General features: G+C 32.9%; 4 protein-coding genes across 6 annotated transcripts; 2 read left to right on the top strand and 2 right to left on the bottom strand.

Moving 5' to 3' along the window:
* Positions 1-37610: 37610 nt before the first annotated feature.
* Positions 37611-72757, bottom strand: LOC124356735 (DNA-directed RNA polymerase III subunit RPC2). Its single transcript, XM_046807916.1, has 23 exons — positions 72606-72757; positions 67553-67660; positions 65923-66077; positions 64080-64256; positions 63008-63131; positions 62258-62425; positions 61632-61789; positions 60241-60355; positions 58556-58741; positions 57692-57805; positions 57402-57602; positions 56097-56259; positions 55466-55619; positions 51091-51191; positions 47528-47731; positions 46519-46728; positions 45645-45826; positions 44285-44534; positions 43131-43295; positions 41868-41998; positions 39596-39759; positions 39408-39497; positions 37611-37795 (listed from the first exon to the last, which is right to left on the bottom strand). The coding sequence occupies exons 2-23, from the start codon at positions 67637-67639 to the stop codon at positions 37666-37668; spliced, it is 3429 nt and encodes a 1142-aa protein (XP_046663872.1). The 5' UTR covers positions 67640-67660; positions 72606-72757; the 3' UTR covers positions 37611-37665.
* Positions 72758-74953: 2196 nt separating this feature from the next.
* LOC124356733 (N-alpha-acetyltransferase 30-like) lies at positions 74954-86910 on the top strand. The gene is made up of 4 exons (XM_046807915.1): positions 74954-75804; positions 82620-82743; positions 85992-86047; positions 86277-86910. Exons 1-4 carry the CDS (start codon positions 75097-75099, stop codon positions 86412-86414), a joined length of 1026 nt encoding a protein of 341 aa, XP_046663871.1. The 5' UTR covers positions 74954-75096; the 3' UTR covers positions 86415-86910.
* A 20833-nt stretch (positions 86911-107743) lies between these two features.
* Positions 107744-126752, bottom strand: LOC124356732 (ESF1 homolog). Of its 3 annotated transcripts, none has more exons than XM_046807911.1 (11): positions 126618-126752; positions 121437-122059; positions 119453-119637; positions 116509-116616; positions 114738-114938; positions 113302-113536; positions 112573-112868; positions 112032-112187; positions 111723-111893; positions 110513-110659; positions 107744-107851 (listed from the first exon to the last, which is right to left on the bottom strand). In XM_046807911.1, exons 2-11 carry the CDS (start codon positions 122038-122040, stop codon positions 107762-107764), a joined length of 2193 nt encoding a protein of 730 aa, XP_046663867.1. In that variant the 5' UTR covers positions 122041-122059; positions 126618-126752; the 3' UTR covers positions 107744-107761. The 3 variants fall into 3 exon arrangements, with proteins under 3 accessions (XP_046663867.1, XP_046663869.1, XP_046663868.1); XM_046807913.1 differs by having other exon boundaries at positions 126699-126746; XM_046807912.1 differs by having other exon boundaries at positions 126629-126698.
* Positions 126753-131517: 4765 nt separating this feature from the next.
* Positions 131518-141862, top strand: LOC124356730 (eukaryotic translation initiation factor 3 subunit F). The gene is made up of 5 exons (XM_046807910.1): positions 131518-131747; positions 134394-134464; positions 135319-135536; positions 137857-138202; positions 141722-141862. The coding sequence occupies exons 1-5, from the start codon at positions 131639-131641 to the stop codon at positions 141806-141808; spliced, it is 831 nt and encodes a 276-aa protein (XP_046663866.1). The 5' UTR covers positions 131518-131638; the 3' UTR covers positions 141809-141862.
* The last annotated feature ends 2317 nt before the right edge of the window (positions 141863-144179 follow it).

The raw sequence follows: 144179 nt of genomic DNA, 5'->3' as shown, positions 1-144179 counted from the left end.
GAAACATGCAGCTGGCCATATAAGTATAGTAGAATGTTATACGAGTACATAGTATTCCAAAAAGGTAATGACAGTTTAATGGTTGAACAAGGCTGTGGAAGCCAAGTTGAAAAATCATTAAACCTCTACAGAGATATCTCACAGCACATACAATGGTGCACTTGTAGGCCGGGGTGCTCAGGCATAACTTAGCTGTTCCCTGTATTTTTCGCACCCATTTCAGTATTTAATTGAGAATGATTTCTTGCAATGTAAGTCATGCGAACATGTGACACGGCGTTCATTTAATATCCAGTTGTGGAACATTTAATCGATAAATATTAATCAGGAGGCTACGCAATCACGAGGCCGGCTCATTGTACCATGAAATGTGTGCCTCTATATATAACGCCGGCAACCTGACCTGGCCGGCCGCAGTCGGGCCGTGGTGCCGCATGCCGTGCTATATGGCCGGCAACTAGAGCGGGTTGGCATTTTAAAACTACCGGAAACTTGAAACTGGCATATTTTAACCCCACTTTATTCCCAACAGATACATAGATCAGAATGTAAAGGGAGATATCGTTCTTCCTGGATATCTGGTGTTCGCGCGGTATATCCTTGCAGCGATGATGTAAAGTTCAGCAAAGTGGTCGGAAGTTTGTAAGTCTTTGAGAACACGAATCGATTTCTATCCTTCCAATCATTTCTAAGTTACTTAGGCTTAAATACTATTTATGTTGTTCGGTAGAAGATGTATACAGGGCGTCCCGTAACTATCTGGACAAAGATATACCACGTTATTACTCACGTCAAGGCAAATATATTTCACCATATGAACATGGGTCTACCGATACTTAGTTTCCCATCTATCTGTCTGTATGTGTTTTTATAAAAAAGATTAATATCTGAAAAAGTAATAAATTAAATTATACCAAATTTGGCTCAAGTTTTTACGATAACAAGACCAGTTACTGAAAAAAATATAATGAAATTGTCTTTAGTATTTTAAAATGGCGGCCATTAAAACTTTTAAACTTTGAATATCTTAAAAACTAACATTTTTCTCAGGCATTAAAATAATAACAGTTTTTAGAGGATTTTACCACAAATCTAATGATAATAAAATTATTTAAATCGAATAATAAATAACTGATTTAGAGCAGATTTACTGTGACAAGACATGACCCAAATTGAGGTTTTCAGGGAATAGCCACAAAAAACTGAATAAACGGCAGCTCTCAATGTTGGCCATGTCTTGTCACTGTAAATCTGCTCTAAATGAGTTGTTTATTATTTGATTTAAATAATTTTAGTTTCATTAGATTTCTGAACATCCCCTCTAAAACTTTTATATAATTATTGAGAAAAATGCTACTTCTTAATATATTCAAAGTTTAGGAGTTTTAATGGCCGCCATTTTGAAAATACTAAGGATAATTTCATTACATTCTTTTCAGTAACTGGTCTTCTTATCATAAATATTTGAGTCAAATTTGATATAATTTAATTTACACCTTTTAAGATATTAATATTTTTATTAAAAAACGTATACAAACAGATAGATGGGAAACTAAGCATCGGGGACCCATTTTCATATTGTGACATATATTTGTTTTGACCAGAGCAAAAACGTGATATAACTTTGTCCAGAGAGTTACGGGACACCCTGTACAACAACGTAGCATGAAATCCTAGAATGGGATAACAACCCGTGCGTCACTTATTACAAATTTGTGGATTTACTTTAATTAAATGTAGGTTTAAAAATATTATTATAAAAATTGAAAAAAACCGCCTTGAAACAATATACTTACCCAATATTATTAAAAACAATAAATGAAATAATTTACAGTACTATGGCCAACTCATATTAATTTTGTATTCGACTGGAATTGCAAACCTTGTAGATTTGTAACAATAACTGGAATTAATCTACTTAATATATATGTTTGTCATGATGGTTTACAATAATTGAACAATAAAACACGTTCTATGGTCTGATTGTGGAAAAGAAACACAATGTTATTTACTTTAAAAAACAATAATAATTGGCCTACTTTATTTCTTGTAATGTGTCCAATTATCTTGTTACGGCAAGAATGAGCTTACGCTTGTCTTTGACTTTCAAGAGAACAGACCTTCACATCCATATATGGATTTGTGGCAAATATACCGTAAACAGAAAAAAAACAAAGGATGGCATTTTTGTTTGATGAAGAGTTATGTTTTTTAAAGCATAGATATCGCTACTCTAGGATATATTTTGTTCAGAGTTTTAATCCAATTTTAATTATACAGTAACTCCCTCATTTGTATGAATTAATTTTAAAATGTGTAGTATTTCTTTAATATTGTTAACAGTTTACTCAACACAGCATATTAAATAGTTTCCAGTAATATATTTATAATCGTTGTTGTCCTTTTGTTAGCAGCTAGATGGCGCATTACTACAACGTTTCAAGTGGCAACAGTTTCTAGAATGCAATCTTATCATAGACTATTGATACCAATCAAAACCCTAGTTTGAGAGTAACCATAGTTTACAATTTTCCACAATAACCTTTCGTTACGTTTTGTAAATGCAATAAACTTCTAACTCCCAAGATAAAAGTTTAGTAATTTATTTACTATTTAATAGTTCCCTAAAATATAAAAAATTTAAAAAATCACTATTCTTTGATATCTTATACTAAAATTAGGAGATTGTACTGTATTGTATATAAATAAAATGCATACCAGATTTTAGGAATGTAGCAAGTCGGTAACGCCTTTCTAAGCGAGTTTAGTCACTAGACACACTGACTCGGCGAATATTACAAGTTACTTTCGGAATGTAGCGGGCCGGACATTTATTGATCGTGTCATGATTAGATTATAAATGCTACACACTATTTTTGCTAAATATTACTTATATTCAAACATAACTGATCGCAAAGGTTTTAAGAGATGTTTAAACTAATTTATAAATTCAGTAACTCTACTATTCTCACAATGAAAATACTAGTTCCACGTAAATATTTTTATTCTATTAAATATGGAAATTATTCAGTAATCTCGTTGAACGGTACAAAATATTAAAAAGAATTGTTAGTTGTTTGAGACTATTAAAATTAAGCCAATTGAATGTTTGCGTTCAAACTACCCCTTCTTCCATTTTCTGGTTGATAATTAATTGTATACATTTTTTATGAAGATACCTTTTTTAAGAGTAACAAATATGAGACCACCTTGATAACCTTTTACTTTTAAGTAAAACTGTGCTTATCAACTTAGAAAACTATTTTAATACCATAAGTGATTTCCTCTTCTCGACATATATACAGCAATGAAATTGCAAATTATATTACACGTTTTTTAAGTAGGTTCTTTCTACTCCAGTGTAATTTGAATTTATCATACTATAGTACGAGGCAGATCTTTCCAAGCATGGGTGTGGCAAACAAACTATTTTTAATGCTCTTAGGCCTGAGATATATTGTTTAAACTCCGCATGAGCACAGAAGATTAGTTTTTGCGATATTTCTAGTTTTTAAATTATTACTTTTTATATTATTAATAAATAATAAAGCCAACTGTCAAGGAAAAACTACCAAAAGTCATTTGCAAATTTGTACGACCTACCTGGTAATAGAACCCGGAACCTCTCGATTTCGCAACCTTACGCAAAAAAATGGTATCGATGAGACGATAGCAATGACACAGGAAAAGCAATTTTTGGACATACCCGACAAACACTAAGGTTAATTAAAATTTGTAATGTTGAATAATAAAGAAACATAACGTTTCGTATATTCCATTTGCGAAAACGTGTTTGAAAAATGTATTTAAAACAGTAAAGGCTAACATTATATGCCATAACTGATTACCTAATAAAACTCTTAGAAGATGAAAAAGAATACTTTAAGATAACAAAGTAATGTTCAAGGAAATCCTACACGTGTAACTTAATTTTGTGTCTTATTATCCTAACTTAATTTTATATTTAGTGACCCTGGGTAAATTATAATACAGTTTTAAATACACAAATGTTATACTGAAAAACAATAAATTTTCTTCATCTTCGAAGATTGCATAGTCTCCCAAAACGAGAAAGTTAACATTTTTGGGAATATCCAGTCACTTTGGGACGTCTCAGTTGTAGGACGAATGATTTATGGGTAATATTATTCCATCAATGTTACGAGCATGTTAACGAGGAAGTGTATTCTTCTACTTGTTATTATCGTAATTGGTTTGTTTTATTTGTCTCGTATTTTCTGGTTGGTGTGGTGTTACATCTAAACTTTTCAAGAAAGAAGTATAAAATCTATTAAATACCACTCCCACTCTAAAAGAGGTTTCGAGACTTTCCAATGTACATTCTGAAGTGTAATATACATTGTCACTAAAACCATCGGAATCGGTTTATCAATCACTACTGAACGGACTCTAACTCTCATACTCATGCAGTAGATATTTTGGATATCTGCGCAAGAAGAGCAGATCTAGATCACAGGTAGGCGGTGCGCAGTGTCCGCGCATGCGCAATGCAGATCTACTGCTGGAGGCCGCGCGCTCGTGCACAACTCTGTAAACAATGAGATATTTATCAGTCGGCTGATTAGCAGCTGTGGCGCGCCGGGGTGGCCCCCGGCACCAGCCTCAATTACAAGATTTATTACCGGGTAAATATTTCTGCTGTAATTCTCAAAACAAAATATCCCTCTCACGCTTGTTTAAGGTTCGGGCTACACGTCGGTAATGAAATGCTTTCCAGCCAATGATTAACTACCTTCGCTGTATTGTACCCTCTCTTTGTTATACACATTTTTGTGTAATCGAACTATTTTTATGGATCTCCATTAATTAGTCGATCACTGGCTGAGCGTTAGCGAAGCCTATCACTCAAGAGGTTGAACAGTTTTCATTTCTGTCTATCTGTCTGTCAGCATAATATCTCGAGAACCAACTGGCCTGTAGATTAGGAATTTTACACGAAGCTCTTTCCTTTTCTATAAGGTAACATTGAGTTCGATGATAGTGTATGTCACTCCCCCGGATTTGGTTGAGCGTACATTTCTACATTGGTGCTATGGACAACTAACTGTATTAGTAATAAGAAAATCATACAAAACATACATTCTTGTATAAAGTTAGTACAATCAAATTACCTTTAACAATGTGACGTATCCGCAAGATATCTAGAAAATTATACCATCTGTATAATTTACTATCACTGATAAATGAATTAAAAAATAAATTTTAAATTTTAAATTTAAAAAAATAAAAGTCCAATATAAATTTTATTATTGCGCAAGGCCTATTAAAAATGTTTTAAGACGAACCTATTTAAAATTCAATCTTAATCTCATCACAATTTATAAGAAAATTAAAATATAATTCTGTTCAAATATTTTGTACTGGCTAATCGTGTATCCAAATCTTTTACCATATGTTATTATAATATCTATTATTTAGAAAAATGGAAACATTTGTTCATTTGTGAAGTGCCTGATGATGGAATCATTGAAAGGCAATAATAAAATTTAAATTGGAAAAGTTTTTATTCATTTACGAGTGATAGTAAACTAAACCTTTTTTCCAATTCTCCAAGATCCTTCATTCACCATCTGTATAGTTTAAATTTTATATGACTCTACATTTCTACATAAACAAGAACGAGTTCTATGACGTTGTAAGTCCAACCACGAAATTCTGCTGAGTGTAATTGATACCTATTTACTTAGGAGTCTGACACAATTTCTTTTTTGTCTGCCGGGGGATGTAAAAATTTATTTTCTGTAGCACGTCTATCTGTCTTCTATCTCGAGAATTTAATGAGCTATGGATTTAATATTTTGCACGCAACCTCAGCGAAGCATGTTACGTAACACTCTGTGTGATGTACTCCTGCCTTGTAACAATTAACTAAGTTATGGGGACAGTAGTAATCATTGTTGTCCATAGTCTTCATTTCAATCATAGATCATTTTCTCTGCAGTATGGAAGAGCTGTGTTTGAACTTTCACTTGCTTCGTAATTCCTATAACAGGTCAGAAAAAGTTCAAGTGTTCCAAGAAGATTTAGGACTCCAGTAAATTATGTCACACCAAAGTACGGACGCTCCAGCCCTACCTTAACCTATGGCCACCAGACTTTGTGAAACGTTGCCTCGTGATATATCAAAGAGGTCAAGGGTCATGAAACAAATGTTCTTGAACCTATGTACATTGCTGCTGGGTTGTGAAAAATGTCGGGTACGTAAAATTAAAAATGTATTCGCTAAAGAAATAAACGAAACTTGTCTTATATTTTTACAATATAATTTACCCTTTCAGTACCAAATACTTTTTCCGTTCTAAACTCGTATGTGGAAACTGTTACAACACCTTACTAATCTAACTTGACACTAAAACGGTTTTATAGAAAAACTCAACATTTAAAAAAAACTTATACCTTTATAATACAATACAATTCAAATAATGAATACAGTATTAATACAACGTTTATTATGGATAATATTAAAGTAAGTATTTTTTTGTATGTTTGGATTTCTTTACCTGTACGAATTTGCTTCTATTTATTTTCGCCAATTAACTGTAATTGTCGTCTTTAATTCAAAGGTAAAATTTCCAGTGCTGGGCCATTTTTCGTAGTTATTCAAGAATTGTTTATTAATCACAATAATTTCGTTAATAATAAGTTTATAATACTCATCCGTACTTTTTTACAATCCATATTCTCAGTAATATATTGTGGACTGAAATACAAAATAACTTGAATAGGACTTTATTTAAAGACTAATCCATGAATATTTCTGTCTTAACCTTAACATCTCTGTAGGTTAAGAGTAGTATTAAATTTAATTTTCCTGTTAGGATAGATCCTAACAGTTGATGTTCACGATCTAATAAATCAGAAGGTCTGGTTTTCGCTCTTAATTTAAATTAAAATTAACTTCATTGTATGTCCTGTGTAACTTGTTTACATGTTGAAAGTGTTTACAAGAGGTGTAGTTAACTAAATAGTGTTTAAAGGCGTGTAAAGTAAGTTTGGAAGCAATAGAGAGACTTTTAAATCTTGTTTAAAGAAGTACTGCAGATTTGTGGGATTTACAGCTAAAGAGATTTCTTCAAATAAGTACTACAGATCTGTGAGATTTACACATAAAAATATTTCTTCAAGTGACTAATCCAGATTTGTGAGATTTACAGCTAAAGAGATTTCTTCAAATAAGTACTACAGATCTGTGAGATTTACACATAAAAATATTTCTTCAAGTGACTAATCCAGATTTGTGAGATTTACAGCTAAAGAGATTTCTTCAAATAAGTACTACAGATCTGTGAGATTTACACATAAAAATATTTCTTCAAATGACTAATGCAGATGTGTGAGATTTACAGCTAAAAAGGTTGAAATGAAGTGAGGAGGGACTATTGAAATGCCCGTAAGAATCCATTAAGTGAGTGTCCACCAAAGATTTAAAAGTTATAAAATACACTTAAAATCGCAGTGTAATATTGAAGGATGGGGAGGGCAACTCTGTGTGACTATCGGCTCGTATATCTCCGCTTATTGGTTTAGCCACAATAAACCCTTGATTTATATCACGACCATCTTTTTAAGAACCAATACTCGTATTTACATATCGACGTAAATTACGATGAAACCCGATCGGTCAGTATCGGCGAAAACTTAACGACCAGAAACTCGTAAAAGCGAATGTAATTTATATCAAATGTAAACATCTTGTATACATTTTGTTAGGGTTGAAAAGGCGTCGGTCTGTGAAAATAAAAGAATCGAGCGAGCAGCTGGGAAAGTTAATTCGGCGTTGGGTTATTTTATTGCCACGCATCGTTAAATCGTTGCTTGTCCCATTACCTACTAACCCTTAATGCTAGACTATTATTTGTTATGATTTAAAGTACAGTGTAAGTGTGAACTACACACAATGAATAAAATATCATCGACATGAAATACTTTGCCAACTGATTATTATCCAGCGAATTGAAAGGCACTATTGAATCAGCATAATTCATATTTAAGATCGTTTAACTTCCATCACACATCAACTTCAAATATCTTTTCCACGTGGAAAGTACCTTCAGTAAACTTAAAGTGGTACACTAGTGTACCATTACTTCTAACACAATAATAGACAGATCTTGGCGCCCTGACTACGGAGGCGGAGGCTTCAGACTGATAGCGAATCTCCTCACATTCCAGTCTCTCCTTCTCTCCGACACTGAAATTATACGAGTCAAAACTGAGGTGCCGTAATCGTCCAAAATTACGGAGTTTACCCAGACCAAGCGGCGCTCTTCTTTTGCGGTAGTCAGTCAGCCAGTTCTCTGGCTGTATAGTTAGCTATTCAGTACTCTTTCCCTGCAGTCAGTCTATCAGCCAGTATTCTTGGTGTAGATTCAATCACTCAATGATCTTGTAGTACAGCAAATCGGTCACTGCGCTTGGAGTACAGACAGTGAGTCAATGTGCTTGCAGTACAGCAAGTTAGTCATCACGCTTGCAGTACAGCAAGTTAGTCAATACGCTTACAGTACAGCTTGTGAGGTAATGTGCTTTGCAGTACAGCCAGTCAGTCCATGATCTTGTATTACAGCCAGTAAGTCAATACGCTTGCAGTACAGCCAGTCAGTTAATGCAGTTGTAATAAAGCAAGTCGGCCAGTGCGCTTGCAGTACAACCAGTCAGTCAATGCGCTTGCACTACAGCCAGTGAGTCAATGGGCTTTAGTTCGTTCAACCCATCAATCAGTGTTCCTGTTATACATTTAATCGCTCAGTTAATATCCATAATATTATCATTATTATTATACTATACATAATAAACAATAATAAAAGTTGTACTAGTACAGTATTCATTATTTAAATTGCAATCTCTATTAGACGGTGTAAGTGTTTTAAAACAAAAATATATTAAAATGTTAAGTTATTCTTGAAAACCGTTCTGTGTCGAGTCAGATTACTACAGTGTTGTAACAGTTTCAAGATACGGGTTTAGAAAGGAGAAAGTGTTGGTACCGGTACTGTAAGGGTCAATTATATTGTAAAAAACTGAAAAATGAAAAAATTTTTGAATACAATTTTATATTAGTCAAGATCAGTAGGCCAGTAATAATACTATTCAGTAATCAAATGTTCCACAACACTCAATGTTATTAAGCACGCCAGTAATTATTATTTATTAAATATTACAAGTATTATGAATGACATGTTTTTCTGTGTCTTCCTCCTGTGTTCAATCTGACAGCAATCCTTCAATAATGACTTTTTCCACTAAAGGTTTTCACAGCACTTCCATATTCCCTATAAGGCTCAACAGCTAGACGCCTACTTTGCACACTTTCACTAATCAGAACAAAATGATTTTATAATAATAAATAGCTAATCCAATAATATGGCTTTATGAAAACACAAGATGTAGATTTTAAATAGTTGAAGCTATTTTTCCTTCCTTAAAAATCTCTTAACAAATCTACAGATTTTATCCTAAGGATCTCTTTATTTCACAACCAGCTTTTCACATCTCACTTATTCTTCTGCTTCCCAATGTGTTATACATATATTCTGTCTTTCCACGTACAAACTCATTTCTATAACCCTTAAAACTGTTCTATTAGATCATATTTCATTATTGTGTCCTCAGTTCTCAACCCCCCCCCCCTCCCCAACAGTACCCTTGGTCATCCCTTAACAATTGCACGATTATTCTCGCAGCACGATCATGTCTTAAATACGACATATCGATGACGTTGAATCACTAAACAAAATTTGGTTATAAACTATCTCCTTTTTACTTCTTAAATCGTAAAAAATCTTTTCTCTTAGCTGATTGTTACATCTCCTTCCGAATTGTTATTGAGATAATTCTGTTGTTACTCATCGTCTCCTCGTTAACGTTTCCAGTTTTCTATGTCCCTTAATGTTGATTTTACTCCAATGCAACACTAATGTTCTATGTTTTACCCACTGCCCGCCCCAGACCCCAATGTTAGCCATCTACCGACAATCTACGATTAACAGTGCGTATCGACATGTACATGTTCGGGTATTTGATTGTTTACCTTTTCCCATCTATTATTATGGAAAGAATACGTTCCCTACACGTATTAGTGAACACAACTGGACTCACGCACACATACGGAAATAACAGCTATAGTAGAACATAGGTACAAAATCAAATATGCAATATATATATATAAACAAAACAAGTGCTTGCAAAGATTCCATACTATTATTCAAGGATAATAAGAGGCTTTATAAATAATCAACAAGGGGAATAAATTTAACAAAGAAGATGGATCCGATTACAGAAACTTTGCAATCTGCAATAAAGATGCCGTATTGATCACTGCTTAGTCAGAATGATCGCTGATCGAGAAAGCTTCAGCCAATCACGTTGAAGCTTCATTCATTTGTGGAAGAACATAAGTATAAATAATACACTTTAAGTATAAATTATCGTGAACGATATTATTATTATATTATTCCCCAATAATTTAAATAAGTTTAGTGCCACATTCCAAACTTACTATCTGATGAATAAGCCCATACATTATTCCGGATAGCAGTAAGTAAACTATAAGAAAATACGCTACGTGTAGAAACTAAAGAGATTAAAGTCACACCACTCATTTTACCAAAAACAATAAGTACAACCAAAACTACTTTGTATTGCATGCATAAAGATCATAAATTTGCCGATTTGATTCAGTGGTGCTATCCATGGAATTCTGTATAAAATAGCTTATTAAGTAGGAAATAAAAAAATATGCACCACCTAAAGCAAAATAGACTTAAATATATCAAAACTTTGTGATAGACTGCAATAATATACGAAAGGGTTAGAACACTTAGAAGTGACAAGTTTGAAATAAAAGTTTATCGTCCCATTTTTTGCAATTTTTCTTCGTTGTAGTGTTATTGTAAATGAGAAACTAGAAACTGTGATTTTTGTATTATACAATATGATTTTACAGCTAAAAACCTAAGTGATGCTATTTATTCTTTCTTTTTTCCTTTCCAGAATATTAAGCGCTTCGATGAGACGATGTCTTCGAGAACATGGCTTAGAGTAGGGGGTCTACCTCATACTTTGGTGTGAATCACTTCAGCACTACATGGGTAGACTATAAAAATGGTGTTGCAAAAACATTATTCTTACGAACTGAGATTGAGACAGAAGAATGAATAGGTTTGACTTTTGTTAACTTCAAACTTAATCCCAATCCAAATAGAAAACTTAACTTTCTGTCTCACCCAACCAATGAAGTCGCTGACAATGAATTTGACACTTCAAGCAAGATAATCTTCATCAAGAAACTCACTGATTACTAAAATTTATTCAGGTACTGCGGAAATGCTGAAAATATTGAAGAAGTAAAATAATACGAGTCGATAGCTAACTGTTACTTCCTACCACACACAGTTGTAATAGAGATGTCGATTATTAGATAAAACTAGTTTACGCTTCCAGTTAAGCAACAGACGGTTTATCCCTAAATGAGTGTTTAACAAAGAGGCATATTTTATATCTAGAATACGTCAAATTAAGAATATTGGTGATGTATCAAATATGGGGAAAGCCTTCTTCTACAATAATGCATATACATCGTAACATAGCCATGTTAAGCAAATGTTAAAGAATGCTTGTCTATCTAGCAGTTATTTTCGGCGTAAATTGCAGCTCTTTCATTTTTGGAACTGTTTTATAAAGTTTTCCTTTTACACTAATATAAACTGCGAAAAGATTTAAGAAGTCATTTTGTACTTATGTCGAAAACTGTGTCCTTTCAGTACGAGCAGTATTGGAATGAGAACTTGAAAATTTGAGGAAATCACAGGTTAATGAGTTATAAGTCAAGCTTAACTTGCGAAATTGAAACTTCATTCTGGATATGTAAAATAAAAAGAATATCGAAAAAAATCATTTTATAGGTTGATTTAAGTGATTAATTTACAATTATGTTGTCAGGTCCACGAAATATACCAGTTCTAATCAAAATGTTACTGGCCTACAGTACATAAAATATTTGGTACTAAAGCATCCACTTTTTTTGTAAACGCTATTTTAAAATGCTTTACAATAAAGTTAGAAAACCAAACTACCGAACTGTATTGAATCCGGGGGAAAGAGAGTGTAGCGCGACCTTATTAGGCCCTAACCTTTGCTTTATTGGTAGAAAACCTGGTTATAGTAGTTATATCAACAATGCCTCCTCAAATAATGTATAAACTTGCAGTACTGGGTATCTCTTCTTCTTCAACTTAATGTCGGCCTAGGATTTAAGCTCTTCTCCTTGTCTACACTTAGATTGTTCCTGTTGATAAACTTCTCTACTCACCTTCGGTGGAAGTTCCCAAATAGTTCTTTGGATTGTCTTAGCCTCCGATTTATATTCCCAAATGTTTTCTACTTCGGTTTTCTTCTCTTTTCCCTCAGTTTCCTTCTGGAGAATGAGGTACGTAACCCACATCCTGGTTCGGGTCATATTAAGTTTGAAAACCCCTGTTCTGGGTAGTTTGTTAGTTTCTCCATTTTCTGTGACTCCTCCATGTTCCGACATCCCAGAGGAGGGATAGTTTTTTTTTGTTTCATCCCACATCATTCATTCATGGTCTGCGTGCAGTCCTGTAACATATCAGAACTAATTTTGGGAGTGGTCAGTGCTGTGATTGATGCTTGACTGAAGGACAAAATTGCGTCTTGTTTTCTATAATTTCTTACAAGACAATTCCTGAACAATAGTTAGTGATTCTTCCAACTATTATAAGTGCTAGGTGCGTAGCCAAAACACCCCTGCTCCAGTTTCCTCAAGAGTCTTCATCCACCTTACTGTATGCTTCCTAAGTACATTTTATGCATGTTTGACCATTCCTTCTTAGTTCTGTAACATATATATATATATATATATATATATATGTGGTAGTTTTTCAAAATTTTACTTCTTAATCATAACGTCATTGAGTGGATTTGGAGGTGGTTGTCTAGAAGTTGAGTTCCATCAACCATATTTCTCCCGATGATCGCTGATTTCACCATTGTGACTAATGTTTTCCCTGAACCTCCTTCCACCATAAATGGTAGAGGCGAGAGATCCTGCAAGATCTCCATGACTGCTGTCAGGCAGGATCTCATTGCTCCTGTAATGGTTACGCACTCGCCTTTATACTTTCTCCAATGTCTTCCTCCTGTTACTGTGTCTTAATTTACCATCCTAGGCGATGACGTCATAGGTGACGCTAGATCTCTTTATCAAGGTGTAAATCCACTTTAAAATTTTTAGGCTGCATCCCCATATAACTCCTGCAATCCTCTTACAGATCCATTAGTGATTCCGTAGCTTTCTAATGACTCACTCAGCGTATCTGTTCCACAATATTTCCTGTTAGTTACTACTCCTAGGTATTTTCCCTTCTGATTTCCACCCAAAAATTTCTTAATTTACCTTGGTTGTTTTTAAATTCAATTCCCTCTATTTGCTGTACGGAATAGGGTGATTTTATGGGGTCGACTTGAGTCCCATCGTCGAATACAGTCTTGTTTTACAGTCTAGATCTTCACAGGGAGTACTTTAGAATCTGCCTCTGGCCATGATAATATCAACTGCATAGCTATAGTCAAAACTAAAGAAAGTTGGTTCATGGGAGTTTCTAAAGAGACAAAAAATAATTTTTGCAATGGACATCGAATCTAAACATGTTATTAAGTAGTATATATAATACAAATGTACGTAAAAATAACCAATACATAATCCGAAACCCCGTACAGAGAGGGTGTGGCGTGGATAGATCACGAGCAAGTCGCAGTGACACGGTTGCCAGTGACACGACCTCGGCGTGCACAGTGCAGTGTGCAGCGCCCGCAGTGCTGCCCTATCAGTAATTGTAAGTAATGTTAACGTACAGAGAGGGTGTGGCGTGGATAGATCACGAGCAAGTCGCAGTGACACGGTTGCCAGTGACACGACCTCGGCGTGCACAGTGCAGTGTGCAGCGCCCGCAGTGCTGCCCTATCAGTAATTGTAAGTTTAACGTACAGAGAGGGTGTGGCGTGGATAGATCACGAGCAAGTCGCAGTGACACGGTTGCCAGTGACACGACCTCGGCGTGCACTGTGCAGTGTGCAGCGCCCGCAGTGCTGCCCTATCAGTAATTGTAAGTTTAACGTACAGAGAGGGTGTGGCGTGGATAGATCACGAGCAAGTCGCAGTGACACGGTTGCCAGTGACACGACCTCGGCGTGCACAGTGCAGTGTGCAGCGCCCGCAGTGCTGCCCTATCAGTAATTGTAAGTAATGTTAACGTACAGAGAGGGTGTGGCGTGGATAGATCACGAGCAAGTCGCAGTGACACGGTTGCCAGTGACACGACCTCGGCGTGCACTGTGCAGTGTGCAGCGCCCGCAGTGCTGCCCTATCAGTAATTGTAAGTGTTAACGTACAGAGAGGGTGTGGCGTGGATAGATCACGAGCAAGTCGCAGTGACACGGTTGCCAGTGACACGACCTCGGCGTGCACAGTGCAGTGTGCAGCGCCCGCAGTGCTGCCCTATCAGTAATTGTAAGTTAACGTACAGAGAGGGTGTGGCGTGGATAGATCACGAGCAAGTCGCAGTGACACGGTTGCCAGTGACACGACCTCGGCGTGCACAGTGCAGTGTGCAGCGCCCGCAGTGCTGCCCTATCAGTAATTAATTGTAAGTTAACGTACAGAGAGGGTGTGGCGTGGATAGATCACGAGCAAGTCGCAGTGACACGGTTGCCAGTGACACGACCTCGGCGTGCACTGTGCAGTGTGCAGCGCCCGCAGTGCTGCCCTATCAGTAATTACTGTGTGATCCATTTATAGCAGTCGGTTCCCCGAGACACCCGCATGTGTAGTTACTGCTTGTCACCGCCGCTACATATGGACATGGCTCTGGGAGAAAAGAATAACCTCACTTTCAGTAACGATGATATTCTTCAGTACTGATTAATTGTGTGCCAATTGGTGTAACGAGGTTTATACCAACAAAAAATTAATTTGAAAAAGATTATGTTATTTTCGTGAGTGAAAACTATCAACTTCTTATAGAAAATGTGTCTTCAACTACAATTTCGTTTAAGTTGATAACGTCGGTACTATACAAAATATTACTCTGGCTTTTCGAAAACAAGAGATTTCATATGTTCCTGTCATTTTAAAATGTCAAACTGAAGTAGCATTATTTTGACGTTTAATTTGTACATAACTGATGGCACGATGACGTTCCATGGTATCATGTGCAATATTCCCTTACTGCATCCAATCAGTAATTGTAAGTAATGTTAACGTACAGAGAGGGTGTGGCATTAGTCCATTTTTTTGAGAAATTCACTTTTTCACTGTTTTGCATTCTTCAGACATAGATTCATCTAACTGTGTTAGAAAGGCACAAATCCACCACATAGCATAAGCTACAGAGCTTGTTTGGTATTGAAAGTTTTGTTAAAGAGGGCACTAGTCCGGGACTTGTGCCCCTTTAGATCACAAGCAACACGTTGCCAGTGGCAGCACTGTCTCCAGTGCAGTGTTGTTTAGTGCGTCTTAGCTGTTTCCCATTCCCAGATTGTTGTTTCAGACTAACCTTCTGCGTTTTAAGGTTGCCATAACTTGCTTTTGTTGTGCAAATGCTTTGCGTTTAACATGTCAAACGACGGTTTACATGTTGGAAAGAGAGAGTAGGGTTTGGCTTTGGTATTAGTAAACTATCGCAGTGACACGGTTGCCAGGTCAGACTTAAAAGGGTACTGTGCACGGCCTATTCCACAATTAATGGCCTAGACAAGCAAACATTTTTCATGTTAACGTACAATCAGGTACGCCTTCAGCTCCAACCAGACTTGCATACACGGGAGGGAAAATTCCCTCGGCGTGGAAGTGCCAAGGCCAATGACATCAAGAAAGCTCTTGAGTAATTGTAAGTTAACGTACAGTAGAACATCTGGAATTTTATAATGAAATTGTAAATGGGCCCATTGGAACAGCTGAAGAAGAAGCTTTGAGTACCAGAGGTTGAGACCTTATAACACATTAACAAGTGACCAACTAATACTATGGCTCAAAAATATTTTTCCCAAATCAAATTAAATGTGTATTTTGTTAATTTGACTAATTTATAATCCAAATGCTATACCAAACTGGCTCTGTAAAAGCAATAAAAGCATAAGTTTGATCAGTAACGAGGATATTCTTCAGTATCTTTTTTTAACAGTGCATTTTGTGTAAAAGGGCAAGTCCAACAAAAAATTATTTTAAAAAGATTATGTAATATAAATGAACAAAAAACATGTGTCTTCATATCTAATTGTTTCAGTAATTGATAAATAGTAATAAACTAAATATTAACTAAAAAAATATAAAAGATAAAGTAAATATTTGTTCCTGTCATTTTAACAAGATGGTTTTTTGTTAATTCCTGAAAGTTTTACCATAATGATGGCACTAACGTTCCATGTTATCACAATATACCCTTACTGCATTCCAAATATTTAGAAATATTACAACCCATAAATCATTATAAGCATATACATCTCTTTGTAACATTATGAACTTGATGTAAATACAATAATCCGAAATAATCCATGTTCAATGTTATCGTGTACTACTAAAACTATCCCACTGAACTGCCTCTATCCTGAAACCTTAAGTGTTATAGAATTCTTATTAAGAATAAAAGTTCCTTGAAACTTTTATTTGTGTTTTAATATAGTCGTGATAATAATGTTGCACAAATAAGAATTGACACCGTCTTGAAACCTTTTATTGCTTGAGACAAGCTAACGAATTTATTCACGCAATGTGGAAGTGCTGTCTCAGTACCAAGTTTAATTTGAATCGGCTGGAACTTACGCCAATCATCATTATTTCCGTTATGTTACCGTATAGACAAAAATGTATATGGCCATTTTTCAAAACCTAGATAGGAGGTATAACAAACACGTAATAATTAACATTATTGCAATTGACCTGAGAATTCTGAAAAATCTGTTTAGTTCTACACTGCAATGCATAATTGAGCCATTCACATTGCAAAATATGAACGCCCGTTGTTTTGAACAATATCGAAACATTTTTAAGACTAAAAGTTGTTTATAAATACCTGTTATTTTAAGAGATGTGTTGTTTTGGGTCTTCATTGGGAAATAGCAGATTAAAATTTTATAGTTGAGTTTGTTATCTCAATCGAGAAAATAAACACCTATGATGCGTTGGTTTGTGACGCCTATTTTGGTTAAAAAGCGTCTTTTGTCTATTAATGCACCTTTTGATTCATAACTAACTTTACTGTATTGTCCAGATTAAAAGATCTTTACATACGAAATTCGTAATGCATACTTCGACCAAAAAGCGTTTTCTTCTGAACCTTTTAATCTACTTCCGATCTAAGTAGTAGAATAAAACATAGAATCTTCCGGTTGTGCTTTTCTATTCAACAGACCAATATCGGTGCTAAATCTCTTCGATGTAATCTACGCGACGAATGTGTCAAACCGTTCTCGAGACTATGTGCGGACAAACAAAACGGGACATACAACATGTTCAGAAGATATATATTTTATGGTACAGACAGCTGACATACATGTTGACAAACGTAAACAGATACCATCCTTACATTTTTGGCCAAATTCTACTAAATTACAAACGTCTCTAGTACATGTACGAGTACGATAAACCGTGTTTGGTTGGAATTAATAGTTACGGACGTGTTAGGTTTGTTCAATTTAATGCTAATGTACCGTTTAACTGGCACATGAGGGGTTCGCTTTGAAATTTAAAACTTTTGTGAAGGTTTAAAAATAAAAGAAAATCTTCTGAAATAAATAAAGTTCAAACTAAAATAAAACTTCTTCTTAAAAATAATTACTGGAATTAAAATTAAAATAAAAACTTCTTGATGACTTTTAAATTCAAACTTGTAATATATTCTTCACTCCCAAAAATGTACAAAGTTCTTACAGCTTGTCTTTTATTCAATTTTCAAAATTCAAACATTCACACTCTAATCTGATCTGGCAATTCTTCACTTTAATTTATCTTCAAAATTCAATTATATTTGTTACTAATTTTCTTTACTTTACTACTTTAAAAGTATTCTTCAGTGTTAGAGATTTTAAAATTCAAAAATTCTTCAGTGTTAGAGATTTGAAATCAAAAATTCTTCAGTGTTAGAGATTTTAAAATCGAAATTCTTCAATGTTAGAGATTTAATAAATCAAAAAATTGCTGAAAGCATCCGCAGGTTCGATGACGATTAGCAACAGATTTACTCTAAGCACTTTTAACTCTACTCGTTACAATCACTTCCGATTAACTGAGACGGAGGTACGGCACGTCTACCTCACCCCACCTCTCAATTTCGTTATCAAACACTGCCATCTGCGATGCGCGCCTCGCCGATAGCAGCCTCTTTTGTACAGTCCAGTCCTTATCATTCATCTGGGCCTACTCCTTCCACCGGTAATCCAGTTACCCCAGAATTATTATTTAATACAATCGGTACACTAACATGATATTTTATAGTCATAAAAATTGTATACACCAGACATTTTGAAACGTTCCGAGATATCGAACAATTCAAAAAGATATCAGCTGTTGTTAGTAACTTCAGAATTATAATACGTTCTCAATTTGTATCTAAATTGTTTTGTATGAGTTGTGGAAATGTAAAATTAGTTTATAAACTTTAAACGGCTATAATAAAAAAAAAAAACAAAAAAAAAAACATGGAAGATATTAAAATATGAATAGAAGGAATGCTTTAAAATGCTTTGAGATACTGGGTGTCTAGAATTGTTCTTCAAATTTCATTTGCAACAGAGATACGGTAAACCCTAGGTTCTAATCAGAATTCATAATGTAAACGCTAAAATATAAAACGTCTAATTAGGTTTCTAACATTTACTGGAAACACCCCGACTCGACCACTGGATACTAATTGGCACTGTGCCTATACCAGGTATGATGATAGGCCAGTATCAGATTCTTTAACATGGAAAGAACAGAAAATTAAAATGAACAAAGTGGTTATTAATGACAACACGACAAATTTCAAGAACATTTATAAAAGTGGTTGGTTTATAGCTACGGGTCCACTTCATATATAAACGTACATGTTCACAACACGAACACAAGTTTTTCTTCCCAGAGTACTCCTAAATGGGGATTTTACCCAGATACAATTTGAATAAATATTCTTGATTCTTTATTCATATAAACATAAAACGTGAAACTAACCTGAATATCTTACCCCATTAGGAAATGTGCTGGTAATACATTAAATAAAAAAAAACTATAACAACAAATATCCAGTTCGCACTATGTTTAATATCTTATACTTTCTACACAAGGTAAAAGTAAGCCACACCACGTGTTGTGTAACACAGTTTGCAAAAACTTTCAGCGAAACCTGAATTCAGATTTTCAGATTCTATAGTTCAATTTATTTTCGAGGTATCCTGCGAATGGTTAAGCTTCGCTAACTCTCAGCCAAATCCCACTGAAGGAAATTCACCATCATCACAGTTGACGTACCACATTTTTATAAATTACTAGCTGTTTCCCGCGGGTTCGCACGCTCTTCGTAAGCTTTGCCCGTGTATGAACACTTCTGGTTCAAGCGAATTTTGTTTACAACACCGATGTAGATTTGGCCTTGTTGCCACGATCAGGAAAATCTGTCAAAAGTGTTTGTTTTTATATTTGTATCCATACATGTACTTTATTATAAAGTGGTCTTCTATTCAAGTTTTAAGTTCAATAAATAATTTATTTTTAAGACAAATGTACACCATCTTAGCGCCTTCAAATAGTTTTTGGCTACTTAATATACGTCACTGTGTCGTGATTGTAGTTTATAACTTGCAGGCGCTTTCAAAACTTTTATGTTCGCAGCACTGCCTGGTGGCAAGTTACATCAATGGGCATACAATATAAACCTTTTCCATGGAAAAATACATGATGTACTTTGTTAAAGTTTGTAATTAACGATGGGAGGTTAATAGGTTTTCGGACATTTGACATCGTCATATGTAAACATATACCGATGGTAAATGATGTAGCAAAATAAATAGAACACAGAGGGAACAAATCCTCCTTTGAGCCCTCCCAAGAAACAGTTTTGCAATTTTAGTTAATGCCGCGTAAATAATAAGGCATTTAACCGATTTCATGCAAAATTTCAAGTCGTCCTTGATTTTGTCTCTCATTGTCGTGCGGACCGTTAATTTTCGGCAATTCTCAGTCAAATACCATTGAGGGCCATGAACCATTATGAAATTGACGTTTGGAAAATTTCGTCTATAGCTCAATTCGTTCTTGAAATATTCTGTTGACAAACTGACAAAATAAAAATTTTTTCCAGGCCCTTATGCGATAAGCTTCGCTAAGTTTAGCCATTAATGAAGGATTTTATCTTAATTGTTTCCTACTAAAAGAGATAAGTATATAATAACCGCTGAGTCTCGGGTGCCCATACAGTACTGCAATAAGCATGTAATAAGTATTTGTAAATACAAGCGAACGAACAGTACTATGGCAGGACCATCTGTGGAGACCCAGTCCAGGCGAGGTGGGTAAGTAGCCTCCACACAGAGACATCGCGACTGCCACGTCAGGTCTTGACCCTTGACCCCTGTCACATCCGCGGCAACTACTCTTCGAGTTTACACTGAGAGCTATTACCTCATTGCATAATAAATCCATTACGTGTCTCAACCACCGTGAGTTGAGTTTATATTACAATCGTTTTCTTTATTTTTGTACTGTTTATTTTCACTGAAAAGTAGACCAGTTAATAAAAATGAAGAAATAACGGACTTACTCGATGATTGCTTGATAGATCGGTATTTAATTATATGTGACAGAAGTTCCTATATTGTGAAAGCAGGGAACTAGGGTTTATATGGGTTAAAAGTGCTAGAACTATGTCACTTTAACACATATGTACCCATAATTTTAATACTGGGAAAGCAGGAAACTCCAGAAAGGTGTTAGCGGCTTGTAAACGCCTCTTGGTTCAGGGTTTATATGGGTTAAACATGCTAGAATTCTGTCACTTTAACTCATATGTACCCATAATTTGAATATTGGGAAAGCAGGAAACTCCAGAAAGGTGTTAGTGGCTTGTAAACGCCTCTTGGTTCAGGGTTTATATGGGTTAAACATGCTAGAATTCTGTCACTTTAACTCGAATGTACCCATAACTTTAATATTGGGAAAGCAGGGAACTTCAGTAAGGTGTTAGCGGCTTGAAAACGCCTCTTGGTTTAGGGTTTATATGGGTTAAACATGCTAGAATTCTGTCACTTTAACCCAAATGTTTCCATAATTATAATATTGGGAAAGCAGGGAACTCCAGCAAGGTGTTAGCGGCTTGAAAAACGCCTCTTGGTTTAGGGTGTATATGGGTTAAACATGCTAGAATTCTGTCACTGTAACTCGAATGTACCCGTAATTTTAATATTGGGAAAGCAGAGAACTCCAGTAAGGTGTTAGCGGCTTGAAAACGCCTTTTGGTTTAGGGTTTATATGGGTTAAACATACTAGAATTCTGTCACTTTAACTCAAATGTACCCATAATTTTAATATTGGGAAAGCAGGGAACTCCAGTAAGGTGTGTTAGCGGCTTGAAAACGCCTCTTGGTTTAGGGTTTATATGGGTTAAACATGCTAGAATTCTGTCACTTTAACCCAAATGTTTCCATAATTTTAATATTGGGAAAGCAGGGAACTCCAGCAAAGGTGTTAGCGGCTTGTAAACGCCTCTTGGTTTACGGTTTATATGAGTTAAACATGCTAGAATTCTGTCACTTTAACTCAAATGTACCCATAATTTTAATATTGGGAAAGCAGGGAACTCCAGTAAGGTGTTAGCGGCTTGAAAACGCCTCTTGGTTTAGGGTTTATATGGGTTAAACATGCTAGAATTCTGTCACTTTAACTCAAATGTTTCCATAATTTTAATATTGGGAAAGCAGGGAATTCCAGCAAGGTGTTAGTGGCTTGTAAACGCCTATTGGTTTAGGGTTTATGTGGGTTAAACATGCTAGAATTCTGTCACTTTAACTCAAGTGTACCCTTAATTTTAATGTTGGGAAAGCAGGGAACTCCAGCAAGGTGTTAGCGGCTTGTAAACGTCTCTTGGTTCAGGGTTTATATGGGTTAAACATGCTAGAATTCTGTCACTTTAACCCAAATGTACCCATAATTATAATATTGGGAAAGCAGGGAACTCCAGTAAGGTGTTAGCGGCTTGAAAACGCCTCTTGGTTTAGGGTTTATATGGGTTAAACATGCTAGAATTCTGTCACTTTAACTCAAATGTACCCATAATTTTAATATTGGGAAAGCAGGGAACTCCAGTAAGGTGTTAGCGGCTTGACATGACATGAAATTATTATAGTAAAATTTTGATTGGTAAATATTTGTAAGCTGTTTGGGACGTTTATGATGAAATAGACTTTTTTGTCAAAGACCTTATAAAATAAAATAAATGTAAAGCATTGTTTCTTGTTAATTTATGTTTAATGGTATTTACAAGATATACGCTCCAATAAACAATATAGCCTCAGTGTTCAACATACTTCAAATCAATTTCCACAATCACTATCGTTTGTCGGAATATTGAAAGCAAGGTTGTGTATTGTACGGAATAGTACAATATAAAACTATTCACTATACCACTGACATAAACTATACAGTGTATTCCAAATTTTTTGCACTTTCAAGGGATTTTGGAAAATTTGAGAGGTGCAGCAAACATTAAATGGAAAAAGTTGTGCGTAATAGCAACAACAAATTAAGGTGGTTATCGTTTACTCCATGGCTCAAAAATCTTTTTGGTCAACATTTTTAAATGTCACAGCTCTCTTATTAGTGCCTACTCGTATAATGGAACGTTTTTACATGAAATCTGCATGACACTTTTCTAGTTTTAAATATTATAATTCGACATTTTTCAAGACCAGCAAGCAGGAGGTATCGGGTCCAAATCAACTTTTCTAATGTAACAACCCAATTTTTACTTAAGCAAAAACATTTTTACTTAAGATTTATATAAAAAAGTAGATTTCTTGTTGATTTCAGATATACCATATATTATACTTGCCTTGTAGGTTTCGTCAAATAATTTATAAACCCCGTTTTTTTTTTTTTTTTTTTTTTTTTTTTTGTATGGTTGCTTGAAGGGAATTTTTGTTCTATTATTCGGATAGTTGGTAAACTGACTGATATTTCACTGCACATAGTGTAGAATCAGCTGTTTAGTGAAACATAGAAATCATATGAAAGGTCAGTCTAAAAAATCACATTTTTGTGACTGATTAGCACAATAGCATGTTAGTTTCAAATTGTACCATCTATTATATAAAAATGAAACTGTTCGTGTGTAACAGCATCACTCACAAACGGCTGGACGGATTCGCCTAATTTTTTTTTTTAATTTGTTCGTCTTGATCTGTAGAAGGTTATAGGATACTTTTTATCCCTTTCCCGATTCAGGATTCCGCCCCACTGGTTACAGAAATACCCGTAAGAAATGCATTGCAGCAAACATATGTTATTAAGTGAAAGAGTCTTTTCAAATTTTTAATCAGCTGTTCTTTGTAAACATATATAATGCGACAAAAAAATATATTTATATATAATTTAATTACTACACTTATAGTTTTAAAGCATAGAGTAAGCTTAAGAGAAACGACAAATTTTGTTTAAACTGTTTTCTGCAATCACTGTTAAACATAGACTTTACTATCCAGATAATACAATTCAAATTTGACGTAAAAATTCACCTTTAACTGCAATATTTATTTAATATAAACCATGCTCATGCTTGATCAGAAGAGCAATGCAGATATCATAATTACTATCTTACGTTGGCTACAAATATAAAGAATGTTATAAAATCAACCTTAGTTGTTTTTTTTTGACAGAAGTATCAGGAATGTGGTACATACCTTCATAATGCGCCCAAGAAGCTCACGAAGGAACGACTATCAATTATCTCAGCAATGTTTAGAATGTGATAGAAAATGAATAAGTGAATATAGTGTACTGTTTTCAACGGGAAATTGCGTGCGAAGCCGCGGGAAACTTATTGAAATGCGCAGCGAAGCGCGCCGGGTCCGCTAGTATTTTATATTCTTAAAGTAATCGTCACATAAACATAATTGAACAACTAAATTAAATGTGTTACGTAACTTAATTTATTCTTAACTGCATTAAAACAATTTAAGTAATGATTTTCTAAACTTCAAAGCTACTTATAATTTCGGCATCCTTCGCTAAGGTACCTTTTTTGTCTAAGAATTTGTATTTGCCAAAGCTGTTGGAACAGGCGAGGCGAAAATTTAAAAAATCACTTAACGATGACAAAAGTCCAGTGTCCATTAGTGGCTTGTGAAAGAAATTATAGTACTGACTAGAATGCCATCTTGATATCTTTGCAAGTTCTGCAAAGTACAATGAACGTCGCAGTTTTTGCTCCCTGCTGATTGAGTTATCTAGATGTGAGTGTTAGATAGTTTTAACAGCAGCGAAGAGCGAGGAATGAGTAAGCTGTGCAGTCAGTTGCAAGTGTCAGAGATGGTATCTTGGAGAAGACGCGAAGACGCGGCCCCAGTCACAGATAGACACGGTACAGTTGACGGCGCCGAGGAGTTAATGGCGCTGATAACACCTTATAATTATCGCTACTGACTGTGACTGGCTGATACCTTCGCGAAGTGATTGTGGGCGGTCCTTATCCGTTCTCATGGAATTGCCAACCTTACAGGATCCGCTTGCCTTAATGAAGAGAAAATAATGTTGTGGTAAGCAATGCCTTTATCGGTTAAATGCCTTATTACTTTCGCGGCATTAACTAAAATTGCGAAACTGTGTATTTGGAGGGCTCAATGGAGGAGTTGTTCGACACCTCTGTGTCTATTTATTTCTTGAGCTATTCTGGTAGCTTCAGAAGATTCCATGGTGTACACCGGTTGATTCTTTGTGTAAAGTTTATTTTTGACGATGGAAGGATTGTGGAGGAAAGAGGATTTTCCGGACATTTGCCATCGTTCAGTGAAACAAAAATTAGTAACACTACGTTTAAATTACATTATTTTAACCTAGTTTGTAATTATGTGTTAGGTTAGTTATTTACCTGAATAAGAGATTAGGATTTCAAATCTCGAAACGTAGTGTTACTGATTTTTTGTTTCACTGAACGATGGGAAATGTCTGGGACAATCGTTTCCTTCACCGGTTGATTGTTCGAATTCTAGATCCGGTTATCACTTCCAATACACACCTTTTGTTGGTTAGTGATGTTTCAAACGGACACAGTCATGATGTACCAGTGAACGGTAAATCCGCTAAATTTAGTTCAAGTCAGCCTGAAATGGAATCATACGAATTACATGACCATGACTAATTTATGGACTTTATCAGATATTTTAAGAAATACGGAAAAATTAAGTTTTTTCCAATTATTATTAAAACGAGTTTTTCGAATAATTTATTTTGCTCGCCGTCTTTTGGGCATAGAAAAGGTTCAGATACTTTTGCTTAAGTCTTTTTGGCTGAGCGTTCAGCGAAACCTCTTCCACCATTTGATGACGAAATAGGATTTCTCTATGTGTATGTGTCCGTCTGCATGCAAGGTAAATCTTGACAAATTGACCAGCGAGTTGAAATTCGGTGCGAAACTCCATTTCCTACTACCTCTACTTCGGTATTGGAAACAAAAAAACCGTTCTACTGGGGGTCGCTCCCCGAGCCATGATGACGTCCGTCGTGGGGCGTCTTAGGGATAGTCCGAGATCCACGCGACCCCATGGGGCGCCGAGACAGGACGCGCAACGAAGTCGCCGCCTCACTTTCGCTTGACCAACGAAACGTAAGACCGCGGTGCAGAAGAAATCGCCGATTATGCAGGATGGCCAGTGAACTTTTAGAACGCGGCGCAGAGGGTCATCTGCCTTTATGGCAGCTTGAAATTATTAAAATAAAAATTTGGGCTTTCCCAAAGCCTAAATTATCAACATTTTGAGAAAGAAAACTACTCCGTCAAGTTATGACATATTTTAAATAGCTCTGTTAAAATCTTTTATTTAAATGTGTTATGATTGTTTTTGTTCATTATATAAATCGAACTTAATATATAATGAAGACATTGTCTAAATGGACAGCAGGCAACGAGTTTTTTAGTTGGTTACAAAAACTAGAGAAGTAACATGAAACGTAAGAGAGACACTTAGATCGGGACGCTGGGCGACGCTCGAATCTCCACCCCTCCAAAACAATAGAGTCACCTTGTCAGGTGTTGGCCCGAAAGAAACATACACTGTACTGTACGGGCTGTCTATTAGGCAGTGTCTTTTTAGTCAGAAGATTTAATTATAGTCGATTTTCTTTTATAATCTTCATTGTTACGAGAGTAAACCTTTTTAATTATTTTATAGCGTTTTATAGGAAGATTGAGGAAGAATTGGACAGTAAAAGTATTTTTTTTTTTAACAAGCGGAACGCTAAACCGGCCAATGCAGTAATGCTGCGGTGGTCGAAAACCCATTCCTCCAGTACACGAATGCTCCCAAAAGCAGATGCTCTTGGAGAGAATTCAGCTACAGGAATTGTAAAGAAATTTATATATCCCAAATTTCTGTGCTACTTTGCTACATAGTATGATATACTTTTCAAAAATCTTAGTTACCAAAGAACTCCAGAAAGGAAATGTTAGAATAAGGGGGGGGGGGTGATATTTAACCTGATTGGAAATGTGAGATCAGAGAATGGCATAAACATTGTTATTTTCGATGCCAAAGAGCCGGCTGAAAAATTGGAGATAGTCCCGCAGTTTACCACTTAACTTAAGATCAGACCAAGAAAAGTGAATAAACAGTTTTTTTACGAAGGAGAAGATGAACTTACTGAACTAGGACAGAAGTTCATATTTTGTCATTCTAGATGCAGCAATCAATTCCTTGACAGAATGGTTTAATCAAATACAAAATCATATCAATAAATTTAAGTTCCTGTATGATTTACCTAATCTACAAAAGAGGGAAAAGAAAGACATGTTTATTCTCGTAACTGGTCAAAATGAATACGACATAAGCGGAGATGGCATCACCCATCCCATCAAAAAAGGCTACAATCTAACAGACATTATCTTATCTGTCAATTATTATGTTAATACATTTTCTGACACATTTATTAGCTCAAACATTCTCCATACTATTCCCGTTTCAGCTGCCAGTGGAGAAAGGAGTTTTTTTTTAATTCAAGTTGATTAAGAATTAGTTATGGCCGACAATCTCACAGGAACGATTGAAAGATTCGACAATACTAGCATTAGAAAGCGAAAGTTTAAAATCAATGGACACAGACATGAGTTTAAGAGATTTCGCCAACGAAAAGCCAAAACGTTCATTTGTAAGATGTAATTTTGCTACCTACATATTAAGTTTTCTATATATTTGTAATCATAATGATTTCCGTGCGTATTAAATTATTACATATTAAAAGTGAATGAAAAGATGACTTATGTACAACACATAACTAATTATATAACTCACTGCAAAATAATCATTCGTATGAAATCGAACATGGTTGTACTTAATCTTGCCAAAAACTTCAAACTTAAAAAAACATACGTACAATACATTTGTGTGAAGGAAACAGGATTTTTCAGGACATTTGTCACGTTCAGTGACATAAAACCAAATCAGTGACACTACGTTTCAAGATCTGCAATATGATTTCTTCTTCCATGAAGAAGTAAGAAAGGTATTCCGAAAAATGCTTTCCTTGATATTTGATCTAAAAGTACAGAGCTGAACATATTATAAGGTTCATATCATAATAGTTCAGGTATTCTCACCCACATAAGTACCATAAATGTGTTCACACAAAAGTAATTCACGTGAAATTTATAGAACAATTTCGTACGATTCGAGGAGAGGGGTTACAAAATCAACACTCGCAGTATCCAAAATTTTATCTGGGACCGGCCCTGGGAAGGCCTAATAATTTTCATATAATATTGAATCTAATCTTGAACCGTCTTGAACAATTCGTATGACGATCCTGGAACCTCAAAGTTAAGCAGTCTCCTTACTAAAGTGAATTGATACTTTTTATTTAGTAGAAGGACACACGAAGCGTCTAGGCCACACACACCCTTTCGATGATTACTCTAGTTGATTGCAAGAGATAGGTTACAGAATAGGATAATTTCACCTCAAACAGAATACGTGGAATAAATTAAAACTGATAGAGTCATTAATCGTCTTAGTCCAGTTTTATGGTTTCATAATAAAATACAATGTTTATTAGTACAAGAAGCTAGGGGCCGATTTACATATAGATCGGCAGAGCTGCATCGCATGGGGACCTAATTAGCCCCGCCTGCCGGCCGATTTTCGACTCATTAATTTGTTAAAGAATCTGGAACAAGTAAATCGGCCTCTGCAGTTTTTAACAGTTGGGTGCAGCTTACAAGAGAACTGCAACAGAATTTGCATGACATTGCTGGTTCTACTTGTCGAGATACTAATTTTCATATTTATCCAACATATTTTTTTAAGCCAACGTTTGAACTCGAAGCAATTCATCTGCGAGAATGCAAATCCTATGAAGAATACAAGTAAATGTGTTCTATGAACCGCCAATTGTCAAATTTCTTATATTCTAACATTACACAGGATGGAAATAAACTAACCTATCACCCTCTTAACTTTAAAAAAAAGTTCGTAGATATTCAACAGTTTATTTAAAGTCCACTGTACATTTGCTTTTATTTTCTCCCTAAACAAAACATAAACAGATTAGAAACGTGTTTTGTATGTTCTGAAAGTCGTGTGAACATATTCCTTTATCAAATTAAATATTAGATTACAGGATATTGCAAAGGCTGAGCCGGTTCAAGGTCTTGAGCCCAGTTATCTCCCCGGCTCATGTATGAGTGTATTTATACAGTACATGTAAGTGTTGTTCGTTGTGGCTACAGAAGGCACTGACTGTACTGTTTCAGAGCGCTCTGGACATCCTTTTCAGAGTGGCAAGGAACTTCTTGACCCAGCAGGGATCACTTCTGGCTGGTTTATACCTACCAGTTGAACCCACCACTGGGTACAGCAAAAACCGATGTGCCACTTCAATCTGGGCAACCTTATGGATGTCCAGTAGCGGCACATCACTAACCGCAAATGTCGAGATTCTGGGGTTCATGGGCAATTCGATAGGTCTAGTCTACTGTGGAAGATGACTGTTGGAGCTGGTGGGGTTTGTGAGCCCTTACCTCAGAGGCTCTTGTTAACCTCAACAAGGGTGTGCCACCCCCTGCCTACTTTGACTCGAGAGGCTGGTTCAGAGCTGGCCTCCCCTTCCTCCGGGATGATTTTGAGATGTAGTGCCCTAATTCTTCCTCATGGATCTCGATAGGAGGCGGCCCCTACTCCCTAACCTTGCCCATCCTGAATATCCTATCACTCCGGAAGCAGCGCAAAGGTTCTTACAGGACTAAGTGCAATTTATAAGCTTCTTGTCCTAAGAGAACAAAAAAAAATAAAAAAAAAGAACTTAAATTCTTGTGTGTTAGTGGAAGAACTTGTGGTAAATTTTTGTCTTTTCAGTTAATTTTGTTAATTCCTTTTTAATTTTCTCACTAACATGCTGGCAAGTTCTACCTTCTCACTGACGAGGGCCAGGAGAGGAACTCTTGCCTCCTGCTGCCTTTTCATCATGGGTGGTCACAGACATCAGATTCTAGGGTTTTCCTGTTCTGTAGGAAAACTGGCCTCCATGATGAGCTGAATATACCTAGTCAAACAACTGTGATACACTGCTATTTGTTTTATTTATTTATTCTGTTATTGTTTCCAGTTATTATAGTTTATATTTTGTTATTTAGTTTTTAAGTTTAGTTTAAATGCCATTTAGTTTTATTTCTTGGTTTTCATTAGGAGCCAGCCCTCAGCCAAAGGATACCTGGTGGAATTGGCAGTTATTGTTTTAAATTATGGCTGTTCCTAATTTTTTTATTTATCCAGGTGCACCTGAGACACATGACAAATTTTGGGTTAACTGTAGTATTAAGTTTTTTTTTTTTATTTTGTCAGGCCAATATTGTTACTTCGACAGAAGGGTTCTTATCTTGGTTAAAGATGTCTTTTTTCTACTCTGTGTTGGTGGTGAGTTTTGTATTTAGTAAATGAATCTGAGCATGTTATCCATGGTGTTCTTTTTTTTCCATCTAGGTTTAGCTCTGATCCGCCATCCTGTTCGCCACCATGGGTGTTCGCTTCCTAATTGTCTACTTTGGGTGTGCGAACCACACGGGGATGTGCGGTTTCAAGACTTTGATTTTAGAGAGGCCCATTTGATAATCTGGGGATTTTCGGTGCTGGAAGAGAAATGCAAGAAGAGCTCACAAATATTTATATAATATAGAATCTTTAATTTTCTTTAGTTATAAAAACAACTATTTTTTCATGCAGTTTTTTTTATTAATTTCATACTTTTAATTAATTTTGTATAACAGCCACAGAATTTTGTATAACAGCTAAAACATTATCTTGACTAAAACTGTATACCAGCAAAAATAATAGTTGTTTTTAAAAAACTAATCTGTTTACAAACTCTTTTGTTCTTCTCAGTTTAACGAATGAATGTAACTTGTAACTTTAAAGAATGCTGAAGTTTAAAGTTTAAAAAATAAGATTGTATCTCACCTCTAAAGTGTTGTAGAACAAACTCATAAAGTCTTTGAATACTTTTTAGACATTCTTGTTCCTGTGATATATCTAAATCTTCCAGTCATTATAGCATCACAGTAAAATTATTGGTAAGAATTACCCTCTAACACTCTCAGTAAAAATTATATTTATTACTGTTTACAAATTTAATTGGTACAAAACTTAAAATGTTTGATCTAAAGACTGAGGAATTAACGGTTGAGAAATATTTGACCTATTATATGTTAGATTATGTAAATCCTGGTGTAAATATGTCAAAGTTTTCTATAATTACTAAATAATTTGCTGTTTGCCACAGTCAATGTTTTAGACTGGTTACAAAATATACACCTAAAAAGAAAAAGTGTGTACATTTTTGTTCTTTATTTGAAACATCAATTTTGAACTTTCTCAACTAGAGGAATAGGGTTTTTAATTTCCATCCAACCATATGTGTGTATGTGAACGTTATTGGATTTTAAGCAACCAATCATACTTGGATACTTTGAATTACTTTTTTTAATGTTGTTAATTTTTTGAGAATTTAGCAGATGACTGTGTTGTTTTTTTGCTAAGCCTCCAATGCTCTATTACAATATTATTTCTATCTCTGGTATTATAACTGCGTATATTACGGGTAAACATGAGAGAGGGAATATTTTCAGGATGTATGATGAGTCAAAAATATATACATTAATAACAGTTTGTAGCTCTAGTTTGATAAAAAGTTATTTCCAATGGTCTTTATTAACCCTTTGTAGCATAAGGATGTCATTAATTTTAACTCTATTGCCAAATATGACTTGACCGCACCTGATTATACTTGTAGCTTGAAAAAGGCACAGTATGCAGATTTTACATAGTTTTCAGTTACACATTTCATTATTCATCTGAGAAAAAAATTACTCTGAATAATCTTTTGGAAATGTATTCGATATGGGAGTGTTTCCATGTTAAATTATGATCAATAAATACTCAATGAAAATTTAACAGAGGAAAAAAAGTCATTTTACTTGTCAAAAGAAGGGATTTATCTTACACAGAACAAAGTGTTTTGAGTTTTGAGTTCATTCGGAAATGCCATTTGATCTGAACCACAACAAGGCTTCTTTAACTGTTTTATTTATGATATTTTATAACACATCAAACTTTGTGTGGATATTTAAGAAGGTTATGTTATCTGCATATAGATTTGGCCTTAACAGCACTAAGAATGTAGAATCTTGGAGTATTGGAAAAACGGTTTATTGTAGTATCACTAGTATAAAGGAATACAACATTTTCCAATATATATATATTTTTTTTTATTTTGTGCAAGGCCTTTCTGAATCAAAGAATTTTTTTTATAATTTGTGAAGTGCCTGATGATGGAATCTTTGATTCAGAAAGGCCTTGCACAAAATAAAAAATTATATTGGAAAATGTTGTATTCCTTTATACTAGTAGCACTAAGATTATTTTACAGTAGTAAGAACAAAAGAGGAACTAGGACTGTGTCATATATCATATATCAAATTGTGTCATATAACACCACTATGTATTTACAGTACACTCTCGTCTTGGACAGCAAATTTAGCTTTAGATATACTGAGTATGACATGTTTTACTGCACATAACGAAAGTCTTTTATTAAATGTCACACATATACAGTAACACAACTCTGTTGCTTACTAGATGTGAGTGCATGCAACTCGGCTCTTTCTCATTTCATAAATAGTCATATATTCAAAAGTAATAGTTTTGTACATTCTTGGTACAACTACTTTGTAAAGCGGTCAGGGAAGTATTCTGTGTGTGCAGTCCGAGGAATGTAGCAAGAGTTGACTTGTTACGTAAGCACTCTAGTATAGTATTTACTCATAATCTCCACTAAGTTGCATACCATGTTGTGTGTCTCATAGTAGACGTCAATGAGATGGACAATGTTGCAACTAACTGGTCAGTTTTATTTGAGGTTATGCTTGGTAATAAATATTACTAATATTACACAGGTAATTGATCCTGTTTCAATCTCCAGACGTTGTAGGAGAAGCAAAGAGCAAGAGACTTCGGTGGGCAGGCCATGTGATGAGGAGGGAGGATGATAAATTGATTAAAGAGGTTTGGAAACACAATCCAGTTGGAAGAAGACCTCGAGGTAGACCCAAAAATCGCTGGAAGGACCAGGTGGAGAAGGACTTGCGGAAATTGAGAGCGGGTCAGGGGGATTGTGAAGACAGGGAGAGATGGAGGCAGCTGGTTGGCGAGGCCAAATACCACCTAGGGTATCCATGGCCATGGGAGTAAGAGTAAGTAATTGATCCTGATATTCAATACAAATTCTATCAAATTTTTGTCCTCCATTGTCAAAAATGAACCTGAAAGTGTTCAAATACCTAAATCAGAAATGAGTAACAATTGAATCCTTCTTTGCTGAGCGTTAGCGAAGCCTATCACTCAAGGGGCTGAAAAAATTTTATACCTGACTGTCAACATATCTCGAGAAAAATGTCTATTTATAGAGAAGACTTTTCCTTCTGACTCCTTGCGGGACGTCTCCATGATATTACAGAAAACTGATAGTTCCTTCAAAAAGTAGATTTTTAGGTGTAGTGTTGATGTACCAAATCTTGTTGATTTATCTGTTATCGTTCAGAAAATATTATACCTGTGCAGGACTTTATGTACACCCTGTATAAGCAACATTGAGTTTGATGATGGTGCATGACACTTCATGGAATTTGGCTAAGCATTAGTATGCATTGGTCTTATGGATAACTATATTAGTAAAGAGAAAATTAAAAAAAAAAAGTGTAAACAACTGAGTAAACCAATTGACCTTTTAACATGTGACATAGCAACACATAGCCTAATTATTCGCATGTATCTTGAAAGTGATGTCATCTGTTAACTTTGAATTGCATGACACTACATTTTTACTTAGACAATAATAAGTTCTATGATGTTGTCCACCCTTTAATATATTGTAAAGCGCCACGATTTACGTAACTAAACCCATAATAGGTCAAAAATGTTTAAACCATAAATTTTTCAATCTTCAGATTAAATAATAATAATAATAATAATAATAATTTTATTTGTCATGAAAATGTATTACATCATTGGCAAAGTCATAGTATATTGCTTATTGTTAACCAAGTCAATACAATAGTCAATAAAGTCTTACAAGTAAATTAAATAAAATAAATAAAAAATCACAAAAATGACAGTACAAATTGTCAGTAACAGTAACAAACACATTAAAAATCAATACTTTTGGTGTTGAAGAATTCATCTAGACTGTAAAACGGATTCTCCAACAACCAGGAATATAACTTATTCTTAAAGATATCAAAGGGATATGAGCAATATTTTTTCTCCAGAAAGTTATAAATTTTCAAAGATACTACAACATGACTGGTGAGGGTTTTGCTTAATCGAAAATGTCCAATTTCAGTATTGTTTCGATTACGCGTGTTGTGGTCATGAATTTTATGTTTAAAATTTAACAAATTTGGATTTTTATGGATGTAAACCACCGAGTCATATATATACAAATTTAGAACCGTCTGAAAACGAAAATTTATGAAATGGGGTTTGCAATGCTCTCTGGTATCACACTTTTTTTAGAGCCCTAATTGCCTTTTTTTGTAATACTAGTATTTCGGAAATTCTGGTGCAATTACCATATAGGACTAATCCATATCTAAAAACAGATTGGAAAAAGGCAAAGTATGCGGCTCTTATAGAATTTAGTGGTACAATATCATTCAGTCTACTCAGAAGATAAATGACTCGTGAGAGTCTTTTATTTAGATAATCAATATGTGTTGCCCATGTCAAATTTCTATCAAGGTTGATACCCAAGAATTTAACTGAGTCTGAATAGCTTTCGTCCAATGACCCAGCAATATGCCTAAGAGTAAACAACATTTTTGTTGTTTTGTCTTTATTTAGCAAAAACCCATTAGCATGAAACCAGTTTGATGCATTTTTTAATGTATCATTTGCCAACAGCTCCAGATCATGTACACTTTGACTGACATTAAAAAGTGTAGTATCATCTGCATATAATATGGTTTTCGAGTTAAGAGATAATGGTAAATCATTTATATAGATTAAAAAGAGTGGGGGACCTAGGACGGAGCCCTGTGGAACTCCCCACTCCACGAGGGCTTCTTTAGACCACTTACCATTATTAAAGACCAGTTGCTTGCGATTGCTAATATATGATTCAAAAAAATTTGTTAAATGTAGCACAAAATTAAGTTTAAATTTTTAGAAATTACCTACAAGTATAAGAGGCAGTTTTGTATTAAAAAGTTAAATTTAAGTGCACTTTATGATTTAAATTAAACATATTTTGTGAAAATATTTCTCTAAATATAAACAAATTGTGAAAAGGCAATGTGAATATAGCAAAAATCCTATATATACATAAGTATACAATATAATTATTTTCCTTGAAAAGTATTTCTAAAAAGGTTCAATACAAAAAACTTGTAGGCATTTTAGAACAATTTTTAAAATAAAGTATTTTAAAATCCAAAAGTATTTTTTATTTAATTTTATAAAAATGTGTTATTTCTTGGAAAAAATATTTTTTTAGGAGATGTACACATCAAGAAGAAAATATGAATGTTATTTGTTCTCAACAATAATAACATTTTCTACAGCAACGTAAATTATTGTTTAAAAAAAAGTGAAGTTACAAAATAAACATCAACAGAACAACAGCTATGGTGAGAATGGTTGGTTCAATGTGAACATTGAGTTTAGCTCCTTTTCACCTTCCTCTTAGTGCAACGTCTAAAATCTGAGTTACAAACTTGACTCCTAGAATTTGCTGCACTCAACCTGACAATGAGAACACCTCTTCATATAGATTACACTGGATGGCTGCTGAGTCAAGACAGGTGTTTCTGGTGTTGAAATGGTGCAAAACAAATACAACTAAGAACTCATTGTGTTGCTAACAGTACGTTGCATGTCTATCACCGATTGGCTAGGTTGGTTGTCTACCATTGGTCAGCTCCCTACCTCAGTATCTTGGTCACACTGTTGCATTTAAGAATACTGAAATCATGGCAAGGTACAAGTAAGGTACTCTTCTGCTTCAGTCTTACTGGATATCTTCCAGGAGTCAAGTATGTGACTGTCAGATTTCAGATGCTGCACTAAGGGGAAAATGAAATGTAGCCGTCAGCAATCACTTAAGTACTAAATTTTCTGAGAAGTTTTCGATTAAAATTTTATTTTCATAGAGGGGGATACGTGTTGCAGTTTACAAAAATATATTAATATTTATGTTTATCTTAATTATTATTTTATTAAAAAATAAAAGTATGTAACTGTCACTAAAATAGAACTCCAAAGGTAATAAGGAATTTAATATCAAAGTTTACAGTTAACCCCCACAAGTTTTTTTAATTTAACTTTTTGTTAAAAACCAGTGTGTGTATAATGAGAAAATTTTAAAATCTTTTTTAAGCTAATTCTTTTTTTAGTTTCACTTCTTATGGTATTATAACAAATATATTATTTTTTTATGTATATATATATATATATATAAATATATATATATATAATATATATATATAATTCATTAAATTTGTATAAGTGGCAATAGCCTAATTTAATTTCAATAAACATTGAAATCAGTTGTATTCAATGAGCAGTTAGCTCAGATGAGTAATTTCCCAATCAAAAACTAACAAAATATGAAGTCAAAGCTTTATGAACAATTATTTTGATACATCTTTCTACACAAGTCTGTGAAATTTAAAAGCATTTGGTAAAAAATAATAAAAACGTCCACACTATAGGGACGTTTGGAGTTGATGCCATATTTACGACGTCTGTATAATACGGATCTCTGGGTTAAAAGGGTTAGATAAAGCAAAAATATGGGTACTACCAGTTTTTTATTATAAGTTTAATGCAATTAAAATATATTAAAGCCAAATCCCAGATTAATTTTACATAACTGAACTTGATCAGATGTGCCTGTGCAACACTTGAAGCCAAATCCAGATTTTTACACTCAACAGAGGTTTGCCTGTTGAATTATACTAGCAGAGACCAAATTTGAGGTATCCTCAAGTCTTCTCCAGGAGTACATCTTCCAGTTACCATGTGCACTTTATGGTCATGTAATGTACGCCATATTACAATTAGATGTTTGTTGTAGGGACTCTGTCTAGTTCAGCTATGAATAATTTGATATCTTGGTCCAGATTACTGCTACGTGATCTGTATATCTATAGAATATACATGTGTTGCTTTTACAGTTTTATTTTTAGGATTGTTTTATACATATAAGTTCAGAAGAATGATTTAATATAGACAAGATTTTTTTTTGGACTGTGTAAATAGTTTTACACCTTCTTTCTAGGTCCCAATTCCCGTAATTCTTTAACCCACTGATATCTAGTCTAGTTTTCTCTAGATTTGCAAAACATACCCCATACTCCAAAAGTACTATGTTGCATTTAGTGTGGTGAAAGAATCTGTTAAATGCTTTATTCTTTAATCCATCTATATTTTGTGCCAATATGATTTTATATCTTTGCACTGAGGTAGTATTTATTGATAAAATCTGGTTTTGTAGCAAACTCTCCCTTTTATCTTCTTGCTTTAGCTGCAAGTTTGAAGTTAGAGTTGTTGGGCGATTAGTATTTGTGTGTTGGGCTTTCTTCAAATATTCTATACTTTGTAGAAAACTACTGTGAATAAAGCCAATGTTGATGTAAAAAATAAAACCCAAACAGACTTTTGCACCAAATGAAAGTTTTCCCAAAATAAATGAGAAGTGTTTCTTCAGTTTAATATATTATATGTAATGATGATAGAACATTTAATGTATATAGTTGGAGAGGATATTAGGTTTAGAGAAATCAAATACTAAGTTCAACTCATAACAAAATAATTTATACAAAAGAAAAAATGTACACGTACAGCTAATTAATCACAGTAGTTCTTGAGAGAAAGGCGAGGAACGATGTTCATAGACTGCAGCTCCTGGAACAACAGCTTGCAGGCGTAAGGTATCCTGATGGTGGACACAGAGGCACTGCTGTGGCAGCCATGACACCTGACAGTCAAAAAATAAAATAATCAATCATTTCTTTACATTTCAAAAATATTTAACTGACAATATCTGAATGTTTCTTTTTACTAAATGTCTATTACTACACTGTTATTGAAGTAGAAAAAATAACAAGTGTTCTAACCCATTGATATGCTACTTTATATTGAGTATTTAGCACCCAGGAGTTCCTTTTATCATGATTTGGCTGGTTTAATAAATTGTTTGAGTTCTATAGTAGATATAGCCATAAACCTTCAACAAATTATATGTTAAGCGTTTTAAATTTATTATGAAAATATACATTACATACCCATATTTTCTACATAAATACATGTACATAGCAAATATAATAAACCCATGTGAAAGAAATATATACGCATAGTATACTATATAGAACACATTTTGTTTACAAACTAATATTTTCATTACTCACATTGACCTATACAAACAAGATTTAGGTATTAACCCGCGAGAACTCGCGCTACAAGAAGTTACGCAAGAACTTGCGTTGTTAGATCGAATCTAACATCCTCCAACCAACTAAGAACGGCTTTGTCAAGGTCTTCATTCATTGCAATAATTGTAAAGTCATAAAAGAGCAATCTACGAAATATAACTCAAAAGCAAACTGAAAAACAAGAAAAATAACTAAACCTATGGATTTAAACTGGCAGTTACGCGATCACTCGCGCCGTTAGATCGCTCCTAACACTGGGCTGACGTGATCACTCGCGCTGTTAGGTTGAAACTAATAACCCGTGAGGAGCGTCCTCCCCCCCACCATGACACCCCACCCCAGCAACTTCTACTGCCTAAACATGATGCAATACGCAGCAGACATACCCATAGAAGCATAAATTAAGGGTTCAGTGTTGTAAGATAACAAATAAAAAAAAATGTTATATAACACAAAAAATATGTTAGATCCAATCTAATAGCGCGAGTGCTCCCGGGTTAATAGTACACAAAAAATGGTTTTTATTACACAACACTGACCCAAGCTGAAAGTCTCCCCCTCCCCCACTATCAACACAACATCAAATATATATTATCAGCTGACTATAAAAGAAAAGAAAAAATAGCATTTCATGCACTTATGGATACATAAGATAAGAAGGGTACATACAGCCTGCCCAGTGCTGCTATCTAGCAGCAAGAAAGAAGTACAACTACATAGTCTAATTTTCATTGCAAGACAGTCAAATAACAGTGCGATATGGTACTGCTTGTGAATGGCTGTTCGTTCTTGTCATAGCAGACCAATGATTACCAATGCAAAACCAAAACAAATAAAAAAACCTTTAAGAGCTATAGGAGTTTAATTTCAAATCATAACTCTAAATCATATTATTTTCATACAAAAACTTCTTAAAAAAATGTCAACACTTTAAGATGTTTTTGAATTCTGTACAATTGACTATTTTTAGAATATTCCTCACTTATAATCAAATTAATACAATAATGCATAACTATTAATTTTAATTAAAATATTCTGGCCTGATATGAGCAATAACTAAGCTTAACAATTTCCATATAAAAGACATTTAATGATTAGTAATTTATTTTATAGATAAAAAATAGTTCACTTATTACAGATAATAAGATGTTTACTTACCAGCCAGAATAACCCAGGCGGCCGCATTGATTACAGACATCCACGTCAAACGCATCACTTGATATCATCAGTCTCTCAATAAGCAGCATACTGCAATAAACACACCAGAATAAAATTAAAATATTTATATACAAGCAATAAATCACATATTTGTCATTACACGTACCACTGTATCGAAGATGACATACCTAGCTCCGTAGCTAATGAGGCAATCACGCTCCATCTCGCCGAGTCGCAAACCACCCTCTCTGCTCCTGCCCTCGGTGGGCTGTCTGGTCAACACGGCTCTGGGTCCTCGGGATCTGGCATGCATCTTATCTTGCACCATGTGCTTCAGCTTCTGGTAGTACACCTGTGCACAACCCACCAATCCTTTTATATGTAGTAGAACACATTTTTAACCCTTTGGATGCCAAGCAAATTTCAAGATTCGTTTTGAGTAATGCCATGCATGTGAGCTGTGGGTGTTTCCTGAGTGCCAGTGGTAAATGGCCTATAACAGCCAAGTGTGCCAAGCACAAAACAGCTATTTTGTTATGTTAGACTAAAAATTGTATAACTCCTATCCTAATACTGATAAATGGACAATTTTTGTTTTGTTTTGTAGGTTATGAAATATACTGTTATGTAATAACAAAGTTTTATGATAATATCCAAAAATATAAATAAGTAAACTAAAAAAAAAATAAAAATAAAAACTTTTTTTTATTTTTTATTTTTTTTTTTTTAATTAGAAAACTTATATTATTTTACTATTTATGTAAACATATGTTACATTTTACATTAGTATGTATAATTATGAACCAATATAGAAAATTTCAGAAAGAAATATTGAGAAATAAAAGTTTTATAAGATTTTTAATAAAACTTTACATTTGGACTAAAATGCTAAAATATTGACAATGTAATGTAAGGGCATGTTATTGTAAGGACTTTTCTAAACAAAACTATATTTATTAAACTAGCATTGAGATGGTTGAAAAACATTGGTTAGGACCCTAATGCATGTTCACAAAAAATAAAATCATGACAAATAGCCTATTTTTTATATTATTTGCTTTTACTCACCCTCAGTTATTGAAAGGCAGAAAAAGTCCAATCTTCAATCACTCACTATTTTTTAGTGCCTATAGTCTATAGCATAGGCCTATTGAAAAATGTCTATAAAAAAAGTCTATAAAAAACTATGCAAAGAAATGTCTCTATATAAAATATATACATTGTTACATAAACGTTCAGTCTATTTACACTCGTGGCGGGGGAGACAGTCAAGGTGGCAACCCCGGGTGCACTTGACACATACTGTCCTGGACCTTATACTATAACAAATTATATATCAATTTGTTAAGTAACTCTTCCCCTTTCGTTTGATGTATCTGTTATGAAGATTTGCTTACTATATGATTTAAAAAAATAATATAATCGCAAAGCCGAAAATATCGGCCCGCGGCACACTTCGGTTAAACGTAATGGGCCGAAAACATCGGCTCTCGGCACACTTCGGTTAAACGTAAAGGGCCGAAAATATCGGCTCTCGGCACGCTTTGGTTAAATATAGTGAGCCGATAATATCGGCCCTTGGCACCCAAAGGGTTAATATAAGTTGTATTTTAAGCCTTTAAACATCATGAAAACTGTTAAAGAAAATTGTATTACAAAATTATTAGTTTAAAAACAATTGTTTATACTCTGAATGTAACTACTTTTTAATTTTCATCCTACTAAAAGATTGTACAACGTATAAACACACATTTTAAAATGTTTTAATATATACGAAAATAAATGTTGGTATCTAAATAGACCTGCTCAAAAAATTTCCCCGTATAATTTTATTGTTTTCCCTTAATTAAACAGTTATTAAAATAGTAAATAAAAGCAATTTGTAGGTTTTAAAGTAATTGATAGCCTATTATATATTCTGTATATAAATACAGTAAATTTTCTATCAGTTTTGTGATACATAAAAAGAACATGAATATCTCATTGCTGAAATCTTTTCCAATGTAAATAAAAGAAGTGTGTCATGTAAATGTACGAGAAAAATAAAATAACAATGTACAGTGTGAATAAAGTAGCATACATATACAAGTAACAACTGGAGTGGTGGAGATAGTGTAAAAGTGACGATGAAGTGCGTACATTGGAAGTCCTGTCAACAACATGGTCAGCAGACATTATTAAAAGACGCTGAATTTCAATGGTTGTGCAACAGCTACCATTGTTGAAGTGTTGAAGTATACTATTGCGTTTAATTAACTTGAAATATATTCCGAAGGAAACCACATCAATGACATGGACCTCAAGAATTGAGTTTGCGGGGGTGCACATCAAAGACGTACTAAAGCTGAATGTACATCATGTTAGATTGTAAAAATATACATAGTTTGCAGAAGGAATTGCAGAGTTTCCTGAATGGTAACAATGTATATATAACTATGAACTAAAGAAGTTTCAACTTACTGGGCCAGAATATATGTAAGCCTGCAGTGGTTCTCCAGTGATGCCAGAGTAGAAGATGTCCTTGCCCTGATAGTTAAAGCCATGCTTTGCCAGCTCCTCACAGACATCGGACACCTTTGACCCTCCAAAAGCTGGAAAGACAATACATTCATGAAGTTTTCAGTTATTACATCCATTCTAATACTAAACTCTTTTATGTAGTAAAATCCTGATTATCGGAAACCCAGGTTATCAGAAAGAAGAAATAATTTAGGCATGCAGCAACCCCCATATTATATTGACGGCACTCAAAATATTTATTACAGAGTCAATGGAAATTTTTACAAACAAGAACAATAAAAAAACTCTCCTCCTCAATACCATTGAAGCTTCCATGAGCCACGCATTCAGTTATAACTGTTCCATCAATAGAAAAGTCACTATCTGTCCATCCATACTATCCCCACCACCCCTTCCGCATATTGTCTTGGAATGTCAGTTCCACACTCGCCAATTGTGCTTGCAGCAGCAAAATCTGTTTCTTTATTAACGCTCAGTGCTTGTCTTGCAATAAACGGTGAATTTAGTGTTGTTTACTCTTGCCTCCGATTATTTCAAGGACAAATAAGTTTATGTTCAGTTGATTGTAATTGACAGGATTTCAGACATTTGCCATCGTTATATGTTACAGAAGATATAACACAAGGTTATGGAATCCATCCTCTTCGTCCGGTGAGGGAAGTATTAGTATATACAAAAATAAAGACAGACATTCTCTGCAGTAACAACGCCTGGACTAGACTCCAAGCAGCCTTTGAGTATGTTTGAACCCTTTTTTTTCCCTTATTTTCTTCTTTCTGTTCTTAATTTTTGTATGTACAAATACCTCCACCACATGACGAAGAGGATTGATTCTAATACTCAAAATGTTGTAACATTCCAATCCTTTTTGTAACATATAACGATGGCAAATGTCTAAAATCCTCTTATCCTGTCAAACCTTCCATCGCCAATAACAAACTTTAATCAAATGATTGTAATTATTTCGTAAAATATTATTGTAGTTCTTTAAATATTATGAAATATTACATTAATGTTTTAATTTGATTATAACTATGTATAATTTCAAGAAGTTCTTTTTAATAATATAATATCCTATCATCGAAAATATCTGTAATCCAAAACACGTTCAGCATCTATTAGTTCCAATAATTTGTGAAGTTTTACTGTACTTAATTAAAGGAAATTTATCAATAGAGCAAATACAATATGTTCTTTTATTACCTGTTCCATAATGAAATTTTCCCTCCATAAGGCCAGCTTTTCCAGCCAGAAGTTCAATCAGTTTTCCCACAGTCATTCGAGATGGGAAACCATGAGGATTCATGATCATATCAGGACAGATGCCGTAGTCATTGAATGGCAGGTCTTCTTGATCCACTATCAGACCTGTCTCACAAAAAACCAGCTTTTAGTCAGACCAACTTAAAAATTCAATAAAAAAGGTAAACTGGTCAGCTTAGGAGAGATTGCATCACAAGTTATCCACTGTGTAAATATTTTAAGGTTACAATAGTAAATTGATGCAGTTGATGGTCAAGTTACGTTATTCTACGAGTTTACTACCAAGAGCTGAAAGTTACTCTTGAACATCATTTCTTCTTCTTCACTTGTCGGTGTCATTTCAGCTCCTGGGCAATAGTTATAAATGTGCCCTCTAGTGTGGTTGTATAATTGAAGTAAAATTATGTTTGTTATCCATCGAATTACTTTGTTTTTCATGTTATTATTTGAGTAGTTCATAACTATTCAATATATATATATATATTAAGTAGGAGTAAATAATTATTTATCTATTTAAAAATTATTAGAGTTGATATTGTTATTACATGGAAAATAACAAAGAAAAATTCTTCACTTTTGTAAAAATATAAATAAAGAAGATTTGAAATGTTTAATTGATTAATTATTGGTGATTTATAACATAAAAAGTTGTGAATAATGGTTGATATGAAAGAATGGTGAACAACATTAATGTAACCCTATTCAATTTCTATTTGACTTATTACTGGCAAAAACATGCAGACTTTAATCTCTTTCTTAGTTTTTATTAATCTTACTGATTTTTATGAATTGAAGGGTTTTTCTATTAGACACCATCTTAAAACTTAAATGATTATAGAAGTTAGTACTAATTCTCTTTCCACAGTAATTTATTGTTCATACAAATGTCAAAGAGCTAGAGATTTATCAGAGAAAAATAAAGCGATGATAGGAGGATGGATTAGGCCTATATTTATTCGATGATACAATTATTTAAGTATATTGTAATTTCTTACAATATAGCCACTATAAACTGAATACCTTCTCACTTAACATGTACTCGACTCACTAACTAACCTACGTTATTTTAATTCAAAATTACAAGTTTTCCTAACCTGTGACCCCTTTTTGTCCATGCCTGCTGCTGAACTTGTCTCCAATCTCGGGTCGCCGAGTCTGTCTCAGCAGTAGCTTAATGAGGAAAGCATCCTCATTGTTGGAGGACACCATCACTTTCTCCACGTAGCTGGGCACAGAGCCCTTGTACATGATGGGAACCTCCTTGAACTCTGGGGTTGGCTGGGGACTGCTGATGGACCCTTGAGAGGTGGTGCTTACCACAGGCATTGACTTGTTCACCAGCACCTACACCCAGGTCATACTATACTTATTACGCTGTCAATACAACGTTTTATAGTGTTCATAATTATTTTGTCATACTATTTATAAATAATAAAGAAAACTGTTTCCAAAAGAATTTGTAAATTCACGGCAGTACAGTATCATGTTTGTGTTAAGCACCTACTTTTATTTCAATTTCTGTAATGGTTTCATTTATTATTAAATGTGTATTTATTGCACAGTGCAATGGACTATACACATGTCTAAGAATTAAACATTTATGTAAATTTAACTATCAAAACCTTCCGTTTTTACTGATTTTCCAAAATATACATATATACACAATTACATATCGCATCAATACCACGAAAACTATTATATTGCAAAAAAGCAACACCACTTAGTACATTAAAAAAGAGCAGGACTGTACAAACTAGTGAGGTAATCTATCACAAAATGCATCTTCAGCAAAGATATATATATATATATATACAAACATCTTATTTGTTCCATGACTCCTGCTTTTTCTATTTTGATTATTATTTTGAAAATTGTGTCTAAGCCCTTGTTTCATTCTGCTCAAGTACAGTATGAAAGCTACAGTTTCAAATCTGGTAGGTTTACTATCTCAACCATACTTACATTACCTGGGTTGAATCGTTTCATAGAATTGAGTAAGTAATTGATTGACAAATTCCGGTTCTTTAATAGATATTCTGAAGTATAGATATCTATTAAGCAGACTGAGTAAGTAATTGATTGACAAATTCCGGTTCTTTAATAGATATTCTGAAGTATAGATATCTATTAAGTAGACTGAGTAAGTAATTGAATGACAAATTCCGGTTCTTTAATAGATATTCTGAAGTATAGATATCTATTAAGCAGACTGAGTAAGTAATTGATTGACAAATTCCGGTTCTTTAATAGATATTCTGAAGTATAGATATCTATTAAGCAGACTGAGTAAGTAATTGATTGACAAATTCCGGTTCTTTAATAGATATTCTGAAGTATAGATATCTATTAAGCAAACTGAGTAAGTAATTGATTGACAAATTCCGGTTCTTTAATAGATATTCTGAAGTATAGATATCTATTAAGTAGACTGATTGAAACCGATAAGACACTAACCTGCCTCTCCTTGACCATCTCTCCAGGACTGGCGATGCCGTCAGTGTCCAGTGGCTCACACTTGTAGATGGGTTTCTTGGAATCAGCATCCACCACGGGCCCCAGTATCCTGTCGTAGGTCTGGTTAGCGTACTGCTTCAGTGTGCACTTGGCATTGCGGTACACCAGGCAGCGGCCATATCCTGTCACAGTTACAATATGTAACAATAAACAGGTATAGAAACAGTTGGGAGTGCTGATGGCCGAGCGGTCTAAGTCGTTGGACTTTGGGTCTGAGTTAGAGATAGCGCAGGTTCAAATCCTGTCTATAACCGTTGCACTTTTTATCAGTACCATCAACCTCGTACTTAATCGACTCTCCCCCTTATTCTGTTTGATAAGATCCTCGCACAGGCCAGTGGCCCATGAGGACGGACAGAATAAAGCTTAAAAGGGGATCGGTCTCTCCTTTAATAAAGAAAAAAAAAAGTTATATACATATGTGATGGCAATAATGAAATGCGTGTGCATCAGCCAAGTTCAGTTCTCTACGTTATAATATTGAGTACTAAATAATTTTACAAAACAACATATATTAAAACAGTTATTTTTGACTAGTCACTTGTTATTTTGATTCCAGTACAATATCTACTATGAAATTTGAAGAAATAGTGATATTACTTTAAAAAACTGTAAATGTTTTTAATTGTTTCAGAAAAATATGTATTTATCGCATTTTAAATCAAAATTGGGTAGAGACCTGAGGTAAGATATCAAAATCATTTCTTAGAGGGCGTGAATATTAGTACTGGTATGATCTGAGGGATGACTCAGTCTTCATACATTGGCTCCCGTAACATTCTACATAAATATGAAGTACTATAGAAATTTATACCTCGATCAAGAGAAGCTTTGTTCAGTATCAGAGCATCCTCGATATCGTATCCCGAGTAGCTCATGACTGCGATTGTGGCATTCTGTCCTGCAGGTAGCTTGTCAAAATTTATTAGTTCAATAGTCCTTGATTTGACCATTGGAGCTTGAGGGTACACCAGATTGTACATGAGTGTGTCTATCCGGTTGCGTTGATTGTAGCCAATGGTGCCTGCCAACAAATCCATACATTAACATTTATAGATTTAGTATTTTATATTAACAATAAACTATTTGTAAAAAAAATTAAATGAATATCTAAATAATATAGTTCAACTTTTTCTATTAACATGCTGCAGTCAGTTTTTGGGTGGTCACATTTTTTTTACATTTCAGAGTCATTTTCTTTTAAGATAATTTTGCTAAAGGCATACAAAATATTTGGAATCTTTTAATCACGCCATGTGGAACAATTAAAGTAGACACTTGGCAAAGTTTGTAAACCTATAAAAACAACTGAAGTTAAATTGGTTTTTAAGTATGTGAGTTACTACTTTAAAGAAAGACATGTTTTTGAGATAAGCAAAACTACATTTTTTAAATCCAATGTAATTTAAGTCATATATATATATATATATATATATATATATATATATATATATATATATATATTTTCTAATAAATACACTACTTAAGAAAATTGTATTTTTTACTAATAAAATCATGCCAGTCCTTTTAGTCGTCTGTCATAAGCACAATATTGCATATCCTAATACTAATTGCATACCATTCCTCGTGAAATTACCAAAACTTAATTTGTGTCTTTGTGGAAGGTCTTTATCTAAAGGGCAATGACAAAGTTATTTATAAACTAATAAAACAATTAACACAAACAAACAATGAGTGAACCACCAATTGCAAGTACTTTAGATATCTGACTTACTGTATTACTATTTGTACATTTTGATATCAATACGATTTAAGACAAATCAGTTAAAATCCAACTAAAAACTGAACGTGCCAATACTTACCCATCGCCTGTTTTCCCATAGCACACTGGTATGTGTTACGAGGGCTCTGATTGTGATGGGGGTACGGGACAAGGCCAGCACACACTCCTAATAGTGTAAACGCGGCTATCTCTAGGTGCGTTGTCTGCTCAGGTATTATGCTCTCCTCATCCAACGCTATCATCGAATCATTCTCCTCGTTTACATCCAAGTACTCGATGAGCCCTTGAAATAACAATTATGTTAGTTAATCTGATATTATGAGAGGAATTTTAATTGTTTAATTTTGATGTAATTCCTACATTAAACTTAGAAGACGTTTTATAAATTGTAAAATAGGTGTGGTCACATTTGGCACACACACAAACGGCCACAATCTTTCAACGTTTTATTACTACATACTAGCTAATGAACTTATCAAAGACTTGTTTAAGTACTATCTCCTTATCAAATTTAATTTGAATTCATCACAAATTATGGCAATTTTCAAAAGTTATGCAAAGTTATGAGAGTGACTATAATACTTCTATGAAGTCTATCTAAAAAAACAGACTTGATTTGTGTAAAATACAAGGAACTTTACTACAGAACAACTTTAGAGGCCCTCCATCAGGCGCTTAAAATTAGAAACACCATCAGGCACTCACGGAGGTTTCCTCCAGGTTAGCAAATAATGGATATCATAATCGTTTAAACTGTTTTTATTTGTTTAAATATTCATACTGATTTAATTACAATGTAATATATTCAATTTTAGAAATTAAATAAAAATTACTCTCTTATGTAATGAATTTTCCAAATAAGAAATTCAAAATCTTAAAAAATGTTATTGTATAATAACAACATGATTTATTTTAAGAAATAATGCAATTAATTGTAAAAAATGTTTTACCTACTGTAATAATATATGGAAATTAACTTAGTTTTTAACTTCTTACAAAAACAACTTACTTCAATTCTTGAGATATTATACAATTGTAATGTCAATTATTACTCTAAAATCTAAATTTATTCTTTACTAAAAATTGTTTTAAACACTACACAAAGTTTCAAAACATTTTCCTTCTGGTTCTTATAACGACAATGTTCACTCCATAAACAGTACTGAAATGTTCCCTAGCACACTGGTACTGTACTGACAAGTCTCTCGTCTTCATTCTCCATTTCACAAAATTCAAATAAAATATATTGTAAAACTTAAAAAGAAACCATCACAGGTCACACATTTAGGCGCACACGGATTATTACTCCATAAAAACTAAACACTATAAAGCGCTCAAGGAGATTTCGTCCAAGCACTACAAACACAACATCGGGCGCTCACGGAGGAATCGTCCAGTCTCGCACGGAAGTAGACCTCATACTGACAGATTTTGATAAGCGGGAGGCTATTGTTTCGCTTCCCCGAAAGATGCTTGTGAAGTACACTGTGGGAAACGACTGCCATCAGAAAAGTAGTACTATTTTTAATAATAAAAAATACACGGAGAAAAACTCCGTTTAGCGCCCGATGTAGGGTTAATAAATTAACTTATACTTCCTTTGTATTATCTATTCATTCCAGTTTTGACTTAAAATCTCACAAATGATCGTTTTTCAAAAAAGTGTTCAGCTACTTGGAAAAGTTTATTAAATTTTGATTACTGTAGCACAATTAATAGAACAAAAATAATACATGTACATATAAAAGTAATTGTACACAAACAAAAAATAAGCTACTTCAAATAATAGATTTTGAATTTCGATGATTTTTAAACTGAAATATCCCTTCCGGTTAATTAGAAAAAAGGTAGATTTAATGTGTGGCTCTCATCTCAAATTGTCAAACTAAAGTGCATTGTTAGTTTAGACACTTCATTTGTACAACACTTACAATGCACATGCAGCCTCTAAGATTGGAATGTTGTTAATACAGATGGAGTCCTTTTAAATATTCAGAAACTCCAATATCTTGAAATCTTACATGACAAATATCTTTCATGTAGTGCAAACAAACATATTCATTTTTAACAATCCAATCTTATATATATAAAAATCTTGAGTCACGATGTATGTTGCCAATAAACTCCAAAACGACTGAACCAATTTCAATCAAATTTCACATGTATCCGTAATTTAGTCTAACTTAAAAGATAGGATAGTTATTATCTGAATTATTCGCTTATGTCGTGAATATAAACGAATAAAATGAAGAAAAGTTTTCAAAGCGCCTGCACATTATAACCTGCAATTACGATATAGATACGTATATTAAACAGTGAAACACTATTTGAAGGCGCTAAGTTATGATGTATAATTGTCTAAACTAAATTTTTGGTTGAACTTAAAGGTTGAGTGGTAGACCACTTTGTAATAAAATACATTATGCATGTACAATACATTTTTGACATATTTTCTTGATCGTGACATCAAGGTAAAATCTACATCGGGGTTGGAAATATAATTTACTTCAACCAGAAATGCTCATACGCGGGCAAAACTTACGAAAAGCGTGCGAAGCCGCGGGAAACAGCTAGTGTTATTATACAATTCTAAAACTTGTACAGCTGTTACCTAAAATCTCATAAAATAACAAAAACCATGTAAATGAACTCATATACTACATATCCTAAAACTCTTTTTATTGCTCTGTGATGCATAGTAACTGAGATATAACCAATTCTTTTCTGAACTTAGACTGGTTACCATCTTGAACAGATATTATACAATTGCTCTAACAGACGTATACAAGCAATGTATAAATACTAGCTCACTACAAAGTTTAGTTTGAAACGGTGAGAAATCGTGGCAAATATAATGTTTACCACTATTTCCACAATGTTACTATCTGCTACTCAATACTTTGTAAGACAGCTATCAAGAACACTTGGTCATATAAAAAGATACAATAAAGAACGTTATTGAAAAAGGTACAAGGCTGAAAGTTGTTTAAAGTTACTTAATATTTTTTTTAAGATGTAATTATGTCAACATAATTACATAACATGCCTTAGCACATACCTTTTTTTCTAACGTACCTCGTCTTTTTTGGTATGTTAGAAAAAAGACAATTAAAAATTTTTGCACAATTGTGAATATCTGCAATCATGAAAAACGTTTAATTAGTCAAGTCTGGCTTACAGACTGATCCTAGCGAAAACCAAGTACAACAGGTAATGTTCAACTTCAGAATGCTTTTTTGGAAAAAAAAACTCTCATCAAAGACCACCTGTTACTCTGACTTGACTCAGTCACATATGAGAGGAACAAGGTTTGAATGTGTTAAAGCAATGATAGTTACAACGATGGTCTCTGTAAATATTCTCACTAATACTGCCATTATTGCATATTAGTGATTAATATGTGGAAATCATAAAATTCCATGAACCGTAATACAACCAAAATTGTAGAGGACTTTTGAATTATGAGAGGTTTCTATAAGTACAATAGAACTCTGTAGATCGCTCATTACTTGAAATAAAGATTTAAAGAACATCATACACTTTTAAAATATTCCTGTGTATACAAAAATAAACTATGACGATCTATGCTTTGAACTATTATTACCTATGAACTACTTTATGTTCACTTGGTACATAACTTACCATCTATGAGAAAGTCATGAAACTTTCGGATGCCTTGGTTCAACTCGTCAAGATGGAATTGTTTCACTAGTGATTCTCCTTTTTCCACAATTATGTATGGTCTGAAACATGAACTTCATTGTTTGAAGAAGCACAATAATAATATTTATTTTAAAATGTTTAAATCACCAATAAATCCTTTGCCAAACGCTTATTTTATGTTATTTTCTAAAAAAACAGTTGTTACAAATTTATAATGTAAAATAAAACAAACTTTTTTTAAACAAAATTAGTAAAGTTTAAAATTCATACTCCCAAACATACACCAATTTTGTTTTTATAGAAAACCCAACTTGCAATATACATATAATTATAAAAACCTTATTTGATTTTCTCAGAACTATATATTATGTATTGTTTAAAAGGAAAAAGTATGTACAATATATGCGATTGTATGATCAAAAAGTACAAAAGACTAAAAATAACCATACACAACCTTTTAACAGTTTTAACAATTAATAAGAGTAATACAAAAATTTGTAAAATGTTATTATGAAGATCAACATGATTCGTAAGTGTTGCTGAAGTTTTTAAATAAATATAAATATAAATATATATATATATATATAAAACAGTAAATAGGCCTTGATAGCAAAAACAATAGTACAATGACACAGAAATGATCAAACATTGCTGGTAGCTGACCAAGAAGATATAAAATTAATCCCAAACCGTCTTTTCTTTACCAGATCCACTTTTTGCCGATCCGTATCTTAAAATTAGTTAAACAACCCATTCCGATTTTTTTCAACAACTGGTGATCTTACTTTACAAATAATATTGATACAGAAAAATTTACAAGGTACACTTATTTGTAATTGTAATATTTTAAGAATTTTTACAAGGATACCTCTAAAAGAATTTTATCTCTGTACTGTAATGTAAATGCAATTCATTTATTTCCTTTTTTTTATATTGCATCATGATTACATGACATACGCATATTTAGAAGGATAGCCGAGAATACAAACAAGGACGGCAAACTGAAATGGCCACACAAAGCAAGCAAGTTGTAAATTTAGGGAATTATTATATTCCTGAGTATTATAAACATAAACATTGTTATACTTGTTCTCATGTCATAACAAGACTATTGTAAAATTGTGTTGAAATTTTGTGAGAACTTAGTTAAATTAGTAAAACAGTTAGTGAAAAAGTTTCAGCTTCAAATCTATTATGGCTCTCCAGAGCGTGGCAAAAATATAAAAATGAGTTGCCCAGTTACAAAACTCGTTATGTCCATTTTGAAGAATTTTCAGAAACCCCAAAAAACTGTAGAACATAAAGTAATGTATATTGTAAGCTCCTTTCACATTTTTTCTAAAGGTTTGTACATTATAATGTATGTCCAGTATCCTCAAAAAGATATGTTAACATTTAGGGGAGTTTTAGTTTGGACATAACGAGTTTTGCTACAGTATATTGGATTAAACGAGTTTTGCTGCATTATATGGAGGAGAGTAAGATTAAAATAAAGAGAGAGATCATTTAAGAACATGTTTAATGTTACAAAAATGTTTCAAAAATATATACAAATAACATTTTTTAATTATTTCAGCTTAAATCTAGTAAATGTCCATGTTCATATTGCTAACCTCCTCATTAGTATCGTCGATCTCACCAATGTCCGATTCATTGTCTTTGGGATCAGAAAGAGCTTTCTGTTGGTCGAAAAGATTCTTAAAGAACGTCAGATCTTGGTTATTTTCCCATTCCTTGGTGAAGTGTTTTCGTCAAAAAGTGTATTTAAGTCTTTTAACTTCAATTTTTTTATAGGTACAACCTTCCTTCACAGGTTTGGGATTCAATGTTGATAACTGTTTACCCAGGCTTATTAATGCTTTTCCCTACTCCAGAATCGACATTGTAGTTTGTTTCCCCTCTTAACTTTAAATTACCTTGTTTTGTTTTTATTATGAGTATACGTTTAGTGGGGCGTAACCTGAAGTGCCAATCTTTGGGTTCTCTTAGAGTTGCTGACACTGCTTCCTTTCCAATCCAACATAGGACATTCTTGTCCCAAGCGGATCACAGTGGCACACGACTTAAAAATTTCGATGTACTCTTTGTCTGTCAAAAGAGTAGTGTGTTTTCTTAATTTTTCCTTCCATTCGGCTGAAAACCCTATCAGGAGGGATGAAGGAGTGGCCGACTACTGGGAAAATCAAAATAACTTTTTTTACTGACTGTGGAGCATCTTGTGCAAGGAACTTGTTTAACATACCAATAACTATTTTTATTCTTGTTTTGGCCGCCGCACCCATCAGTGGCCACTTTGATAGTGTGCACTCCCGTCAGATCTGTGTTAAGCAGACGGTGGTATAGTGCTGAAGCGATTTGGTTAGAGCCTTTTTTATATTGGTTTTCTAACCAAACATAGGAGAAGATTTTGTCCTTTGTCTGAGGATCTTTTGAGCTACCTTCACAGATTGTAAAAGTTGTAAATGTACAACTGGCGTAAGTAATAGGAGGCTTGGTCAGGAATTTTGGGTATTATATGGTTCTTCTGGCAGTCAAAACTAAAGGTAATTTCACCATCTTTTTGCTCCCTAACCAGATTGTAAAAAGCATCTGCCTTTTTTTTTATGAACAGTGAGTTCTACCTTCAAAGTGTCTTTTTCCTGTGTATCTCTGCTACGCTTAATCCTGTCACGAAGGGACAGGCATGTTGAACAGACATCTGTGGCAGGAGAGTCAAAGCCTAAATTATAATCGTTGTCGAAAATGTTTAGAAAATAATCATACTTAACTTTAAGAGCCTCGTCATGAGAGCCTTGGTACTGCTCCCACAGTCCTCTGATCGTTAACTCGCTTGGGAGATATTGACGAGTGACATTTCTACCCCGACAATAATGGCTTTCAAGTACCTGAAGGGACTCTATAAAAGCTTTCACAGCATTTTTTTCTCCGTATATTTCAAAGACTTTGTGTCCCCACCACGTTGGTCTTTGGGTACATCTCCTAATTCTAAGAACTTTTTACACAACAACTGAATTCTATCTCTTGATACACCTAGGGTATTTACAAAGAGTTTTTTGCACACTGGAACTATTTCAGGTCGACCACATTTTTAAAAACAGGAATGAAATATTTTTCTTCCGGCTTCCCTCATCTCCATTTCTTGACCTCTCCCGCTCGGGCTGACTTACAGTGACGTATCGCAGGATAAAATTCTGCTGGGCCTCTCTATTTGGGTCTGCATAAAACTTTTGATGCATTCCGCCTGATATCCTGTAGACTCACTTTGCTACATTGAAAAGCCCCTGTAGCCGAATGGTCACATGAAGGTGGTGGAGGCAGTCCAGGCGAAGAATGTCTGAAAAAAAAACCAATAATTAGGCCTATGTATAATTTCATTTTAGACTTAGACATTGTATATTTATTCAGTGTTATGAAAGAAGAATAAAGTATAAGAACTACCTATTTTTATTCAGTAATAATAATAAGTACCGGTACATAACATTGAATAAGATAAGTTAAAACACTAAACCTAACCTACAAAGGATTCTGTTTTCTTACCTTTGTTTCTTAGCTTTATTTCTTTTCCATTCTCTTTATTCAGCCTTTTCTTTCTTTCCATTACCACTGGAGCTTCCAGAACTTGAAGTGGATTCATATTGTTAAAAACTATTATCAAAAGGTCGAAAATTTCTTCATAAATGCACTTACACACAGTTTACACAAAGCTTTGTTTAACGAACAATGTGGGAGAAACGACAGCTCTCAAGAAGACTAGACAAACCCAAACGCTAAAATGTCTCGGAATTTATTAAAAACTGCGTACAGCGAAGAATTGTGTAAACAGAATCATACATATTCCAGAATGGACATAATGAATTTTGCAACAGTTTAATTATTGGTAATCCAGTTTGTTATGGGACATGACGAGTTTTTGGAACAGTTTCATTATGATAGACACAACGAGTTTTGCTGCATTATGAAAATGGACATAACGAGGTTTTTGCAGCATTTGCTGATTTTCTAATACATTTTTAACAGGTTTATAACGACTTTTGAAACATGACATATTTGTTTTTGGGTGCAGGAGAAAAAACTCTACAAAATGGCGGTCTTATCTCAATTTTCGAAAAAAATGGACATAACGAGTTTTGCAACTGGGCGACTTAAATAATAGTTGTGTTATCTATGTTTTGAATTGGTTTGAACTGGAGAACTTAAATATGGACATGACACAGACTATAAAAAATAAGTACTAAGATAAATCTAATTATAAACAATGTACAATCAGCTGGTATCCATAGAGTTAATTAATACACCTGTTATACACACCACTAGTAAAGTAATTTGATAACAATCTGATCCAATTCATAGTTACCTGCAAAGCCTTCCTCCATCACAGGAAATATAAACACATCTGTGTTTATGTTGAGGATAAATGGAGACAAAGCCACAAACACGACCACACCTCCGCAACAGTCGGAAAACCCTCACCACGTGGCGGTAGTTACCGGTCACTCCCAAAATATTACCTAGACAAGACACTCATCTGTCCCACTGTATGCATGGAATTAGATTCTATACAAATCTAAGCTTAAAATAAGTGTTGCCAAAATATAGCTTGCTCTTTGTTTAAATACTAGTGGACATTGTATCTCACTGTTTTCACTCTACAGTTCTGGAAGATGTTTTGTTTTACATTGTATCAATTGTATTTTTATACAAAATCAATTTTATCTTTTTTTAATGGCTTTTAAAGTTGTTTACACAAAAAAAATTTTTTACCATTTTTAACATGTATATAGTGCAAAATACATACAACATATTAAAAAAAATCAATAAAATCAGATCGTTGCAAACTATTAATTATCTTTTCCTATACAGCCCATGTTAAATGTTTATATAGTATTGTATCTGTTTAATCGACAGGTAATATAAAATGTTTGTCCACTGTTACAGTCCTGTTGCTAAAAACAATGTGTCATCATAAAGTCAGTAGAGTAGCTTACCATTGAGTATGACCATGTATACTCCAGGAGCATACATCTCTTCTCCTGCCAGCAGACTGATGTGTTCCACTCCGATGTTGTACAGCACTTGTGCTATTGGCCCCTCATCCAGCTCTGTAGTGATGTGAGTCATCAGAGCCAGGTTCTTCACTAGACCGCAGGCCTGCAACACATACTCTCAGTCAGTTATTGTTACTTTCTAAACATATTTTAAACACCTTTGTTCATTTTTATCACTATTTTGCAATAAAATATTTTGATAATATTGGTATCAGAATCAAGTAAAAAGAGCTGCAGTATCAAGAATCCTCAATACCACTAAGTATTGAGGTATTCAGCAAGGATGACCTAAGGTCCTGACAGGACATTGTGTCCTTTACTATCATTAACAAAAGATAGGAAAGGCAGAGAGCCACATATGCTGCCTCTGTGATGCCAGCACACATTCTTTGCTCATGCACAATCATAGATTGTTATGATTGTTGTTGAAAATACATTCCAAATACAATTAAGGTAACTTATTGTTACCTTAGGTATACCTGTTATATCCTGTTCTTTAAATAATTTTATCTGAAATTTGAACATGTTTTTGGGTATATTTTTATTAAGTTAAATTATGCATATTTTATATTTGTTTCTTCTATTTGTTGTTGTTATCCTTAAGTATTTATTTATTTTTGTTAGGATTCAGTTTTTTTTTCTAGAAATGTTAATTGTTGCTTTGTTTTTCTCGAGAATTTTTGATATGTTAATTTGAAATTTGTATTTATTATTTTTTATATTGTAACTGCATTATTTTTAGGTGTGTTTACTCTTGTAATAAAACTGCATGGACTTGACCAAAAATTAATTACAAAATAATTTTAAAGAATAGAATTAGTAATTAGTATATTAATTTAGTGAAAATGCAGAGAAACTCAAATAGGGTTTTTGTATTTATGAATAAAATGATTTGTAATTGTTATTTCAAAGAATAAACATATAACAAAATAAATCAAATGTGAAGCAGCCTCTCGTAAAAGATTCAGCCACTTTGGTAATTTTACTATACTATCTAAATAAATGGTAAACATGAACCCTAAAGTATCTTGCTTTTCTTAGAGAGTTTACAACTCTTTTAGCAAATATAGTAGGGTTATATCACAATAAACCAAATTGGTGGCAGTGTTGGGTTGGCAGCAGTGTCTAATGACCCCTTTTCATAATAATAGTCCAGGTATTCCTGTATCATCAGAATTGACCCATCACAATTAAATCTATATATTTTCAACCATCGCTCGTGGAGGAGTATCGTTATGAACCCACCTCTCCCTCAGGTGTGTCAGAGGGACACAACATGCCCCACTGGGATGGCTGCAGGGATCGGGGTCCGGACACTTTGCGAGTCTTCTCGAACTGGGAGTTCACTCGTGTCATCATTCCAAGGGCTGAAATGTATGACAGACGAGATAACACTTGGGTTACTCCCTGTCGCTCCATCTTAAACCTTTTGATTGTCCAGTTGCCCTGTTAACAAATTACACTTTATTGTAGTTATGAACAGTTTTCCAGAGTGTTGTTAATGCCGTATTAATTCACTACAAATTATTACTTACAGTTGAGATAGCAAAGACTAGTGCGTTAGTGATCAGATCCTGCCTCATATGTTTCACAATGTCAAACTGAGCTGCTTTGATCTTGGGTATGTTCTTGTCTGCAATCGCCTTCAACTGTAACAACATTTGATGTTAACTAAGGACATTTTATTTCATTCTGAGAATATTTGAGATATCAAAGCCTAAACTTAAAACAAACATAACAAGAGTATTACTTAACTTCAATTTTATGTTCAATCTTAGTTGGCATTCTTTACTAACCATTAACACATTTACAATGATTTGTACCCCATCAGACACACGCGATCTTTCACAACTGTCATTGTGTACCCGATCGGGTACACACCGAGCTTTCGTAAAGTGCGTTATGTGTCCAATGGGGTACTCGTTAAAAATGCTATGCATTTCCCTATTGTGTTTTTATTGTTTGCCTTCCTTTGTGGTTTGTTAAATATGACTCCACACTTAAATAAATACCTCAGACTATCGTGTACCAAATCGGGTGCATGTTTGCTTAATTTTTAAGGTAAATTAATTTTTTAGGTACCTCTTGGGATATGCAGATTAAATTTTTTTTTTTAAACATACTGATATAGATTTTTTTATGCTAAATTGCGAAGCCTACATACTTTTTTGTTATACATAGATGTTTAACATTAAAAATGTTATGGTTTTTTTGTCACTGTTATTGAAAAATTTTACGGCAAATAAAAAAGTTCACAAATAAGGCGTCATCGTGAAGGTGTTAGCACCCACCTCTAGAAAATGTCTAGACTTTAATTTAGATATTTAAAAAGAGAAACGTATTGCCATCTACGTATCTATTATTTACTTTTAATTTTAAGATTCAGGTATGCTACAAACCTCACTGTTGAACCGCTTGAAACAATCTTCAAACATGAGTGACAGTAGTGACCCAGCCAACTCCAGCCGCTTGTTACCGTAGTAGTCGCGGTCATCTAATGCTTCTGGATCGTCCTGAGCCTGCATCACTCGACGCAACATCAGAGCCGTGTACACAGCCTTCAGCTTGAAGTTGAAGTTTTCAACCTGCATTGCACACCATCATTATTGCAGTTTTATAGCTATCTGTGTATAAGACTTACAAAATTGAGCTGCAGCCACTATGATATGCTTGTTAACAACTAACAGTAACAGCCGAGGATGGAGGTATACTATTATTGTATAGTATTGTGTCAGGCTAGTGCAAGTGAACCAGAATGATTTCATATTTCTGTACATCTCCAGTAATTTCTCTACACACCTCACCCTCATACCGAGCGTAATATTTTCATTTACTATGCTCACCTCAAAGACAGTATACTATTTTCAATCTATTGAAGGTTTAGCTAATTCTGTCTATGTGAATTAACTAATTTCAGGACAGTTAATGCTTTAAAACATCACAAAACATTTTAGATTAAAGGCTTGGTTAAAAACTGACAGAATACATCAGTGTATTCTTGTAAGTGTACTGGACCCAAAACATCCAATTTGCATTCTTTGGAAAAATCTATTTCAAAACCCACTTGATTGTATCATTTTGTTTTGCAAGGCATTTATTATTAAAACATAACCATAATAACTTTAAGAGTTAAAGAACAATTTAAACCAGTAGAACACCAAATGTAGCATTTTAGGAAAAATACCAGCAATAAAATCATTAACCCTCCCAAGCTGAAGACAGATTAGAACAGTATACTTTGACCAAAACATCAAAAACAATTATATTTGATATTACATATTGTGTCTCTTGAAGAGTATTTTAGTTTACAAAAGGCCTTAGAAATGGCTAGTGCACGCTCCGCTCCTATTGCAATTGCTTAAGAAGTATTTATAGACGAACTTCACTCTGTGGCAGAGAGAGGGGGGCGCCCTTTGTCTAGTGCCGTCCACCTGCTCTTCTGTTCTACGCACAGAGCAGTAACCAAATATATCCTTTGTCTGCCCAGATGATAAGATAAGATAATAGACCTTATTTACGAAACCTTAGATAGGAAAATGCTCTAATAGTTAGCAGTTTATATAATTTTTGTTTTATTAGATTGTACCATGAATTTGAATTTAGATCAAATTATCAGTAGGGTAAATAGTTATTTTTTATTTTTACCAATAAATAAGCTAATTTTAACTCAAATACTCTGTTTTTATGTTTTGCGTTTACCTCTTATAGCATATTTATAATAAAAATTAGCTTTGAACTTAAAGGAAAATATATTTTACAAATGTTTTGGCGTTATACAGAAATCAATGGATTTATTAGTTGCATGTGAAAGGTTAAATTAATACCAAATTCACAGATAGAAAAGAAACACATTATTCATATATTTCTCACAAAAGTATGTTCTTTAGCACCCAATTCAATAATTTGTATTTAACTGAATAGACAACATAATTTGGACATAGGCTATTTGCATTAATTATTCAGTTTAAATTTTATGGAACTTTCTCACAATTAAGAAATTATATGAAATAGATGTTGTACATCTTAATATTAAACTACAATACTAAAAATTTAATTTATAAAAAAATAAAATAATAAACCTTACCGGAACATGGGCAAGTATAACCGTAGCCAACATATCTCTTGCTTCATCCACAGGAGGCTTTGGTTTACCACTCGGACCGAAAAACCTTTTCTGTTTGGCTTTCCTGCCAATGTAGCTGCAAAAATAGAAATCAGGGACTTAATTACACAAATTAAGAATAGTAGCACTGATAGGTACTAATCAAATTTTACATGGCTTGCTGATGGTCTTCCAACTGACAGTTTATTCTCAAAATTCATCTGATTTCTTTCATGTTCTAGTAATTTCTATTGTTTTGAGTGGCTGGATTGCTAAAGAACTTTTATTTCAATGATCAACCTGGATGTTCATTGACGTAAATAACGTTTAAATGAGATTAATTCAGAGATTTTGTGGTCTTAAGGAGATGAAGATTCTTAAACAGTTACATTTGGGAGAAGGCTATGCAGAAGATTTCTCAATCATCATCTTATTAGTATGCTGGGCATACTTTTATTGTGATAAAGGGTAACTGACTAACTACACCTTTATATAAAGGACTTGTTGAACTTATAAGACCCAAACCAAAGTGTTATGTATCTACAGTTTATAAGTTTCGGTGAAGTATATTTAGACACATTTTTCCAAAAATACAGCGAGTTTTTCCTATAAGGTAATTATTTTTACTTGGTTGTGTGAACTTTTTACACATTAATTTTGTGTATTGACAAATGCAATGCAATTTATGCCAGATTTCACGTTTATCAAGAATGACACCTTTAATTTTGAACAATGTCTTCACCGTTTTTGAGATACTTAGGGAAATTTGTACTATTTTTACCAAAATATTTATAATATAACAACATCCGTAGTGTTGTAGCAAAAATCACACTGTCTTAAACCTTAAAGCAAAATATAGTTGCTGTCTAACTTTGGATTAGCACTAATAAATTATCAAATATGAAAACTGTGTTTTCTCAATGGTTATTTTATTTTTCTATGTAACGAAATAAAAAGAAGCTGCATATAAATATTTTTTTATTTGCCTACAGATGTTTCATTTCTGGCGCGACAGTAGCGTACGCTTATAGCGTTGAGCGATACTACAAAAAAAAAGCCGCCTCTGAGACAAAAACCGGTCTAGTATCAATTGATATGTACAGAAGTGGTCATGTGGTATGTAGTACCTCACTAAACTACTGAAACATACTTCCTGCACACTGTAGCGGAACTAACGCAGAATTAACATCACAAAACAAGGCAAACAATTGTTTTGCATGTATACACAATACATTGCTTAGAGCATTGTCAGTACTCGCGCTTATAGGATTAATATGTCATATTAGTATTAATTTTATTTCTTTCATTAAAAACAACTTCCATAACCCTCTCTGGCAAAAACCTGAGAGTGCTTGAAGTACACAAAAACTTACTTGAGAGCCTGTGTTTGAGTGAACACATCAACAGTGTAGCATTCCTCTAGCGATGGTCCTAGCTTTTTGAGAATCTCCGGCTCAGTGCCTATCATTTGTACAATCTGTTGGTCTGACTGATAGCCCATCGCTTTGAACACCACTACAATCGGAATATCCTGAAACATATCAACGACTTCATGAAAATACTGCACTCAATACCCATCATCCATATAATCTGTAGATTGGACTGTTAGCACACCACTTTGAACAAGTCAGAATATCCTGGAATATACCAACAATTTCCTGAAAATAATAGGCTCAGTATCCATCATACGTACAATCCGTAGATTGAATGGTAGCCTATCGCTTTGAATACCACTACAATTGTAATATCCTTAAACATATCAACAACTTAATAAATATATCAAACTCAGTACCCATCATCTGTACAATCTGTAGAACGAAAAGGCTACCAGTTCTTGTTGAAAGTAATTTGAGGGCTAAGGGTTAAAGATAACTTAATTGACTGAACAGCAATAAACGAAAACAAAACCAATTATTACCAAATGTCTTACTGCTGCTTATTTAAGTTTTAAGTTTAAGTAAAAAAGCGTCCATTAATTTTAAAAATGAGTAAAACTCACATCTTGTAGAAGATTATGTTTCATATAGTATTTGCCTCGTTTCATGATGATGTTAGTGCGAGACTTCTTATCGTAGGTGCTACTTGTCACCTGACACTGGATACCACCCTTGCGGTCTTCCTCTACTATCATCCTGTTCCTGGACAGCTGTTCTTGAATCAGGATCACCTGAAAAGTCATCAATAAACAACTTATACAACCTATAAACAATCAGTAATATTTGTTACATTTGTAGGAACCAATAAATAAACGGCTACATATTTCTAAAACTATGAACCATTTAACTACAGTTAGTAAGAAACAGATATGAACAATACATGATTAATAATTATATAATTATTTAATTCTTCAAATCGTTGATATCTATATTTTTATTTATGCACTTCTACTGTCCACCATATTTTTTATTAACTAGAACTATCAAGGTATATTTGACACTAAATGCAATTTCACATAAATGTCCAAAAGTCAAATAATTTTTCATAAAAATCTTGATTGTTTTTCTATAAACTATAAATAGGTAATTAAGTAAGCTTTCTAATGATAACAGTACATGTAACGATATAATTTTATTTCATATTTAAAAATTAAAGATTTTGTATTTTAATATTTATAAAAGATTATTGGTTAAATAATACAATGTAGTATTAATACTGGGTCTTACAGAAAGGTGTTATTAACAAATTAAGTAAATATTATTATACTGCAGAATTGAATTGAAATATCTTTATTCTTATCTTTAATCTTCACCTTTTCCGTTCCTCTGACGATAAAATAGCCACCAGGATCATGTGGGCATTCGTTCAGTTTCGAGAGTTCATATTCTGACTTATTGAACAAGACACAGTTGGAGCTCCGCAGCATTATCGGCATTCTGGAAAATATTGAGTTAAATGACAAAACTTATTACACTAATTTAGCAGTATACCACACCGTTTATCAAGTAACAGACAGGTGGCATGCAACATTTAAATTCTAACCTTAACAAGGTCTGCATTCTAATATAATTTTGTCTGAAATTCTACTTTATTGACAGCATATATTTGTTACAGGGCAGGCACTAAAGCAGCTCTTGTTCATTCGATTTTTTTATAAAAAGCTTAAAATTAACCCTTAAAGCGCTGGTCAAAATTTGGCTACGGTTCAATTAGAGATATCTTTAAAAATTCTGTTTTGTCAAAGTTAAATTTATTTTATACATTTGTTGAAAGAAGATATATAACAAACCATTTTTTTTTTTTTTAAAAAAAAAAAAAGCTCTACAGGTTTTACACATAGGTGCACTGTACAATTATATCTGCATGCCATGCAGAAACGTCATAAATAAGTAGCACTAGTTCTTATTGATTTTTCACATGACACAATTCAATTTGTCGGTGGTCATTAATCAATACACTTACACATTTCTACACATTCACAGCATTTTCGTGAATTATAATGTACACGATAATCTAAAATAAGATAATATGGACATATCCATATGCCGCGATTTAAGTATCAAATATCTTGATATTTATATCTCCACAGGGCTGTACTTCAATTAAATGTTACAAAAAAGAAGTCAGTGGCTTCAACAACCAATCCATTTCTTGATTCCAGATTGAGCAGTTAGAATAGTTTTATTCTAAGAAATAACCCACACAAACGATATTTTTATCCATCTTTCCCTCGGTTTAAAAAATGCTACATCTATGTTCTAACGTTTACAAAAAAACTCACCAGCTGGCTGGCTATAGTCAATTGTTGAGAACCATTTTGTGTCAACGTATATACACTTAGCTAGTGCAACACTGACACCATCAGTCAGAGAAAAATAACTTACCTGCCAATGAGCAGATTACTCCTGGCCACTCTAGTGCTTCCTCTCGTATACTCAATGTCAACCGTGATGGGAGCTGAGTACGTCAGGTCTCTCAGTCGACACTCATTAGGTGTGGTAGATCTTGTTATGTTGAATCCTTCCTCCACATCAGGCAAGCCCACATAGATATTCAGGTACCTGCAATTAAATTACTCATCCTTATACAAATAACCAGTAAAAATCAGTGAACTACAAATAAAATTAAAACTCCAACTATATTTTAACTTATAAAACCTACGTTACCGATGTTACTTTAAAATTGTAAAAGGTAGTGTTTAACCCTTTGATTCCCAGGCCAAAATGTTTATTAGGAAAAAAATCATACCTTAATATTTTTTCTGAAAAACTAATGACTATGCCAGAGTTAAAATGGCCATTTCGTATAGTATCGGGAAATAATTCATAATTTTACTAATAATATTTATGTTGATACGTGCATCGTGCACATCGTATTTTGTACACAATGGAGTGTTGAAATGAGCATTGCATCTCAAAATCCCTCCAGTTGTGAGTGTGATCTGTGATAAGTTTTTTGTTGGTGAAAAATCACAAACCAATTGAAATTTATCGCCAGATCTGTGATGTATATGGTCAAGAAAGTGGAAGCCGAATGAGGTAGTGGTGCATTGATGTTAGAAATGGACGAACCAGTGTTCACAATGAGCATCGCAGTGGTAGGCCTAGTCTTGTGAGTGATGAATTAGAAGTGAAAATCGATGAAACAATCCATTAAAATCTTCATTTTACGATTACAAAACTCTAAGAACATTTCCCCAAATTTCACGGAGCTTAGTTCATAAAATTGTGGTTGGTAAACTTGGTTATTACAAATTTTGAGCCAGGTGGGTTCTGAAAATTCTAATTGAAGTCCACAAAAAGACTTGCTTCAGCACTGAATTTTTGGAAGACTACAACAAAAGTAGAAATCAAGTCATCGATCTTAGTGTAAACGGCGATGAGACGTGGGTAAAGCATGTCAGCTATAAAACAAAACAGCAGTCGATGGAATGGGGACACACACATTCACCCAAAAAAGTGAGAAAGTGTCTGTAAATGCTATCAGCTAGAAAAATCATGGCTACTATGTTTTGGCTCGCTCAGGGAGTGATTCTCGTTGGATTTTCTTGAACGAGACAAACTGTCAACTCAGGATTGCCAAACACTCAGAAACTTAAGACGTGCGGAAAAGTGTTGGGGGGGAAAAAAAAGTAAAGAATGTCTTATTTTACCGGGCGAAGTTAGGGCTAAGAAGCCCTCTCTAACACTTAACCTGGGGACCAACGGCTTAAAGGTGACTTCCGAACCACCACCAATGACCGGGCAGGCGGGCCGCTTGCAAGGACAGGATCGCTCAGCGGTCACCTATCCAAGCAGCGGCCACGCCCGACCTGCGATAATAATCTTGCGATAACTGCCATACCCGCTACACTGCACCATTGGAAAACTCAGCAAACAATTTTTGTTTCTCCACAAAAACGCTTGTACACATAGCCAATCATACCCAAGGGTGGTTTTGGATGGAATGTTTTTAATCATGCGCCGTACAGCCCGAATTTGGCCCCGAGCAACTGCCACCTGTTACTAGCAAGATGTGGCTCACTATACCACAGTATTAAACCAGTAGTTGAACAGATCGATTTCTATACAGAGGATACTGATGCACATAGCTTGTACCACAATAGATGTCTTTCTAGACAGCCCTTGTAATATAATATTTTTTTAATTTTAAACTGCTTATTTTAGTGATATCTGAGAAATGAAATAACAGTACATTATTCCCAATCACAACACCAATGTGACTTACTTGACATAAAACAAAGGATCAGCATCACTGAGGACCTTTTCGTTGGCTTTGACAATATTTTTTATTTCGATGTTAACGAAATGATTGAATGAGTCGATATGCTGTTTCACAAGTCCTTTAACACTCAAAAAAGCTGGGACTAGTTTCCATTTATCCTGAAACAAAAATAAGAGGTATTTATTGCCTGTAAGAAATTTACAACACTAATTGTTGATGTAACAACTTATATGATAATAGTTTAAGTTCATACAATAAAATTGCCTTCTCTCAATATCGTAGATTGTACATTTTTTAAATAAAAACATTTATTAGAGAAATAACAACAACCAAAATGTAGTCTCAATTGAGTCTACCGTGGAACAAATTTCTTTGTTTTTCTTTAACAACAGAAATTGTAAATTACTGACCAGGATTCAGTAAACGTTAATCGTAAACAAATCATGATTTGGATTTTAATTTAAATGATTTTGTTTTAATTTATTTTCAACCAGAATTTTTTCAATAAAGTATATTGTTGTGTATAAGCATTATGGAGCTATTTTTTTCCTCACTCACTCCAACAGCAATAGTCAATATTATAACTTGGATAATTCTGAAAATCTCAAGTAACCTGAACAAATTTTGAATTAACCTCAAAATTGAATTACACCTGTCTTAAAAAGAAACTGACAAAATAGTTTAAACTCCATGAGATATTAATAAATAACACCATTAGTGCTAGAAACATATTTAAATTCTTTCATATTCCATGTTTGAAGCTAACTATTATTATGGTGAAAGAGACTACGCTAGGGTTATGCGTTGGACTGGTTACAAGGCAAGGCACAGATATTGTCAGATCACTTATACAGATAAATTCCTGAAAATCAAACAGGCACGGCATGCATGGTAGAGAGGGAGCTCTTTCTTATATAGATATGACTCACTCTACTCATCAAATCAGTAGAGCACATATCTATCTGTGAAGCTTTGAATCAATACAACCAAATTCAGTTAACAACAGTATTAGATGATGCATTGTAACACTTACTTTCATGAATTCTAGCTCAAAAATTACATATTATGATCAAACATGAAAATTTCAAACTATCCAAAAAAAAAAAAAATTAACTATCCTTTTTTAACATCATGTACAGTAAAAATCTTAAAAGACCAGAACAAGATTGAACTATCTAAGATTTTAAATAAAAATACTTTCTTTTATCCATGTTCCACTGTATATGAAAAACTTAATTTTGATAAAAGTTTAATAGCTACATAACTTTATCAGAACATACTTAAAATTTAATTTAAACTAAATTGAATTCTCCAGCTACTGGGCATGCAATTCTGCAGAGCTAAGATAATTTGATGTGTTTAGAATAGACTTACGTACAAATGTACCACAACTGTTACATTGAGCATTCAACATATTAAATATACACTAAGCAAATCATTCTATAACAGAATGTTTATGAACTAAACTATTAAAACTAAACAAATGCCAATGTTTAAATGGGATTTCTGTTTCCCAATTTTATAAAAGATTTTATATTGTTAAAAATGTCAAATCACAAGTTAATTTGTAAAAAGAATAAGGAAAAAAGTTTTTTCTTATAGTCAAGAACTTATATACTTAAAGAAAACTTACCTCCAAATTCTTTACAGGTCCTTGTTTATTCTTTTTGATTGGATTATTTCCAAGATTAATTTGCACACGTTCTCCCGTAGTACCCATAATGAAATGTTGGATGCTAAACTGTGAAATACAGTTAACCATTAATGAATAAATCGTATACACATTTGAACAAGTAACAACTTAAAATAAATTACAAATCCCTGAACTTTTAAGAGATTAATACACCTGAGTGCTATAGTTTCAAAAGCCAAAAATAAAACTAAAATCCCACACCCAATTTTACAAATGAGCTGTAATTCTGGTTCGCATAATTAATTCATCTTTTAGAAGGCTGCACTCCATTTTTATTAATTCTTATGAAGCTCCTAAACCAAAAATAACAAGTTTCACATAATTAAATGTTTTACTTTTAACAATTTATTTCAATTCTATAGCTTTCTGCGATTCAGGATGGTAGGCCTATAACATTCCTAAATATGGAGGCCTTTGTAACTTGTCTTGTCAGTAGATTACATGTAGTAAAAATATCACCTAAAAAGAGTTTAATATTAGTAAAATTAAATTATTACCGAATACTGTTGTTTATGCAATTTTTCGATAATATTGGTAACTAACATTAGATAAGTTTTAGGATAGCATGATGTTAAGAAATTGCAGCCTGCAAACAGATAAAAAAAATGCTTCATTCAGTTTGTTAATTACAACTGAAACAGGAAAACTACGCTACATGTTAATGAATTTACAGCTTGTGCTAGTAAAATTGTTAAATTAACACTCTTGAGTCCATTTACTTCTTCAGAATTAAGTGCACTGAGAATTATTATTGGGTTCATCATGTGTTTCTCAGAAGTTCAGATAAAACTGTAAATTCATAAATTATCTCCATCGTCAACTGTAGTATTTAGCCAATTATTTATATAAATCTTTCACCTTTGCAGGGGAAATTTACTTACCTTCCATGATTTTGTCTAAATCAATATCACAGGCTCGCATTCCAGTTTTAGTTATGGAAGCTGTCTTTGCAGTGTCTTATCCACTGAAAACTTCAGTACTTTGGTATTATCTGAAGGACACTGTTTTTAAAACTCTTTCTTACCGGGGACACCAAAGCCCGCACTGATGACCAGGAACATTTCCAATTGTTAATTTCCCAACCTCAGATCATGTCTGATCATCCAATGTGATCTGACGTCAGAAAAGTTGGATGATTTTCTTAGATTCACTTAGATCACGTAAGCCTCGTAAAGGTTATCTTTAACTTTGGTACTACTACAGTAACATATTTATGATAATCTAATCTAAACCTACTTTTATTGTGTAATAACAAGAAGTAGATATGGCATAGTGGTCTACTTCTCGCCAAAATCATTCCTTTTGGGAGACAAAAAATGAATGATTGAATGAATGAACATAAGGCAAAAAAACAAGAACCGATCTTCATAATGACATGTAATTTTCACAGTAAATCAAATAAAGTCTGTTCTTTCTAATGTGGTTTTTTCTAGGTCCCTGGTTAGAAATGTTCCAAATATTAGTGGCCCCTGGATAATACCAAAGTACTAAAACTTCTCGTAGTAACTTAAAATCTAGGCCCAAATTCATCTTCCTGCTTTTTCATCATATTCACATGGTTTCACAATGATATCCCTACACAATGATATCAATAATTTCTTTTCTCTCTGGACAAAAACTCAATCTGGAGAATCGAATGATTGTCCAACAATTGGAAGTAACATTTCCACCTTAGTTATTGAAGCTGGGGAATTCGTAAAATTCTATGCTTTTGATAATGGCAGGCCAGTGTGCATAGCCTTTATTTTGGCGAAAATAATTTCATCCACCGACACGAAACAATTCTTTTGCGGTCATGTTGTTTTAAATAGCCTTTGTTACTGTCAATATTTAAAATTGCAGAAATGAAATTTTGTTACTAATCAAGTGCCTGGTTATTTGTAATAGTACAATATAATACACATGAGCCACTTGCCTACCATACTCAACAATATTTTATTTTGGATTTGTCTACCACATTCATCTACTATATGATGAATGTGGCTTTCAGTACTACTTTGTCTCTCAACCCATTGAAAGATTCATACTTGCACTTGCAATCTCCTTTGAACGTTTAGTGAATACACTTTCATTCTATATATAGCAAACATTGTTATGAAAAGTAAACAAATCAAGCACAGAATACTGCACAAGATCTTGTCTCTGCTCGTTCTTGATAAGTAATCAATCAGTCAGTAATAAAGAAACGGTTTAAATATAAATTCAGTTAACTGTAGTAACTTATCTGTAGTAAATTTAAATAAATTTCTTAATGCACGAACATATTATCTTCTGCTGTAAAATAATGGAGGAGGAAAGTGTTTTTCATTAATAAATATAACAATGAAAAGTAACATGCAAGCTTCTAAGGAGATGTTCAAATAAAATTCCACTAAGTTATTTAGTAATTTTTTATCCACTTTCGTTAAATCAGTAACAATTATTGTTCCAAGTTTAACATGTTTCACAATGAATTAATGGAATTAGTGATTCTTGCAGCCATTTAAAACACTGCTCAGGTTTTATGAAAACATTTTGAGCCAATATATGAATTTTGATCGCCATTGTTCTTGTCATTCTCACTAGCCTTCTTCTACATAAACGAAATAACAACAGCTGGTAATAACACCACTACAGTAGTCTAAATAAAGCTGGCAATGCTTAATTATGAATACTAATGTCGTATACGATAGTATCAATATTTAAAATCGATGACCATCATCCAATTCTATTGGTGGCCAGTTATTATACAGTAGCCAATAACTGGCAATGACGTCACTCAACTACTTGGTATATGTAAATGAAAATAAAACAGCTGGCAATAATTAATTATGAATATTTATAGGTCAAATGTTTCATTCGATAGTAGGCCTATTGGAATTAATAATCGATAATCATGATTCAATTATGTTGGTGGCCGCTTATTATACCGCAGCCAAACTAATTATTTACAACTTGATTTTATACCTACTTAAATTTGTTACATACACCTTACAAAACCTCAGAAATCAAACACCTTTGGTAGTCTATTTTAAAATTGAAACATCTGATTTTTTGGACATTGGCACTGTAAGTTTTAAGCCCACCTAAATATTTGGTAATTATCATATTAACCGCCGGGGCGGAAAAATACGAGTTTTGCGTTCTTAACTTATTGGAATCGTCCTATATAAAAAAAAGTATAAGGTTTGATGGGGTGGAAATGAGAAATAACGAAGTTCTAGAAAATAAAAAATTAACTTAAATAACTTTCCAGTAATATCTCCATGTTCTACATCCACGTCTAGCGTCACGTGACCTTTTGTGGCCAATGATTGAACCTCGTGATGACGTCATCGGTTGCGCCGCCATCTTTGCAAACGTAAATGAGAAATTACAGAAATGAGCAGAATTTTGTTCAAAATTAATAATGTTTTTCTTAATTTCGAGAAAAAAATTAATTATGAGTGCCTCCGGCCATCAGCGCGGGCTTCGGCAGCACCTTCGGTGCTGCCCCGCGCTGATGTCAATAAAAGAAAAACATCCCTCGAGATAGTACCTATCAGTAAAATATAAAATTCTAGAGGGGCTGATCAAAAATATAAATTGAAATGTAATGCAAAGGCAATTATGTAAAGTTTAAAAACTAAATAAATCATGAAAAACTCAAATATATAGATGGATATTAACAGAGAACACTTACCATTAGTGTGTTGGCGGATATAGCTAAACAGCAGCAACAAAAAAGTGGTCTATCACAACGAAACGACACAGTCTCCCGGTTTAAAAACACCACTCGACCGCACGACGAACAAATACACTCATTTTTAAAAATGCCCTGTTCTATTAAAAAAGAGATAATTTCGTTTCGGTCAAAACGTAAGCTCTTTACGTGCCCTACGAAACACTCCGACACACACAATTCACTAGGGTTGGTTGAACTAGTGGATGGTTGATTCATCATTGTAAACTCACTCACTCAATCCGAACTACTGAACACGATATCTTGTGTAGAACTGACCTATGCCCCGGACAACTCAGATAACAGGTATGCTATCAGGCTGCTATCAGTCCCGGCCGCAGATAATATTCAAGTAAACAGATTATCCAGACACAGCACACAAACTGAACATTAAAACATTAGAAACTTTACCACATCAATATACCCCCTAAAATCATGTTATTTGTCATTTGCACCCCCTAGTACTATATATATTTTTTGTTCAGGAGGGTGAGCAGAATACGTTGGTAACGTCAAATTCGTGATTTGCCGCCCCGGCGTTTAATCTTACTGGTACCAAATATTTTATTATTCTTATTACAGTGATTGTACTGTAATAAGAAGTTTTATAATTGCTTGTTATCTTGTTTTTTATTGCTTGTTAAATATTTCAAATGTATTTATTGCTGGTTATTATATATTATAAGATACTTTATTACTTGTCGAAACTTCATATTCTACTGCAGGTTATATTTAATTATACACGCATACATATATTATTCGCACACACCTCACGCCCCCTTTGCACGCACCCTCCACCCACACACACACATAAATCGTTGCTGTGATTATTGCCATAATTTTTTAATTGTTCATATAGTTGGTGTTATTTATTTGTTGCTTGTTATCTTTAAATATATTATTGCTTGTTTTATTGTATTATAAGATAATTTATCTCTTGTTGAATCGGATTTAACATTTGTTGTAAAATGGTGTATGCCGTATATAAATAAATAAATAAATTCCAATTTACTCTCTACAAACTGTTGTGGTTTTGAGGTTATGTTATCAGACACATTTATGTCACATTATCACAACTTTATACTTTTAATGATTGATTTGATATTAATGATCAGAAAAGAAAAACATGTGAAATAAATAACAAAGTAGATAGTAATAGGACTTATAAAACATATTTACCACATGCTTAACAAATGTAGTAAAAATAAGGAATAAACTAGGCTAGGCATGTAAAAAAAATTCAAATCTTTCATTTCTTACTAATTCCTACATACACAAAATTAAAACTCATACCTATATCTTGAGTATTAATCTTCTTTAAACAACATAATAATCCATTGCATCATTAACATGTGTTTAGGACTAAATAACACACTAATGTAGAACATAACCACACTTATACTTCTAACTTTGTAACCCTCCTCAGCCCTTCAAGTCTCGCTCGACTCAAATCAACAAACAACAAAGAAGCAAGGAGCATAGAGAAATCAGACGAATGATGAAGACTTATCTCATTCTGAACCAAGTGTTTACCATTGAGCATGAATAAAAGAGAAAATATTAGTCCGGTCAATTTAGACATTGACCCTTGCAAAAATTCCCAGAAAGCTGAAAGTTTTTATAGATGTAAGGGACACCATTATTATGAAATTGTGAAAAGTCCCCATCAATCCCATGTTTGCAAAAATTTTTATTCAAGGTCAAATTTCGCAAAAATTGGATTTTTTAATTGTTCAGTGAAACAGTCAGTTTTATGATAAAATATGACAGAAAAATTGTAGATTATGCAATTATCTACAAATATTGTCCTTACGCTTTTTATCATAACACTAACCGTTACCTAGTAAGTTTGGGATTGTGTATTTAAAGGAATCTTTCATCGGTATATACGAGAGATGCAGGATACACCCATGGTGTAACCCTCTCTCGAGGCGATTCTGAATAGGTCTCTAGCAACATCCAAGATAAGCATCCCCATCGATAAGCTCAACTTGTTACTCTGCTCACCGAGGACAGTAAACTGTCTCTCGAGGACTGGGACCAAGCCGTTCTTTGTGCTTGAGGGTTGCAGCTATAAGTACTTCGTGAGCCAGTGTATGTATATTGCAGAAAGTTAATAACAGTTTGTTTTGATGATGTCAAGGATTTTCCCCCCAGGACAGCACTTAGCATATGACTCCCCCGTTCACTGCCTTACTTCGCACAACGTAAATGAGAGTCACCTATCAGAAGGTCATTACCGAATTTCGGCGAAGAGACAAGGTTATGATTAGCACAGGGGGTGAAGTGTGAGAGTGTGGTACCGGAGGAATAATAACAGGATGGTCGTATCTTCTAGACCGCAAAAGCCGCAGTTTTGATGATGGAGAGGATATCACAGCTGCAATGCGTTCAGACAGAAATTAGTCTCCAGATAAAGATCACTTTAGACTAATTCACGTCTCTATTTATAGCAGCTCGGCCTACAGACATTTGTTATCAGCCTCCAGCACTTCTACAGTTGTCAGCAGATGCTTGCGATCAGACATGAGGATATTTCTTTTCTCCAGACTTTTCGCCTCCAATCTGTCAATATCACGTTATACCTCTCGGTTTAGCCTCTCCTTTAAAATGTTGTATTTCTACTTGCATTTCGTTAGGAAATTTTTGACGTTAATCAATTTCAGTATTATAATTATTTTGAAGCTCGTAACACTTAATCAATTTTTACGTAAGAATTAAATCAAGGTTTTATCATCAACTCAAAATTTCAGACCCGAAGGGAATCTAATTCTGTTTAATTGTAAAAAATTTTAAGATTTTTTTCATTATAGGGGGTAATGTGGGGGAGGAATTGCTCAGTGGGTTTATTCCCATATGTAACTATGACTGAGTTTAATGAAGTTAAGAAGCTTGAAACTAGGTCAATCACATCGTTATCAATAACGTATAACCCATCAAAAACAGCCAAACGATCTCGGAATCTAGTCACCGGAGGCATTTTAGTCAGAATTTAAAACTAATAAATAAATAAGACTGATAATAATTTAAACTTATGCTAAGTAAAAGAAATACAAACAATGAAACTAACAAGTTATTAATTTATTAGTTAATAAACAGTCAAATAAATACTACGAAATAGGAAGAAATGCTGTTGAAAGAAAAGTATTCGGTTCATGTGGACGACTAAATTAACTTGAAAAGAAATCAAAGTAGTAACTTAGGAAGGAAATTCAGGGATTTTTTAGTAGCTATACTAAAACAGTGGACATTTTTTAAAGCATTTAAGCTGACGAGTACTTAGGTGATGTATCAGTAACTTTATTTTATCTTTAAGACAAGTTCAACAAAAGACATGGGTGTAATAAACAAATATTGAACTGTGTTATTAATGTTTTTATGACAAATAAAAATTGTATTGATTATGATATTACTTACTAACTTTTGCACATTTAAAGTTGATATATATTTCATATTGTTTAATTTTAGAACCCATTTTAAAAACAAGTATTTTTAATGTATATAGATGCAAAGCTAGTCGTCATAAGAATAAATCAATATAGTTTTATATAGTATGCAAAAATTATTCATAACATACTAATCAGCTGATTTTATTGTTAAGGCTCTGTTAGCTCTTTGCTGTTTGTTCCTTGAATCAAAATCAAAATCCAATATGGATTCTGTTTAGGGGTGTGCTGTTGAAGGTAGTTTCGTTTGTTTCATTATAATGAGACTTTCCATTTGTTTTATACTGTAAACAGGTGTTTATTTCATAGTTGAGTTTTTTATTACTACAGTTTGAAAGATGGAAAATTGTAAAGAAATTTTAGACAGTGACTGTTCGGTTACTCGTGACCTCAAAGTGGATGTCGTTTTAGACTCGTCAATGAGTTGCGTTTCTGAACAAATTGATCTCTTGGATCAAACTGTTGAAGACAAAAACCGTAACATTACTTTGATAAAATCTAAAAGCAAATTAGTCTTAGAAGATAAACAGATTCCGACTTCAAGTGAAAAAGAAAAATCTAACGTAATAGGCTTGCATGTGGGACCAAATGGACTTTTAAATGGGTTAGAAATTGAAAACAGTGCAAATTTATCTAATTTATTCGATCATATTCCGAAATCTGAAATGCATGAACCTTTGTGTACCCCTAGTTCTAGTCATGTTACTCAAAAAATATCTTGTGAGAGAAAATCAGGTGATGTTTGTGATGGTAGGACAAAAGATCTTAGGACAGACAAGGATAATACACAGTTAAAATCAGAATGTTTAAGTGCTTCCACTAATTGTAGCGTGTTAGACACAGGTACATTAGATGTCCATTCTGATAATTCAAGAGAACAGTGTAATGATAAAGAAAGTGAAGAGTCTGGAGTAGAATATGTGTCATATAAGTCTGAGCTTCAAATGCCTGACATTATGAGACTGATTCAGAAAGACTTGTCAGAACCATATTCTATTTATACCTACAGATATTTCATTCACAATTGGCCAAAATTGTGTTTTTTGGTAAGTAGGTAATTTAGTTGAAGCCTAGGTTGCTAATTAAACAATGGCTTTTAAGTTGCTTTTCTTTTAGCCTAGGCTACTTGTTTAGATTAGATACAAATAAATTTATGGTACATATTAGCATAAGTTATTCTTACGTTAATAAATTTTAAGGAACATTTTGATGTTGTGTTTCTTTAACTTATTTAGGTTTCTTTTATTTATTCACTGAAAACATTTACATATGAGATTATAATTGGTTATTACAACAGTTGAGGGGTAGGGTACAATAAGCAGATCTGGTTTTTTATATCAAAATTGGCAAACAATGTTACTTAATCATAACCATCGATAGGCTACCATAATCAATCGATACTGATTATTTCTTTTGGGTAGGGTACGATAAGTGGACCCGGTTTTTTATATCGAAGAATGGGTGCTTTGGGATTATACCGACCACACCCAGACATGAATTGTTATTTGACATTTTGCTTCTACTGATTACTAGATTAGCGTAGAACAATATTTTGTCAATATAAAACAGAAATTGTATTATCACAAACCCCTCCCCATCCTTAGACAGAAGTCGAGCGTTGTAGGCTAGTAGATAACGTGACTGCAGTCTCGCCGCCCGTTCAGCTGGTGCACTGCATTGTTTTACTTACTTGCCGCAGTGTCTGTCTATTACGACATTAACTCATCTTTGATATTGCTGCTTCCGGGCGTCACAGAAAACCCATTAGCAATTGATAATCGTAATTTTGTAATTAAAGAGTTGTTTTTTCGTTCTATAATGTTTTGTGGTCGATATAATCCCAAAGTACCGAAGAATGTAATCATCGATACCTAATATTCACATCTCAAATCCTAGACTATCAATCGATATAAAAGTATCTATAGTCCGCAATAACAAACATAATATGTTTTAAATTAAAATGTGAATTTAATATCAACGGTGATCAAACAAATAATACCGAAATTAGGAAAACTAAAGACGACCATATTTGCTCCTCTCACAGTTAGATTTGTTTGCCACAAATTTCAAATAACGGGTTTTTCTGTACGAGTCCTACAAGTTGAAGCCACGAAAAACATTTCTTATCATCTTTCAAAGCAGCAATGTTGTGTAGTTTACTAAAATTGACTGCCATTTTTAATAATCAAATGTTACTTATGTAAAATTGAAATATTACCCTACGTGTATTATTTGAAAGTGTTTACAGCTGTTGATATAGATTATTTAAGTTAATTGTTCAAAATAATTAATTAGTATCGATTGATTATATCTATGCTTATGATTAAGTAATATCGTTTGCCAATTTCGATATAAAAACCGGGTCCGCTCATCGTACCTTACCCATTATTTTGAACAATTTACTTAAATAATCTATATCAACAGCTGTAAACACTCAAATAATACATGTAAGGTAATATTTCAATTTTACATAACATTTGATTATTAAAAATGGCAGTTAATTTTTTGAGAACTATATAACATTGCTTTGAAAGATGATAATATTTGCTTCAACATGTTGGACTCGTACCGAAAAACCCATCGTACTCCACCCCAGTTGTGTTCATTAATGAGATATTCTTAATGATATGAACCATGATACAATAACAAGCCTAAAGTGATAGTGATACATTGGTTATGATATAACAGGACTGTAAAAAAATATAATAATACGTAGAATATTGGGGATGAACAGTTAAACATAAAATGGTGTAAAAAGTGGTGACCAGAATATAAACAGCAAACATAAATAGGCTAGCTTGTCTCAATATAGTTTTACTTGAATTATGGGTAATTGTGAAAGTAACAGCCGGATCGGCAAAATACGACTTTCACGTTATCTATATATATAAAAATGAATGTTTGTATGTTTGTCCTTTATGGAATCGTGAACTATTGGACCGATCATGATGAAAATTTGTACGTATATGTATTTTTCCACGGAGAAGGTTTATAAGCTATGCCCATCCCTTTCCCGATTCAGGATTCCGCCCCACTGGTTACAGAAATACCCATAAGAAATGCATTGCAGCAAACATATGTTAACGTCTTTTCAAATTTTTAATCAGCTGTTCTTTGTAAACATATATTACACTTATAGTTTTAAAGCATAGAGTAAGCTTAAGAGAAACGACAAATTTTGTTTAAACTGTTTTTGCAATCACTGTTAAACATAGACTTTACTATCCAGATAATACAATTCAAATTTGACGTAAAAATTCACCTTTAACTGCAATATTTATTTAATATAATATAACCATGCTCATGCTTGATCAGAAGAGTAATGCAGATATCATAATTACTATCTTACGTTGGCTACAAATATAAAGAATGTTATAAAATCAACCTTAGTTGTTTTTTTTGACAGAAGTATGGTTCTCAAAACTCCGTGTGTACATATTCTCTCGATCGAGACAACAAAGCAAGCTCAATCGTGGCATCGGAGATATAACTAATTTAATCTAAAATTTATTATAGTAAAAAAAAAAATTTACTAAGTAATATAAGGACTTCGGTTCTTAAGATTTGCGTGCGAAGCCGTGGGTAACAGCTAGATAGAGGCAGGAATATGGTACATACCTTCATAATACGCCCAAGAGGCTCACGATGGAACGACTATCAATTATCTCAGCAATGTTTAGAATGTGATAGAAAAAGAATAAGTGAATATAGTGTACTGTTTTCAACGGGAAATTGCGTGCGAAGCCGCGGGCAACTTTTGCAAAAAATTATTGAAATGCGCAGCAAAGCGCGCCGGGCCCGCTAGTTAACTTATAAAACAATATAATACTGAATAAAACAATGTAAGGTTTCACGGGGTGAAAATGAGAAAAAAAAACAAAGTTGCAGTACTATAATATGGAACTACTATTCACATGCGGAGCAATATTTCCATGTTGTACAACCGCGTCGGGTGTCATATGACCTTTTGTGAACGCGATTCAACCTCGTGATGATGTCATCGGATGCGCTGCCATCTTTGGAAACATAAATAAAAAATAATACTGAAATGAGCAGAATTTTAACCCAAATGAAGGATGTTTTTCTTAATTTCGAGCTACAAATTAGTTGTTATCGGGTTGAGACGAGTGCCTCTGGCCATCAGCGTGAGCTACAGCAGCACCTACGGTTCTACCCCGCTGCTATGTCAACGAAAGAAAAACATCCCTCAAGATAGTACCTGTCAGTAAAATATCAAATTCTAGAGGAGCTGATCAGAAATATAAATTGAAAAGGAATGCAAAGAAATTTATGTAAAGTGTAAAAAACTTAATAATGTAATAACCCAATATTAATGTATAAATGAACATTAATAGAGGAAACACCATTGAAAGGAAATAATCTAGTTTCGGTCAAAACCTAAACTTCTAACATGTCCGACAAAACACTCAGACGCACACAGATCACTACCATTCGTCTAACTAGTGTATGGTTGATCCACGACAAGCACTCAATCTGAACTACAGTACACGACATCTTGTGAAGCACTGGACCACAGCCCTAGAACACTCAGATAACAGATAAAATTTTACATAGTTATCGAGACACCAGCACAAAAACAGAACATTAAAATATTAAAAACTTAACTGTATATGAATGTACCCCGTAAATGTACTTGCACTTTTGGAGCCAGTCCCAATACTTATTTAACAGACCCTGTATGTCTACTTGAATAACTATGGACATCCTGCCTTAGCTGATACACACTCAGGTGTTTTTTTTTGTTCTTACTAGAGAACAATAAATATATACACACTTGGGAGTGTCATAATGTGCAATTTTTTTAGTAATCGATAGCTAGAAAATATCTTTGGTACAACTTTAATTAGCATGATTTAGCCATGACTTATATACTCATATGCCACTGCAAGCCACTCAGAGATTCTGCAACTCACGAATTACTCTGGAGGTTTTTTTTTTAAATATGAATACCTGCATAGGCGCACTACTATTACCTTATAACACAATTCCATACATTATATAAAGGGGAAAGAATGAAATGAAATAACGATTTATTTCCTTTTGAGGTTTACTAGGTTTCAACATAGTACTTATTAGAAAAAAACCTGTACTTAGTTCTGAAAGGACTTTTGCACTGCTTCCTGAGTAACAGGATATTTATTCCATTGGTAAGGTTGGGGGTAAGGGCCATCTCCAGTCAAGATCCATGAGGAAGGATTTTAGGGATTAATCTCAGTCCAGAATAGCACTGGAGAAGGAGGAAAGAGGAAGAAGACCGAGAGGAAGATGGGAGGACCAAGTGTGGAAAGACATAGAGAGAAGGGGACTACAGAAAATGCAGGTGGAGGAAGAGGAGACCTGGAATGACAGACAAAAGTGGAGGAGGCTGTGTACGACGACCCGTGATAACGGAAACGTCGGATGATGATGAATCTCAGTCATGTCTCCTTGAAAGAAAGTGAAGTCAGCTCTGTACCAGCCTCTCCAGTCAAAGCAGGCAGGGGGTGGCACACCCTTATATCTATGCTAGAAACAGCCCTTAACACTTAAGCAGAACTAACAACATCAGCAGTCATCTCCCGCAGTAGGCTAGACCTATCAATCTACCCTTGCGCCCCAATATCTCGATATTTTTGGTTTGTGATGTGCCGCTCCTGGACATCTATAATGTTGCCCAAATCTAAGTGACATATCGGTTTTTGCTGTACCCAGCATAGGCTCAACTAGAAGGTACAAACCAACCAGAAGTGAACCCTCCTGGAGATTGTATGTGGTTAACTGACGCTAACATTTCTTTACAAACCTGACTGTTAGTTTTTGGTTGTAGCAAGCTAGAAAAAATATGAACAAGGAAAATATTATCGTTTCATATTTTTAACCACAAAACACTCATATTTCAATGCCCATCAGAACTAGCACGAATGATGATTGATTTCTTTCTTGGGAGGAATTTTTTTGTTATCAATTTCAAGAAAACCCAGGTTGTGTGCGTACACGATGCAAAATGGCTCTCCGCTCCTTGACTATTAACTTCTATTACAGAATCATGAAATGTCATGTTAGTTCAACCCTTTTTATATTGATACCTTCCATTGTGATTTTCATTACTTTTCACAAGTATTGGCTGATGCTAAAATCATAGTCTGAATATTTTCACATGTGGATAAAAAAATAATTGTATACAAATTAATGTTCAGTTTTTCAAAAGATCAGTGTTATTTTGTAAAAACATTATTTTGACATAACATTAAAATTTACAAATTGCTGAAGTAGTTGACCTTTTTTTAATATGTTCTGCAGGTTGACTAAAACAATTAAAATAGTTTATAACTACTTATTCAACTGTCACAATTCATAAGATTGTTTATGGCAACTAATAGGATAAACTAGCTCCCACATTATAAGGCTTATTAATTAAAAACTTACTCAGTTTTAAAATATTAATATTAATTATACAGTGTGTTTAGAAACCTATCAAAACAAGTTTTTTTTTTTTAATTATAGATTGTTTTGGACTATGCAAACAGCTTAGGTGTATCGTTCAGCGTTTTCATCTGGTCAGTTGATTTTTTTTACATTCACATTATCACTTTACTTAAATTGCTTGAACCACCATTTTATGCTTTTCATTAAAGGTGGGTTCTTGTGATATATATATATATATATATCTCACTTTTTGTGATTCAATGTTTATTGAAATAAAATAAGGCTATTGCCATTTATACAATTTAAGGTAAATAAAAGTCGTTTGACAGGTATTTGGTCTTCTGATCATATGTTAGTTTGCTTATTTAAACGCATATGTGACAGATACGGCCAAATGCAAAAAAAAAATAATAATAATTGGATCGGAAAAAGTAAGCGCTCTGTGGTGTAATGGTAGCACATTCACCCGGCAAGTGAGAGATCCGGGTTCGAGTCCTGGCGGAGCAAGTACTTTTTGTGATTCAATGTTTATTGAAATTAAATAAGGCTATTGCCACTTATACAAATTTAATGTAAATAAAAGTCATTTGATAGGTGTTTGGTCTTCCGATCATATGTTAGTTTGGTTATTTAAACGCATATGTGACAGATACAGCCAAATACAATATAATTGAATCGTAAAAAGCGAGGGCTCTGTGGTGTAATGGTAGCACATTCACCCGGCAAGTGAGAGATCCAGGTTCGAGTCCCAGCGGAGCAAGTGCTTTCTTTTTGTGATTCAATGTTTATTGAAATTAAATAAGGCTATTGCCACTTATACAAATTTTATATATATATATATATATATATATATATATATATATATGCGGGGAATGCTGTTTAATACTAATCACTGATTTGGGCCCTGCTAACCACGTGTTATTAGTACAGTGCGCTCTGTAGCAGCACATGGACACTCATGTCTAAAAACGTGGAACATTTAAATACAAATGTATGAAAGAATTATCACATTTGCTTGACTACTTTGAAAGTCCATTTTCTTTTAAATTCAATATATCTACCTTTTTGAATGACCCAATACGTGAAGGCTGATTAAACATTCAAGAGATTAATGATTTGTATTTTTCAACCAAAGTCACAAAACATCACATATAGCAGTGATATATATGTGATTTATTACCACATAGTTTTAATGATTTATTATGTAATAGTAATAATATGAGTACTGTCAAGAAATAATTGACATTTTTAAATGAGGAACTGAAACTCCGAAAGATACTGCAAAATGAATATACATGAGTTTTATCTTTTAATTGAAATTATACTAATTTGTGTCGTAGGATATTATATTAGCAATATAATACTTAATTGATATTACTATGCTACTATGTTAATAATTTTAAGTCGTGTGTTTTATGTTGTGTTTATTTTTTAGGCAATGGATGGTTCTAAATGTGTTGGTGCCATTGTTTGCAAACTAGATATCCACAGAAAGGTTGTAAAAAGAGGTTATATTGCAATGTTGGCAGTGGATGAAAAGTATAGAAAAAGGAAAATCGGTAAGTTTTAGTCTTAAAACATTAGCTTATATTTAAGTATAAATCAATAAATACTAAAACCATTTGTGACCAAAATGCTTGATTGCATTTATCAAATTGGTTTTTGCATTCTTTAATAATTTACATTTTATTACTCTCATGTAGCTCTTTTGAAATGTTCTCCTTATCTTCTAGCAAAAATTGTACCAAAAAACAAAATTATTCTTTATGTTAATATACAGGGTATAGTAGAAAGACTATGACTTCTTGGCTTATGGCCATTTTCAATTTGTCCAGTGTATGGGGTTTGTTTGTGTAAGCCCTTGTTTTAAGGAATCTCCACAAGAAACAATCACAAATTGTCAGGGGAGCGAGCTGGCCATGAGATGTCCTCAAAACATGAGATGATTTGGCCATTAAACTTTTCCCTCATAATGTTCATCACCTCATGGGCTGTAGGGCAGTTGCCCCTTCTTGCTGGAACCAAATCCCCCTGCACACTAAACGATTTCTCTGAAGTTCAGAGATCAGGAAGTTATGTTACATCAACAGATAACGTTACAAATTGGTCGTAACTGTTCGACCACCCTCTTCAAAGAATTAATATGATCCAATGACATAACTTTTTGTAACACTGCACCACACAGTAACCTTGGGGCTACGCAGAGAACGTTCATGCAGCTGTTTATAATTTTTAGCAGACCAATAATGAAAGTTCTGTTTATTGTCGCTCATCATTAAAATGTTTACATCAGATATTACAATTACTTGTTCTGCAAATGCTTCCAAATTGCATAGTCATTAGGCTTCAGCTGCTGGAGAATAGCCATTTTACATTGGTGGAAATACAGATGAAAATGCAATATTTGTCTTACCCATGCGCTAAGTAACAGCTTGTTTACAGGCCAACATCCAAGGACTGGCTTCCACAGTTCCCCTTATTCATTCAATATTCTCTGGTGTCCAGGCTGACCTCTGGACAGCCTGTTAACTTCTCTTGTTACATTGAACCAATAAATCCGAAGTTACTAACTCAGAGCATAATGATGTTACGAGTAGGGATGTGGCCTCTTAGTCACATCAAAACGTTTATGAAACTGCCGCTGAATAGCAACGCAGGAATCTTTAAAATCTTTAAAAAGATGCCTCATCAACAAACATGGAGTGCTCAGCTGAACTTAGCTTCATGGCTACTAAAATATCATTGTGTGGACAACAGAATGCACCTATCCTCACCACCTACTTGTCACACAGTATGGTGGCGAAAACAATCAGATCATATTACCATTCCCCTGTATGTATATACTAAAATGAGTTACATCATATATTACACTAACTAAATTTCACTACCTTATTGTTCAAATGCAATCAGTAAATGAAAATTCTCTAGCTCAGAAACACAATTTGAAGAGTTTATATTCATTTTAGCATATTTATTAGTGAAAACCCAACTTTTTGCAAACTAGTGATATAAAAGTATACACATTATTATATTTTATAATAGTTGATGTTTTTAATTTATTGTATCAAGTTATAAAAAGCGTAAATTACACAGATAAGGTTTGTATTATCAGGTTATAATTTGATACTTTACTATGGTTAACCTGTTTAAATTAATAAATACATTATTAAAAATCAGATGTTTCAATTTGTCTAAAGTTAACTTTGCCATGAATCAGACACTTAGTAAATAAATTTAACCAATAAAGAAAATAAGAGATAAGGGTAAAAATGAATGTAGAAATGTACTTTTCACTTTTATTATTTTAATTTTTTAAACCAGTCTACAATTGTCTAATGAAAAAAAGAATCATTTATGTCAACAATTTTATTCTTCATGCACTAGTCAACCTGAATTTAATTGAATTAGAAATATCTTCATTCAATATTTTTCAGTTTATACATGAGTAGAATGACATATGAATGCATATTTCATATAAGAGATAGAGGTGATTGTGATGAAACTACAAAGCAGTGTTTAAAATAGATTAAATGAAAGTATTGACAAAAAGATATGAGGATGGCATGAAAAGTTCCATGCCTCAACTTGAAATTGCACTGTTAGTGCCAATCCAGTAACATGAACTTTGAAACCTGACCTTTGTCCATTATTATCTTGTTGTTTGAGATAAGTGACTTTGTGTTCTGTTTCTCTTATCTTAAAAGCAATCCAAATTTGATTTCTTGAAAGTACAGAAAAAACTGTTGTAAGATCATGATAAAGTATTTTTATCTACAGATAACCCCCTATGGAAGCAACAAGTTGGGTGCTACATTAGATAAGTCTGCCCCTTCGTTTACTTCTAAATATCTGGGTTGTGGACTTGAAATATTGCTGTATAATCAATCAGGATTCTAAACACTCTGATTGGTGAAATGGCCGATGAAATCATTGACAAATTCATGACATTAATTCAGGTAGCAAAAGTTGCTAGCATATAAAAAATTTGTGCACCATATATAGATTTATATCTTGGGTGTGGGAAAATTGTCAGCAAAATGGGTACTGCACTGGCTGACTCCATACCAGAAACTGAAACATCACAGCATTGCTGGATGCTCTCAAATCCAACAGATTTTTGTGTTTATGAATTCACCACTATATACTTGAAACTAAACAACAATCCAAACATTGGACAGACAGGTGAGAACTGACTCCAAAGAAAGCGAAGACTGTTCCATTACCAGAAAAAATCTTGGACACAGTTTTTTAGGGATACCAAAAGCATCTTGCTAGTAGATTATGATGAATCTACTTCTTTATGATTTGAAGTAGTAAATCAGGAAGAAGACCAGGGCTGGCAAAGAAGAAAATCTTCTTTAACCAAGACATTGTTTCTAGCCAGTAATAGCAACAATTCATGAATTAAAATTTGAAATCATAAGCATGTGCCCTGTTTTGACTGTCATCTGTTTCCGAACCTTACAAAAACTCATGATGGGAAAATGTATGGGTCAGATGCTGAAGTGATTAAAGCGTCATATGCTTATTTTGCAGACTTGGACATAAGCTTTTTCAAAGAAGCAATCCGAGCATTGTAGCATCATCACTGGAATAAGTGTCTAACCTTAGAAAAAGATAATATAGAAAAATAAATTATGCTTCGGTCAAAGCTGTATTTAGGCCAAAACTTTTCATTATTACATTACTATAAACATTAAATTAACATATATATGCTTCAAACTATGAATAATTTTTAATTGTGTAAAATTATACCGTATTTTGATTTTTTCAAAGCTATTTTGTAATTAAATCTTTATTGTCATAGGATCAAATCTTGTGCTGAAGGCTATTCGAGCTATGGTAGCTGATGATGCTGATGAAGTAAGTTTTAGTTGTTTGTTATATTGTTAGTGTACTTAATGATCATTTTAAAAAGTCTCCTTACAGTTATTCTATTATTCTATTAAATAAGCTAACTTAATGCTGTCAGGTTTTTTAAAATACTTTGAATGTGACAAGACGTTTTCCAAAGTATAACTCTACACTCAAATTCACCCATCATTTGTGTGGATGTTTGTGCATTGATATATTCTAAATTGTACGATTTTAGGTAGTTTTGGAGACTGAGATCACCAATCGCCCAGCTCTCCGCTTGTACGAGAACCTTGGTTTTGTACGAGACAAGCGGTTGTTTAGATATTACCTCAACGGTGTGGACGCTCTGCGCCTCAAGCTATGGCTCAGATGAAACGCCTCGTGCCTAATGCTCGTTATGCCAAATTGTATATGTAGCCAATATTGGTTTGTAATAGTTATATTTATTTTACCTTTATTTGTGATGTGTAATTTACTAAACATGCCAGTCTATAAGAGTAAAAATCTAATAATATATTTATACAGTTTTTAAATAACACGATGGTATTTGTTAATAGAATGTTATTTTGATATCTTTTCAATGGAAGAGTTTTTATATTGATTACAGTTTAAAAAATCAACATATTAGTTTTGTTGAGTCCAATGGACTTGTATCAAATTATTTTTTAGAGATAGACATTGTTACCTTTGTTTTTTTTCTTGTAAATCTTTCTTAATTATACTCTTTTTGTATAATAATTTCTCTTGAACATGCTGTCAGATGTTTAAAATCTATAAAAAGGTTTGTTACTTAGCTTATATTGTTTTGTTATTAGTCAGATTGTAAGTAAATTAAAAGCTACCAATAATAAGTTATTGTTCGAATAACATTTAGTGTGCATTAAGAACCTTGTTGCTACCTTTTGATAGAAGATTAGTGTATTTCCTAATTTAGTTTTGTTAGATTTTCAATGCCTGTTAAAATTGGTTTTCTTATCGAAATGTTTAAGACCACGGTATACACAGTTCATTTGTGTTTTAATTGCAGTATTCTACAGTAGGATACTTCAATTGAAGCATAAATATTTTGTTGATTTCTTTATTCATTAATATGGTGGTAAACTAGTATAAAATCTGGGAAAAAATTGCTTAGTTAACAATACCCTCACAAAATAAGCTGTTATTGTGACAAGCTGCGGCTAAAATGGTTTAAACATACTGTTTGACTTCAATTTTTTATTTTTTATAAAGAAGACATTGAATTGTAAAGACGTTGACTTCCATACAACATTTTAATATACCATAATTACAACTGGTAGATCATCATAAACAAATAACAATTTTATTGGAAATTGAATCGTTTATTCTTTGAACATTGTTTGATCTTCAGGATTACCCTGGTCTTATTTAGAAGCATTTCTTTAATTTTAAGGAATATTCGTAAAACTAAATTAATAGAATATGAGTTAAAACCCTTGAATCTGTAAATTGGTTAAGTAAATCTCGAGGGAATGATCTCTCTGACACAATTTTGTTTAGGTAAACATAACTTCAAAGATACGGAGTGAGAATTCTGTAATTGTGAGCGATTTTAATATCCATACACGAAGCGCTACAGCTGGACTTAGTTAACCAACAAATTGTATTACTGTTTTGTAATTTAATTATTCAAGTAAATGAAAGAGCCTGATGCAAATATTTGTTTTGGAATTTAAAATATCGTTACTTTTACATTTACACGTCTTTGACAAACTGTGAAATTTTGAAATCTCTCAAAAGTTGTTCTGTCGATACTCTTTTCTGAATTTATTTGAAATATTATAGCTTGGAGATGACATTAAGTGGTTAACACTTTGAGTCCTGTGGATACGCCAATAGTATATACTTCTTCTGGCTTGAGTATCTTTACACAAAATAGGAATTTCATGCATCATACTCATGATCACTTATAAAGATGAATCTACTATATATTTCTTCATTAAGAACTCATTTCTGGTAGTATAATGTATTAGTTTATTCAGAACTAACAGTTGGTGAACACTTCGAAATATAGAATCGTGACAGAGTAACCCTGAAGACAAGAAAACCATCTTCACTGTAAAAATTTCTGACGCAGGCTGGTGTTACATATTACATGTCACAACATGTCGGTTTGCCAATGTTAATGGACGTGATGTGCTGGAGCACCCATATTACTCAAAGGGTTAACAAAATGTACAGTTAAAAACGTTGCTCTCGGTTTTCTTACACATTTATTGACAGTAATTTGTCCAGAACTCTGTTTTAAAGGATTTTCTGTAAGAAATTCGACCCATATAATTCCTTTTATAGTATAGCATTTATAAATGGAATGCGCTGAGATAACCAAGTTGAAAATCAAGGATAGTGGACCAAAAATTAAAGTTTAGAGTTCAGAATATACAAAATTGTAGAACTGCTTGATATATTTCTATGTGATGACCTTCTTGAAATGAAAGTTCTCATGTAGAAAAATGTACTCAGGGAGACAATGATAGTCACCTCTCTCTTGAGACTAATGTACTGAACGTGTTTGTTTGGAAGGTAAAAATACTTCACAAGTAGAAATATTAATTCAGTTAAATTTTTCAAATATTAATATAAACACTGTCCAGAAATAACACTTGTTTATTTAAAAGAAACACACGAAAATAAATAAATTTTATTTTATTACATGCAACGGCCAAAACACCATCACATTTGTCTGCGTAGCTTTCAGTCTACAGTGGAGTCCCGCTAATCCGAACACATGTAATCCGAACGTCGGTTAATCCGAACAGGTCCAGGAGGAATTATTTTAACGATAATGAACAGTTATAGGAACTAATTACTTAAAAAATGAAAATGGGTGCATCATTTCGTACATAAACAAAGAAAACTTTAATTAAATAGACATACAGTATTTTATTAAGACAAATTGTGTACGGTACAGTGCATAAATAATGAAGTTAAATACAGTACCAAATTGAAACTTATAGGTTAAGTATGAGTTATATTACTGTATTAAGAAGTGAAATCAAACAAAAATTGGACGTACAGTACTGATATTATTATTGAGTATAATATTAATTGTGAAAAGACATAAATTCAGTTATTGTCTTCTGTCGCATTGAAGAGAGTTTATTGGATGACTCACATTGCTTAACAATAGAAATATCACACTAAATACGCTAAATGTGCTTAGTATTCGCAAACACGTTTATTTGTCAAGAAATACAATGCAACAGTCATAAAATATGTTTTAATAAACAATGTTGATAATTCTATAACAAAATAGTCCCATTCTCAAGTTTAAAACAGTATTTTTCTGTAATTCTGGCTAATCCGAACAATCACATAATCCGAATAGGGCTCGGTCCCAATTAGGTCGGATTAACGGGACTCTACTGTAATTACAATAATACACAAGTATTTTTATACAACAACCATTTTGTTCTTAATCATTGACACTGGTTTGTTGACTCTTGTGAATTATGCATTGTATTACGGTATTCTACACATAACGCAACTATAGTGGGAAGGGCTGATTCAATGCGAATGTTGAGTTTAGCTCCAGTTCACCTTCCTCTTACGTGCAATCTAGGTGAATAAGTATTCTCATTGTCTCTTGAATACCTGTTACTGGGTGTCTCTGTTGTCAAAACGATGCAGCGGATTCTTTTTGAGCTTCTTTTTTCTTCGTGGCCGACTATTTGTGGATCCCTTCAGATGAACATGACTCCAGATTTCAGGAGTCTAGTCAGCAACATCATCAGATTTCAGATGCTGCACGTAAGAGGAAGTTGAACTGGAGCTAAACTCAACATTCGCATTATGGTATTGTTGCTAAAGAAGTATCCCACCATAAACTTACAATATTTCTGTAGCTTTTAAATGTTTGGATTTAGAAAATTTGAGAAAGTGCATACATCACACTTGGCAGTAGTTCTCAATTATATTGGTTGTTAATTAGTATTTTGGGTGCGGGGCGGGGGGGGTAGGGATGAGGTGGGAGATGCATTGATACACAACTACACCCGGGAGCAGTAAAGAAGACAGTTGGGGTCCGGCCATTAGTGGTGCGGTCATCGCTGTTGCCATATTGCCTCACTCCTGGCATAAACATCTCCTCATAATATTCTTATTTTATAGTTTTGGATTGAAAAATCCACTTAGCTTCTTCACAAATATTTCGTTTGGCTTAACAAAACAATTGATGAGGCAGCAGACACCATCCATTTTTTATAAAAAAAAAATACTTAACAATCACCATAAAATTTTAACATATTTGAATATGTTTGGATTGTCATTGAATTATAACATAGTATAAAGGTGATTTGTTTAATATTTAGGCCTAATAATATATATCTTCTGAAAAATATTTTTGCACTTCAGAGTGTTAACATTAACCAGTATAAAATAAACAATAGGAAGTATGAATAATTATTGTAATATCTATTAAAATACTCTATATAAAGATATTTCAAAACTTTAAGACGTAATTGGTGTACATCTGACGTATTTCTGTATCATTTTTGTATTGGAATAATACAACATTGTGAATTGATAACAAATATTGACATTTTATATTAATTTTTATTTACAACTCTAGTCTTGGCAATGTATGAGGGAAAATATTACAGGAAGAAAGTTAGAACACTTTTTACTTAATAAATATAATAAAGTGGCAGTATAGAGTTAATATGAAAATATCAATATAATTACCTTAATATTTGACCTAGAGAAATTATTTTTTTACCAAACTGTAGGCCTTTTCAGACTTCTTTTTTATATAGCATCAGATTTAAGAACAGCTATCATATTTTTACGGATTGCCAATGTTAAAAGATTGAGATCGTCACTGAGTCAAGCTCTGTATCCGTAGGCGGGAGGATAGTTTGCTTAACTAGCTTAACTCTGGTTGGATGAGTCTAAGTGGTGGGCGTAGGAGCCACGCTCTCAACTGTCTTCTTTGGTGCACTCTTGTATAATTAGGGAGGAACTATCCACTAAAACTCTCCTTTTCAATATAGGATACCAGTCTGGAATTGTTTGACAAATTATGTCGTACTGGGCGTATTGGTTTTAGCTTCTATCGAACATGAGAGCTATTGACACATGGAATGGCTAAAATCAAATAATTTTATTGTATGAACGTTAATAATAATATACATTACATTTAAATATTTTTTTATAATTGTTTATCCAGTGATGAAACGGCAGTAAAATGACAATACATGTTTTGTCTTTCTTTTTCTGTTAAATGTTTCAGTTGGTATAGCAGGGACTATTGAAAATAATGTGGAAGACATATATTATTGTTTTTAAAAACATTCTACGTTAGGCTTTGAACAGTTTGAACCTGTTTGAACCTACTTGACGCCAATTCTGTAACTCTATGAACATGAATAAAGAAACTGTCTATTGTCAGTTTGACTACAATAGAACTATATTGAATGGCATGATGATTGAATACAGGTCCAATTTATCGCACCCTCTCTTACAGTAAATGCACAGATACATATATAATTAATTTTTATCATAGTTTAGTTGTTAAATATCAAGAAATTACCATTCACTGAATTACTAATAATTTTGTACGATTTAAAAAATAACCCAGCAAAAACGCTGTGCAACGTGTCGCAATAACCTAAAACTTAAAAAACCAGGAATATATAAATAATTGAATATTGTGTAATGAAATCCTTTGAATTACTAATACAACCATTGAAAAGTCTGTTCATTATCAATATGTTAGTGAGTGCTAGTCAGTTTTGAGATGTAGACATGCTCAATTAAAGGAATGCGTTTTGCTCTAGAACATAGTGAGAAAAAGACTGCCTGGGCAAGTATATGAAAAAGTAAAACTGTGTTCACCCTCAAGTGGTCTTACTCGGGTCTAACCTTGTGTTAAGGAATTATAGTTTGAAAGGTGTTTAGTATTTTTTGTGTATGTGTGTATGAACAAGCAACATTTGAGATCACAGTAACAGTAAAGGATCATTATTTTCTGTTTTTTTTTTTTAATAAGATTAATAAATATGGTCTGGCACTTTTTATGGTTTTTTTTACATAGACGTATTCTACAAAATTGACTAACCGTCTGTGTGCCAAGAGCCAATGAGATAGGCCTATGGGTTTCTTAAGAAAAGTGCCAAGAGCCAACTAGATCGGCTTTTCGAATATTTGTTATTATTTTACTAAATTTTGACATACAGCATTGTACTTAGTCTCATTTTATACACAATAAATCAAATAAACATAGATTATCTATCTTGATTTGATTTGTTGCATCTGGTAAAAGTTATTTGCCAAATATGAGAGACAACTTTGATCCCAGTGCAGATTTTTAATATTTTGCACTAGTTGACGACAATACATTTCTCTATGAAAATTGTAAATAAAGAGATTTTGACTTATATAAGAAAAGTCATACTCAATAAAATATTAAATACTTCTTTTTTTTAACTTTGTAAGTTATACTTGTTTCTACTTACATAAAACAAAAAGGTACCAATAAAAAAAGTTACATACAAATCTAATAAGATCAAAAAATGTCAATGTTTCTTTATCACCACGAAAAAAAATTAAAAAATTAAATTTTTTGTATAATCTTTTAATTAAAAATAGCAGGTTTTATCATCCAAATAAATATTTTAAGTGTATCCTACTTTTCCTCCAATACAATAAAACAAAAATGATTCCATTTTGTTTATTTTTCAAAAAGTTGTGAACTTTTTTGTGTAACAGTACACAAAATGTTTTACACTAAATATAAAAATAATCAAAACTCAGCTATACAACTACTTACTTTTTGAAATTTATTATGTTTGTTTCTATGTACATAAGGAACAAATAAAAATTTTCATACAAATAAATTAAGATCATAAAAGTACAATTTTCGTATTCCAAAGATTGAATACATTTTAAAAGTTAAATTTTGCTTGTATTTTTTTTATTTTTAAAATCTTAACATGTTTTGTCGTTTAAATGAATATTAAAAGTTATAGCCTACTTTCTCCCCTATTCAATAATAGAAAAATCTTCTCATTATGTTTTTTTTTTAAGCTATGAATTATTTGGCTAAACACTACACAAACACCAAAATAGTGCTTGGCACTGACAGCACCACCCCCTCAAAAGTGTTTGGCACTCAAAGGGTTAAGAGCCAGCTGTATTAGGGGCCATTTTAAGTTGAAACCCATAAGAACAATTTTACAACTATATTTCTAATTATAGAATAATAGGAGAGGTCCCATTTTAAAGATATAATTAAAACACGGTCAACCACTTTTTAACTTTTGCTTCATATTTCTATTGTTTACTCAGAAAAAAATGTCAAACCTTATTTACTTCATTATTTGACTATTTCAAAAGATATAAAGTTTATAACAAACACCGTTTGTATGGATGCATATTAAGCTGATCTTTAAAATAAAACCTCTCACATAACTCTTAAGTGCAAATATAAAAGCATAAAGTGTTAGAGGTTGAACATTGTTTTTATAACGTAAAACCTAGGTACTCTCACTAAAGTTTCTCAATTTTATTGAAAGTATGATTCAGGATTGTTTAGATTAGAAGATCCGGATCAACTGTTTAACGTTTCCTGATCTGGTTATATTGTTTTTAGCTTCACAAGAAACATTTTTTATACTTTAAGTGGTTTGCCAAAAGTTTCATTTTTAATACCATTCATTTTGTCTTCATCATCATTTCAATAAATCGCACCATTTAAATTTTTCTACAGTATGTAAGAAATTTATGAAAATAAACACTCCCAACATGTTGACATCAATGCTTCTATTCACTATAGTATTAGGCAACATTTAAAAAATTAACTAAGACCTGTATTAAAATGTATTTTCCATTTTTCATGGACCTGGATTCAGATGTCTTAGTATGCTCAATCATGGTGAAGCCACGGTCATGTCGTGCACTGTGATACCACTAGTACCGGTGGCTTCGATTACAGGGGTATTTTTATTAAGCCGCTGAGTTTTTTACTAAATAATAAATCATAATGAACGCTATTTGAAATGTTTATTTAGTTGTCTAAGACTACCTAAAGCATCCTTGATTTCCGGAAATTGGTTTTCAAAGTATTGATTATTTTTTAATGTTTCCAACTTGAGTTTTACCTGATTTTTAGTCAGCAGTTCAAATTAGTTGCCTCGATTCTTGATACTGCATGTTTCACTAATCACCATTGATACCGATGACACCATGGAGGCGTCACAGTAATTTTTATGTACAAAATAACATGTTGTTACAAAAATTATGTTATTTGGCATTGTTATTACTAAATACGCCTGTATGTATTATATCAAGAGTTTCAACGCAACAATTTAGTCAGTGTGACACATGTCCATACCAATGACATCAAAGTACTTTTTATATAAAGAACACTTTTTTTTAGTAATTATATTTTGTAATTATAACTTAAAATGAATACAATAGGCTAAAAAAAGTCTGGGATTTTGGGTGCTATACCCCGAAATAGAGTTGGGCTTGAACATGTTAATGAAGAAGGCCTGGCGAGCAATGGCATGTTGGACCCCTTTCCTAAAAGATAAATACTACTCACTTTGTGCACTTAGGTACTGATGTCTTTCCCCTTCAATTTGCTCAATTTCGTTTTAAATACTGGCTTAAATAATTGATTCTAATTATCACAGTTCTATTGTTTCAAAAATGCTACTAAAATGTGTTCTCACTCTACTATTTTGTTTATCTGAGAAAACAGCTGAGATATAAAGTTTGAATTTGGAACAACAAATTCTTATTATTTAGTAACATGTTCAAAATTAGCATTTAAACAAATGAGTTTAAATAATGAGAATTAAAAAAATCTCAGTTGATGTTTCTTGTTTTTCCATTTGAAGTGCAAAATTTTAAAGAAAGTAAATTATTTTGGTAAATTTAAGTAATTTTTTAAATAAAAAATTGTAAATACAATCAGGTCTTGTTTGTAAACATGAATTTCTATGAAACAAATAAGAAATAAATGTCCTAAAATTTAATGATCTATTTTTAATAAAATGAATTTTTTTTTGTGTAATTAACTGTTTTTTTATGTGCATTAAAGTTTTAAAATGTGTTCAATAATTTGTAGTAGAATTTGTGATTAGAAATATTTAATTACATGTATGATATATAATAAAGTACTATAAATCTAATATAATTATATGAAATTAAGTATAACATGTTTTTTGAAAACAAAACAAATATCCTAATGTTCAAAAGAGAAAGGAACATTAGGAAATAATTAACCAACAATTGTTTTAAACCAAAAAAGTGCATTACAACTTAGGAAATATTTTCTTAAATATCAATGCTGATTTATTTTAAAAACAAAAAAAATAATACTGCCTAATAAAAAAATATTGGATTTTCTTCATGAAATTAAAAAATTATTACAGGTCTGGAAACAAAACTATTATTATTATGTGAATTTTAAATTTTCTGTTGTGCTGTATCCAAAAATGACCAATTTCCCTTTATCATAAGTACACTTTCTGAAGTTGTTGTAAATTTAGTAAATATACATTCTATAAATTATTACAAATGATGTTTAGTAAAAATAAAGCTGTCTCGAAATACATTTTTTTCAGCATGTAAAGAATTTACATCAGTGTTTTAAGAAGTGTTTATTTGAGTTTGGGGGACCCAGCTCCATCATTTTATATTTTATGGTGGGTTCAAAAAATGGTAAGATGCGTTAGACTAAACTAAATTTGATGTTTCATTTTCTGTAGGTATTGTTTATATCATTAAAATGTTACTGAATAAAAAATGTTATTAATTTGTAATTGGGGTCATTTACAAAATTATATATGTCAAATATCGTAAAAAAACAACATAATGGAAAAAATATGAAAGAAAAATAATACATCTCAAAAGATAAAACATCTGTTTCTTTCCTGTGTTGGTATCTCATGACAAATAAACTAGTACAATGGACGTACAGAATATAACAAAAGTCTTACTAACTGTAACTTCTCCCTGCCCCGCTATAGTAATTGAGCTAATTATTCCTTTCTGAAACTGAATAATTCCTATTTCTACAAAATATTAAAAATGCGTAACAACAATTTATTTAAAACAGCTCAACACAAAAAATATTTTTTTTGGTATATGTTTATATAAAATAATAAAAATAAACATTTTGCACAAGGTATTGCTTATGGTAAGTACCATCTTAGTACCAAGTTTAAATTTAATCAGTTAGATACTACGGCAATTATCGTATTCACTTGTATTGCTGCTATGTTATTGTATACTTCTCAAAGTTTATACACTATCTTGAAACCTAATGCTATATCAAAATGCTTGCTGGAGATAACATTGTAGATAATCTGAGAATTGTTGAAAAATATTTGTTGTTTTAATCTACAATATCTAATAACAGAGATATAACCATTCCTCATTGAAACATTAAGATCTCAAAATTGTAAAAAATTCCATTTTTTAAAATAATAGTTTATAAATAAAACTGCATAAATGCAAATGTTCATCATCTTGAAAATTTCAGTTTGTTGATACTGGCTAACAAAGATCTAAGATTGTTGTAATTATGAGCCCATATGTAATGAAGGGTAAGTCTACATGAGAAAAGTGTTAATTACCATTTTACAGGAGGAAAGATTTTAAGGGAAATCCGTTGTATCCTTCACAAGATTAAAATAATCATAGCACAAAAATGAGCAAAACTTTTGAGGTTTCATATTTATATTCAAGAAGTTATAAACTAAACTAAATGGTGCACAAATGAACTTACTTACTTCATAACTGATCTTATTTCCTGTTTGAGGATATATATGAAATACACAACTAGCATCAGACAGGATAAACATTCAAGGAATTTATGCTGACCGTTGCCTTGTGTATATCAGTTGTTGAATTATACAGGATTGGCAAGTTTTTCTTCTTCCTGTAATTAGTACTAGATAGCCTCACAAGTAACAAACATGGTTTTTTTGTGAAAACTGATCTGCTGTTTGGTTGTACACTTAATTTTCAATTTAAGCTTGTTAGTAGCAATTGTAGGTCAGTCCTTGTGTTGCTCCGTGGCTGTGGTTAGCTCTAGTTCTTAAAAGCACTTTAGCAGTGAATTGGTCACTAGAGTTACAGGTTTCTCTGTTCTAGCATTCCCAAATATGCTTAAAAAATTCACGAAATATTGAAAACTTCACCTGCAAGGTTCTAAAAACGCCTGCACCGTATTATGCAAGTAAATTTTAAGATTAATATGGATTTGTGTTCTGATGTACCACTACTGATAAAAATGTAAAATAACCTGATCGCAATAGATTATAAAATACCTATACAATATCATAATAAATCACCAAAATTTAATTCTTGAGCATATAATTTAATGTCACACTTAGGGACAAATCAATTTTCCTGTATAACTATGCTTTTTTAGATATATTTTCCTTTTTTTACTTGTTCTGAGGCAATGGTTTATATTATTTTCTACTAGCAGTTACCTGTAGCTTTTCACACAATTTTCTATTGAATAACAGGCACATCATAGGCTTATCCTTCTTAAACTCCTGAAAATAAGGGTTGTTCACTGGAACATATTCCAATCTCCTGATCTATTTCAGAATATTTGGGACTTTAAATTTTAATAGAATTGTTTTGGGGCCCAAAAGCCTTAAGACTGAAGCAGTTTTTAAACAAGTTAAAAGTATTTTTGGATCGAATAAATTATATTGCACATGCCACAGTAGAGTTTATAAACACAATCAAGAAATGAATACATACTCGTTCTGAGAAAGAAGCCTACTTTAATTAAAAAATCTACTTTAGTTGCTTGTAATATTCTTCTTTCTAGTCTACTTCTGGTTTAAGGCATTTCTAGTGTTGTAGTAGCATTTGTATTGTTGCCCAAATTATAAAATATATAAATCCTTAGGTCTGTAAAGTCTTCTTTGGTGAAAAAGCGTTCACTTCTGTTCTAAGGTATTTCTGGCATTGTAGTGGCATTACCCTTGTTATCTCGATTAAGAAATTACATACATACGTTGGCCTGAAAAGTTTACTTTGGTTGAAAAGCGATTACTTCCGGCCAAAATACTTCCTGTACTCTTGTACTCCTAGGGATTGCCATCTCTATGCTTAGTCGATCCTCATGAAAAATCTTTTATTTGACCGTCGAGAGCATAAGAGAGGCGAGGTTTGAATTTCATCTTTTTAGGGCATCAAAAAGTTGAAAAATTGTCTGCTTCTTATGGAAGTGACAACCTCATTCCAACGCCTATGTATCTTTGATCTTTATGAAAATGCTTTAGTTTTCATATGTATGTCATGAGGCATACATGTGTCAAATTGTATCTTTCTAGGAAGTTGGAAAAACAAAAATATAGTGTCCTAGTGGTTGCAACCCTATTTCCTTATATAAATGTATGTGCTCTTGGAAACCTATCCTGGTCAAAAATCGTCAATATTTTCAGTGGTATAGTAGGGTTAGCCTTGGTGTTCCAATGAAAAAAAAAAAAAAATATATGTATATATATATTATAGGATTGAGAAACCTATTTCTGGCTGTTTAAATTCATTTATGGTGCCACAGTTGAGTTTGGTACCATATATTGTTCTGATCCAAAAAATACATACTTATGGTAGCTCTGGGATTCTACATTGTTCAAAAAAAGTCTAAATTTGGTATATGATTTTTTTATTGTCATAGTTGAGTTTGTCTTATATCGATAAAGAAAAATATACATACATATGTAGAACTGAAAAGCCTATTACAATATTATAGACAAATACTTTCAAATTTCATGTAACATTTAAAAATAATCGATAATAAGTTTTGTTGTTTTTTGGACTGTAGTCTGAGAAAGAATGGATCGTTGAAGCATCCTAGTGTTTATTTCTCTGTTTCTCGATAAGCCAGTGTAAAACTGCCATATCACTATGTCAAAATAGCCCACCAATTTCAAGTTCCTTATGTGGAAACATTCACAGCTTTGCTCATAAAGGTTGGTTTTATAACAGTGTTTAAATAATATTTACAATGCATTTGATGTTTGAAATTCGTCACTGGCACAATCTGAAGTAAAGTTTTGATATTAATTTTTTATTTACTATCTGCATTACCTTACTGATTACTGATTGTACTGCATTAAAGCACTGAATATTTTATAAAATTTTAATTGTAAACAGATGTTTCAGCCAGTTTGTCGAGCCTTCATCCAAAAGTGTCAACAGCTGTTTAGTGTCAGTTAAATTTGGAGTATTAAATATAAATACTACATTTTTTAAATTCCAAAATATTCCAGATTCATTTTTTTAATCTTGCTCTTTATATAAAACTTCCTCACATTTTCAACGAATCTTTTACAAAAAGAATTAGCCGAATTGGCCTGCCGTTCTTGAGATCAGGGCTTATTTTGCGATTCATTTGTATTTATAAGATTGGAAAATGATAGTTATCTTATCATAAGTCATGAATAAACAACAATTATTTTACAAAAATTATTATTCCTAGCATACAAGTACTGGGTAATGTCAAATATAAATAATTATTGATGATGATTTTTGTTTGTACAATATAATTTAGTAATGGTTTCTAATTTTGCATATGAAGATGTCCTTGTCATTGGAGTTTCCCATTTGCAAATATCAAATTTCAGTTTGCACTAGTACAAATGGCATTTAGTGTATATGCATAATAATTTGATAGTAACAGAAGTATTGGTACTCAATACATAAATTGCACTTTTAAGTACATTATTATGTACAACAAAATAGGTAAGGAGTACACAACAAACATCGCTGAGAATGCTTGCAAAATTTCAAATCCATAGCTCAATTCATTTTCGAGATATCTTGTGGACAGATAGGCAAGCAGATAATCACACAAAAAAGAAATGTCTACCCCCAGACAGACAAAAGAGAAATTGTGTCAGCCTATGGAGCGATAAGCTCAACTAAATTTCATGATTGGACAACCACCGTCATAGAACTTATTCTTGTCTATGTAGAAATGAAATTTTCATGTAAAATTTCAAAGTTTATAGATGAAATCTTTCTCAAAATATGTAGCCACAAAACACATTCACGTTTTTGTGTTCAAAAGACACATTCACATTTATTTCATAGCAGCGTTCAAATAATAAAAATTCCAGTGAGCTAGGATGGGTACTACAACACAAGAGTGTGCTGAAATCAAATCTTCTCACTGATTTTTAACATTAACTTTCTATTTGTATTATTTTTCACTTTACTCTATGAATAAATATGTTACATGTTAAAATCTAATGATTTTACTTGTTTGTTTACAAATGTATTATTATGCTAGTTTCTTGTTGCCAATCATGGTTATCCATAAGACCAAAGTAAAAATATTTGCTAATGGTCAGTCAAATTCCATGGAGTGGCATGCAACATCATCAAATTCATTTCTGACTGTATAGAAATAAAGCTTCATGCAAACTTTAAATTCTATAGGTCAGTTTGTTTTCGAGATATCATGCAGACAGATATACTGGCGGAAATGAAATTTTTCTAGCCTCTTAAGTGATGGGCTTTGCTAATGCTGAACAAATAAAAATTTTAATTGTTATCTATTGTTGTAAATTTCAGGAAGTTTATATCATTCAATGACTCCACTTCATCTGAGTTAATCTTTGATATCTAATTTACGAAACATTGTTGCTCTTTGGATTAGAGAATTTTATGATACCTAAGCTTTACAAATAATCATAAAAACCCAATTTTCTTCATGTCACAAATTAAGAATGAGAATGTACAGAGATATTACTAAATAACTTCAATTTTGTGTCAGATATACGAGGTGTGGCTAGAAAATGACCGGACTGAGGCTGAAAACAAATTTTACGTACAGGTATTTACAATTAATGTTATACCCTTCGAATGTATTCCCGTCCTCTGTCTCTACACCGCTTCATGCAATTTTTCCACTGTGCATAACAATGCTGTAGATCATTTTCCATAACCATGTTCTTGGTTTCCGTTACTTATTCTTTTACTGCTTGACAGTTTCAAATCTCGTCCTTTCAAAGCTGACTTGACTTAGGGAACAAAAAAAACCACAGGGAGTCAAGTTGAGTACGGTGGATGATCTAAGACGGGGATGTTGTGTTTGGCCAAAAACATCTTCATTGACAAAGCTTTGTGAGCTGGAACATTTTACTAGTGGAATATCCATGCGTTGTTTCTCACGAATCATTCCGTTTCTCTGTACACAATCACATAGTGTACTCAGGACGCTAATTTAGTAATTCTGATTCACTGTCTGCCCCTCCGTTACCCAGTCAATGTCCACGATCCCTTTAATATAAAAAAACAATCATGGCCTTAAATTTTGATTTTGTGCTTTTTTTGCCTCAGAGAAGCAAGCGATTTCCAATACATTGACATTTTGTTTCGCAATTGGAAGTAAAAAAAACCACGATTTGTTTCACTTGCAGATTTTTCTAATTTGAAAAGAAATTTTAAGGTACAATCTGTTTTTTTTTCTGCATACTCAACATCCGACGCAGAGACGAAAGGTTAACTGCTTTCACTACAGGTGGAATAGGTACGGGAGCCAGACAAAACTCGAGGAGTGGTGGGAGGAGGAGTCACATTACCAGCTAAATGATATTCAGCCTTATTGCGTTCATTCTGTGGCTCCGACAACACTAATTCCGTTATTTTCTAGCCACACCTTGTAGTATCATCAATGAAAAGTATTATTTCAGATGAAATACGAGTAACTGTAGGTATGAAAAATTATTATATCTTAATAATACTATGATTAAAAACATTTAAAATGGTTCTATCTTGTATCCTTGTGGGATAACTAAGTTTTATTTCATACTAATTGAAATAACCATGGAAAAAGAAAGATCGTGCCCTCAAAATACCGTTGTATTTGTAGTTTTGTCTGCTGATTCAGTGCTAATAGACAGTGAGATGGGGTCGACTTTTTATTGTCATTGAGGTTGGAAGGAGGGTTCCCATTGTTGTCTTTTGGATAGTTAGATATAAAACTACTGCCAAAACTTTATTTAGTATATTATTGTAATAAAAATGTCCTTAACTTATCTTTCCTAGGTGTTCACTTTGTTGGTGAAAGTTTTAAAAGATAATTGGTCAAATTAATTCCACTAAAACAAGAAATCCTCACAGGTCAGCCCTTTTTATCTTTTTAAAAGTCCCAGAATTTGAGTTCATTTTTTATGGAATATTTTTTAATAAAAGTATAAGTTCTTAACAAAATCAAAATTACTCGTCTAGCAATCATTTACTTGCATGTGTGCTAACGAACATAACATTATCAATTTATATAAAAATTAATAATTATATTATTTTCTAATATTTTAAATTCCAGATTGAGTTAAATTAGGAGTTATCCATTATCTTTGAAATATTGAATTTAGAAGCATTTGTAAGGAATTGTAATTTACTTTTTAAGATATGAGAGTTATTTATTGTGACAGACACCCATGGTATGTAGAAAATATAGAATTGGTTATCAAGAAAGCTGTATACAATGTAAGGAAGTAGTTATTCTAGTTAGATGTTTATTTCCATTTCTTATACTGTAGCTATTTTGACTATTTTAGCAATTATGCTCGCCCTGAGAATTATTGTCACTAAACTAAAGAAACTCAGTTCCTAACTACTTTCAATTATTACTTGATAGTAAAGTCACAGCTATGATTGTAGTGAAGTTTAACATTATTTCAGTCTCTGTTACAAGATGAATTGTTTTGTTTATGAAGCTCCAGACTCTTCTGATTGAACTCTTTGTAAATAACAATGTAGCCTAATATTTGATAAAAGCTTTCGGATGATCCAGTAATACAAAAGGGTAAGCCTTAGTGACAGCCTTTTGGTACATAAATTGCTGCAACTAATTATTGAACAATAAAATTAGTGTTTTGACTGGAGAAATACGAATAATATATTTTGAAATTCAGTACTGAATGTGTCAATGTTACTGGGTGGCCTGAAATTGTGTTTTGTTACTGTTTGGACACTTGTACATACAAACTGTAGTTGTGGTAGCACTGTATGTATCCGCTGAATGTTATGTCTAACCCATGTAAAAAGCCGTTAATACATATGTAAATAATGTAACAAGGCTGTTGTTTAATGCTGAATGAAGTTTTATTTGTGTTTTCCTCTTGACCTTTTATGTACTATATGTAAAAGCATGAATGTATTTTTAATGACTAGGAGTAAATAAAGTTAAAATTACATTAACCCTAGAATGGGTATACATTTTCTTTGTTGCTCTTCGATTGTTACCATAGGCGGCCGTGGAGTTACAATTTAGTCATTTGTAAGCCTTTATTACAAATCATCATTTCATTGTGAAATATTACTCCAAATGCAAAGTAATGTATAACAATCGAAAGATAATGAAATGAACATGCTACTTTTTTTATAATACACCTTGCACAACCTCGTAATTTGTATAATTATAATCAAAACTGTTTACTATGTTTGCGCGCGACTAGCTGACATGACATAATTTTGAAAAATCAAGCTGATAGTTTGTAGTTGGTGATCAGCCTAACTGTACCACTGGAAAGCTCAAGTCAAGCACTAAGTCTTAAGAAAATTATAAGTTTGGACTAGAATAAACTGTTCGTGAGCTATGAATTTTCTTTTATGACCATTATTTTGCTGTCTTCCAACTAAAGTGCCATAAGAGCTACAAAAATATTCATGCCTAAAGTAGTTATTGTTTGAGTAATTTAACAGTCAAGTCAAATGGCATTTGCAATTCAAGCTGAAGAGTTTCTCTATTTGGCTCGGAACAAACTAGTTTGTATTTGATTTCTGCAAAACAAATCCAAATTACGCTTTTTTCTTGAACGGTCTTTTCTCATCCGCAATATTCTCTGTGAAAGTGTGTTGTAGTTTTCGGATTTCTTTGCACAATCCATGACTTATTGTTGAAGTGAAAATATTAGTGCGGCATTATAAATCGAGAAAAATTTATTGTGTTTGTGGCTAAATAGTGTTTTAACATGATCTAGCGCTTATGTGGTCTTTTTACAGTATTTCATTTTTCAGGTGACTCTTGAACTAGCTGAAACTATTCGATTATTATAAATTTATACAGAACATTATTAAATATTGCTCACTTACATTTCTTACTGTAGAAAATAAAAATTATAACATTGCTACCTCATTCAATATTTTACAAAATGATGGAACTTTTACAGGTATGATGAGCTCAAAATAGCCCATTGAAAATGTATACTTGTATATTTTATGCATTATATATTTTTGGTATTTCAGTAAAAAATATATATATTTTCATTTCTGTTTAAGGAATTAAATTAGACTAAAGGGCCAAAAAAGTATTTATTTTTCCTACATGATGGAAAACAAACGATTTTTCAGAAAATGTATTTTTGTTCCTATGGCAATTAAAAATATTTTTTCTATTTTTATATACTAAATCATACACATTTTGTATATAATATATAAATAACTGTGAACACAATGATGTGTTGTACATTACAATCTTCTTCAGTAATATACTTTTGAGACATATTTTAAATATACATATTTTGGAAACTACATACACTATAGTTTTAGTTTTACACTGTAAATTTATTATTGTACTATAGAGTAATACAAAAAAAATCTGTATAGGAAATTATATTAAAACACTTTTTTTCGTTTAAAACACTGATTGAATAAAGAAATTACTTCTATCTTTACTTATCATTTGTTTTTGGAAACTCCAAAAACCAAATTCATGTAATTTCACTGCTCATAGGTTTTTTATGTGCACATATAATCTATTATAGTTAATATATTACATAAACAATAATAAGGTTTGGTAAGAGAAACAGGTTTTATAATTATAAACAAAAATGTTTGCATAATGACCCAAAAACAGCTTGCTTAACTGGAAGTTTTTTGTATCCTGGGTTAAGTGTAGAACAAAAATCCATATGTAGCACAAAAAATAAACAATACAGGTAGATAATAATATAAGGGGACAAAAAATATATAGACCTCAGTTTTTAAGAAACAGAGCATGGGGACAGTGTCTCTCTTATCTGCACCTTTGTTATAAGCTTGTTCAGGCTGATAGTGTAAGTACTGCAGTATTAATTAAATTCTAAGGGCTTACTCATGATAACAATTAACAAAACTGTTATGGGTGATGTTTAAATTAAATTCTATTTTCCCCTAGATAGTTAAAATACGAGGGTCTTCCAGAAAGTAAAGAACGATTGCGCATCACGGGCGGCGCAGTTCCCCCACCACCGCGGTAGATAGCTTGTTCGTTAGCCACACCTTACCTTCTGCCTCAGTGTGAGCTGAGTAGCGGTACCGTGAGGTCACGTTTGCGTCTCCTGTGAAAGTTTAAAATGGCGGCGTTAATTGAAAATCCCGCCAAGTGTGAACTGCGTAGTGTGATACGGTTTCTGAATGCACAGAATGTTCGACCTATTGAAATTTATAGGCAAATTAAGGCAGTTTACGGTGACAATGCGATGAACGAGTCATCAGTGAGAAAATGGTGCATTCAATTTAAGGAAGGTCGAACTAATGTGCACGACGAGGAACGAAGTGGAAGGCCGTCACTCGTTACTGACGAGTTGGCAGCGAAAGTTGATGGAAAAATTCAACAAAACCGTCGTTTCACTTTGAGTGGTCTAGTGGAATTTTTTCCACAAATTTCAAGGTCGCTTTTGCACGAAATAGTGACTGAACGTCTTGGTTATCAGAAAATGTGTGCTCGTTGGGTGCCTAAGATTCTTACTGATGTCCACAAGACTAAACGGATGGGAGCAGCTCTTGAGTTTTTGACTCAGTATGACGAAGAAGGTGATGCGTTTCTTGACCGCATCGTAACGGGTGACGAAACTTGGGTTTCCTATCGAACCCCGGAAACAAAGCTCCAGTCAATGGAATGGCATCACTCGAATTCACCAACAAAAAACAGGAAAGAAAAACCAAATTTGAACACCAGGAAATTGATGGCAACAGTTTTTTGGGACCGAAAAGGCCTAATCCATGTGGAGTTCATGCCGAGAGGCGAAACAATCAACTCAGAGGCCTACATCGAGACCTTGCATCGGCTTCGCCGCGCTATTCAGAACAAACGACGCGGAATGCTGTCGTCGAAAGTGGTGCTGATCCACGACAATGCTCGGCCTCATTGCAGTGCACGAACCAAAGCAGAACTCAATTCTTTCAAATGGCAAATCTTCGGACACCCTCCGTATAGTCCAGATCTGGCTCAGAGTGACTATCACTTGTTTCCAAAGTTGAAAGTGTTTTTAGGCGGAAAAAACTTTTTGGGTGACGAAGACCTCAAAGAAGGAGTAAAAACGTGGCTTCATTCCTTGGCGGCAGAACAGTATAACGTCGGTATAGAAAAACTGGTGCCACGCTACAACAAGTGCCTTGACAGTTCCGGCGATTTTGTAGAAAAATAGAGTAAGTTTATAAGTATTTATAAATAAATTTTCATGCTCTTATCTTTTGTTTTTATTGACTTATAACAAAACGTTCTTTACTTTCTGGAAGACCCTCGTACTTTACATTTTTTAAACCATAACAGAACTGATTGGATCTTTAAATTATCAAATTTATGATACCTGAGGTTTTAAAGTATTCATAGATATCATTTCTTCATTACCATAAATTACAATAATGTATGGAACTAATACTAAACTTTAATTTTTGTCAGAGGTTCAAAGACCTACTCTGTTCTCATCAGAAGTAACTAAAACATGACATTTTTGTAGGCCAATGCACTTAAGCAGAATATCTTGTGTGGGAAGGGGGGGGATAATGGGAATAGGAATACTGTACTAGCTCTTGGTACATATAAAAATAACCAAATAAAACAAATTTGCTTGTATTTTTATATTGTTATTGTAAAACTTGGGTTTTTTTTATTAAGAAGCTGAATATTGTTTAAGGTATTGACATGAATTTGAATGAAAAAAATAAACTCATTTATTCTTATTAAAAGTTACTTCGAATTAAAGCCTCGAAATTCAATCGATCGTCCAGATAAAGTTGACAAAAAGTATGTAAAGATAAAGTACAAAGTACGTTCATTTACAACAAAACTTCACACCTCTAATAAAATTACTACTTAATCTGTTCTGGAACATTATTAAATATTTTAAACATTTTTGACTTGTAAAAGATTCCAAAAGAATAAAACAAACGGATTTTACCACAAGAGTTACTGAACAACTAACTATTGCTGTGATAAAAACAAAACCAAATGGAAAAAACCTGATCCTAAGTAAGTTCAATACTAAACATAATTGGTTAAGATAGTTACTGTTTGTGTCAGCATAAGTCATGAAGAACCGTTATAAAAAACGGTAACTATTATATGTTTCAAATAGTAGTAAATATTAAACTTTTTTCCCAATGTAATTTATTTTTTGGATGAGGCCTTTCAAAACCAAAGGTTTCATCATCATGCAACTTTAAAAAAAAAAAGAAAAAATATTTGTGGAGTTGCCTGACCATGAAACCTTTGGTTTCAAAAGGCCTCTGCCAAAAATAAATTATATTGGAAAAGTGTTTTTTATAACATTTACTACCATTTTAAATTTGTTTCCAATTGCTCCAAGTTTTCAATTATATGTTTGTTCCTTCTGATGACCAACACTTCTATCTATTCTTGTAGCCTTATAGTACACTGCACAGATCAGACAACCAGTAAAAATAGGTGCTGCCTGTGTGAAGATTAATGATTTTATCAAATAAAAGTCAGAGTTATTTTTTATTCTTTGTTTTATTTTTTATTGATTTTACAAGAAGTGATAGTTCTGGGTCTGTTTTCAATAATTTTGGTGGTGTCAGATCCTGAAACAAGACGAAAGAATTCATTATATTTATATCTAATGTAATAATTTTGTTTGAAATAGTTTAATCATAATATAAAATAAAATGTACTATATTACATCTACAGAGCATCCAAAAATTGGAAAAAAATAAAACAGCAGTGACATAAAAAGAGAATACACATTTTTTCAGAAACAGAAAAGTAGCCGACAGAAATTAACAATATATGAGGGCCGTTTATTTTTCAACCTCCGATCTCATGCCATGATGGCCAGACAGTGGCAGTAATCAATCTCGGATCTTCCTCGCTACAACATTTGTCACTACCAAATTCTAGTAGTCAATTTGCGCTGAGCTGCAGTCACATAAACACGGTCGCCTCTATTGATTCTATCATGAAGTGTAAATTGAGGAGTGTTATTCGTTTCCTGCAGGCAGGAGGTAATAGTGCAACAGGAATCCACCGGAGAATGTGCCATTTTTACAGAGAAAACATCATGATGTGTGTGAATCATGTCAAAAGTCAGAAGATGGCCGAATGTCAAATTCAAAGATCAATTGAAGGAGCCATTCAGCGAGTTTTGTGGGTGTCACTTGTCAGTCAACAGTTTTGGTACCCAATGAGTACAAATAATTTTGTAGCCTAAATGTTCTGTAACAATTGAGTAAAGAGAAGATTTTGATACTTCTGGAAATTTCAAGGATAGAGCACTTATTGTTAATCTAAGCACTTTGTCAATTTATTCAACAAGGCTGTCTGTAGTGACAGGCTTAAGTCCTTGACCTTCATAGTGCATATCAGTTCAGCCATCTTTAAACTTTCTACACCATTCACGTACAACACCTTCACTTCTGATGTTTTCTCCATAAACACAGTATAACTGTGCACCTGCCACGTGTCTGACTGTCATGTGGCATAAGATCAGAGGTTGAAGAAAAAAACGGCCCTCATACAATTACAAAAAGTACTCGCACAATAAATATACATTTTATACAACTCATTCTAACATAGGCACATTATTTATATCAAGTGCCGCCAAAGAATTCTTTTGAGTAATAGCCAATTGCAGGAAAACACATGGTAGACACATCGAACAGCTTGTGCCTGTCGTCAAAATATGTTACAATTAAATTTGGACACAACCTTTCAGAATATAAGGTCTCAGCTAAACTCAAGTGGTATTTTGACTGCATGCTGGGATCAGTGTGTTGAAATTGTATAAAATTGATCTTGCTCGATAATAATGAACTTCAGATATTTATAAATTCAATGAAACATGTTATACTACAAATACCATCCATATTATCTCGTTTACACAACATTTAAACATTACTAACTCAATTCAGATCTTCAAATATTTTAATTTTTTAGCTATCTTTCCATGATGTGTGTACAGGAAAGATTACACGATAGTAATGACAACGGTGATATAAGCCTGAGATCTTGGATGCCGCACTAAAGTTTAGAGAAGGTTGATTAACAATTTCCTTAGTTACAGTTTCATAGCTATTAAGCTTTTTTATCATATAACAAAACTAGGCTATTTCATTCAAACCACTAATAATATAAATAATAAATCATAACCATAACATGCATGCAATTAATTATTTAAACATATGTTTTCTTATGATAAGTATTAACTTTACCTACCATTCCAGTTACAAAGATTCATTTTTAAATAGACTATGATTAATACTAAAAGAAGTTTTTTTAAAAGACAAGACATAAAAAATATGTTAAAAAATTTAAATTGTTTCACCAACTATCACTTGCATTTAAAAATTGCCTTTTTAAAGGAATTTTATGGATAAGTTCAAGAGACATGTTTTTATTTTCACCAAAATCATATATTCCTCTATTTTTTCATTGTTTGAATATAGGAAAATTGGGTCTTTCAAATTTTGTACATTTAAATTCACAGCAATCAATATAGCACCTTTGGTGTTACAATAGCCTGAACATACTGTTGAATATATTTTTACTTAATTTACATCTGTGCCATAAAGAGTCTGCCGCAGTCAACATTTTAAATGAATGTATAATAACTGTATATGTAATACATGTATTTAACAACTAAACTGTTGGTCTATACTGAGTGAGACCAATTACTCTTAAATGTGCATCTGCACCATAAGGTGTCTGCTGCAGTCAACATTCCAGCTCAAGTTGACATCTGTTTATTTGAAATAAATAAACAATAAAGTTTGTAACATATAAACAAAAACTAATTAATAACCTTAAATAAAACTGTATTATTACTACTATTAAAGATTAATTATTAGCTAACACATTACGCTTTTAAATATCACAAAAAACATTTGTAACTTTAAGGCCAATCCACAACACATATTCAAGTTACCTAACTTTCTAAAACACTGCTTACATATTCACAAAAGATTAGCTTGAAATCTTTCATAATGATGGAATTTCATGCACATCTCCAACTCCATAAAAAGAGGATTGTTTCATACTGACACAATTCCTTCTTAAGGTTTAAGGAGACAAGGTAGATCCACTAGCCCATTTTAGACTAGAATCAAATATATCTGATTGTGGAGGTAAATAGTTTGCAACTATGTCAATTGACAGAGAGGATATGATGAGAGAGGGAGGGAGGGAGAGAGAGAGAGATAGAGCAGCAGTCAGCTGCCATGTCAATGATTTAAAGTATGATTTCTTACCTGTTCATGCTCCTGTTTTCTTCTTTTGAGTTTTTCAGATATGATTACATCCATTGCTTTAGTCTTGCGGAACTGGGGCTCTGCAGGATCGATGTTGAAGTGATGAGATGTGAACAAGGCACTGAATCTGTCGTCAGTTATATCAACCTAAAAAAATAAAATAAATTTACAGATGGACACTATCCTTGCATCATTATTTTAAATGAGAATTATTATGCTGACTACTACACTAGACACAGCAGTGTAATACTGGCTGCAAAGTCAGGTCTCTGAATATGTTCTTACATTTAATCAACATGAAAATATTTGTTACAGTAGTGTAATTCTACATTTTTCTTGAACAATTTGTTTTTGCATTCCTCAGTAAAAAATGTATTGTAATAAAAACAGTTCATCAAAGAAAGAGTACGGTATAAATTCTTTTTTAGGGTGAATCTTCATCTCTGAAAAATGCATAACATCTCTAGAAATGTTCTGGAAACTAATCAATAGTTCACGAAAAAGAAAACTTTCTAAATCTTCTAACTTTAAATTAAGAGGACTTTAATGGTTTATGTAAATTTGTGTGTTCTTTTTGTTTTTTGAAGAAATTTTTGTAAAATTAGAGATGATGATCTTAAATTCCTAAACATTGTTTAAACTAAAGTGTAAAGAGTAAATTCATGACTTGTGATTATTTGAGAATGAACCTAAAAAAAATAATTCACTATTCAATCTAACCAGAAAACATCAAAAATTAATCAAGCATGATTTAATGCTTGTGAATGAAGCTAGAGAGAATTCTTTACCATTCAATCTGACATGGAGACCACAGGAATTAATCAAACATGATTTCTTATTATTTGTGAATGAAGGTAGAGAGAATCATTTACCATTCAATATCACATAGAGACCACAGATGATAATAAAGCATGACTTCTTATTACTTGTGAATAGAGCTTGAGAAAATTATTTACAATTCAATCTGATATGGAGATCACAGAAGATAATTAATCATGACTTGTTATTGCTTGTGAATGAAGTTGTAAGAAATCACCACTAACAGAATTAGTTTTAATTTTCAATGATTATAAAAATAAATCCAGCAGACGGCTGTTACAACACAACAGAAAACCTGGCACTTAAGGTTAAAACCACCTCTTGGTATGCTTGACTACGGGCGGTATTGAATCTTACTAAAATTCTAATTAGTTATAACAACAATACATACCTGGAAATCATCATTATTTGTAATATTTTCTTTAATATTCTTTTTCTTTAACTGCTTTCTTCTTTTCTTTTTCTTTCCATCATTTTCTTGATCTTGGATGGACTTCATATTAAAGTGACTCTTCTGAACTTCAGAATCATTTTCTTCCATAAGTAGAAGCTCAAGTTCAGCCTAAAAATGATTATATCTAGTTAAAATTATGTTTAAAATTTTTGTATAGAGACAATTACAATATCAATTTGATTACATTAACAAGTGACTGAATACAAGAATTATCCTAAACGTTAAAATGTAGAGTGCTATTCATACCTTCTTTTGTTTAGCTTCTTCAGATTCTACTTCATTGTTAGCTTTCTTACTTTTCTTTACTGTAGATACTTGCTCTGATCTAAAGAATGGATCGGCCATGTCAACATCTGAAGGAATCTCATCATCAGAACACAAATTGTCTTCACTGCTGCTTTCCTAAAAAATAATTCACAGTTTATTGAAGACATGCAATTCAAAACGTGAGGGCCTTACACTTAAAAATGTCTCAGTAACAAGGCTTGTCACAATGCATACCTTTTTGAATAAGCAGCATTAAATCTGCATTCGGACTTTTCATGAAACAAAAATATTGTTGTAATAAAATCTTCTAAATTTGTAAATTTCAATTTTAATAAAAACAGGTCTAGATTAAAATCCCTTAATTAGGATTTTTTTAAACTTTGTTCAGAAATAGAAATGTTTAGTATGATTCCCATTGACATAAAAGTAAGAATACACTCTTAATCAAAATGTATTCTTCAATTACTCTCATAAAAAATGCACGTTTATAAAATACACTGAAAATAAAATATTTTAATACCTGTTCTTTTCCTTTCTGTTTTAACTTCTCCTCCTTTCTTAACTTTTTCTTTTGCTTGCGTTTTTCCAACATCTCTTCAAAAGGTGTTTGAGGCGTATTAAGTTTTTCTTTGATGGATTTTTCTGCCTTCTCTTTCATACCAACATCCCATGTTATTTCTAGATCCACGTCTCTGTTTCTTTTCTTATCTTCTTCCTCTTCCAATGACGCTAATAAAGATTTGTACTGAGCAATTTTGTCTTTCCCCTTCACTCCTTCTGAATCTTGTTTGATGTCATGTACAATACTTGTGTCATCTGTAAACAAAAATAAAACAATCTGAAAAATGTATAAATACATTGTGCCTTCAAATAAATGTTCTTGAAACCAAGAGATACCTAAAAGATCTCCAGAAATATTGTACTTTTTCAGTTGGTGTTTATTTTTAGATATAAAGTAGTACAAAATTCAAATCAGAACAAAATAAAAACTTGAAATTCACAGTTGAGTTTTAAATATCAACAATACAGTGGAAACAAACTACAAGAACAACAAAATAACTCAGCAACTCAAAGTACACAAATTGGTGAAACATGGCTGGTTTTATTTCCATATCTATAAAATTTATTGATTACTTCAATTTTGAAGCATTATTATTTTCAACCTCATAAACTCTACATTTTGCTCTTTAATAGTTTTTTAAAAGAAGATAATATAAGGCTGTTAAGTACACACAAGACTAATTCCAACCTTGGTGATTTTCATCATCCTCTTCTTCTCCACTAGAGCAGGCTAGGTAAGCGTTAATGTCATCATTGTCAACATTATCAGCATTCTTCTGTATCTTCTTGGTGATTTCCTGGCGTCTAGGATCCATCTCATCCCATGTTAACTCCACCTTGCCCTGTTGCAGCGCTGTATTGATGAACAGCCGAGGCTCATACTTCGCTGGGTCTGGCATCGCAGTGCACACCTCATGTGGTTCCTGGATCAACCATATCTATAGATAACTCACAGTTTCTTGCATTCCTTGGATGTTAAAACTGGAAATCCAATATACTATTCTTTTTTTTAATTTATCTCTTTATTGTGTTCTATCATTATTTAATGCAAGAGACATGTTTTCCTAAAGGTTATTCAGAGAGTAACTAAGAGAACAAAATTAAGTCCAATGAATGAGTCTACTTTTTTAAAACAACAGTATTTTAAAACTAGACTTCAACCTTTTTTCTGGAAAAAGGAAAAGAGTTTATTTCTTATAATTATCAAATAAGTCATTTGGTTTTTTTTATTGTGATTTTTGGGAAGATGAGTATTGAATCTGCTGTCTATGAATGATGTCAATTTTTACTTAAAACTACAAAGAAAAAAGAAAGTACATAATTATAACAATTTGGTTTCAATTATTTATTTACTACATTACCTTAACCTACATGTACCTGAAGATGAATTCATCGAATTCGAAATGTACATTGTAAACAATAAAATCAATCAAAAAGAGTCAAAAGGTGTATTATTGTATATTATAATTATGAGTTTGTTTTTGACCAGTATTCATTACATAATATGTCTATTGTATAATAGCATTGGTACAAAGTTTTGTCACGCTGTACTACTTGAGGCCATTCACACAACGGCTTATAAGTATTCTGAGTCAACACTGACACTACTACAGAAGTCCGGTATGTCCAGACTGTAGAGGACATCAACCAACAGAGAATTGAGAATAGGCTTTATCAACCAGCCAATAAAGTTAGGTCAATGTATATGTAATTCAGATCCTGCGTTAAACTGAGCATACCTCACTCAATACACAAAATAAATCTATTTTTATCCTAAAGGAAAGATTACTTCATCTTAAACAAAATTTCATGTTCGTATTCCAGATAAGTTTGTACAAAAACCCAAGCAGTGACTTTTGTTAATTTTCATAAAATAATCAAATTTCAACTTTTAATACATAGCACATATTGTAGTGATTTTAGTACCAAAGTATCAGGAAACTCACCTTTAAAGGATAAATAATAAAATTGTTATGCAACATAAAATAATTAAATTAAAATGTATTTTTAGTTAAAACATATATTTTAATATAATTTTTTACTTAACACTTTCAGTGTAATACAAGCAAGTTCCACATTTTTCATCAACTTAGTTCAAAGTATATGAATGTAACTGAACTCTACCTGATCAAAGGTTTCTTCTTCAGGAACAAATCGCAGATCCAACTTAGTTGCACTGCTCTCATATTCCAGTCCATCACACTCAGTATATACATGGTTGGAGGTCTCCGCGGAGTCAAACTTGACTATGGCATAGTAGTACTTCAGCCTGTTCAGCTGATACTGTCTCAACCGTTCCATGTGGTATCGTTTCCCTTCCTTGCTCTGTAAACAAAACAACTTGTTTGTTCACAACGTTTCCGTCCACAAAGAGAGACGAAACATCTGACTGATTCTATGCTATGTTAAAGTTTACTTGTATAAAAACCGTATTAATATTGAATCAATATAAAAGAGCTCAAAAATTAGTCACCACTAGATACCAAATCATATCCATATCCATGTTACAGAATTTGTACTATACTAGAGCAGTCCCTACCATAACTACAATTCACTACTGTCTGTTTGATTTACCGAAAAAACAAATAAATTAAATAAAACGTACATATATTTGTTTATGATAACTTGTAATGAGGTTTGTTTATTGCACCAGATGTTAAGACAGATCAGTAATTTTTTATACATGTAAAACTGGCAGCAGTGTTGGGCGCAAGGTGTAGAGGGATGACTGAAATGCACATCAACCAACATTAGACTATTTTGGTGCAGGCTGCTGCTCTATTACTAGTACATAGATAGTGTTAAGTCTGGTATTACTAATTATTGCAGTTTTGACAATATGATAGTGTAAATAATTAAATTTAGAATGTACAAATAAATTTAACTGAGCTTTCTCTTACATTTACATTTAGAATATTTTTCTAAAACAGAAATATTAATCTTTTAGCCATTATGAATATCTAAATCCAGTACTAAAACATGTTGTATATAAAGCATTTTCATATAAACTTATGTTACTATGAATAACATTCATAAATATAAAAAATGCATGTATTTTTAATTTTGCCTTTTCAAGGTTCAATTTGACAATAATTTAAATTAAATTCAGTAATTAACTTTACCCATTCAGTAATCAGATAAAAATAATTGTATCATTAAAATTTTATGTTGAAGTTTTTTAATGTGAAAGTTTATTCATAATAATAGGATTTATTGTTTGAAAAATTTACCCTCACTGCAAATACTGACTTACACTTGATTTATTCGGTTTTCGGTTTGATTTATTCATAAAATCAATTTGAGTTTTTGTGTGAAAATATAGTTAAACTTTTAGCATTGTACATGGTCTAATAATACATGTGATGAATTACTCAGAAGTACTATTTCCTTATTAATTTTTAACCTGCACTGGTAACAGTGTATCAAACTAATACAAATAAGGCAAGTTTTGTGTCCAGTTACACATTATCCACAGAAACACAGTTTTTCTCAGCCACCACTACTTTCCTATGTTTTATCTACTGACCAGGTGATAAAGACAAATATAAATAGAGAAATAATAAAGTTAAATAATGGAAATTCAATAAACATTAAAACTAACTTTGTTTGAATGTATTTACATAGCAAATAGATTTGTTATACTGAGTAAAATTCTACAACACAAACATTACAAATCAAAGATATTTACAGAAATCGTGTAAGAGTGAAGAACAAGTTCTATACAAAATAAAATGATCTGATATACCACAAATAATTGTACATGTTTCAGATGAAGGAGTTCATAATTCTTACAGAAAAAGAGCATTGGAAAATGTTACTCTAAAACTTTTTTAATCACGCCTGGGTAAAGTTGAGTTAAAACATTATCAAATATTAGAATTATTTTAAATCTTACTTCTTCGTCAAGTGTTTCCTCATCTTCATTTTTTATGTTAACAAGTTCAATGGGACCTTTTCCTTCTTCTTCTTTCATTCGTTCCAGTCCAAACTCTGATGGGTAGATCTGAAAAGAAATAGATGACTGATTTATTACAAATGGATAAATTGATCTGATCAATTATACAGGATGATTCATGTAAGGTGTCTCAAATTGATCGTGAGATGACAAATTATTGTATAATAGTAAAAACTAAATGATTTTCCCACAAAATAAAGCCTTACAAGTAGATTTAAAATACACTTCTGGTCAAAAAAGTTTTGTACCACAATTGTGTTTGTATATAAAGTATATTATAGGTTAATTAGGGCATTAAGAAATGTTTTCTCTTTTATTTTAAACTATAGAAAGAAAATAAATAAATTAAAAAGCTATTTTATTTCAAATGTTGGGAAAAAAATTAACACAACTTATGAAGTAATTATGATAAATCAGGTATAAGTAGGAGTACAAATTGTTTAGTTGATCTGGTTTACTAATTTAATGTTTTTTTGTTTCCACCTTTTGCTCTTCTTCCCCCTTGGAGTCTGTCTCATTCCAGTAATAACATGTTGAATATATTCTTGTGGTATTACCAGTCACTCTTCAATCAAGCTGTTTTGTAAGGCAGTCAGGCTTGTTGGAGTGTTGATTCTGGCTGTTATATTTTTGTGTTGTTTCTGGCTCTTATAGTGGATTGAGATCCAGACTCTTTGGGACCATTCAATTGTGTCTCTACCAGCCTCACTAAGGTAGTCTCGGCCTGCTGCAGCGTTATGTGGACGAGCATTGTCATGCATCAATTTCAAATAAGGACCAACAAATGGAACAATAATGTTCTTCCTACTAGAAGAACATCTACGTACTCCTGCGTTGGTCTAGGAAGTGCTACGAGCTCTGTGCATGCACTAATACCACCCCAAAACATAACTGAATACCTCCCAAAGGGTATTCTGGGGGAGAAGCAGACATTCTGGTCTAAGTCTGGACACTCGATGACGAGTGGTGAGGGCAGGACATGATCAGATCTGCTGCTCAAATCACATTCTCTATGACATCTACGTACTGTACGACTTGAAATGTGCATTTTACATAGCTGCCTGATTAACTCTGCAGCTGAGTACTAGTCTCCTCTGTAGACTATTGCCTATTAGAAATCGATCATCTGATCTATCTGTGACTCTTGATCAGCCCTGAACTAGTTTTCTGTTGTCTTATCCAGTTTCTAGAAATCAACTCTTGAATGGTGTACTCCAAACATTCTATTCACTTCTTTTTGTGAGCAATCCTGTTGAATTAAAATTCTTGCTGCTCTACGTTCCTCAGTAGAAGTCAAACGAAGATGGATATCCATTTTAGTCTATTTACTGTACAGCTTATTGATTTCAAACACTAATAGAGCTCATTATAATTCAAGCTTGCTCAGAAGAATAAAACTAATAATATGATGAAAACTGTAAGAATGACACTTCACCTGGAATTTGGGGAATTTGGACTATAGATTAGATAAAAAACAGGAAATATGATAAGGGAGAAGGTTGTACTAAGTAATAGATTATCTTTCTTCAAATGATGGGTTGGTTAGTGTATTAGATATGATAACAGGTTCTGCATAATCTTAATTGTCAATTACTAGGGTGGTTCAAAACTTTTGTCCAGGAGTGTAGTATTTTCATTAATTTTTAAGTACAGAGTCTGACAAAATCTGTAGAGACTAAGATTTTATTCTCTAATTTTTCAAATGTACACTTATGTATGCATAATTTTAACCTACAGTGGGGGTAGCTATTTTAGCCTATTATTTTTTTGTTATAATAAACTCGTTAACATAACCACCTTTAGGGTTCACATGTGAATTAAAATACTTTTAAGATATCCACAACAACCTGTCACAAAAATATTTAAAAAAATTACAAAGTGCTTTGTACAAAATTTTGTAAAAAATGATTATAATTACTGGTGAAATTATTGTCAGTGATTTCACTTTTTCTACATCATTCCCAGTAATCCTATTTAAAAAATAAAAAATGTTACACTCAAGGCTGTTTCAATCATTTTCTCCGGTATTATGAGCCATGTAACATTAGAGTAGAAGAAATATGCTATCAAAGCAAAAATTCTCATTGATAAAACAAGTGCAAGCACCTATGTGATACGAAGAATAAAACAAGTGAGTGGCATAGACACATCTAACTTAGCCTACTTCGCATTGTTTGAATCACACTTGCGATGCGGGATAACGCTTTGGGGAGGAGCAGTAAACGCCCATTTGTAAAGGGTACTCATACAACAAAAAAGAGCCCCAAGATGCCTAGCAGGACTTCAATTTCAGAAGAGCTGCAAAGAAACTTTTAAGAAGTTTAACATACTCACTGTTGTATCTCTTTATATCCGGAGAAGTAATCCTCTATGCAGTCAGCTTTCAACAAACCAGGCACAGAGATCTAAATCTACACAACACCCCTCGTAATGCCTCTAATTTCACCTAACCACCTCATCATTTAAGTCTTTTTGATTAAAAAACCATCCTTCAAAGGAGCACTTTACTTCAACCACCTGCCAGAATACCTGCATAAAGAGCCTCCACAGCACTTCAAGAGGATGCTGACACAGTGGCTGCAATCAAGACCCTTCTACACTGAAAAAGAATTTCTCAACCCATATAGAAGATATTCACTATAATAAATAAATGGATTTTATTATCAAAGTGACGCAATCTCAAAAAAGAATATTGTCTATTAATAGTTCAATAGTTCTAATTCAGTAGATCCTAATTGAACAGACTATGTAAAAGGTTCACTTTGATAAGTTCTCAATTTATATGTTTACATAATACAAATTAGTATAATAAACATTTTTATTCTGGGATTCAATCCACAATAACTACAAACTAAAAAGTTGTAAAATTTTCATTAATTCTTACTGTAATGGAGTTGATGATTCCATTTGGGGGTAAAAACGAGTTAAACAGCACCATGAGATCCACAGCTCGTATCCTGTCCCAGTCCATGTGCAGGACTGCCAGACGATCTGTGGGTTCATCAGTAGTCTCAGCATCTTTGTCCAGCTCTCCCCAACCGTGGTCCTGAGTCTCATCATCAGATTCTGCTGTAATGCACATCACACCACATGATTAGCACCACGACATCAGCTACTACTAAAACTGTTTAGCCTATCCTCAGGACAACCAGGAGTTAGATCTAAGGTTTCTGCATCTATGAGGTTAACTGCTATCAAACTTATACACAGATGTCATTTGCTTGGAAGTAAACAAATAGAACACTTGTAGAATTTGTTAATGTCTTACTTTCTCTAGTTCTGTACACATATATAAATCTTCTATAAGAATACAGGCAAGTAAGGCATTTATACTTTTTTTGTAATGAGTAAATATGATCGAAACGTTTTCAAAATTTCAAGTTTTCAATTAATTAAAAATGCTTGAATTATGCATGTTCCACTGCACATTAACAATGTGTAAAAAAAATAACAAAACCATATTAAAACTATGAATTACTTTAACCCTTACACAATGGTCTAACTTCTCTCAGTGGCAGTATCTTTGGAGTTTATTGAACAAGGCATCGTCCCCTTTATTTTATTTTCATGTATGTATAAAAAACTTCTATTATTTGGAAAAATCTAAGAAACATGTTTTATAAAAAGACAATAATTTTAATTTTTATCCTTACAAACTTTTTCTGAAAAAAAAAAGATATAGATTTAGAAAAAATAGATATCCATACTTGGTCAAGATTGCAACTTAACCACGCAAGTATGCAGGTTCCACTTGACTTATTCAGTTACATAAGCTTCACTTTGACTCAAGTCATAATACTAATACTAATAATTCAACTGCCACAATATTCCAATAATAGATGAACAATAAATATGAAATATCTGTTTACATACTTTTTTCTATTTTACCTTGAATTTTCATTTACTATTCAATTGTGATATTGTAATTCATTATACATTATGCAATGAACACTGATTATTATTTCAGTAACTCGAAAAGACATAAGAATATTCACCATGACACATTAAAACAATTTAACACAAATTTAAACAGCTGTTTAGTGGAAAAATAGAAGAGCCGTGTGAAATGGCTGACAGAATACAGAAAGCTTTATTCATAAACATCAAGTTTAGAACAGGTGTCAAATACATAATAATATAAATGAAAATCAATACAATGTAATGGAAATAAATTGTATTGTGACAACACAATACTTGCAACAGCACGAGAAGAATTAAAGTAAACCCACCATTAGCCGATTATAAACATAAAACTTAAACTGTTTATTGAATTAATTATATTTTAATAGATTTCCCTTTTTGATTAGTATCAATATCTGTACAAGAGTACCACATTTGAAATAATAATACAATACATAACACACGTTAAGACTCAATATTGGGCGCTGCCATTAAGAACGTGGCATAGATGGCTTACTGATATAAGGTATATTTGCCAATTCCAGGATTAAAATAATTACATGGTAAATAGATTCTTAAGCCTGACAACTGTATTCAAAATACTATATTAGTTCACTATTTTCAAACTAATCCTTAAAAACTCCAGGTAAAAGATTCATACCCATCTCACCTCACAGGGGTATTCTGTACTCTTCAAGCCCCTCATAGTAAATCCTCCTAAATTATTTCCAGACTAGTCTGTGCCGGCTGTCAACTATAAAATCTAGGATGCTTCACAGTTTAAAAAATATTTGATTACGAAAATAATTACTCCCTCAACTAAAAAGAGTAAGTACTAAAAGAGTAAGTTTTAGAACTTGTTTCATGGTTCTACTGATTTTCAGATTCATTTTCCTCTTCTATAAATATGAACTTTTTTAAACACTAATTGATTAGGCCTAATTATTAGTTGTTTAATTTGTACTTACATTCACTATTTGATTCTTCTTCTGAGGAGCTTTCTGACAAAAGAGCACCTACACCTCGAGCATAATCAATATTGGGGTCCCTTAATTTCATTTTGATTTCATCAGTCATACGAGCTTTTTCAGTCCTGTCAGTATCATTAAGATCAATATGTGATTTTTTGCTTTTCTTTAAAATGTTTGTATTATTTTTGTTTATTTCATTACCAGTTTTGTTTGTTTCATTATCATCTAACGAGTTGGCATCTTTGTCACTTGATAATGTTACAGTCCAGTTATTTGATTTTGGAGATTTAGAAGGTTTTTGAATCAATTTAGAACTTGTTTCGTGGTTCTGCTGATTTTCAGATTCATTTTCCTCTTCTTCTTCCTCTTCACCCGATTCATCATCACTTGACAAATCATAGTATTTTCTAAAGTTTTCATGTGAGGACTGATCAACGGGTCTGCCCCTTTTATCAACACTATACTTCACTTGGAATCGTCTGTCTGTAAATAAGGACTGAAATCTTTTATCTATCTTCACTTTTCTAACTGATTTTGGAACTGAACGAAAACGAGGATCTGACGAGATTTGAGAAAACCTGTCATCTTTTATACCTTCCATTGAAGTGCAGAAATTTTACCTGATAACAAACAAACATTTACATTGAAGCATCATGATAATTTTATCTGCTACTGTTTGTTACTATAGGCTAAAAGTATTATACACATATTCCAATTTTATTAAAGAAACGTTTTAGCAATAATTCCTATATCTGTAAATAATAATAGTGTATTATTCTGATAAAGATTTTTACAAATCACTGACAAAGTCATGATAGCAATAAAGTTGTCAAGTCAGTACACAATCAAAATGAGAATCCACAGCACTAATGGATTTCCAGTAATGTTGTGACAGAAGAGTGGGGGAGGGGGTAGGATATCGGGCTTTTCTATTAAATTCAAACTAATCAGCATCATAACATTGTTTCCAATAATAAAAACATTCTTATCACTACAACAATCTAAATCAAACAAAGTATCTGATACTATGGTTAAGAAATACTCCTTTGAAAAACCATACACGGTCTCTATCGGAAGTAGGGAGGAATGGATTAAAAGGGAGGCCTACCCTAAAAAAAGGAGTCCTGAAGTTTTACACCGATGGTTCACTCCTAGACTCAAGGGCAGGATATGGAATACATGGACCTGGAGTTGACATGGCTGTGCCCCTAGGAAGACATGCCTCAGTTTTTCAGGCGGAGGTCATGGCAATAGATTCATGTTCTAGAAGACTCACACAGTTGGGGACAAAAGGATTATCATACCTTATACTCTCTGATAGTCAGGCTGCACTGAAGGCACTGGATACCTGTTCGATTAATTCGAAAGCGGTCTGGGAATGCAGGAAGGCCCTAGCAGAGCTAGCAACAAATAACAGAGTAACACTCGGATGGGTGCCGGGTCATGAAGGAATTCATGGAAACGAAAAAGCGGACATCCTCGCCAAAAAGGGAGCAGAATCCATATTGGTGGGGCCTGAGCCAGGTTGTGGAATATCCTTCTCCAGCATTAAAGCTCTGGTTAAAGATTGGGAAAAGAGGACAAGATACAAGAATTGGAGCAGAGCCTCGGGTTTAAGAATATCGAAAATGTTTATCTCTCCTTATGCAAAAGGGTGGACAGCTCTCCTAGACCAGAATAAGGAGGATATAAGACTGATATTAGGAATGTTGACAGGACATGGCCCTCTGAGGAAGCACCTTGTGAAGGTAGGCCTTAGTAGGAGCAGCGAATGTAGACTCTGTGGAGAGGAGGAGGAGTCAGCAGAGCACATTTGGTTGGATTGTCCTGCCATCGTAGAGACTAGGAAAAGATACTTGGGAGCATATCTCCTCAGCCCCAAGGACATCAGAGAACAGGAGCCCTTAAATCTGATTGGTTTTTGCAAAAGCCTCGGTTTTTGAGGGCACAAATAAAAGTAAGGGAGGCGCAAAGGTCCTTTTAGGACTAAGTGCGGGGACAAAGTGTCCTCTTCCCTCAGAAGGAAAAAAAAAAAAAAAAAAAAATCTAATCTATCCAAATAAAAGCAGTAAAATATTAACCGGTATCCCTGACACCGTCCGATTAGTTGTTCTTCAACCCTGAAAGTAGGTCAAGCCTCTCCATCCGGAGTAATCCTACTGCGACCAGTGACCACACACTTAGTATAGCCTGCCACATTCATGGGCTCTCCTGTACTATAACTGCTTACTTTGAGTAGTCATCGCAGTAACGAAAAACAAATCCAATTTTTGCCCCATCAAAGCTGAGTGTCTAGTGTGCAGCACTGCAATGCAAATTTATCCATGCACAAAGCAGACACAAAGTACAATTTATTTTAGGGATGAGAAAGCATCAAGGGACGAGTGTGTTTCGCACTGATGAGGGATATGACACTAATTAGATTTTAAACAATTGATATCATTCCTATACCGAACCAAGGAGGTTATTCTCTACAATTTTTACTATTGAGATATATTACAGAAAAAAATGTTTAATAACATTTGAGACAATTACAGGTGTCGGAAAAATGTTCAATTAACTAAAAATAAAAATTTTAAAATATTTAATGAAATTTAACATAGAGTACTAATACTCAGTCCCTATAATTATTTGTTAGAAAGAAAATAGGATATTATAGCATAGGCCTACAGAGATCAGAGAGCAAGACTTGCCCTGTACTTTATCGGGTTTATGGATATTTATACTCTCCAAGAATGAAAAGAAATTATATAAGGAAAGACAACCGTGATCCATGTGGGCTGCAAAACAGGCTGATGTTTCTTTTAGGAATTTAATTTAATCGTAATTATTTTAGATTTGATTGCATTTTTGTGCTCATGTCATATAAAAAATATTAAATAATGTAAAAAATACTAAATACAAAAAAGTACCATAGTGATGAAATTTCGTAAACGCTGAAATAATATTTTCTTCAAATATGCCTAGTCCATTTCAAAACTATCGCAGGACTCATTCGAATATTACATCATAGATTGTGATTTCAGTAAGAGAGCTAATATGTGACTTTAGAAGTCCTCCCCTCAAAATAGTTGAAGTGATACCCAAATCTTTTCAGTTATTTTATTACAAAAAATCATGGAATTTTGCATGGACATTAGAATAGAAATATCTTCTAATGGTTATCACTGCCAGATATGTTAAAAGCTGTCAGGTTGTTCAAAAATTACTCTAACCTTTTTAGACTTTTTTTAATATTTCAGGCTTTTCATGAAAAAGGAACTAGTAATTTAACGGACTGCCAGTAATGCCTTCGGCCATCAGTGTGGTCTGTAGTTTCATGGTACTGCCCTGCGCTGATGGCAACAAAAGAAAAACATTCCTCAAGATAGTAGAGATCAGTAAAATATAAAACTCAAAAGGGTCTAATCACGAATGCTTAAAGTTGAAACGCATTGCCTTTAACATTTTTTGCCATCAGCCAATCATAACTTTTGTCATAACTTCAATGTCAGTGAACAGCTTAGTAGAAAACAGTTAGTAGAACAGCATCATGCTACACTAGGTGAGGTAATTTAGTAAATTGCTATAGTGTGCTAAGTGTTTTAAAAAAAATTCTAAGAAACAGCCTAATTTAACTTTTAAATGTGCAATGGTAACTAGGCTAGTTATTATTATTTTTTTAATCAGTAGCTTTTCCTGGAAAAACATGGGTAGGGTACGATAAGCGGACCCGGTTTTTTATATCGAAGAATGTAATCATTGATACCTAATATTCACATCTCAAATCCTAGACTCTCAATTGATATAAAAGTATCGGGTAGGGTCCAATAAGCGGACCCGGTTTTTATATCGAAGAATATAATCATCGATACCTAATATTCGCATATCGAATCATAGACTATCAATCGATATAAAAGTAATAACAATCATGTTTAAATTAAAATGTGAATTTAATGATAACAAATAATAAATGAACATAACCAAAATCAGGGAAACTCATAACTTTAACAAAATGAAACAGAACGAAAACGTTTTTACTAAAGTTGTGTCCACCATTACCTTCTTTTTTGCATCTGAAGACGACCATGTTAGCTCCTCTAACAGTTACATTTGTTATCTTTCCAAAAATATCACATAATGGATTCTTAGGTACTAACCCAACATCCTGAAGCCATAAAAAACATATTTTATCGTCTTTTAAAGCAATTTTGTGAAGCTTCCTAAGATTTACGGCCATTTTAATACACAATGTTACTTATGTGAAATTTAAAATATTACCTTAATTGTATTATTTGAAAGTGTTTACAGCTGTTCATATAGATTATTTAAGTTGTTAAAAATAATTCATCAGTATCGATTGATTATATTGATGGTTATGATTAAGTAATATAGTTTGCCAATTTCGATATAAAAAACCGGGTCCGCTTATTGGACCCTACCCAAAGTATCTATAGTCTGCAATAACAAACATATGTTTTAAATTAAAATGTGAATTTAATATTAACGGTGATCAAACAAATTATTATAACCGAAATTAGGAAAACTGAAGACAACCATATATGCTTCTCTCACAGTTACAGTTGTTTCTTTCCCACAAATTTCACATAATGGGTTTTTTCGGTACGAGTCCTACATGTTGAAGCCACAAAAAACATTTCTTATCATCTTTCAAAGCAATGTCATGTAGTTTACTAAAATTGACTGCCATTTGTAATAATCAAATGTTACTTATGTAAAATTGAAATATTACCTTACTTGTATTATTTGAAAGTGTTTACTGCTGTTGATATAGATTATTCAAGTTAATTGTTCAAAATAATTAATTAGTATCGATTGATTATATCAATGGTTATGATTAAGTAATCTCGTTTGCCAATTTCAATATAAAAAACCGGGTCTGCTTATCATACTGTACCCAAACATATATGTTAGACTTTGCTAATTGTTATATGTACTGATTATTTAATTTCAACATATGAATGCTAAACTTCTAAAAAGTTGTGTACCACTACAGGTGAATGAATATACCACTTAGAAGGGTTTTGAACGAGTGAGGTTAGAATAGGCCTAAAATTAGGGGGGGGGGGTAGTCATTTCATGTAAAAATTATTATTCTGACCTGAACCTCGAACCAGAGACCACTTTATTCGTAAAACATGCACAAACACTAATCATATTATCATAGTTATAACTTACTTAAAACTTAATATACTAGAAATCCATACAAATCACGTTTAAACACCCACAATGTGGATAATAACAGTACTAACTTCTGACTTGTGTATTCAGTTCAGTTGTTACGTCTGCTTGCACATGAGAACCAACATCAAGACCAAGCACATGGCAAGTAATATTTTTTTATATCTCTGGTTTTGGGCTTGATGTATAAACCATGAAACCACGCTTATTTAATCTTGAAATTTACATACCAGTTCGTGACCACATTTTTTTCACTTTACTTCACTTAAAATTTTATTCAACAGATAACTTGATAAATAGGTGTTGTTTTCAGACCGCACACATATACGGTATTTGTAAAACTTTTTTTAAATTCCGAAATATGCTCCTAGAGATGACAATGTTCCGCTTAAGGGAGAGTAAATATGGTGGAGTTTAAAACTGTCAATTCCTCAAATTGTTCTATACATACGTGCTTTAATATACCCAATGCAATTATTGAATACCGTTATATCATCCAATTGATCCCCTTAACGCAACTCATATCAGTATTTTACAGTGTTAGACTAATAAACTTCATCTGATGTAAATATGGTGTGTTTAATGTCTGTCAAATATCACCCTGCCACATTAAAATTATAAAGAATGTCTGTTTACAACTCTTATTCCTAACGACGACATCTTTGTTAAATTCTGTTGCCACTGTGCCATTGGCTTTTATTAGAATTTGAGAATTCTCTGTGAGTTTTAACAAGCAATACCTTCGTTATTTATATAAATACATATATCCTATGTGATGATTTTGTTCTGTCTGAAAATTCATCATGATCAGCAATTTGATATTCGCTTGAATAGCAATTTGATTAATAACTTCCTTTCCTTTTCTATTTGCCTCGTGCACCCCACTGCTACTTTATGGCTTTTTTACTAGTTTATGAGCTATCGAAAAACGAGGAACCAATCTTTATTGTTTTCTTTTCCAAAGCTACAAATATTGTTTGCAGAACGAAATCAGTGAATATTAAATTACCAAAAATTAGTGTTTTTGCTCTCCATTATTAAGCAGGCCAGAAATTACAGTTTCCTACAATCCCAATGTGCTTTGAATTGTGATTGCTCACAGATTGGCACGGACATCACGTTGTTCAAGTCTATCCAAATTATTGCAAACAAAAATATTATGAATTTATTACAACAAAATGTACACACAAAAACACGTGCATTGCAACGACGCTCAAGAAGTTCAGATTATTCGGAAATATACACTATAGACTCTCCAATGATCAAGAACTCCAGAGAAATTAGTTTACATTTGATTTGCTTGAATACAAATGCAATTTGTTTTTACCCGGGTTCGATTTCAAACTGTTTTTTGAAAAGCAATTGGGGTTAAACCATTTGCTTGGAGAGAAAATTTCTATTTCAGAGTTCCCTATTTATAATAGACAAAAATAGAGGATACATTTTCCTCTTATCTATTCAATCTTATTGTGGCAAATTTCGTTTCTTTAGCTTAACCAGTTTCGAGATAATAAGTTTTTACACAAAATACAAAATAGTGGCTAGCGGCTAAACGAGTGATTTCTCTACCTATATTTATATGACACATTATTGTTTACAATTATGAACATATATAAAAATTCCATTCAATATTGAATCACAAAAAGTACTTGCTCCAAAGGAACTTGAATCCGGATCACTCACTTGCTTGGCGAATGCGTTACCACTACACCACAAAGCTCTAATTTTAAAAATTCAGTCATTTTGTATTTGGCCGTTTCTGTCACATTTATGTCCAATAACATGTTAGTTTGGTTATTTTAAACACAAATGTGACAGAAACGTTCAAATACAAAGAAATTGAATGGTAAAAAAGGATTATGGTTGCCTGTAAAGTCGGTTTTGCGGGCGAAGATTTTACGTGACAACGTCTTTTTCTCGGCAGAATATTTTATTTGATATGAATATTATTAAATTGCACAATAGGAACAAGGAATTGAATGAAAATAAGAATTGCAACAAATTTTTAACTATAGAAATATATTTTGTTTACTAAAACATTGTACATAATTTGAAATTAATTAAAATTTGTTATTGTAAATGGTAAAGTTGAATAAAACATTTACTAAAATTGGAATTTGAAATTCTTGCTAAACACAGTTAAATTCTAACTGCGTGCGTGGTGATTGGTCGGTTTAGTTCGTTTGTTTGGTCGCACTGTTATGACAGGTTAGAGTTAATAATTTGTTATTTTAAATGTTTGACTAGCAATACGCGCTGTTTCTTCTCAAATCGACTGAATTACGAATTGATTGCAGAGTGATTTAAACTAATAATTTACTTAACACTATCAACATTTGTCAATAGTATGACATAAACCTATAAACTCGTTTCTCAAACTTTTGTGTCAATCTAACAAATTAATCAATCAATCATAGTTTACGATAATGAAATATTAGTGTACAAATTATTTACCTTTATTGTTGTAGTTGTTGTAAATGACGAATCTAAGCACTCCACATTTTCACGAATAAACATAGTTATCTGCTTTATCCCGTGCGGCGGACTCCACAGTTATATGCTTTATCCCGTGCGGATTCCCGTGCGGCGGACCCACTGGACGGGCATCGTAACGTTACCGGGGCGTTACACTTTTTCATGAGTGACCTCCGAGCCGCAACCTAATTTAAGACGTTGTCACGTCAAAAGTAAACGCTGGTGTGTTGTAGTGATAGCGCACTCACCTGGCAAGTCAGAGATCCGTGTTCAGTCCCGGGGGAGCAAGTAATGTTTGTGATTTAATATTTATTAAAATTAATATTAGGCTTTTTTATTTAGACAAATATAACGAATGCAAACACGCGCGCGCGCGTTCGTGCACGCACACATACCCAGGTGATTGTTGTAAATTGATGTGTCGTTACATTCAACTTTTTAGTTACTAATGTAAGTAGTTTACAATAACCTTCGCCATATAACGCGGCTTGTGAATTACGATTAATGTTCCAATAACGCTCAAACGCTTTTAAAACTAAATACAAAAATTGGTCTTAAAACATCTTGGGTAATAAAATTTGAACCAGCTAGGCACACGATTTCGTTTTATAATGACAGCCGTTCAAACTTAAATCACAACTCTGTTATTTTATGTACATTGAGCAAAAACAAGTGTTCTGTAATCCTCATCATATTTACCAAATATTTTATAATTAAAACGTTTTTAGTATCTCAATTAGTGTATAAAATAACGTATAGATTATATGTAAATAAGTTCAAAACGTTCATACGAAAATTAACTTGAAAATATCTCGGTTAAATTACATATTAAGTTCGTTATAAGCTTTCGTTGCAATATGGTAGTCGTTCATAGGTAGAAATGGCCGTTATGGTAGAAATTAACAACTTCATTTTTTATGAAGTTAGAGAAAAAAGAAATGTGTTTCCGAAGTGCTTGTAACCTTTCCTAAACTATTGCTATAAACAATATTTTTGTCTGGAAGGGTTTTCAAATTATGGAGTACATGTAAATTACAAGAGAATAAATTAAATAATATTGTAGTTGTCACAAAATCTGTCTACTTCTTCCCGAAGGGTGGGAATATTTTTCATTATTTACGTTCTTTACCGATCTTGTTGTTTACTTACAATCTGTTATCATGATTTATCCACATTGCTATAAATATTCGTGTTTAATGAGATTGATTGAAAACTTTGTTTATGATAATCACAGACAGTTTTCTTAACTTATTAGTACCTTTCATATTGTATGAAAATTGATGTTGTATATTATAATGTATTACAACCTAAAACAATTTTATTAGTTGCATTAGAATGTTTACAACCAAATTCTACTGATTAATAGTTTTTGGTAATAATAATATGGCATTGACAAAATTTGAAATTAGTACCGTGCGTAAGGTAAACTTGGGCCTTCAGTTTCCGATGAGATAGAGTGGTACTACTTCACGGGGTCTTCTTTCGTTCAACTAATGGATACAGTCTCGAATGTTTATCTAAGATCACGAGTTAAAATTCCAGGGAGGTCCAACCAGGATTAGTAGACATGATACGCAGTTTTCACGGAAGCCGGCAGAGCAAATTTATTTATTTATTTTAACGGGAAAAACCCCAATACATAAAAAAAATATACAATGAAAAATTTACAAGTGGTAGCTAACATACATAAACTGATGAATGACTAGGAGCTACGTGTCACTTTACAAACAAGCACATAATTAATTGATATCAAAACAAATATCCGTAAGTTACCCGTCAACAACAAAGAAAAATAAAATATTTAGAAGAAAAACAGATAACAGAATTAATATTATCTATGAAAGGATAACAATTTATATAAATATCTGAAAAGTTAGAAAATGAATAATAAATACATTTCCATAGAATCAAAGGAGTGCATATACATATATACGGATTTCCCGTTGAAGTTTAATCGTTTTTTTTTTTCGTTTGAACAATCTTAGGTGTGCCGTTAAAAAACTTGATGGTAAGCCCAGTTTCACCCTTTCCAATGCGATCGTTTTCGCAAATCCGCCAGAAAACTATGCTCTGCAGGAGTCTTGTCAGAAGAGATGGACATTTCAGATAGTGAGGCATTAACTTTAACAACAACATCTCGCTTGAAATTTCTAAGGAGCTTGATTGCCCTTTCTTTGCTCACCAGGACAAATTGATGTGGCATAACAGAGTGAGAGAAAAAAAATCAACGTGAAAGTATACAGACTGAAATAAAATCTTCGCAACGTCTTTCAACATTGACTTTCCACAGTATTATTTTTTTCTGTTTAACTATCAATGGTATTGGACTGACCGTAAAACGATATTCTTTCTTTAATACTCTATGTATATTGCTATGGTATCTACGTTCCAAGGCCATGATTTAGGGTTTCTTTTTTTAACTGCCTATGCCGATTGCCGACATCTTTGACATTAACGATCACGTCGGTCTTCAAGTCGACAGAAGTTGTGTTTATGATCTGTTGATTTTTTGAGGTTGAAAACCTAGCACTAAAGTTCTCAATATGGCTTTAAATTTAGTTGTTCGAGTCCATCCTGTCGTTCTATTTCAAATAGTTGATGCTTACGAGAGAAGAAATGCTGACGCACATCGAGTTATTGGAACATTATTAGGTAAGCACGTTGTTACCTTATGTTTGATACCAAATTTTGTACTAATCGGGGACACTAATAAAAGATCTACACTCGTTATTCGATTGTTATTTTCGAACGACTCAGTATATTATCCAATTTTGATTTAATATGGTTATATAAAAGCACAAGAATACATCACAACAATACATTACAATTCCTAACCTTATATCTGCTGATATTTCCCTTAACATGCTAGGTATGGTTTAACTGGTATTCTAAGTCTTAAAAGGACTGCAGTTTAATAAGCTTATATATATATATATATATATATATATATATATATATATATATTATATATATATATATATTGGGTAGGATATGATACTCAGACCTGGTATTACTTAATCCTAACCATCGAATCAATACTGATTAATTATTTTGAACAATCAACTTAAATAATCTACATCAACAGCTGTAAACACTTTCAAAAAATCTTCACAGTACTCAATTTTACACCCATTATTTCTTTTACCTGAATTATTAGTTGATGAGAATAATGTTTACATCAGCCACTTTAGCTATAACAATCTAAAACCACTTTTATTTGTTTCTTAACTCTTTGGAGACCAACTTCTGATGTATCGGAAGACGGTAATAATAGCGAATATGGCGAACTTCAGATATATCAGAAGTTTTGTATTAAATATTTTTCATTTATTCAATGACACATTTCGATATAATTTTCTTTTTCAACAAAGTCTAAATAGATAACCAAAGTAACAAATATATAGTAGTTTTGTAAATAGTATTTGCCTTTTTGATTGTTTATTCTATGTCTGTATACATGCAATGTTTTCTGTCTGCTTCCTCAATGGTCGTGAATACACGCTAGTCGCTGCTTCTGCTTCTTGAGAGTAAGGAAACAGACAGTGGTACTTTGGTATCATCTGGAGGCCACTATTTTTGGACGAGTTTTTCCTTATCGGAAAACATTAATACCATAATAAATTACAGTATTAAAATGAACAGAAATTTACAAGCCATTACGACGAACGGTCATTGTATTCTGTGTACCAAAAGGAAGCTGTGTCAGCGAGAATTGAGTTGAATGCATCACCACCACTTGCCGCCAATAAAAAAACTTTCCTCGTCAGTTAATTAATTCAGTTAAGTTTATTTATTCATGATGACATGATAAATAAATCAAGCACATGACAATCAGTGAAAACAAAAACCTAAAGAACAACAATTAATTATTCGACATTGACCGGTGATTCATGGGTCTAGGCCTACTTGAAGGGCTGCTCGTCCTATAGGCAATTTGGGGACAGGAAGTATGACTCATCGAGTATTTTTCAATTCATTATGAAACAAGGAAAGTACTAGTAACATATAATGAAGTTTATTTTGGTCCCGAAAAAGAAAAACTCGTCCAAAAAATAGTGGGCCTCCGGATAATAACAAAGTATTCAGACAGTTGTTAAGATGTGTTTATATTGTAAATAGTGTTATTTACGCTGTGTTTTTACTTATTTCTGTCTTTCATTTGATTTACCTGAAGAACAAGGAGTCATGTACTGAACTAGAGTAGGTCTATCTGGAAAACAATTGGTTTAGTTATTATAAACCCAATTTTATCCATCCATTGTTGGAAAAAAACGAACTTAGGATTTTGTACAAAATGTATATAAATATATAGGCTAATATTCTTAAAAGTGAGAATTTTCTTGAGAGTTATACTTTTTGTAGTTTTATATAAACATATTGAATGTTAGAATACATATGGCTTTATGCCTGAACATTTTTTATCACTGGCCAAGAGTGGCTTGAAACTATTTTTATCTAAAATTTCAAATCCACAATACTTATTTTAAGTATTAAAAAATTCATACTAATATCTTTTTGAGAGTAAATGATATATTCTGGTAGCTCATTTTATATAAAAAAAAACAGGTAAATGATTTGATTTGTGGTTCCCAAAATACAGCCTTTTCCCCGAAATTCTACAAATTCCATAAAAATTGAACCCAGTATATCTGGTTTACTTCTTGTAATATAGACTGGTTTCCAAAGGGTTAAAATAGTTTGTTTTCATTTTCAGAAAAACATTCTTAGGCAGTTGTAATCCATAATTGCACAATAACTGATATGTTTGAAATTTTAGGTTATATATCTCAAATAGTCTTAGGTAGGGGACTGAGGAATCAAGCTAAGAAGTGATAGGCATTGGTGGAGAAGATTATTGGGATAGGTACCAATATTAGCTTGAAAAAAGTACAATGAATTTTAGACGTCAGAGTAGGGCCCCAACTGCATGTGAGGATAATTTAAAGAGTAGTAATTAGGTACTTTTACCTCTTTGTAGTCACTTTTGCAACAGTTTCTACCTCTATGGTGAAGTTTGATTGTCGTCTTTTCTCTGTGCTCTCGGTCTTGTTTCTCTTTTTCATCATTTGAATACAAATGCCTCTGGCCATCAGCTCCTTGTGGTGACAAATGTTCCTCAAGTAAAACAAATTTAATGATTTGGTTAAAATCGTAACTTTACAAATTCTTTAATTATACATTTAGATGCATCTTCAGTGGAGCTCTTCTTAGAAATTACTTAGTATTAGTGTACTTAAGTACTTAAGGTTGTAATCTCTGTACATACTTTAGTGTAACTTAAAATATTAATTTTTATAGGTACTGCTGACAAAGGAGTGGTTGAAGTTACAAATTGCTTCTGTGTCCCACACAAAGAACATGAGGAGCTGGTAATTAAACTAGAAATAAGTATTTAATAAAAAATTTACTTAATTATAAAGTAAAAAAAAAATAGAATTGTAGGTACATACCAGAGCTTACCTCAATCATAGAAAATAGAGAACACAAATATCACATTTTACATAAATCTATGTAAATTGAAAAAATTAAAGATAAATGAATGAAATTAAATTTTCCACATAAAGATTTAAATTTCGTATAAAACTACACCAAATATCATGGATCATAACTGTGTTTTGTACTAAAAAAAGTTCTTGCTTTAAAAATTTATAAAAAAATTAAAGTTTTTCAAAATTATTCTGGAAATGAACACATGTTATACTATAGAAGCTTATTAAGGATTTGTACAAGGAGTTTAGGTGCAGGAATATTAAGTGGCTAATGGGTTAATCAGTCACTTGGGAATTGTTATTGCAAGGATGGTCTTGTTTCTCAGTGTACAGAATCATATCTCACACATATAAATGTCGCTTTAGATTTATCTGTGTTATTTACATTTCCCAGTACCATGTCTAGGAGTTTTTACATTGATCTTGCGAGCATTCTGTCTATTATTGGCTAAGAGCTAACAGCCAAAATGGACAAAATCTAGAAAATGATGGCATATAGATTAGTTATTGTAACCCAAACAAAAATAATCTGATGACATTAATCTAATAATAATAATCTTATAACTACTGTCTACCAACTGTTCTTGCTATGACTTGGCTATTTTGAAACACTGATTCCTTGATTTACACGATTTCTGCAAAACCGATAAATTAAGTTTATTTATATTTGGAAATTGCTTTTGAAATATCCTCTTTTTTAAAAACAGATTTACAAATGTTTTTAACTGTTTCAGGTAGAAGCAGAGTTAACCTATGCCAGTGACATATATGAAATGAACATGAAAGTAAATAAACTGGAAAATATTGTAGGTTGGTGGGCTACTGGTAATGAGGTAACTTGTCATTCCTCAGTCATTCATGAGTACTACGCTCGGGAGTGTCCTAACCCAGTACATATGACACTCGATACCACTCTCAGTGGTGGTCATATGGGGATAAAAGCGTATCTCAAGTAAGTTATCTAACAATTTTTATAAGGTTTATTATGAGGCTCTTGGCCAGTTTGTATCAAAAAACCTATTTCATTTTTTTTTAACTAATGTCACAACAATTTTATGAACAGATGTTACTAGTAATGTTTCAAGTACTTGATAGTAAAATCGCTACAATACTTTCAGTTCTTTACTCAACCACTGTGTTGGTTGTGCCTCATACATGTAGTATACTAACAGTTCTGCAAGTAAGCCGAACTGAACAAAAATTTATAGAAACTAAAGAATCATCTGTTTCTATAGTAGGACTAAATTATAGTAAAGACACTTAAAAACCTTACCATCAGTATATTTTAGAATGTTGGTCAAGATTCTTAAGACTGAATCTGGTTTAAGAAACGGTTCAAGAACCACAGTAAACAATGTGTTTAGGTATTTTTCCATATACATACAAGATAAACCACCCAAATTTTGCCGCTCTGTCCATGAGCATGGACTAGCAAGTGCTGAAATACGGGTCTATATCTAATCTCTATGATTATGAAAAATTAAAAAATTGCATTGATAATGACAATAGTTTTATACCATACTTTTTAGAATAATAACAATCAACTTTTTTTACAATAAATCAATTATTTTGAAATTTTTTTCATGTTATAATTGTATTCTGAAATACTTTCTCCAAGAAAACAAAATCATACATAAAAGAAATGTAATGTGAAATATTCAAGTATTTTTTACATGTACACAAATAAAATGGAATTATGAAATAGTATTTCCCATCACTTCATCTTCTCTTTCACAGTTTTCATTTTAGCAACACTCTTTATCAGTATGTATTGTTCAGGAGCTAGGTAGGTTCTCGCAACCTCCCGGGAGGTTGTAGAGGGATATTAGTTATGGCTGTTATATATTATATAACAATATTATTCCCTGTTCACAAAATGGTGTAAATTATATTGAATATGAAAATAAAAACAAAACAAATTAGATAAACAATTACATGCAAAAGAATAACATAAGTTGTATCTCAACTTGTTAAATACTCAGTTTTGATACAACTTTCACCAATACACACAACCTGCAGTTCCAACCAAAACTGACACCTAACTGCAGTCCAATGTATAATCAGCAAAGTCGTGTAGACTTATGACTGAGGAGTCATGAATAGTAATGAGAGATTCCAGCAGATTGGGTACTGACTGATTCATGCACAAGAATATTGTTTGAGATGCCCGTTTTTTGTCATCTGGAATTCACCTGTTTCTTGTTAATTTGGCGCACAAAGCGCTACATTATTTTATGTAATCTTGACTTATTTATGTTTTTAAGATTGTGTAGTTTAATTTTTTATTTAGTTTTTTGGTTTTGGTATTATACATATAATTTATTTTTTGTTTCTTGCTTTTAAATTTCTCCAGATGTCCTTAAGTTGACTAAAATTTCCCACGAGCAATGCTCGTTTGATTGAACATATTTTGCACCTGTGATTGGTGGAGGAAGAGGTGCAGGAAACCGATTTTAATGAGTTCATGCCCAATATGTATACTACAATTCATACAGATATTGAACAACGGCATTACAAAGTTTTATGTTCTCAATCTAAAAAATCATTATATCAACTTTACAAATCAAAATAATTTCTAATATGATATTTTTAACATAATTGTTGCATAAACTTGAAGAGGATCGCAAAAAAGTTATATATGTGGGAGAATGTGTTATATTATAGTGCATTATATGAAATTATTTTATTTTTATTGACATAAAAATGGTACCAATGTATGTTCCTAAGTTATAAATGACACTGTTACAGTAACTTTGTATGATTATACAGACAATTTCTTAAAGTCAGTGTGGAATTTTGAAAGTATGATTGGGAATGTGATACATTTTATTTTCTTCTGATTGGCTTTATTGTCCGTTTTTCACTGACCCAGATGGTTCAAGAATGTACTTTACATATTTATATCTATCTATCCTATATAAATTCATATTCATGTTACTTTGGTAGACAGCACTCATTCTTTGATCTTGATGTTACCACTTAATCAAATGTTTGTATTACTATAAATCCCTAACAAGATTAATGTCACATTTTTCTATGAATGCAAAATTTTAAAATTATAATTCTGATTTATTTAGGATTTACACCTTTTTTCAGTCCTTAATTCTTTTTTGCCAGGAGAAATTGGAATCTCTTTGCCCAATTGATTAAGAGAAACTGGTGGATTTATTTTAAACCTTATTTGATGGAGGCTTATCAGGAATTTTTATGTAGTTTTCTCTCTGTAATAAATCATTTTAATTTAATTTATTGGTATTTTCTAACTTTTGTAGTGTATCAATCGGTGTGCCAGGGGGAAAATCTGGCAGCATGTTTACTCCAGTGCCAGTTGATGTCCTATGTTACGAACCAGAAGTGGTTGGCATCAAGCTGTGCCAGAAGACGTTGGGTGTCGGCACCAAGAAGAACGTTAAGCCCATGACCGATCTGGCTCTGATTGGAGAAGCAGCTAGCAAGCTGACCGGCCTGTTGGATCATGTGCTTGCGTATGTGGATGATGTACTGGCTGATCGCAAACAGCCTGACAATGCTGTTGGCAGAGCCCTTTTGGACATGGTACATAGTGTGCCAACCATGACTCCAGAACAGTTTGAACACATGTTCAACTCAAACATTAAAGTAAGTTAATTTATATTTATAATTTTGAAATAAATACAGAACTTATTAATAGCACCAAATTATATGAAAATTTTATGTACAGGGAGCGGCAAAATGATCTGACGGTTTTATAATGTAAACAACTCAAACGTTTAAAGTGGTACAAAGTGTTTTATTGCAGATTTCAGATTGGTATTTATGAACATTTATAAAAATAACCAAAAAAGGACGAGTTGATCCGTTTTAAGATTTGAATATAATGTCTTTCAAATGATGTCCGTCTTTGGCGATGCATTCTTCCAATCTTGCACTGAAATTGTCAAACACTTTCCCTAACATTTCAGGAGAGAGGTTGGCTATTTCTTGGCGTATGGTTTCCTTCAGTTCATCCAATGTGCGGGGTTTGTTTGTGTATACTCTAGATTTCAGCAGGCCCCACAAGAAGAAGTCACAGATGCTGAGATCCGGGGAGCGAGGTGGCCACGCAATGTCCCCGAAACGCGAGATGACTCGGCCACGAAACTTGCTTCTTAAGAAGTTTATTACCACATTGGCTATGTGGGCAGTTGCCCCATCCTGCTGGAACAAAATTCTGTGGCGGTTGAAACGATTTATGCGTATTTCGGGGATCAGGAAGTTTGTCAACATAGTCAGGTATCGTTGTGAATTGACGGTTACAGTTAGACCGTTCTCTTCAAAAAAGTATGGGCCTATAACACAATTTTTTGTTATGCCACACCACACAGTGACCTTGGGACTGTGAAGAGATCGTTCATGCAGTTCTTCTGGATTGTTTTCTGACCAATATCGGAAATTCTGCTTATTAACATAACCATTCAAATAAAAATGAGCTTCGTCGCTCATAATGAGAATTTTTTCATCTGTAAGCAAATCAATCATTTGCTCTGAAAATTCAATGCGTTTTGCATAATCACTGGGCTTCAACTGTTGCACGATAGCCATTTTGTACGGATGAAAGTGCAGGTCGTACCTTAATATTCTTCTTACCGAGCGGTCAGACATCTGCAGAGCTGCAGCTTGTTTACGTGCAGGCCGCCGAGGACTGGCTTCCACAGCTTCTCTCACTCTCTTGACGTTCTCTGGCGTTCGGGCTGACCTTGGATGGCCTGTTGATTTTCGTTTTAAAGCTGAACCGGTAGCTCTAAAGTTACCCACCCACAGCAAAATGGTGTTTCGAGTTGGCACTTTCCCTCTTGGAGCCACATTAAAACGTCTGTGGAACTGCCGCTGAACAGCAACAACACTATGGCCACTTTAAAAAAATGCTTCCACAACGAACGCGCAGTGCTCAGCCGTCCACCGCTCCATGGCTACTAAAAATGTCCGCACGTAGGCTCTGCCACGCCCCTATCCCCACCACCCCCCACCACTCACTTGCTTGACAGCGCGGCAGCGAAAACCGTCAGGTCATTTTGCCGCTCCCTGTATATGTGTGTGTGTACAAAATACAGTAATTTAGTATTACATTACAATTTTATGTTTTTGTTTTTTAAGTTACATAAACCTAACAATAATTGACCCCCACGCCTAGTAATCGACCATACACATATTTTACCCGACCTATTCTTACTTTTTCATAGTCATATTTAACCCATCCTGTGCAGAGCAAATATATTTTTCTTGATATAAAAAAACAAAATACTTTCCTAACCTAACTGTCAAGCACATGCTCCGTCCTAACCTACCAGAAGGCCAACCACCCCACCCGAGGCTTAATTCCCAACTTGAATACCACGCTGACACAATGGGTCGCCCGTTCGTATTAGACAAACCAACATAACAGTAAAATTACAAAATATTTATTCTAAGTTCAATATAAGTTTCTTTAATTACGGCTACAAACGTTTTTATTATCTGTAACCAAAAACATAGAAAAAGAAAGTGTGATTGGTATAATGCACATGTACCCAAAATTCTTCAAATTCAATATTTTGATTTGATACTTCACTTATTAAGCATTCAAAATTTAAAGAAATCACTTGTTTATAATTTGGTTTTATTTAAAATTCTAGATAAAATACAAAGATTAAAGATCTTACCAACATATATAGTAAACATCAAAGTAAAGGAAATATAAAATAATATTCGGATCTTCAGCAAAATAGAATTCAGAATTTGAATCCAAAATACTTTTTTAAGGAGCAATAACAGAAAAAAATATAGGCAAAGCCTTATTTTATGAAGTACGTAATATGGGCTCACCTCCAAAGAAGAAGATACATAATTTATGGCACTAAATCTTTAATTTAAGCTAACATAAATGGAGTACAACTTTTAAATAAAAAACCTTTATTTTTTAATGTATACAAATTAGTAGTAGGAATTAATTTAAATAGAAATAGTTTCTTAATAAATAAAATGAATGAGATAACTTTCTAATTAAATATAACTATACAATTAAAATTAATAACAAACCGTTAATTATAAATGTTTAAAGGAAAAATAAGGAGATATTTAGAATGAATTGTAACAAATAAATTAAATTGAGAATAATTATTCAAAATTGTTGTATTAGGGATACAAATAAACAAGGGGAACTTCCTCTTGGAACTATATTATTTGTAATTATAGTGTTTTTTTTCCTTTTTTTCTGCTTCAAATGTTGTTTATGTACATTATCAAAACAGTTCACCACACAACAACATTTAGCAAAAAACCTTCATACATTGGCCGCAAAATCATCAACTCATTGCCACAAAACCTTAAGGACAAGAGAGGAAACCAGTTAAAAAATAAACTTCAGAACTGGCTAGTGGAGCGACCCTTATACTCGACCAAGGAGTTTTTTGACCTTTTATAAGATGACAAAACATTACACAAAATTAATAAATAAATATATACATAAAATTGTCAAGCAAGATTACCACATGTTGACACCATTGTATTTCTTAAAGAAATTGCAAATAAAGAATATTGTCTATAGTTTTTCATTTTAATTAGTATTGCACTTGAAACTGTCTTTTGAAAAGTCTTCTAATTTAACATAAACATAATTAAATCAAACAGCTTCAGTAGCATATCTGCAGAAATGTTACAATAATTATCAAGAATTTTGTCTGCTGAATGTATTTTTTAACATGAAATGTGCAGCTACAATTTTTAGTTAGTAAAAGACTTGTATGTGAAATTTGGTTCAATTTAATTTAAAGTAAAATTCGTTTTATTAGATCCATTGACTACAGAGTCAGAGTTCCGGTGTTTTTGTCTTACAGAAGTGACAATTCAAAGAGGCTACTTTTTATTTCATCTGAAACTGTTTTATTTATGGCAGGGTATGCAAGTAGTGACGTATAATTCTTAGACAACTGTCCATTGAACTTAAATTAAGTAATTTTGCTTACCAGTCTATAAATCTCGTAATAATAAATTCAACACAAGCTGACACATACAAATTATTTATGATTAATTATTTTTACATTTGAGTAAAGCATGCATATTCAAACAGGAGTTAAATATATTTGTTGTTAATTTATAACATATTTTATCTCTTGTTTAATAAATGTTTATTTTTTTGTTTAGGATTTGTTGATGGTCATCACCCTTTGTCAACTGACAAAAACCCAACTACAGTTGAATGAGAAGCTGACTCTTCTGACATCAGTTTAAAAGTATATGTATGGTGTAAATATTTTGGAATTAAATTTGTCATTATATGTATCATTGATTTTTTTTATTACATTTTGGTTTTGTTACCTTCTAAAATAGTTTTAATACATTTTGGGATGTGTGGTGGTGTTTATAGAGAGTTTCATTTAATTGGAGTATTAAAACACCTCATTAAGCTTTAAGTTTCTTATCAGCTATTATCTGTAGTTATTTATGGAATTTAGACAATATCATTTTAAAGTAGAATATTACATTGGCAATTTTGACTCTATTGGTTTTGTATTTATTACACCTGATAGAGTTAGATTTAAACATAGTTTTGAAAGTGAGTTTTGACTTTTACTATATTGGTTCATTTTAGGATCTGTTTTGTTTCTGATTTAAATCTATTTTGTAAATTATTCCTAATTTTGTGAAGTATACAAATTTTTACTTTGAATGATATTAATTTTTAGAAAGTATTGATTCTCAGGTTGGTAAATATCTCGTTATAAAAATTATGTGGGGTAGCAGGTCATTAAGTATGACATGATGAAAAGCTCCTACAAGTTGGAAATAGATGGGGTAACTATTTCAGGTTATTTAAGAGTATTGGTTGCAGATAATTTTGTGTTGTAGTGCCAGGTTATTAAAGCGTCAAATGTGATATATTTCTGCAGCTGTGGCAGAGGAATAGACGAGTGTGGAGTAGTGACATTACCGGTTAGCTAGTGACCGTAGTCATGTGACTATATTATTCATCAGTATCTGTACTGTAACTTGAATTGACACTCTGGTTAATATCACTCTCCAAGTTATTTAAATTTTAGTAAATCTTCATTCTCTTGTTTGTATTGTTTATAGTATTAGTAGCTTGTATTTTACCCTTCCTTTACAGTTTACAATGAGAATGTCCATAAAGCTGGGGAATGTTGTGCTTTCTCTTCACTCGAATCTTAAGACAGTGTCTGTCATGCCATAGGATTATATGTTTTTCTCAGTATACTCTCTAAAAAAGAGATTTATCTTCATGATGTTTTAAGAGTAAAATTATACTCAACACTATACATTTACTTATTAATACAATCTATATCTAATCTGAATTTATTCGTAAAAAGTTCAGAAAGTTTTTAAAAAGAAAAAGGACATTATTGTATAATCCGTAAGCCTTTTAGAATCAACAATTTTTAGGGTCTAAAATGTGTTATTAGTGATAAGTAGATTTGGTATTGTGAAAAAGACAATGGCTTTAAGGCGTCTTTTGAGGCATTTTCATTATATTAACGTTTAATTAAGTAAATATTAAGATATTTAATACTTAAAGGATCAATCTATCGCCTGTATCATTTTTCTCTTGAAGACTGCCAGATCCTTTGGCCTGGACAGTTCTTGCGGATTACAAGATGGATTCCTACTATTTCAGCCAGATCCATCAATGTAGTGTTTCTAATGATGGATCCATATCATTTAGTAAGTTGAAGTTAATAATGAGTTTCTGCGTAGCAGGATCATTATACTGAGTATCGGCATAGATTTCACAACAATTTGATACCAGCAGTGTGCGTCTATACCTACATCACTGCTGGCATCAAATTGTTGTAATGTACAGTATATATGTGGATATTTAGAATGCAGATCCTGCTACTCGGACCCATCATCAGATACAATACAATGATGGATCTGGCCGAAGTAGCAGAAATCCATTTGTGGTTTCTTGCTAATTTTATTCTTTATTCATTGAAAAAAAGGAGCCAGACAAACCCAATAAAAAAACTGTATAATATATTAATTCAAACAAACTCTCCAATAATATAAAGTTTTTATTCTTGTGATGCCTTTCGCACTCAATGAGAACATCTTCGGACTCACACAACTGAATAAAAGTAATAATAACAATAGTAACATAAACAATTTTGTACTAAATAAAAACATATGTCATTAAAAATACAAAGAGATAATATTCTATGACAGCACAGTATGTTATATGTATATATAACAAAAATAAAGTTGATATTTAGTTAAATCAAATAAAGTAAAGTAACGGTGAATTTTTCAAAAATTTTGAAAAATATTTCAATAAATATTTTTCAAATTGTTTATGTTACTATTGTTATTATTACTTTTATTCAGTTGTGTGAGTCCGAAGATGTTCTCATTGAGTACGAAAGGCCTCACAAAAATAAAAACTATATTATTGGAGAGTTTGTTTAAATTAATATATAATTTCCAATAAGAAAAGAGCTTCAAGAATGTAAACTGTATAATGTCATTCTTTATTCATTGACAATAACTCTTAAGGCGGAAAATAAGTAGGAAAAACCTCGACCAGCTGAAATCCCTGCTCTTTATAAAAAAAAAAAAAAAAACTGGGATGTTCACAATCCTGCAGATG

This window comes from Homalodisca vitripennis, chromosome 3 (assembly GCF_021130785.1).
Source record: "Homalodisca vitripennis isolate AUS2020 chromosome 3, UT_GWSS_2.1, whole genome shotgun sequence".
Lineage (NCBI taxonomy): Eukaryota > Metazoa > Arthropoda > Insecta > Hemiptera > Cicadellidae > Homalodisca > Homalodisca vitripennis.
Note: the sequence above shows the minus strand (reverse complement) of the source record. Positions and strands in the feature narration are given on the sequence as shown.

Excerpts from the sequence above, each read along its gene's own strand:
- LOC124356735 (XM_046807916.1), bottom strand. The coding sequence starts at position 67,639 with ATGGGTACTACGGGAGAACGTGTGCAAATTAATCTTGGAAATAATCCA. Across the intron at positions 55,620-56,096 it reads ATACATGGTCATACTCAATG|GTAATATTTTGGGAGTGACC; the intron begins GTAAGCTACTCT and ends TGTCTTGTCTAG. Across the intron at positions 44,535-45,644 it reads AGATGGTCAAGGAGAGGCAG|GTGCTGGTGAACAAGTCAAT; the intron begins GTTAGTGTCTTA and ends ACCTGGGTGTAG.
- LOC124356733 (XM_046807915.1), top strand. The coding sequence starts at position 75,097 with ATGGAAAATTGTAAAGAAATTTTAGACAGTGACTGTTCGGTTACTCGT. Across the intron at positions 75,805-82,619 it reads GGCCAAAATTGTGTTTTTTG|GCAATGGATGGTTCTAAATG; the intron begins GTAAGTAGGTAA and ends TTTATTTTTTAG. Across the intron at positions 82,744-85,991 it reads GTATAGAAAAAGGAAAATCG|GATCAAATCTTGTGCTGAAG; the intron begins GTAAGTTTTAGT and ends TTATTGTCATAG.
- LOC124356732 (XM_046807911.1), bottom strand. The coding sequence starts at position 122,040 with ATGGAAGGTATAAAAGATGACAGGTTTTCTCAAATCTCGTCAGATCCT. Across the intron at positions 116,617-119,452 it reads GAATCATCAACTCCATTACA|ATCTACCCATCAGAGTTTGG; the intron begins GTAAGAATTAAT and ends ATTTCTTTTCAG. Across the intron at positions 111,894-112,031 it reads AAGAAGCTAAACAAAAGAAG|GCTGAACTTGAGCTTCTACT; the intron begins GTATGAATAGCA and ends AATCATTTTTAG.
- LOC124356730 (XM_046807910.1), top strand. The coding sequence starts at position 131,639 with ATGGCTTTAAATTTAGTTGTTCGAGTCCATCCTGTCGTTCTATTTCAA. Across the intron at positions 134,465-135,318 it reads ACAAAGAACATGAGGAGCTG|GTAGAAGCAGAGTTAACCTA; the intron begins GTAATTAAACTA and ends TAACTGTTTCAG. Across the intron at positions 135,537-137,856 it reads GGGATAAAAGCGTATCTCAA|TGTATCAATCGGTGTGCCAG; the intron begins GTAAGTTATCTA and ends TAACTTTTGTAG.